The 144179-nt window shown below is 40.6% G+C and overlaps 1 protein-coding gene across 2 annotated transcripts; it reads right to left on the reverse strand.

Moving 5' to 3' along the window:
- Positions 1-5717: 5717 nt before the first annotated feature.
- On the reverse strand, positions 5718-100439 carry FLRT2 (fibronectin leucine rich transmembrane protein 2). 2 transcript variants are annotated; one of them, XM_080688020.1, is made up of 2 exons: positions 100073-100439; positions 5718-9462 (listed from the first exon to the last, which is right to left on the reverse strand). In XM_080688020.1, the coding sequence occupies exon 2, from the start codon at positions 9032-9034 to the stop codon at positions 7052-7054; it is 1983 nt and encodes a 660-aa protein (XP_080544146.1). In that variant the 5' UTR covers positions 9035-9462; positions 100073-100439; the 3' UTR covers positions 5718-7051. The 2 variants fall into 2 exon arrangements, with proteins under 2 accessions (XP_080544146.1, XP_080544145.1); XM_080688019.1 differs by lacking the exon at positions 100073-100439 and adding an exon at positions 96658-97439.
- Between the last annotated feature and the right edge of the window lie 43740 nt (positions 100440-144179).

The following is a 144179-nucleotide window of genomic DNA, read 5'->3' on the forward strand; positions in this document are numbered from 1 at the left end:
CTCAAAGACAGCAATATGGCAGCAACAGCCTAGGATATGGATATGAGAGAAACACACCGATTGGTTGCCTCCCAGGGCCCAGGTAGGGAAGGAGCTTGCAACCAAGGTACATGCTCTTGACCGGAATCGAACCCCGGACCCTTCTATCTGCAGGCCAACGCTCTATCCACTGAGTCAATCTGGCTAGGGCCAGAAGAGATTGATGGTCCAATTAGCTCTCCTGGAAAAACAGGCTGTTCAGCAACAAAATGTACCTGGCCTCAGCAAATATTTACTGAATGGAAACAAAACTAAACTAACAAAGGCCCATACTACCCAAGCCAACGAGTTGAGCAGGCTCTGAGCTAACACAGTATTTGATTAGGAAAAGATTGACTCAATATGAAGTTTTAAGATGTCATTGAAATGATAAGAATCCTCCGAAGGGTAGATTGACATTTTTATCTAGTTTAGACTTCATACCAAGGGAATGGACACATGGAATTACCAGCTGGTGCGTGTGCTAAAATGACATCTGGTTTGGAGTATGACATTAAGAATGCTTTATCAAAAAAAAATGCTTTATCCCTAACTTTTATATGACTAGTGAATATAAAGCTTGTGTAATATTCTCTAAAGCATACATTCTCCATTTGTGCTATGAAAACAGTATAAATACAGAAACTGGTTTGCTAATGCCCTAACAGATTCTGACGTGTGAGCATCTTCAGCAGGATCTATAAAATACTTAGAGCAACCTCTCCAGTATAAAATGAATTTATTACTAAAAATAACCTGACTCGAGTCCTTTTAATAGTTTGCTCAGCTTGCCCTGTGGGTGTAGACATATCTGATTCCATTTGAAGCTTTCAAATCAGATAAATGTGCAGCCATCACATAATCACAAAAACAGAATTTCTATTAAAATATGGGGATGGACTACCAAGGAACTTCAAAGACATAGATATTTTGAGGTTTATAAAATTTTCCCTTGATTTGTCACAAACACTATTTAATATATGCATCCAGAGTGAAGAGATAATACCTCCATTATCAAAAGTCTAAAACATCAACTACAAATTTGTCCTAAAGGCTAGTCAGTGTTAAGGCTAGTCAATTTATTAAGAGGCAAGAAAACAGTTAAAAGTCCATAGAGTCATGCGTGGGGTTAATTCCTGACTCTGCCATTTTCAGGAAGCTGAGTTTTAAAATCTGAAAATATTAGTAACAGAATACAACTTACAGAGTAAAAGACAGAATGCAATCACCTCTATCAAAGCACTTGGAATGCAGTCTTACATATACAGTGATGCTCAATAATTTGGGGGTGGCATTATTATTATTTTAGTTTTATTTCCATTCTGGCACTCAATGGAAGTTTAAGAAGTTGCATCTGTAATTATCAAATACAATTCTTACATTTTTAAAGTGCTTGGTATAAATTTGAAAAATTAATTAAAATTGAGTTCTGATATTATCCATGTATGATCACTTTGTTTCATCTATTAAACACCAAGATCATCTAATATATGACAGATGTGTCATTAAATTTACCAACATGTACATATGTCTCTTTTGTTACCTTAGATACTTGGTTGAGTTTAATGAGTGTTAAGTCATTACATAGGCTCTCAGACACTAGAATGAGTGAGAACATGAGTTTATTACATAATCTGTGAGCTCCTTAGCAGTAGGTTCATACTTTTCTCTGATCCCCTCTATAACCTAACATGATCCTCCGTATAAAGTGGATGAGGAGTAAATACATTGAACGAGCAAAGATATTTCTTTAGAAACATTGTGGAGTAGAAGGTATATTTTATATGGCTAAGACTGTATTTTAGTTGCCTATAAGACCTCTAAACACAGCCCAGTGCCTGGAACAGAGCAGAAGTTTAATAAACTTTTTTGAATGAATGATATTCCTCAACTAAGGATCTGGTCTTCTTAGAATAAGGTCTGTAACCCTTGATAAAAGTAACCCGAAACACATGAACATTATTTTGAATGAAATCTCCCAAACTTAATATGAATCACTTATTACCACTGCCTTTGATAGTTATTTTTCCAACAGAGATTCTACAAATAATTAATACTAGTTAACTGTAGTGTCATGATTTTATTTCCTGATTTAATCTCTAATATATTATTAGTGAAATGGCCAAGAGGGGATTTAGAAAAAGGGGAGGGGGGCCTGGAAGATCATGAGATTAATCCAGAGTCAAATTTGGGCATATGAATAGATAGTTTTTCATGAGTGCTAATTAAAAGTATAGGTAGATGAGTGATAAAACATTCTGAAGTAGAAAACCAAAAGAATTCTTAAGGAAAATTGACATTTAAAGCCAATAATTTATAAGGGAAAAAGACTACTCTGATTAGATACCTACATTGGTGTTTACCTATATGCTAAACAACATAGGCTTCACAAATACAAAATAATATGCTCAAAATATGTGTTTACATTTTAAAGATATTTTAGGAACACACAATTTAAGAAATAGAACATGAATATTTCATGTAAAACCCTTACATGAAAAGAGTCAAATGATCTTAAAACACCAACATTGTCTTCAAGGTAGGAGAGAACAAAAATCCTATTCCCTCCTTCATTCCTGCCCTCTTCCTGTATGATCTAGAACCGTCCCTCGTTTCTCTACCGTTAATAAGCATTGGCTGTAACCCAATAAACTTACTCAGATAAACACAATGTGGTTTTCTTTTAAAATAAGCCTTTACTGAATATATCAACAAGGTACTGTATAGTGTAGAGTGAATTTGTAGTTAACAAAGTGTGCGACATGATAGGTCTCAGAGGGTGAGCGATGCAGAATCTTCCAGCCCCTTGCAGTCCCTTGTCAGCAAGAACGCATGAGAACAGAAGCAAATCAACATATGATTCAAACAATAGCACATCATTAGGGTTAACTTTCAGTGAAGATATACTGGTCCTCTGAGGGACACACAGTGGCAACGCCTTCATCTTGCCTCCGAAAAGTTATAAACCTGACATCCCATCTCTCTACAAATGCCCCAGCATGTGTGTTTGTGTGTGCACACACGTGTTTTACACTTGTTTAAAAATGCCTGTTGTGATGGCCTTGCTTTGTGCTCTTCTGGTGGGTGTGCTGATAGAAAAACGAGGCGCTTAGCGAAATGACATGATTTGTGTGTGATAACAACAGTGTCATATGTGTACAAAACGTTCTCCCCACACTCAGTGACAAGCATCCCCCATCGCCAGTACCGTCTTTCTAGCCTGCTGAAGACATCAGAGAAGGATGTAAATGACAGCTTTCTATATTAGAGCTTTGCGTTAAAAGTAAGAGCCTCAGGCAAGGTTTGACAGGATTGAGGATTGGAAGGGGTCTTTTGTTTGTTCTGTGTATATATCTCTTTCCCAATTGGCCACTCTTTCCTGCTTTGCTTTCCCAGGCAGCTGGAAAGGTAAGTCATGAGCAAAGTTATTCTCACCTTCTAAAGTGAAACGTAATGTCTCCTTGTGATGGGTCAGAGAAAGGTGTTATGAACAAAGAAGTCAATGGAAAGTAACCACTTCACTGTCAAAGTTTGCTATGGGCTCTGCAGCTGAGGTTCGCTGGTCAAGGACCACATCTGCTCCCTGTGTTTGGAATGGATGCTCTGCTCACACGAAGAGCATGTCCTCAGTGGGGAAGTTCTGACTCCTGTGAAATGTCTGAGACCATTACGATCTGCACTGGTAGGAAATGGATCTGTAATATTCGCTACTTCATTAATACTTCTTACCAGACTGGACACATTACACCTTTTTTTTTAACCTCAGGGCGGGAGAAATTCTAATGTATTTTCAACCAACATCCAGATAATTAGAAATTGCAATATTTCTCACAGGGTAGAACGAGGAGAACACAGTCCAGTCTCTGCCTGTGACTGTCCCAGGTGATGGGCCACTAATGCGTCTGGTAGTTTTGAGGAAAGCCCAGGGTCCCACCATGATCAAACACATTTCCTTAAACAAGCAGGTATTAATGATGACCCTGGGCATGAATGATGGTCAGTAATATCTCTATGATCATGACTATGCCTTTTCCTTTAACAATTTCCTCTGCGTGTTGGTGGCCTACTCTCTGAAATCATCTCACTTGGTCAGACAGCATCAAGCTCTTTATAAGCCAGTCGGTATGGCTTTGCTCACAGTCTTAGCCTGCACCTTCAACTTTGACTCTCGACTGAACAGCTCAGAATACATAATGATGCCAGCAAAACAGGCCCAAATACCTTGAAGCATAATCCACCACTGATGGTTGTTTAGCAGTTTTCCTAAGACACATACCATATTACAAATCCCATGATGTGTTTCTCATCTTGGTGTAAGTGAACGCCTCAGGTATGTGATTACAAACAGGGAACTGCTTTTCATTTTAGCCATCTTTGTCATGTTGCACTACAAGATGTAACCAGATTCTCTCTCTTCAGGAGCATCTTCTAGCAAAGAAACCTTTTGCGATCATCCTAACCATTTCACAGGACTAGTCCCCAATATACCATTTAAGCCCCAAATAATTCTGTGAACCCCATAAGATGTTAAAGAACCTCTCCAACCTTGGCCCAGAGTAAATCATTTTAGCAGCCAAATATCCCACTAGGGGTTAGACACATAACGCAAATAAATAAGAGTGATTATTCTGTGAATAAAAGGAAAAACAACCTCAAAAGTCAAAGTACCATCATTTGAACACATAGTTTTATCTACACAGCCAAGGTGAAGAGGGAGGTGGAAGTGAATTATCCAGCTGAATACACAAAACCCCATGTCATTGTCCTGAAGTTTAGATGGTTCACTGCTTTTACTGATCACCTGCACAGATTGTCTTACCACTTCACTATGTGGACCTAGCTCTAGAAAAGCAACAGCCAAAACTCACTAGCTAATCAACTAAAATGGAAATCAAAATCACTGTAGAATTAATTCAATTAATTCATAGTTAATTTCAGCTCAACTGACTGCACAGTTTCAATTCTGTGTCTAGAACATGATATCATCAGTTATGTTTTCTGCTTATTCTGAGGGACAAGGAAGGGTAAAACATATAAGTTGGGGCTATATTATTAACGAAAATAAAGCTCTTACTAGAAAGAAAAACTTGCATAGCATTTTATACCTAAACTTACAAAGAAGACACATCACAGTTCTATTTTGTTAAAAGTGAGTGACAGAGAGAGAGTGTGTGTGTGTGAGTGAGCGCAAGCACAAAATGATTGTGACATTAACTTTATGGGTCCCTAAAATAATGGCCAGTGGTAGAGGAAATATGCAACACAGAGTAAAATGCCTAAATTTGACTTTGAAAAGAATTTTCCAAGGGTGTATTTTTTCAGAGGATATATGTGATCTATAGCCCTTCTAAGTCTAAGGGATGGAAAGGAGGAAATTATATATGCTTTCTGAAGATGGACATTGCCTCAAAATGGTCCAGATTGAAGCACAAACATCCCTCTCTTCTCTATGCCCTCTGCTCTGTGCCCAGCCCTGCCACGATTAGGGGAAAAAACCTTGGCTTTCTGACTTGTTCATTTTTCATCTGTTATCATGTTAATATAAGATTGATTATCCCTCTGCAATTCCCAAAGAAGAGGAACATCCAAGATTGAAAAGGAATAAATAAAATTTCAAAATGGGACAGAATCAAAGTCAGTCCAAGGAGAAAACTCAACATTGTTTTTTTTTTTAAAAAAATGCATTTTTTGTTCAGTTTTGATGTGTCCTTATATAATTATTAGCAGTGAAAATTAGTATACATTTTAAAGTGTATATGGATCTTTTGTGCAACCAAGACTGGCATCCATAATTTCCTTTCAAATTTTGAGCAGAGCAGGGAGAAAAACAAACAGCATAAACAGCTAATTATGAAAATATATGTGAGGTGATTGGAAGACAAGAATTTGCAAGGGGTTAAAGGTATTAGTTCAAGCTATTTCAACATGATACTAACAAAGGCAGTTGACAGTATAGCAGAACCACTGATCTCTTGCTTTTGTCTGAAGAGTATCAATAATTTTTAAATAGCGAGCTGTTTTAGTCTGTTCCAAACACTGATGACCCCTTGTTTGTCTCAATATCATGTTGACATAGCTGCAGTGACTCTACCAAATAATTCTCATTATCAAAAATAATTCCATTCAATATAATCTTCCCATTATCTTTATTAGCCTCTTCTAAAAAAAGTATTCTAGAATATATCTCTGTTGAATGTGATTCAACCTGACATATACTTTGAATAGTAACACTTCTAAAGGGAATTTTCTTGCTGGGACATCGTTACCTGTCCCTGAAGATGAGTAGAATCAGACTCGGGTCTCTAACTCTGTCATCACATAGGACCAGGGAAGCACCAGGAGTGATATTTAAGCTCCTGGTCAGAACACCAACCCCCAGGTTTGAGGGTCTGTTCAAAACTCGCCTCATTTTCTTGATGCTGCCAGTTTGGGTTAACTTATCTCACAGAAAACTGCCTTCCTGGTAATGCTCTCTCCATTTCCTGCTTTGGGTCAAATCAGGGTAACTGCCTCCTTTCTTATATTTTGGCATTTTTTTTTTTAACTTTTCTTCCAGACCAGGAAGTATAGAAATAGCATGAAGATATCTGGGCCATCCTTTGTTTGACCCCCATTATTTCTCCTACCCCGATGAGTCCATTTTCATGGCCCCTTTCATCTGACCACCAGCTCTAGGAAAAGGAATGTATCCTGACAGCGTCAACAGCAAAATGGTTAATGTGCATCGGAAGGAAGAATCACCGGTTCTTTCGCCTTGGCGTTGGGTTCTCTTTGTACAACCCTGTACAGTACTTCAGCAACTATATATATATTTTGTCAGATTTAAAAAGCAAAGAGTTACAAAACCGTCTGTAATTAACTGGAAATAGAAAAGATAGCACTTTTTTTTAAATCCCATTATATAGTACACCGTATAAATTACAGAGTATTCAAATGCACAAATGCATCTGAGTAACATTTATCAAATGTAATCTGCGTGTCTCTATGCGCACACACGTGTGTGTTCCCGGGAGTGTCCCTATGCGCCAGGCCGTCACGTGTGGCAGTGCTCCAGGTCTGGCACACTGCTGTTGCAGTATCGCATGTTGTTGGGGATGTGGCAGTCTGTGTAATTAATGCCCCCGTTTGGGGTGTAAATGGGCTGCAGTCTGAAATCTCCTTTAAGGAGCTGATCGTTATTTAAGGAGACGATCTGAAAGCTGGTTTCCGTCATCTCCAGGATGGAGTTGTCCTTCTTGGTGCCCGCCTCGCAGTAGTCATCTTTCCGCCGGCCGCGGTTGTATTTCCACTTCTGGGACGTGTAGCGCCCCTTTTTGTGCATGTGCCAGCAAAAGACGCTGAGCAAGACCACGAGCACAAAGATCACGGCGCCCCCGATCAGGCCCGCCAGCAGGAAAGGGGAGCCCAGGCTGTGGGGCGTCGTCTGCTCGTGGCTGGAGGCAGTGTTGCTGCCGTTGTTCAAATACGAGGCGTGGGTGGTGACCTCGGAACAAATGGTGTCCTCCACGGCCCGGTAGTTAAACGCATCCAGTGGCACCAGACAGATCCGGTAGGTGGATCTGGGCTCCAAGTTTACCAGGCTCAAATGCTGCTTCTCCCCACTGACGATGCGCTCCTGAACGATGCCCCCGACTAAACTGTGGCCCATTTTCACCCACGTGAGTTTGTAGGCCATCACCGTGAAGAGAGACAGCCAGCTGACTTGAATGGAAGTGTCATTCACAAAATGCACAGACAGCTGGATCCGCTCCGAAAGAGGCGGGGTCCCTCTTTCTCTGCCATCCCAGTCGGGAATCGTGGGAACTTTAGAGGTGGTAGGAGTCGGAGGCGGATAGCTTTTGCTAGGGGTGGGGACGGAGGGCGTGGGCGGCTCAGTGGTTGGAGCAGCGGTGCTGGGCGCTGGGGTGAAGACAGGCAGGCCCGGGGTCGTGGTGGGACACGACAGGAGATTCATATTCAACTCCCTGACGGCCATCCCCCGGACTTGCTCAGGACCTTGGCACATGAAGCCCCGCACATTGAGCGAGGAAGGGATGTACTTGAGCCACTCGGTGACCCACTTAATACTGCAGTCACAGAACCAAGGATTATTCCGCGCCGTGAGCTGCTTCAGGTTGGAGAGGTTATCGAAGACCCCTTGGGTCAACACGCGCAGCTGATTGTTGGAGATATCCAGCCGTTCCAGCTTCCGGAGGTTGGCGAAGGCTGTCAGAGGGATGTGGTTGATCTGGTTGTCCTGCAGATACAGCCGGAGCAGATGCGTCCCTGGGAGATCAGGCGGGGGGTGGGAGAGCGAGTTCCTCACCATGGAAAATTCCTTGAGCTTGGTGAGATGGCTGAAGGTGCCCTCGGCGATGCCCTTGTTGGTCAGGAGGTTCCCGTCCACAATGAGACGCTCCAAGCTCGTGAGGTTCTGAAAGGCCATGTCTGAAATGACAGCGATTCGGTTTTCATCCACTCGCAGCTCCTGCAAGTCCACAGGGAGCCCCACGGGGACGCTGCTCAGATGGTTCTTGGAGAGAAACAGCAACTTGAGGCTGATCGCCTCCCGGAAAGCCCCGTCTTCCACCCCGACCGTGGAGATGGAGTTGTCATCCAGATGTAGCTCTTCCAGCTTCAGGAGCTGGGCAAGAGCCACCCGCGAGATGGTCTGAATGTTGTTTTCCTGCAAGTGGAGGACGCGGACATTCTTGGGGAGGTTCATGGGGAACTCATCCAGCTGGTTGCCGTACAGGTAGACCGTGTGCACCGACTGGACGTTGTGCAGTTCTGCAGGGAACCCCGCGTTATTGATTTGGTTGTTATGGAGGTAGAGTACGGTTACGCCCTCCGGGATCCCAAGAGGCACTGAGGTCAAGCTTCGCTCGTTGCAGTAGACGAAGTTCCGGTCGCAGCGGCACACGCTGGGGCACGCCAGGAGTTTGGACACTTGTGAATAGAGCCCCAGGGAAATGAGAAGCCAAGATTTCAGGAGAAAGGCCCCATGGCTGGGCCACTGTGTGGTCTGCAGGCCCATTTCTGAAGTACAGAAATAAAATACAAGGTGCTGGGCAAAAGAAAAAGATGAAGAAGAAGAAGAAAAAAAGCAAAACCAAAATGATTGGATGGGGTCTGTCACAGTCCAGAAATCCAACCAGAGGAAAAGTCCCGAAGGCCCACGGTGGAAGGATCTTCCTGCGGCCTCTGGTCTTATCAGCCTGTGGTGCCCTCCTTGCTATTGTCCTCCATGTGCAAAAAAAAAAAAAAAAAAAGGAAAAAAATTCAATAGAGAAAATTTTCTATACAGACACTCCAAGCAATAATTTTCTGCACAGGCAACTAAGGAAGCCAAGTTATGAGCGCTCAATAGGGGCCCAGCTGGGCAGGCGGGAGACCCTTCTCCGGCTGTAGTTCCGGTCAGCGTTAGTCAGCCTATGAACTTCTCGGTTAAGCTCAATCTGCAACCTGTTGTAGGAAGTAGAGAGAAAAAAGTCAGTTAAGGGAAGTAATGGAAGAAGTGTTGACCTGATTGTACACCTTTCAAGAATGATGTAATTGGGACTAAATGACTAGAGGCAGGTGATTGGCATTAAGTGATACTTTAAGTAACAACAATTTAGTTGCAAAGGTATTCAAGAAATGAAAATGACTCAATTATCTTCCAAACAAAATCATACTGTTACCTCTCACTACAGATGATCATATTGTGCATTTTACAATCCCAATCAGCACCTTCTCTTCCGTACCTATTTGCATATCAAAATAGATAGGCACACTGCTGAACCCACTGTATCAAATATGGAGGTCATCTACAAATCCAACTGGTCCAAGTCTTGTTTCAAGATGAGACAAGTGAACAAGGAACTAATGAGATTTAAGGAAAAACAATGTGAAAGCCTTTTGAGTTATAAATAAACCAGTGCAAAATAGGGACTAAGTCATTTAAAAAGATGCAGCCCAAATACATATGGATATATATATATATATATATATATATAGAGAGAGAGAGAGAGAGAGAGAGAGAGAGAGAGATGTATATATATATATATATATATATGTATATATATATACATATATATATATATATACACACATATATATATATATATGATTTTTTATTGATTTCAGAGAGGAAGAGAAAGATAGAAACATCAATGATGAGAATCATTGATTGGATGCTTCCTGCATGTCCCCTACTGGGGATGGAGCCCATAATTCAAGCATGTGCCCCAACTGGGAATCAAACCGTGACCTCCTGGTTCATAGGTCGACATTTAGCCACTGAGCCACTGTGGCCAGGCTAAAGATGCAGCCTTTTGATCTGACACCATGATGAAGCACTACAAACATAAGGTGCCAACGCATGAGCGACGGCAGAGAGAAGACATTTCTTCCCCATTTCTTGCCTCCTCTCATCCTTTCTCTTTCTCCAAAACAGCTTACATTGGAGTTACCAATTAGAATGACCAAATTGCAGTCCGTAACACATTTTCACTTATCCTCTCTTTCGGGACCTCCAGGTATAGATGAGATATGCCACTGTGATCGCTTCAAGGGTTGCAGAGCTCATAATTGGGAATACATTATTTTTCAACAGCAGAACCTTCTTCCCACCTGTGAGTTTTTCCTGCTTTTAAAGAAGGACTTGCAGTAAACGTTGACAGGATAGAAGACACAGTTGTGGAAGTGAAGGCAAGCCACAGATAGCAACTGTGCCTTCATGCTACAGGACCTGTCTCATCTGTTCCGAGATCAGAGAGGTAAAGGAGCTAATTGAAAGGTGTCAGATTTGATTTTCCTGCAGGGTAAGCTAACATGACAGGACATGGAAAGCTATGAGTCTCTTAATTCTCACCAATATCCAGAGATTGAAATAACCTTTATCAAAACGCACGGAGGAACTATTTGAAATCGTTCCCTTAGCTATCTTTAGAAACATAATTAAAAAAAAAAAACAACTTGTAAGTGCTATGGAAGTGTCAAGGATATTGTAAATGTCTTCTACAATTTAAAAGATGGTGAACCATCTAAAAATGCCTTTCATGACCAAAATGGTCAAATTGATTACTTATTGTTCAGAAACCTTTTCTTTAAAAAAAAAGGGGGGTGGAAGTCTCTTTCTAGGCATAAACAGATGGATGTGTTACTTTATAAAAAAAAATTAAACATCAAACATTATTTAACTTGTTAAACTTACAGATCTATGGTTTGTTACTGAACAGCAGCCATCCCCTCAAGCAAAATCCCTCTATGGTTAAAGAATACAACTAAGGGTAGGAAAGGAAAAATGAGTTTAATGCCATATGCTTGGTGCCTTCCTTAGCTCAGGTTTCAAATGTTCAAACCATCTCAATGTTCCCCAATGGCCTGCTACTCAAGTGTGATCCTTGTTCCAGGACCATAACCTTGACCTACATGTTAGTGAGAGCCTCGGGTGTGCACATTAAAATCTGAGAAGCACTGTCCTACACACAGTGCCATCTCACTTCCTCATTCAGTTTTAACTTATTACATGCAAAGTGAGTGTAAGACCATGATGTCAAATGACTCTTTTGAGAAAAGTACAGGCATAAGGCTTACTAACTACTTCTGTCCCCAAGAGATAGTCTCAAATTACATCTGACGTGTAAATGACATTTTATGGGTGGGGCAGTGCAATGACAACGTATGTCACCTGGCCTCAGAGGACTCTTGAAGAGTGTTTATCTGAATGACAAGCACTATGTCTGGTCTGAGTCATTTGTAATCAGAGGAGTCCACTTGCATGCTTTATTAAAGAACAAAAAACTGTGCAGTGCTATTAGCATTTACTCTTCAAAGGAGGTAGGGAACGGAGACTGAAAGAATAAAATCTAGTATGTTTTTGAGTCCTCCACAGGAAGCTTCCAAGCGTGGTAGTAACCCACAGTGAATAAAACTTTCCTAAGGGGGAAAAACAGCTGCTCCAGGGTCTCTCAGTCAGTTCCTATGTAAAAACAGTAGATGCTTAACTATGCTGACTTGCCAAGATTTTAGGGCCTGAGAAACAATAAACCAACACTTGAGGGTGACAGAATTTACTTGAAAGTTCCTCAGCTAAGAGCCTCTAGGCCAGCTGTGGGCAAACTACGGCCCGCGGGCCGGATCCGGCCCATTCGGCTGTTCTATCCGGCCCACGGAGCCGAAAGAGCAGAGGGTTCTCTTGCTCTCCCCTCCGCTCCTTCACCAGCAGCAGTGTTAACATGGCAACATCAGGAAACACGGCCGCAGCTCCTTCTTCTGAGTGGGCGGATTTATATCCCCCATTCAGTAGAAGGAACAACCTCTCAATCTTCCAGAGGCTCCTTGTAATGCCCGCGGACGCGTCCCCCGACATCACCCTGGGAATGCGTAGACACGTTATGGTGGTGATGGAGGAAGACACGCCCCTGGAGAGCACAGGATCAGAGCATTAGCTAAAAAGGAGACCAACAACACTGTTCCCACTGAAGTTGATGTTTTAAAGACCAAAAACCTTTCAACCCAGTCTACATTGCCATCTACATCTACGTCCCGGGCATAATTTGGAAGTTGCACTAAAGAAAATGTTTAATTTACTGTTTACACATTTTGTTCTTTTCTATTTGTTTTAGTTTTAAATTATTTTATTATATTTAAGTTTAATTTGAAAGGCTTTTGTACCTTTCCTTTGTTAGGCAATTTTATTTTGCCTTTGCCATCTTCAATATAAGGTATGTTATTGTGCTATGATTCCTCCATTTTTTGAAGTTTCAAATTATAATAATTAGTGTTTACATTCTTCTTGTTAAAATGTTTGAAATGAATAAAACTATTGAAATTAAAAAAAAAGACCGTACCCTTTTATGTAATGATGTTTACTTTGAATTTATATTAGTTCACACAAACACTCCATCCATGCTTTTGTTCCGGCCCTCCGGTCCAGTTTAAGAACCCATTGTGGCCCTCGAGTCAAAAAGTTTGCCCACCCCTGCTCTAGGCCATAATCACTGGGAGTGAACAGAGTGCTCAGGACTGGACCTGGGGGCGCTCATCAGGTACCCAGATTGGAAATTTTCCACCTGCCTGAGCTGTGTCCTCCGCAGGAAGCGGAGTAAGTCCCTCCGCCCCAGGCCTTGTGCCCTTGCAGGTTATGCTACTCAGGAGTGTTTCTTTTCTAACTGCATTAGAAGGGGAGTCCATCCTGAGGAGGGCTCCTCACGGGACTGCAGGGCAAACGGTTACTGTGTATCCACCTTCCTCGGAGAAAAGTCCCGTCTAGATCACGATGTGCTGATCAGCTATGACAAGTGCTATTTGGAATGACAACAAATTCTCAGGGTATTTGCTGAGCTTTCTGGGAACCCCCGCAAAATAACAGTGCACAGTAGATTTTTTTTCTCATCTTGGATCAACAACAGCCTTCATATTATGTCATCCAATATACTGTGTCTTCATGCAAAGTAGCACAAGTGTAAAATCACAAACACGTAGAAAAAGACATTTTTGAATTTCAGTAGGCTAAAATTTCCTCTATATTTTCAGCTCTAAGTCCTACTGAATACCGAAGGCAGAAATCTTGTTAGACCTCAAGCTGGAGACTGTAATTACAGAGAAAGTAGTACAGAGCAATAGCCAAAAGATGGGGTCCCTGAGTTCCCATCCTACCTCTGACCCTCAGTGGCCGGAGGACTCTGGATAAATTAACCTTTTAAGTCTCAGTCTCCCCATAAGAGAAATGAGTTCCTAACTCACAGCACTCTTGAGAGGATTAAGTTTGATAATATTATGAAAAGCTTATATAGTGCTTGACACACTGCAAAAACATAGTAATTATAAACTGTTCTTCTCTGTGTACTTATTATTGGTACTATCCACAGAGGTAAACTCCAGTATATAAAGCAAAATAAAATCACCTTTGACCTGCCACCATCTGTGCCCATTCTCTTACCCCAGGATTTCTCTACCTCAGAACTACTGACACGTTGAGCCCGATAATTCTTTTGTTATGGAGCTGCCATAATCACCCAAACATGTCTCCAGACATTGCCACATAAATGTCCCCCAGGATGCACATCTCCCACGTTGAGAAACATTGACCTGCCCCATCATCTGAGCACCTGAAAGGGTTGATATTATTATTCTGATTTTACAGAGAAAATTAAAGGTCAGTTTCTAATGAACAAAACCTAAACACGCTCCTTGCCGCACATACTGAAAATGCAGTATGTTTTTCATTCACTTCCTCAACCAGTATTTACTGGGCACTAGAATGAGGTGCAGTCTTTTTGCAGAGCTGATGTGGTTTTTGTGAGGCTTAAAGTTTAGTGAGTGGAGAATACTGGATAAGCAGGGAATTACTGTATTGCATAAAGAGCACCAACTTTGGGGCATCTGAGAACTATGGTACTGTGTAAAGAGCAGTAACCTATCCCATGGGTTATCAGGCAAAACACTGATGGAGAAGGATCATCTATGTGACAACCTGAAAGATAAGAAGCTGCAAGCAAGGGAAGATTCGAGAAGTTCTGCACATGGATCCAAGCTGGTTGTAATGTTGGTCAAGAGGCAACACTCAGCCCAGCTGAGAAAAAGAACAAAACTTGGTCTGCACAGCCCTTTGCCCCAACTCTGTCTGCTCCTCACTGAGGTAGTCCAGTTTCTAGAAGGTCATGAACAAGCCCATGTTTCATAATCACTGGCCATTTCATTTGTAAGTCTCTACTGCTGGGAATAAAAAGATTCTGCTTCACAGGATGGATTTCAAATATTGAGAGCAAAAGCTGTGGTTTTTCTTTTTTCCTTTCCTATTTGTTTGAATGCTGCATTGACTATGTTTCCCCTCCAGGAAACTGGAGATTATGAGGACTGGCTCCATGGAAGGCGCTAGGTAAAAACATAAATTTGTATTTAAAAGCAGAAAACACAGTTTCAAAACCCTGGATGTAAATCAACGCACAACCACCGCTCTCTGGAGACAGCAAGACCTGGCCCTGCCAATCCGTTGAAGATGACAGTAACAGCGGTTCTTCCCGCTACTTTACTTTAACGCTTTTCATGGGAACTTAGACTCGAAGCACACAAATCATGGAAAAGCTTTCTGCAAAGTGTTTCCCTCCTAGTGCTGCCTAAGAAGATTTCTTTTTAATTAATTCCAGGAGCCTCTATTCCAGGAGCGCTTAATAAACTCAGACTATAAAAATCATAGCTCAGAACATAGGAACTGTCCATAAGCACTGGCGATGGCGTAATATAATGATACTCGGACAAACCTAATAAAATCTTAATGGTTTCAGCATTGGCTGGATTGTGAGCAGACAGCACAGTGTGTGTGATGAGGTACCAATGCAAAAGCTCACGTGGAGAGGGATTCTCCTAAAAGTTTCCTAGGGTACGTGGGACTCAGAGCTTCTGTAGTTAGGCAGTTTGTGCTTGAAATCAGACACACGCAGGTGCAGGATCCACAGGCCTTCCTACACTACAAATGTCTTTGTTGCAATCTGGAAACACTAAAGCAATTTTAGATCTTGCGCACATTTCCACATTCCTAAGGATAGGTTATAAATACTGTGCATACGACAATCAGGAGAGCGCTATAGTTAGCTGGCCAAGATGTGGGGATTAGCAGAGGAATTTGGAGGAAAATATAACAATAGCCACCCCCTAACTTGAAATCACTTTTCCATCCCATTCACTGAACCTCTACCAAGGCCCTTAAAGTTTCTCATTAGGCAAATATTTTTCTTTGCTAAGACAAAGAGAGAGAAAGAAGGGAAGAGAGAAGGAGGGAAGGAAAGAAAGGAAACACTTTATTTAAACAGTTGACAATTTCCTGGCTCCGGTCCATCTAGAATTGAAAACATTAAAATTTGACCAAAAAAACTATTCTCCCGGCAAGCATAAAACTTTCTAACACATTTGAAGAGTTGTTCTCCCAAGATTTCCAATGCAGTTGGTTCAAATAATAGGGATAAGCTTAGAACAAGCAACCAATGTTACAAATTCAAATGCGTAAACTTTGAAGACACATTCATCACTGCCACAGGCTGCTCTAAATCTCACAATCCACTAGGGAGCTCCCACTGACCACCCCTTGGGTCCATTAAAATCTGCATAATCTAAACTGCAGACTGAGCCTGTGGAGTCTTCGATAAACCCAATGGTGAACAAACTCTAACACAGAAGAACTTTATTGAGACAGCAGCAATTGAATTAAAGGAAATAAAAACATACATGGTCCATAAAGAATGAACCCACTACAGCTAATCTACATACTTTCAAACCATTTCAAAGAGTTCATTAAAGTTCATTTATTCATACATTCATTTGCTGAAAGAAACAGATACTGAGCACCTCCTGTTTCAGGCATGAAAAAGAGATCATTTCTTAGACTCTCATCTCTGTGAGAGATTTTTCCCAGCATCTGATCTAGCGTTTCCCCAACCCCAAGAGTCATCCAAAACACTAGGGTAAGGTAATGAAAATTGAAGATTTCTGGGTCACACCCCTGCAGATTCTGGTTTGATAGGTCTTCAAAGAGAACTGGGCATGTACATTTTATCAACTTTCCCCATTTGGGTCTGATGATTAGCCACTTTAAGGTTCCACTAAGCAGACACTCACTATCAGAAATTGCTTTCAGGGCATCGAGACAACTGGTCTTTCTCTCTTCTGGATCAAACCAACATGTGAGAGGAGTGTAAAGAGCAAAGGGCTGGGAGTCAGAATTCAGCTTTGATCACAGCTCATCCACTCATTTAATAGCATGACAATGGGCCCTTGACTTAACCTCTCTGAATCTCATTTTTTTTCATCTCAAGAGAGGATAATAAGCCATGCTTATGAAATTGTTGGGAAGTAACTCTTATATGCATTATAAAGTAACTCTTAGTTACTTTATAATGCATATAAAGTAACTAAGAGTGCCAAGTAGGGATTAAGTAAACTCAATAAACTTTCATTTAAGAGAGGTACAGATGGTATAATGAACAAGAGCTGGCTCTAAGGACAGTTGACCTGAACAGCTTCCCCACTTATCAGCTATGCTAACCTGGGCACCTTGCTTTACTTCCCTATGCCCCAGTGAACTCATATGTAAACTGGAGAAAATGGTTGTATTAATCTCTCACTGTTTAAGCAATTGTAATACTATAATATTACCTAAGATATGGAAAACATAAACTAATTATGTGCTGGTCAGTCCTGCTTAAAAAGCAATTATAACAACAATGGAATACTACTCAGCCATAAAAAAGAATGAAATCTTGCCACTTAACAACAAGGATGGACCTTGAGGGTATTATGCTGAGTAAAGAAGTCAGACAAAGACGAATACCACATGATTTTACTCATATGCAGAATCTAAAACCAAACCAAACTCATAGATAAAGAGAACATTGATGATTACTAGAGGGGAATAGTGCTGGCTGGGAAAGGGACAAGATAAGTGAACAGAGTCTGCTGTATGGTGAAAATGAAAAATAGACTTTTGGTGGCGATTACTTTATAGTGCATCTGATGCCAAATTACATGCCCTACCCCTGAATTTATATAATGTTATATACCAATTTTACCTCAATAAAAAATAAAAAGTAACAAAAGACTCTTGTTCCAGAGCTTTTTGTCTCTAATTTGGTAGAGAGTTGGTTTGTTTGAATCCATCAAATTTTACTGTCCTCTACCTTTCATTCGCTGTTTTGATCACAATTCTTTCCTTTGGAGATACACACATACACCTTTCCATCCATTATCCCTGCAAATATGTGAAGATGCTTATTGGGTCTCTGAGATCTTCTCCTTTCCTGTGTAAATGTTCTGTTTCTTCCATGTCTTCTGGACTTTTAGCAATGGTAAAGCCTTCCCTGGTAATATTTTTCTTGATATGTGTTACCCAAAATGGGAAAATAAACCACAATGCGGTCTGACCAGCACCAAGTACAGCCCAGCGAATACTTGGGGGCATTCCCACTCCCTGCCAGGCATAGAAATAGTTGCTAGAAAGATAACCAAGGCACCACCCCTAGTATTGAAAAGAGGTCCATGCCAGATCACATAACTCTTTGCATAAAGCTCTTTCTGATTCTCAAATCATTTTAATGTTTTATTTAATTCCACAACAATCCATAAGAAATATGTATATCAACCTTCAATGAAGTCCATATAAAGAAAATAAATTACCCGAAGCTATATAGGTGGTTTGGGTAGAGAATAGTATTATAAATTTCCTGTAAGAAAATACTAGCTTCAGGTGTGATGTTATGAATGTTATTAATTATAATGGTATTAAAACCAATACCTACTTCTCTGTAAAAATGAAGGCCCTCCCCCCTTATTTAAATTTATAAAACTAGCAGTTGCCTGACATTTGAAATGGGTAACACTTCCAAGCTGTACTTGTGTACAAGTGAAGGGTAATGAGGTAGGTACCATTATCCACACTCCCCAAACTACTGCAGGGAGTGGGAAACCAGTGGCCTGGCTGCCTAGCCAAAGGGCAGCACTGAGGTGCCAAAGGTTAGGAGTGTCTAAAAGACTTGACAGCTACATACAGGATGGTAGCATGACAGACAACAAGGTGTCCTTGCCTACCTCCGTGTCAGAGTCCCACGTTCTCTGCCACTACATTCTATAGCTTGGGAAGGTCTTGATGTGTAGCCACTGTGGAAAAAGCTGTTGAAGGTGAACCTATTCACGAAGTGCCCAACACATGGCCACCTTATGTAGACTAACCACTAAGGATGAGACATCATAGGTATCATGAGTTCCTTGAATTTCAAAGGAAAAATATCTGTAGAAAGTAGCATCAGTAATCCATTAAAGAGAAAATTTAAAGGACATGTTGCTAGATCTGCTTTAGCTCCACAAAAGACAGTGTCCAGGCAATCCCATAAGATAACTTAACTCCAGAAAGTCTGAAAGGTTTCTTCTTCCATCTTCCACTCTATAGTTCAAACAGGCATGGGTCATTCTAAATGTGAGTGTCCCCATCTGACCATGCACCCAAGTGCAATCTCCCAGCATTTACTTAGAGTGCAGAAGGAGAGAATAAGTCATCCTGCCTCTCTCTTCTTCCCTCCCTTTCTATATTAGAAGGAAGGTAGGTTAGCATAGAACAGAGATTTGTTGCCAAACATATGAGTCTACCTGAATATGTACCCACTTTCTTTCCTTTAAATATTGATCACATGTTTACTCCCCTAGAGCCCTTTCTCTCCAGGCCTCTCCAGAACATAATTCTCTATCTCCTCCTTCCCTGTGTGCACAACCTCTTGCTCTCAAACTGGATCTACTTTCACACTTTCTCTAGTATTTTTGACTTAAAAATAATCCCCAAGTCCCATCCCCCAGCTATTGTCACATTTCTCTCCTTACTTTTTGCCAAATTCCTAAAAAGATCAGTCCGTCATTAATATCTCTGTTTACTCACCTCCCACCCATCTCTCACCATCACAGCCCACACTGGTTCCTGCCCTAGTTTCCCAGAAGCATCTCTCACTGATGCCAACATTCAGCTCCAGGTTGCAAAATGCAAAGGGCATGGCCTGTCTTCCTCCTACTTGAGCTCCCAGCACCATTTAACTTGTTGTGCATACCCTTCTAGAAACATCCTCATTCCTTTGTTGCTATGACATCTAGTGTGCTGGTTTTTTTCCCACTCTTCCTGCTATTTCCTATTCTGCAGGCTCACCCTCTTCAATTCTAGCCATTCAGTGTGAGTCCAGGAAGCTGAGGTCCAGGCACTGGTCTTACTTTCCCTCTGTAAGAAATGGTCTCCAAGCTTTAAGCTTAAATTATCATCTTATGCAAATAAATTATTTATTTAAATCTCCACCCTAGACAGTCCTCTCAGCTCCTTACCTATATACCCCAGCACCCCTGGACTTATTCTCTTTGGGGTTTCAAGATCACTTCCAATTTAGCATTTATAGTTTCAGATATTTTGAAGAACTTTACATGCACTGACTCATAATAAAGCAATGCATTTTATATTGTTATTGCTCCCGAAGAAGGAATGCAGTGGTCATTCTGAAGTTAAATAGCTTCTCCAGAGCCAATCAGCAGATAAGAGACAGGGATGGCATTTGAACTTGGGCATGGGCTGGAGAGCCTTGCTCCTAACCCACATCATGCCTCCCTGTAAGCTCCATGCAGCTAGAGATGGCTCTGTTTTTACTCACTATTGTTTCCCTGGAGCCTAGAGCAGCACATGGCTGGCATTCCAGAAGTGTTTGTAGAACGAATGAAAGAATCAGATGATTACTTTGTTTGTAGAGGTCCTCTGTAAAATCTCTTTGACATTTTCAGTCTGAGGTCCCATAAGGAATCATCAAGATTAATATCTCAGAACAGACTTCAAGGGGTTCAAGCTACACTAACCTGTCCAGAGAGATTGAGGAATAGATGGCGAAATGGGTGAATAGTCCCTGAACACAAAGAAGCTCGATGCCCTTAGAAAAAGGTGTAGAAATGCAACTGGAAAATAATTGCAATTACGACAGCACTGTTTTTGTTTTACAAAATCACATCAAATTATGTGCCTTTATTGACCGACAGTACTGCTGACATGGGTCAGTTTGACCCACAGCAAATTTCATTTGCTGAAAGGTATGTCTGACCATCATGGACAAAAACACTGTAGTTCGATGATGTTTATGACCTGAATTTGGGTCTTTATAATCTACAACACACAAAAAAAAATACATGTTTCTGCTCATATAATACAAATGGCTTACATATTTGCATAGATTCACTGTGACAGTTGAACTGTGCTTTAATGCATACCACTGTACTGCTCCAGAGAGTTAGAATCAATACAAAATAGGCCTGTGTCTTAGAGAGCTATAAAAACACTTTTGCACTAATTTGGAAGAATATATGCACTCCTATGTTCATTTTAGCATTATCTGCCATAGCCAATATCTGGAAACAGCCTAAATGCCCATCAGTAGATGAGTGGGTAAAAAAGCCATGGTACATTTACACAATGGAATATTACAGGGCTGTAAAAAAATAAGGAAATCTTACCTTTTGCAATAGCGCAGATGGACCTGGACAGTATTATACTATTATACTAAGTAAAATAAGACAGTCAGAGAAAGAAAATTACCATATGATTTCACTTATATGTGGAATCTAATGAACAAAATTAACTAACAAAATAGAAATGGACTCATAGATACAGAGAAGAGACTGACAGCTGTCAGAGGGAAGGGTTTGGGGGGGCTAGGTGAAAAAAGATGAAGGGATTAAGGAAAAAAATCAAAAAGAAGAAAAAAACACACAATATGCACAAACAACAGTATGGTAATTACCATAGAGAAAGGGGAAAATGGGTGGGTGTAGGTTAAAGAGGGTACATAGGGGATAAGTGGTGATGGAAGGAGACTAGACTTGGGATGGTGAACACAATATGATATACAGATAATGAATTATAGAATTGTACGCCTGAAACCTATGTAATTTTATTAACCAATGTCACCACAATAAATTCAATACAAATAAAATAAATAAAAATAAAGTGTTTGTAAGCAAAAAAAAAAGCTTGTGAAAAATATAAACTGAAGCCCCAAATATAAATGTGACCTCCTTTCCTATGAAAATATTGCTGCATACAGGATATCTGTATAATGACACAGGTCACCGGATGTCTTCTTCACAAAAAGAATACAGATCTCAGTCAGTGATATTGATCAGCACATGGAATGAAATTACACAGTGTGCATGTCCAGGTGAGTTATCTGATTTTGAGTCTAAAATATGAAAAATTCATTGCTTAATCTATATCGGTATCATAGGGATGTTCTGAATGTAAATGCTATAAAATTTCCTCGCTGAATAAATAGGTTTTATGTGCGGCTTCTTTTTCTTCAGAACGCTTGTCATGCTAAAGTGTCAGGCCATGTTCAGGGGACTATTTCTGAATTTAGGGGACAAAAAAAATTAAAAATAATTATTTCATACCCTTGACCTCTCCTTCTCTCAAGGACATCTCTTCCCCTGTGAGACATGATCATGTGCGAGTTAAAATAAAATCAATTAATTTCCAAGACATAAAATAAAACCCCCAATGAGAAGCATCTGTATCATATCCACTGAGCCATAGAGAGCACATAAGGAATAATTCAAATGAAAATAGTAAAAAAAAAAAAATGATTGTAAAAGCTACCTTTGAAAAATCTATACTGGTGGCCTTTCTCATTTGAAAGAATTCTGAAATATGTCCCCAAACACAGAGGCATTTAAACATCTGAGCAGATCCTTCTAGAGGTTGATACAGTCAGAGCACTGCTTTCACTTATGGGCACAGCAGATTTCAAACTTTACCCAAATGCAAGATGCTTGTATTTCCTTAAGGATATTCTGTTTCTAAAGAAGAACCTCCCCCACTCCCCCCCCCACACACACACACACAAATCAGAAAAACATAACTTTCTTCTTCTTTTTTGTTTTAAGAAAAGCAAGTTACAGTATGGCTCAGTCCATGCCACCCAGGTCTCTGTGCACATAGCTGCCACCAGAGGGAGGCAACACAGCAGAAAGATGGTCCCTTAACATACATGTGCACACTCACACACATGCACACACTCACACACATATGCACACATACTCATGCACGAGTCACATGAGAAGATAGTTTTGACTGATTTCTTATCTTTGTCTCAGCTACTCGATGGCTGTCCAGAAAAGAGTTCTAATCATCACTTGTGAATAAAACTGAAATTTTATAGAGTAACGTGGAATTTGGAGTGATAATCAGATTGAAGTTATTGAGATTGCGATCAGATTGGATTACTTATTCCTTCCTTAGCTAAAATCACAATTGGCCTCTGTTGCCTCTAAAACCTTTTCTCACCAGTTTCCTGACACTTAAAATTTTATAATTATAAACCAATTTCTTTGGATTACAATGCTACCCTTTCATCAGGCAAATATTCTTGGAAGGCCTTCTAAATCAAGTGAAGTATATCAGACCATTTCCCAAAATCTAGAACTTCACATTCATTCATTCATCAAACAATTGTTGGATGGCCCGCTCTGTGCCTGACACGGTGCAAGGCCCTTGAGCTGCAAGGTGAACAAGACAAAGTCCCTACTGTAAGGAAAGTGATATTTAGAAAGCAAGACTGAAAAAAAAAACTTAAAGAAAAACAACAGACCTAACTCTAGACATAATAAATCTGTGAGCCATGTCTTGAAGGACATAGTGAATTATGACAGAGAATATTGGGAGGCTGGGGGCGTGGGTTTAGATATGGTGGTCAAGGATGTCATCAGGGACAATGGGATTCCAAGAGAATGAGGAACTATTGCTGGGGATCCAAGACAAGGGAGGGCAATGCATGGGAGGAGAGAGCTAAGGCAATAGTCAGGCCTAAGTAAGAGCAGGTGCAAAGGTATAAGGGAAGAAAATCCTAACCTCTTCCAGGAAGGACCAATATGGCTGGGGATGTCCTGTGAGGAGTGGGGTGAGTGGAGGACCTCAGGTTCTGATGGGCCTGCTCAAACCAAGCCCCATGACTTTGGAAAACCACCTGGATTTTGTTCTAAGGGCAATGGAAAGCCAACACTTAAATGGACTAGAACAGGGAGGTATGGTGAGAGAAGAGAAAGAACAAAAGCACCCACTTGAATCTGTACAGCACAGGTGAAAGATAATGGGCCTTGCCAAGACCGGTTTGGCTCAGTGGATAGAGCGTCGGCCTGCGGACTGAAAGGTCCCGGGTTCGATTCCGGTCAAGGGCATGTACCTTGGTTGCGGGCACATCCTCAGTGGGAGGTGTGCAGGAGGCAGCTGATCGATGTTTCTCTCTCATCGATGTTTCTGGCTCTCTATCCCTCTCCCTTCCTCTCTGTGAAATATCAATAAAATATATATTTAAAAAAAAAAAAAAAAAAGAAAGATAATGGGCCAGGAAAGTAGTGATGAACTCAAGCAATAAATTATATCAAGAGAAAGAGCTTGGGGAGGAAAAGCAAGCTCCAAACTCATCCCCTCAGAATTTTCTCTTCAAATGTCCTGTTTCAGAGAGCCTCCCACTCCCACCCCCACCCCCCAACACACACACACACAGGCACATTTTTGTAGCTGTTCTGAATTCTCTTTGGAAATAGTTGATGTATGAATAATAAATAAATAAAAGAAATACAGCTTTGACTAAACGAGAACTTTGATGACAAAGTGAGATACTCATGCTGGGTAAAGACAGCCATGTGATTAATTCCAAGGGTATCTCCCCTTCTGCGGGGAGAGCTAAAGCCTGCCACCCCACTTAGCATAATGGCCCTTCCACTGGGAAAGGCACAGACCACCTGCTGTTCCCTAGCAAGTAAATTGCTCCCTACCTATAAATTATTCTATGTGGTGAAGAAAAAGCATTGACTTTTTTTTCTGAAGCTATAAGCACAGCCTGGCAAACAACCATAGATGATTTGAAAAAGTGGCTTTTAATGAGCCTAGTGACAAAACCATCACTAGTGCTTTGCAGTCCAGGGTTTGACTCAGCTGTGTCACTAATGAGCATCTGTACAGGTCAGGTTGGCCCCCCTCAAAGGGTCAGGAGCCCACCCATTGCCTGCTTTTACCTGAAACCTGTTCACATGTTTCTAGACCCAAGTCTCCTCACAAGTGATGAGATGGTCTTTTGGGAGAGTCCTGGATGCAGAAACTATGGGTATGTAGGTCAAGACTTAATGAAATAAATTCTGAGGTGCCTCCCTTAGCTGCCTTTGGATGTGGCCAAGCCCTGAGCCAGGGTTTTTCTGTCCCTCTGACCCTCTTGCTCACTCTTCATGGAAATCACATCATGGGAATAATCTGAAAACCAGTGGGAGATCCTGAAGGACCTGAAACTGGCCACAGTACCACCCCCAGAACTATGACCCACACCATCCCATTAGGGCAAGGTGTGCACAGGCCAATGTGACATGACTGCCTGAAGCCTGGAGAGCTCCTTCTAGGATAGGTTCTAAGTAGCCAGGTTCCAGAATGTCCTACTTAAACCTTCTCCCTGGGCCAGCGTGGGCTTCTCCCCGGGGTCCTTCCTTCCAAGGTTATGACACCTGTAGACCTATTTTCTGGGGAAAGAAGAATGCAGATCTGGTGGTGTGTGTGTGTGTGTGTGCGTGCGTGCGTGCGTGCGTGCGTGTGTGTGTGTGTGCGCGCGCACGCGCAAGGTTCCTTAAAGTTGAGGATGGAACCTCCTTGGGGGGAAAAATAGGCTTGGGGCTAGCTCTATCTGCACTGCCACTTTCCAGGCAGAACTTGGTAGACTTTGAGAATTCTAAAGGCAAACCTGCCTGGCCTTCTAGAACATTCTGAAAGTCAGATCAGTCACAGGAGAACTGGGCATACTTTTTAAACTATGTGTTGATAAGATTTATAACTTCTGAAAGATGAGAGCTATGGTGCACCTCTCTCTAAACCTTGCCCAGGGCCCTACCAATGTCTGGGCAGGATGCTGATGGTGTGGCTCTTCACATGATGTGTCACTGAATAAACAGAAACATCATCATGAAATTTTATCTCCTAAGCATATCTTCAGGCTGATAACTCACAAGTACTAGTATTGATAGAATTGCTTATTTAACAAACTTAGCAAAAAATTCATTCATTCATTCATTCATTCATTCATTGTTGAATGCCCACTACAAGACAGATAACTATAGATGGATTGTATCCCCCTAAACTCATTTGTTTAAATCCTAACCCTCAGTATCTGAGAATGTGATCGTATATGGATACAGGGTCTTTAAAGAGGTGATTCAGTTAAAATGAGGTCATTTGGGTGGGCCCTAATCCAATTTGACTGGTGACCTTATAAAAATACAGAGATATGCTCACTTCAGTAGTTGATTATTGAATGTAAAATAAAAATATGCCACACCCAATCATAAGACAAGGTAATTAAGAAACATCTCACACTGAACTCTCGCAGCAGAACTTGTTCATAAACTGAAGGCAAGTCTTCCTTCTGGACATTCACTGTGAACCTAATATCAGCTTGCAGGCCTCCCCAGAACCAATTCTCATTCTTGGAGCTGAAAACCTTTCCCCAGGTGCCAGGGTCATACCCCAAGCAGTTCCAAGAATCCATTCACCCCCTATTTTTCAGGCCAATGAATAATGACTTCCTATCTTCAATGACAATACATTAACAAAAAATGACAATACATTAACAAAACTGCTAAGTGGTTGTTAAGAAATGTAGTAACAACTGACTCTAATTGCCTTTTCAGACTCTAAAAATCATTGATGTGCCTCAAACCTTTACTGGGTCCTCTAAGTCAACATCTCAGGTGAGAAATGTCATGGAAGGAGAGAGCAAACTCCCAAGCCAAAACTTGCTCAACCCTGTATTTTCAAAAGTCAACCCCAATCTAACATAGTGCCGATGCACTATGGGTGGGGAGACAACATCTGAAATCCAATAGATCATGCATTCTCAACAAGGGCGATACCATCTCTAAGGGGTAAAAATTGAGAGTTGGGGAATAGAGAAGAAAACCTTAGATATTATGAGAGTGTATGACCCTCCACGTGGAACATAAACACATACACATCTATGGTATTAAAATGTCATGAGCGAAGGCGATCTTTAGGGAAAAAAAATAAACAACCTCCCTATAAGAGTCAATAATGAAAAAATGTTCTAGAGACACTGACATAGTCTACCAAGGATCGAAGTCAGAATAATAATAGCTAACATGCAGAGTGCGGTGTGAAACAATAAAATGCACAAAGCCAATGCTTGAGGTTTGCCAACTCATTTAATTCTCATGGCAACCCTATGAGATGGACATTATTATCATATTACAATTTTAGTGATGTAGAAATTGAAGGATAAAATGTTTAAGTCATTTCCCCAAGATTACACATTTTAGATATATAGTAAGGTGGCCTATATGTAGCAGAAAGTTCCTTACCAATATTCCACTTGATTAATATTTTGATCAATATAGCAGAAATCTCTGTGTTTATGATGCACTAGTTGTTAGCGGCTGCTCGGGTATTCTTCAAGCACCTCACACATGCTCTTGACTGTTTACCAAGAGATCCAAACCATATTATGCTTTTGTACTGTAATTATATAATCATAACAAATATTGTGTAAAGCAATAAAATAAGAGTACCAAAAGGGAGTTACTTGAGTGGAAACCTAGTTGAATGGTTTAGAAAAACATGAATGGCAAATCACTTGCAATTGCTGGCAAGTTGGGGGGGCGGGGGTGGAGATGGAGATGGAGAAAACAGAATCTTAAAAATCTGTTATGATTCCACACTCAGATTATCTCCAAGTGTTACTCAAAAATAACAAAGCAAACAGGAAATCAGAATTGATGCATCTGGTGGAGAAAACAATATTAATTCAATCAGTGGTTCCATATGCAAACAATTACCCAGGCACTACATCAAAAGCTTGGCAAATTCATTTCCACTTAAATATGTGTGTGTATGTGTGTGTGTGTGTGTGTGTGTGTGTGTGTGTAAGTCACTATTAAATATTTTTAATGATTTTTTAATTTAACTAAAATAACTTTCCAATTATGCTCAATTGATATTAGATGACTTGTACACTGCATATTGTGGTTCTACCAGACTTAAAAACTGGAAAACCCTGAGGCAAAAAATTCAAGAAATGAGCTCCATTCAATGGAAAGAGCTAGCATTACTGAAATAAACAATGCTCCTCCCTTCCAACTATACTTCTGAGTTATTGAAGGCAAAATGTAGCAGAGAGAAAACCAAACATTAGATTCCCCAAATGGCCTTTCCTGACAAAAGATAAAGAGACAGAAACAGATGGAGATAGAGATGACAGAAAGAGACAGGAGAGAGAGAGAGAGAGAGAGAGAGAGAGAGAGAGAGAGAGAGAGAGAGAGAGAGAGAGAGAGATGCTTAAATAGAATAGAAGGAAAAGCCTGGGTTGATATTAATGAGAAAGATGAAAAAGCACAGTGAAAGTCTTCTAGACCCAGGCACACTTCAGACTACCTGAATTACTTATCAGGTGCACTGTAGTTAGACCCCCAAGAGCTATCTATGGGTTAACAGGGTCTTTCTAGTGACCTGTGATGATTCTGAGCCCTTCATGTCAAAGTCCAGCTTTTGCTAACCAGCTCTGACAGCCAGACAAGGCTGGGGAGGCCACTGCCAGGTCTTCGCATTTCCTTTGCTAAGCCCTGCATTCCACCGCTCAGTGTGCACACACAGCAGGAAAGACTAATTTCTTCCCATTTTCTAAATCCTCTTTGAAGATATTTCTCTAGCACTGCTCTGAACTGCAGCTATTTAGAGCAATTTACTTTATCTGCATCCTTTATTCCCTCTACCCTTAGTCCAATTTCAAAAATGTTAAGAACAAAAGAAATTATTCTCGGTTTTAAAAACAGTCCTTGTCGTATTTATCTTGCTTCTAATGTTTTTTTCTCCTTTTAAGTGAAGTTTTCTAACTCTCTATTTCTTCACCCGCAGCAATTTGTGCAAACAAATGCTGCCCACGGCCATCATTAATCTTTAAAGTGTGACCTATTGTGAATAACAATGTTCAAAGAATTGGGCTTGTTTGTGAGAGGTCAAAATAAGTTAAAAATACGTAATCCTTGAAAAAATTTACAATTTAGTTGGATAAATAAAATATTCACATTAGAGAAGATTACCAGGCAACAGAGAAACATGTGAAAAATATGTGAAATAAGATAGAACTGAGTATGAGTTTGGAAACATTTTACTCCCAGACAGTCCACAGAAACAGGCCTGTCACTTTACTTGCATGGGCTTCATGCCACACATCTCTTTGGAAGAAGGTGGATTTGACTATATCTAAGCTCCTTTCAATTTTAAAATGTGACAATTTGCAAGCAACCCACCACCCACAATCAACAAATAATCCCTGGGAAGAGATCAACCAATGAACTTGTATGCATATATGCATGACCCATGGACACAGACAATGGGGTGGTGGGGTGGGGAGGGCCTGGGGCGGGGTTAAGGGTCAGGGGGAGGAGGACAGGAGCAGGCTGGAAGAGGTTAATGGGAGGAAAAAGAGAACCAATGTAATACTTTCAACAATAAAGACTTTAATTTTTTTTTTTTTTAAATGATAAATCCCTCCAAAAATGTTTTTAAAGACTGATAGAACAGGCTGGGATTAATTTAGAAAGGATAGCATTTGAAGTTCTTGAGTTCATGCAAATATATTTAAAGAAAAACAATGCATGCAGACTTCAGCGAAAGCAGTAACATTTTAACTCGTCAAAGTGGTCTCATCAAGATGCAATTAAAAGTCACTCTTCTTTGTTACCCAGAAATCTGTACAGTTTTAATCTCTAAACTTTTCTCTGTTCTGAATCCAGGTCTCAATTACCTGCCAAGATCTGATAGAAAAAGAAAAGAAAAACTAAAGAAGAAACCCCTTCGTCTCCCATCAGAAGTTATTTATCTGTCCTTATCTTGTCCTCAGCAGAGAGCTTCAATCATCAATGAACAATAAAGACAGGGTCATTCTTTATATACTGGTTTTGAGCTTATCAGTTATGCATTCAATGCCATTATTTTAGAAAGCATTAGGACACGAGTCTTTCCCCCCTTTGATAATCGTTACCCCAGAACTTCAACTTTCCTCTTCCCTATGGACACAAGCAAAGGGGCCCCTATCTATTGTTCTCTGGAGTTTATGTCATTGAACAGCTCACAGTTACCAAGAGAGCACATACTAAATGGAGGACTCTGTACTAACTGCCTTCAGAGCACTTACAAATATATCAGTTCAATTCCTTGCCTGCACATTACTTAGGAGACAGGAAGACAAGGACTATGAATAGATCCATCATTGAAGGCAGAAGGTCATAAATGTCATAGATAGAGGTATCTACAAAATTATATCCAGGCAGAAAAGAGAGGGAATATTTGACTGGAAAGATATAAAGGACTTGAAAGAAAAGTATCATGAGTTGTAAAGAAGAAAATCTCCTCAAGACTTCCCCCAAAACCCCAAAATAAACCTGAGAACAGAGATGATCATTAATTTGGGATTATGATAGATTTTCTCTGCAAGATATCTTCCAAATGATTATTAGTTTTATTTTATAAAGGAAGGAAGGAAGGAAGGAAGGAAGGAAGGAAGGAAAGAAGGAAGGGTCCCCACACAGAATGCACATGCATCAAAGGATACATCGTCTACTTATGACATTTTAGAAACTTGGTTACTAATAAAGAAATTGCAGAACCATTCAGCTACCAGGCAAATTGGTCATTGATGTGAATGAAAGGTCCCAAAAACAAAATCATGCCTACCCTTTCCATTTTCTTCTTCATAATAACTGGATGTTTTACCTAATTACAGTTGTCTGTACTGAAGATAGAGTTCCTGAAGCTACTCTGGCTCTGGACAATCTTTGACCAACTTGGCTTTGACCAAACCTTAATAAAGACAAAGAGAGAACAGAATGTAATCATTCCTGATTTCTCCAATTTGTTCCCTGAGCTTCAGGGTGATTTCATAAATTGGAAGTGCCACCTAGCCTTCCAATGAAGAAGCTGGGCAGGGAACTGAGCCAGGAATAATTCCACAATGGGAACTCCAAATTGGATCAGAGATAGGTTGTTTTAGCAAGAAACGTACACTGGGAGTAGCTGGAATAGATGTACTATCACTGGAAAATATAGTTTTGTTAGGAGTGAGTAAAGAAAATAAGGCAGTAAGTAATGTAAGTATTTTCATGTAACATACATGTACATTTTATATGCGTTTATGTGACTATATTATAAATATATGTACAAATACATTTATAGTCACATATACATTTTATTACCCTTTACTAAAAATAAGTATTTAATGACAACTTTTATATATGCTTTAAAAAGTGTTTATTGTGAAAAGAATATTTCTTCCATATCAACCAAGAAGTGCTGTTTGTCATAGACAATGAACTCTTCTACCTGACCTCCATGAACAACCACGTATACGGCCTGCCATTCAAAACATTCCATAGTGGACTCAAGGATAAATCTCCCTCTTCTGAGTACTATACACCAGATACAGGACTATCAGAACTGCTTCTTAGCAATCTACATCTATGTGGCTTTACCAATAATAACGATAATTATTAAAGGTTTAATATTCACATACAATTTACAAAGTATTCACCCATACATCTCTATAAGGAAAGTCTTGTTATATGTCCCATTTTAAACATGACAAACTGAGGTTCAGGCAGTTCCACAGATTTGTTCAAGCTTATCTGTGGGTAGTGGGTAATGGGTAGCAGAGCTGGGGTTTAACTGCAAGTGATTCCAGGGTTGTGCTCTTTCTTTTGGGGTGAAATCTTTAGGGCTTTTAGCCCCAGGCCATTAATTCACTGCAACTTGCCTCTCACCAGCTACTAGGGTAGCCTGCTTGCTGCCTTCTATTATCCAGAGGCTGCAATCTCTGTGGGGAAGTGGTGATGTTGGGCAGAAGTTTAGTCCTGGCAGCCTGGCTGTGCTCCAAGACCTCTTTATTAGGATCATGGATGCCGTCATTTAAAGTTCAAAGGGACTTGTAAGCAATGCTGATAAAATGGCTCAACAATGGTCTATGAGTCCATAGTACGTTCAACCCAGTCCTGATGGGTTGGGACTGCCCCTTTACTGCCTGTCTCGGGCCATGTTTATCAGTGGTCTCTTCCAAGTTTTGTTTCCCTTCAATACCATCCTACACCCCCATTTAGCACTATAGCCTCTATCTCTGCATCTTCACTGCCTTCCTGAGCCTTAGCCCATCAGCTAAACCTACTTCTTTATGAAGTTAACGTGTGTTCTTCATTCTAACTCCTCCTTACCCTCTTGCCTACTATAGGACATGGCTCCCATTTATTTGATTCCATTTTTTAACATACAGAATGTGGGTAATAACTATATTTCTGGACTGATAAAAGAATAAATTAGTCATTCAACTAACATCTACTAAGCACCTGGAGTAGATCAGGTGTATAGCATGTGCATAAGTCAAAGACTTGACCTCAAATGAGGTCTTCCCTGATGACAAAGATGATCAGGTCTTCAATATTCCAAAATCTCTGGAGTTCACCAAGCTCTCACTCCATCTTTCTCCTTGCATTCATGTAAATTATCTCTATTTCTTACCCTCTGGCTCTTACACTATCCTGAAATATTTGTGTAATTCCTCCCTCAAAAGTCCACAATATTATTTCAAAATATAAAATCCAATGGTCTCTTTCACTCTTCCTCATGATGACTTTTCTGTAAGAATTGATACTCCTGACCACTTTCCCCTTCCATGCACGCTCCCCTCCACCAGTTTCTCTAATATCCTCTCATTCTTTCTCTTACTTTTCTAATGACATGTTTTCTTCCCAACCCCTAAATGTGGACAGTCCTCATAGTTCTAGCCTTATATATCTCCTCTTGGATACATGTTGAAATGTTACTGCTTTACAAAGCTGGATCCCAAATCTCCAACCCAGTTCCAATATCTGATCAGAAATACAGTCCTCTATGGATATGGAGACAGTAATAGCCATACATCCATTTGGAACTTCAAACCAAATACCTCAGGCCCTTCTTCTGACTTCTCCATTTTGGCCAATGGCATTGACATCCTGTCACACGCAGTAAAGAGGTCACCACTCCTCCTATGTGCTCCTATCCTGCCACCCAAATGAGTCACTAGCGACCACAATTCTTTCTTGAAAATTTCCTCTTCAAATATTTATTGCTTTCCCCCATAAATGAGTTAAACTTGCACTGGAGACTCATTGTCTCCAGTCTCTCTTTCTAAGCCACCCTCAACTACTTACAGGTAAACATCCTGACAGTATCATTGTATTGCCTGACTCAAAACGTCATTTCTACTGCCTGTGCGGATAATGTCATTTCAACTTTTCTATTGCTGGATGCAGCCTATCTTTTCACTGGGGTCTTGGATTTAAATCCCAGATTTACCACTTCCTAGCTATGTGATCTTGAGGAAGTTACTTAATCTTCCCGTGTCCTGGTTTCTTCATTTGTAAAGTACACATGATTTGTTAACTCACTTATGAAAGAAAGGATGAATGAATGATTATACTAAATTTATAAGAGAAAAATAAAAAGGAGGCAATTTTATTATGCATAGCATTCTTAGACCTACTTGACAATTTTTCAGCTTTAATTCTTTAACCTTAATCTTGTTAGCCCAATGTGGTACAGAAGGAAATATGCAAGCTTAATAGTTAAGAGAAACCAGTGTTTAATTCCTGATATTCCAGTGAACAGCTGTATGACATTGTTAAGTCATTGTACTTCGCTGAGTCAAGTTTTTCTCCTGGTGAATAGGGATAACAATACCTGCCTTATAGGCTTTAAAAATTGGGAATAGCAGACATTGTATCCATGGTAGCCACCAACTTGGTAGTCATTAAGATGATTCTTGAGAATGGTTTAAAGAAATAGCAGCCATCTCTGACGCTGGAAAATATTTTTATCTCATTGAGGCAAGGGTGTTTCATGGAGTCAAAAGCTGTTTGCATTTTTCATCTGAATTTAAAACAAATAATCCATTTCCCTTATTTCATCTTAATGCATAGCTGCATAAAATATATTGTATATTATTAAATTTATCACTCAACACTACTTTTTAAAGAGAGGCTATCTGAATAGTAGAAAGAAGTAAAACCCCAGATTCCAGAGACCCGGGTCTCTGGCTAAAGTTTTGTCACTAAACAGATGTGTGGCCTTGGGAAAGGTCATTTCATTTTTCTGGCCTTGAGCATTTTTACAATGTTTAAGGATTCTTGCAGTTTGAAAACCCCATGAGTTCCAGAAATGGAGCGCCAGCCATGGTGTCCACATGAGAAGTGTCTAAGATTTGAAGAATTCAGTGTCACCATCAGAAGTTAAGCTCTATGATAAATAGAGTGGACATAACATGTTGATGATGATGACAAAGACTTGGTTTCCTGAATCTGCTCCCAGCATCCAGTTTCTCATAAGTATCACTTATGAAATGAAACCTAAAATCTCATGAAAATCTAAGGGAGTTTAGAATTCCTTTATTCAATTAAAAAAAAATGGTTTAGGCCTAGCCAGTTTGGCTGAATGGATAGAGCATCAGCCTTCAGGCTGAAGGATCCTGCGTTAGATTCTAGGCAAGGGCACATGCCCGGGTTGCGGCTCCATCCCCAGTAGAGGGGGTTGGGGGTTGGGCGGGGGGCAGGAGGCAACTGATCAATGATTCTCTCTCATGATTGATGTTTCTATCTCTCCCTCTCCCTTCCTCTCTGAAATCAATAAAAATATGTTTAAACAACAAAAAAACAAACAACAACAACAAAAAAAACACAGTTTAATTCTAGGATGAATAAATGAAGTCATAGACTTGTGTGTCCAAACATTTTCTCTGCCCTTAATGAACTGTGGGCAAATATTAGGCAAATCATTTAACTTCTTCAATCCAAAAATTCCTTACCACATGGCTATAAAGATGAAATGAGGGCATTTATGCAAAGCCTTTACTTAGTAAATGATCTGAATGGAGAAAGTGCTCAATAAATGTGAATCACAATTTTCATCATTAGACTTGGGCTGCATCTATGTCAAATAACTAGATTACGTTTTGAATGAAACAACTGAAGTGAAATAGTGATGAGTGTAGACAAGCCATTAGAGACAATCTCAAACTGAGGGAATCAAGGGTTTATTTCCCAACTGCAGACAACAATATTTGTGACTGAACATAAGTCCATTTTGCTGCTGTACAAAACAAAACTGCCAACAGAGCATATCGTCGCCACAGCCCCGCTCAGCTGTAACATCCTGTCAGTGTGAAATTAAGCCACATGTCTTACTGTATAATTCACTGACACCTTTAGATTTCCACAGAAGCAGAAATGACTGAAGCGGAGAGAAACATGGTGTCTCTGTAAACAGGCCAGACTTCTCACAAGTTCTTTACACCCTCGAAATGTCTGGCATTTTGTAATTTCTGGTACTAAGCTTTTAACTATGACAATAGAAAAAAAAAATAACCTCATTGACTCCTGTTATTTAGCTGGGAATGGCAGCCAGGAAAATCGAGTAAATAAAAAAAAAAAAAAAACTCATCATGGCACAACTGGGATGTCTATCCTCGTAAAGAAGCCCAGTATCTCTAATGGCTCAACTCACTTACTCACATGCTGCTCTCAGTTGGTATATATGTACCGAGTAATATGTAGAAATGTAGTTCGTATCTAAATAGCTCATATTCTTCTTCATCTTTCTTTCATGCCTTGACATAGTTTCACTCATTTTGCAGCTCCTTGAACGCCATTTTTCCTTATTATATTTTAATTGACTTTTCATAGAACATTTTGCTGGAAAGGATGCTTTGAGTTGCAAAGCACCAAAGCAAAGCCTTATTTCATATTTAATTTGATCCAAATTTCTATTGCAAATGCTGATTTCCCTCTTTATTTTTCCTATCAACACAATAAAATATAATAAGGGCACAGCTAAGAAATAATAGAGGAGAAGAAGAAAATAGTTTCTGTCACTCAAACACTCTGATTTCACCTTGACTTTCACTATCATGAAAATCTATTATTTTTCAATGTTTGCTTGCTTTCTTAGAATCTAATTGTTAAGGCCATATGCTATCTCCCAGCTCCGCATTCTCATTATCATGTAAAGTATGCTTAAAATCAATTGAAAGTCCATACATCACATAACGAGGAGCAGTTAGCATGCTCTGATCTGGGTAGTAGCATGCTAAATGCTCGCCCATAAAATACCCAAATTCTCCCAGGTACCATGGTGATAGGCAATGGAGAAAACTTTAAAAAAAAAAAAAGGAAAGAAAAGAAAAGAAACAAAAGAAAAAGTCCTTCAAATGATGATGGGTTCAGTTACTTTACAATTTCTAAATCTGAAATTCTTTTATCATCTTGCACATTGGACCAATCCAGAAAATAAATTCTCACATTGAAGTCCCTTTTTTACATAAAAGAAGAAAAAAAGAGTGGCTGAAAACAAACCAAAAAAAAGAAAGAAAAAAAGCTTTGTCTTATGTTTGGTGTAATCTGCAATTTAGTCCATGATTTACAAAGCATAAGTGTGACAAATAGCAAAGGTGCCGGAGCATCTCAAAAACGATTTTAACATTTTACATTAGAAAACATGTGTCCAATTGTTTTACTATTTCCAGAAACATTTGGTTCATTTTAAGTTTCTTGTGAAGATGAGGGCTGATGGCTATTTCATTGACCACACCTAAAGCCATGAGGACAGGTTCTGTGTCATTCTCCAGATCTGGAAGAGACGATAACATTTGAAAACAAACAACTGTCAGATTCAGAGGAGCCTGTTTCCTGGCCCCTGGGTGAGATGCAGCCTCCTCGCCCTGCGCAGGGAAGGAGACTGTTTGTTTGTTGGACATCAGTATTTTAAAAGGCTCTTCCTGAACAGTCCAAAAATGACCTGTCATTTCCCCAGAGATACAGCCACAATCCTGTCTAAAGATAATGAAAAAACACCTGATCCCACTGCAGAAATCTCAAAGACCTCCAAACCTACCCCAGGGGACTCATGGGGGTTTACTCTGAGAACAATTCTAAACCTTCATGGCACCAAAAAAATATACACTGAGTGGCCAGATTATTATGATCTCTGAATGCATAATAATATGGCCATTCAGTGTATATCCTATATAATAAAAGGCTAATATGCAAATTGTCCCCTCGACCAGGAGTTCAGGCAGGCCGGCCAACCGCCCATGTCCCCTCCCCCTGGCCAGGCTGGCCGGACCCCACCCATGCACAAATTCATGTACCGGGCTTCTAATATATATATATATATATATATATGCACATACACACACACACACACACACACACACACACACACACACACACACACACACTGAGTGGCCAGATTATGTGTTCAGAGATCATAATAATCTGGCCACTCAGTGTATATGTGAAAGAGGAAAATACATTGAACCAAAAATGGCCTCGTTTTCCTACTGGGCCTGTTATTTGATACTGAGAACTTATCCCCCTGTGGAAATAGCTATGGGTTTTATTTCCAGGCTCTTCTATATTAGGACTTCAAAGAAAATTGTGGATATTAATCCTATTGATGCCCTTTGAACTTGGTAGACGCTTATACCTTGGATAAAAGCAGGACATTAATTCCTAAGCTCTTTTCATATAGACTTCAAAAGGTTCCTCCCTGTCTTTGAAAGGAATCATGATTTCTCATGGCTATGTGCATATACACATCCATAATAAACAAACATAAATGTACATTCAACATACATGCACACCAATGCCGTGTGTCTTGTCAGGCATTTGTTTACATCTTTTCACTAATCCTCATAAAACACAGGTAGGTCACTATTACTAACCCGTTTTTCAGACTTCTTTTAAAAATCTAAAGTTTAAAAAAAAAAGTAAAACACTTTGTTCAAATGCACACAGATTACAAACAATTGATTAAATTCAATTGCTCTTGAATTTAGGATCATGCAATTCCTTTCATCAAGTGCAAACTTGAAATCCAGAGAGGACCTGAGCAAGACCTCTGCACCCATCCTCAGTCATTCCATCACTGCCTGCATTTCCAACCTCCTGCAGAAGTGCCACTTCCTTTAACAGACTTGTGACTTATAACGTTCCTTAGGATCAAGCTCCTGCCTCTGGAGTCTGTGGAATTTCTCATGGCTCCACTCCTCTGCTGTCTCCTCCTTGAGTCAGATGGATTGTTCCATCTGTCCTTTCCCCAGTCACCTTCCCTTGGCTCACTCTTACTCTAAATCAAAAGTCAACGTTGTCCCATTGTAAGGGCTCATTAATATTAGAAGACCCTCTCTATTCAAGATAAATGTTTGTAAAATGTATTCTTATCTACAGAAAAGCCCTGGGGGATGCAAAGGAAGGAAGCCATGTTGATGGGTAACAGACAGTGGGGCTGGTATTTGGGGCAAAGCACGAATTCCATGTGTCTCCTCCCACCAGTCCATGCTTCATGTTCTCAACTACAGGAAGATGCTCATCTTGGTCATGTCAAGACAGCGCCTACTCTGTTTTCACATGACTGCTGAATTACCTGGGTCTACTGACTGCAATTTGAATTTTCCTAGAGAAACTGGGTTGGGGGGCTTAAATGTAAAGTTGGTCATGAAAATAAGCAGAAGACCATAATTTGAGCAGACTTAAAATCTCATAACTATTGAAAATATAAAATTTAGCTTAAATTATTTTAGGTTAAAAAATGTGGTCATTCACTGTCAAAAGTGCCATTACTTGTTTGTTTAATATTATTTAAATAATAATATTTAAGTATAACATACTTAATATAAAATAATGTTATTTTAGATAAATTTAGAAGCACATTAATAACAGACAACTGTGTCCTGAATATTCTACATACGCAGACAAATGATGGGATACAGAGAATGTAAAGTGAATAGGAATTCTAAAAAGATTATTTTTAAAAATCAGATGCTGAGTAACTGTAATGCTCAAAGCCAGGTGTAAAATTATTAGTTTAAGAAAGAAAAAAAAAATACAGGAAACTAAGAGCTATGTAAACAATGCTATAAAACCAAAATAAATTGTTAGGGTTGGCAATGATGTAAAGAGTGCAGGACCTATAAAACTTTATTCATTGGTTCCCAGGTAGACTATAAATACTGAACAATACCCCTTGGTTTTAGTCCCCAAAAGTACATGACATATTTTAAATCCTACCAACACTTACTGATTTTAGCTAAACACATTTTCAATCATATCGAATCAACAGGGTTTCCCTAGTATTTAAAGAGAAATCATACAAAAGGTATGACAAGTCTTAAATTAACCTGCTGGCCATGGAGACAGGAGATGAATTTTGAAGTACAGAAAAAAAGTTTGAATATCATGAGTAAGAAATTTTAGGAAAAGTTTAAAAACGTGTTAATCATTTGAAGGCCGTGTTCAAAGAACAGAAAAGTTAATCTAGAGATATCATAGAGACATCTAGTAAATAACCCTTTTCTCCTTTCTTCTGAAGTTAACCTAAACGCTCTGAAATAATCAGAGTCTAACTCAGTAGCAATTATTTAGCATAAGAGGAGAAGAAAACATTATCCATATATAAACAGATTCAGTGTGTTTAGTGGATGACAATGTACTTGGTGTATTTTCCATCTACTGATTTAAAAGTATCATGCAAACTCTTTATGTAATTTGAAAATATTATGGATTGACTACAAAGAAAGCCCTGTGCTCGTGATACCACTGATGTGGAATCTTCTCCACCTTTGTTATGGCATCTTGCGGGCACAGGTGCAGAACTGATTAGGTTTTTGATTGAGCAATACTCAATCAATGTCATAACTCAAGTAATGCCAATACTTCTTCGCACACACCAGACCCTATTTATTCTCAGAGTTGATACACATTTATCCCCCAGGGAAAAGGATGTACCAGTCTTTTACCTTTTAAAGGAAGGGAAGGTCCCCACTTACTGTGTGTCCCAATTGCTATCAATGTGGGAGAGAAACCAGGAATGTGGCTTTTGGGATATAAAGAGCAAAAAAGAGGAGGAGCTACCCCCTTCCTTTTCTAGTAATTTCCTTCCTTTTCTATACCGTCTTTCATCATCACAGAATACCTGGATTAACATTAAGAAGCATGAAAGCCATCTTTATCCTATCACTTGCTTTTTTTTAAAATCTCATAAAAGAGTTTTGTTCTCTTCTTGTCACATTTATTTTAATCACCCATCTGTGGAAGGATGAAAGAAATATTAATTTGACACTTTAGCAATCAATTGGTAATTTACTTTGTTATTTAAATTTAGTGTAGTGAGTCATTCATTTCTTAACTGTCATATGTGTTTAAAACAATGAGATAAATGCAAATTAAAGTTATATAGCATTTCATGTAAGCATAATGCTCCTTTATTTCCCCACATCCATAAGAGTCAGGGCTTAGCTCACAAAATATTTATTACGCAATAAAAATGCTATACATTCAGGAGACAAAATACCAACTCATTTATAAATTAGGTAGCCATGTACTCCTGTCACTCAATAACGAAAAAGCAATTAAGAAGAACCATTTAGCTGCCTACTCACATAGATATAGAAGGATTTGTTTTACGCTCAATTAACTATTTTTTGTACTAACTGGCAAAAAAACACAAAAAAAGTAGATGGCTGTTTTGCAGGCCCAACGTGATGGGATTTCTGATCACATAATCATCCACCTCAGTTATGTTTCCAGTGTTTAATCAGAACCTGCACCATAACTTCCCCACACAAGGGGCAGGGTTGTGGTCTGTCCCCTGGTTGTGCATCTTCAGATCTTCCAAGTCCAAGCTCTTTGCCACCGCATACTCTCTAACCTGCAGAATGGATTCCCACCATGACAATGCACTTCAAACACCCAAGATGAGAGAGGGCAAGATGTGCCCTCAGCTTCTGTGAAATGAATGGATGACACCAACATCAACACACCACGGGTGTGTGCCTTCATTCTGTTTTTCCAAAATGGTTTTGTATGTCTCCAAATGCTCAGTGACTAGAAAGGCCGAGAAGGTATATACCACTGAGAAAAACACAACCAGCCTGAGGATGGCTTGAAAAAGACTTGTGTGCTCCCTCTGGACTTCCTTATTACAGTATTTTATAGAGCGATGGCTGGCCAATGGAATGTTGATCTATTTCATCTCAAAAATTAATTCCCATGGATAATGCTTTTTTTTTTCAAAAAGTATATTTACTTTTCAATAAATGGATGTCAGAATTCCTTTCAAAGTGTTTTGCAGTTAATATCCCACCACTCTCCAAAGTCAAAGTTAAGAAGCCTTATGATAGAAAGATGGTTTTCATTTTGTCAAAAAGAAAAAAGAAGTAACACAAATGATTCAGTGACTTGCTCAAGGCCACTCACAATTCAGAGGAAACAGTGATGAGACCTCTGTCCCAGTGACCACATGACTGTAACACAAGGACACAATCAGCAAGGGAAGAGAGAGGAGCACTTTAAAAAATGCTTACTGCCAGCTTCCTTACTCCTGCAGCTATGCCTACTAGTATGTGTCCTCTTCACAATGCCTAGACCTCTATGACATTTTTCACTGACTACACCCACAAAGAGAAGAGGAAGGTATTTGTCAATGCAATTTTGCGGTGAACAAGCTGACATTAGTGATCACTTATGAAGGACTAAAACTCTCTGTTCAGAAGAGAAGGAAGGAGAGAAAGAGGGAGGGGAGAGATAAGAAGAGGCGAGAGCTGTAGCTATGCACTGTATAAACAGAGAGAGACAATATTGCACAAGAGTTAAGAAGGGAATTCATCTATCTGTACCCCGTAACTAATGCAATGGTACTCAACAGGGGTTATTTTTGCCTTCCTCCCCTAGGGGACATTCGGTAATGCTGGAAAATTGGAAAATTTTTTGTCATAACCAGGGTTGCTACTGGCATTTAGTGAGTAGAAACCATGAGTGCTGCTCAATCTCCTATTTTGCATAATACAGTTCCCGACAACCAAGAGCTAATCAGTTCAAACTGCTGACAGTGCTGCTGGGAGGGACCCCAACCTATTGATAGATATAACATTGAACAAGCTATTCAACTTCTGGAAGCCCAAGTCTCCTCTGTGTAATATTAATAATAATACAGCCGTACCTACCTTGAAGGCAGGTTGGAGGTACCACAAGAGATAATTCAAGCAAAGCATTTGATCCAGTTCCTGGAATGCTGATTGAGTTGCAATTATTTTTTATTTATTTATTTGTTTGTTTGTTTGTTTATTTATTTATTTTTTACAATTTATACTGCCCATGTCTTTGACTGAACAATTACATGAAAAGAGAAAAGGAAAATATAAAATGTCCCAAGAATAAGCACTCATTTTACATTGACAATAGTATTAAAAAATAAAATTCAGAACATGAAGAGTTACATTTGGTTCATTCTAGAATATTTACTCTAATCTCATCACCACCATTAAAAAAAGAAGAAAAAGAAGAACAACAAGAAGAAGAAGCTAAAAAAAAAAATATCTTCCAGAACGTTCCCTCATCATTCACCGTGGGAGAGTGCCAGAGATCTCAGTAGGGTGACAAAGCTAATACAGCCTTGTGGGTAGAGTTTAATCAGGAGAAATGTATGCTAAAAGGGGCTGTGAAAAATTATTATCATTTTAATATCATCTTTGAAATATGAGCTCTCATTCCAAGGATGAGCTTTTATTTCAAGTCTTAAGGGTTTGGATTTCACTCTTTTGAACTGTGGTCAACTGTGAAGACCACATCTAAAGAGACAGTTTGCATTTGTCCGCTGAACGTGTGGTAGGGTTTGAGTAACAGCAAAGTGTTCACTTAAGAAAAAAAAAATTCCACTCTCAGGTCCTTTGATTTGTTGAAATAGTCAGAACTTGAAGAGCAAGTTCCAGTTCAAACGGCCCAAGAACCCAATATGTTTTCCTGCTGTAGGTGGTGAAGGGGGCCAGAAACCACAAGATCATACATTAAATGAGCAAACAAAACAAGTGGGGGGAATCTAGGCGGGCTGAAGTCGCTCTTCCACAGGAATTCTTTGGAACTGTTGGCACAATGGTGTCTGCTGTCGGTGCCAATTAGAGTGACCAAGATGAGTTCTGCTTTTTTTTTTCCTTTCCTCTAGCCAGCTGCAAACTGATGACAAAGCAGTTTCAAGGCTAAAATCTACTCTTGCCCATTTCCTGAAACGCTGGAAGAATGTAAATGTGGTAAGCTCTTTTTTTAAAATATCCTTTTGAAAACAGAGTAAAACTGAGCTTCCTCCTTTGGTGGAAAAACTGGAAATTACGACACGTAACCAAGATACTGGTTATATGATTTCCCTGTGGCCAACTCCACATTTTTTTAAAATCTCTACTATTTTTTATTTTCACAGGCTACCTGGGAATTTCTTTGACTTACCTAAACTCCAGGAGAACCAGTTTACATTCCGATGTTGACCTTTCAGAAGTGAACTCCTCTCCTGTGACAGAATAATCATGGCCCCATGGTACAATCCTGGCCATGAGGATTTGCCGGGCCGGTATTCTACCTTCCACTGTTTTAAAACAACATTAAACAAATACCCTATTTTATATTTTACTTTTACTAACACCCTATTTTCCATTCCAAAATTGTTAAAGAATTGACACATAAATAGATGTGAGTTTCATCAGAATTATGAAACACCAATTTAGGCATGGTTTATTTTCTTCTTCTTTTTTTAAATTTTACCTTACAGGGGTAGGAATACTTAACATAGACTCCCTTAACAAATTTTAGGCGTAAATTATTGTTACTACAGACAGACTTTTGTACAGCGGATGTCTAAAGTTTATTTCTCGTGCACAGTGGAAACGTTTTGCCTGTGGACTGAGTGGTAGTTCATACCCCAGCACTGCCGTCGCAGTAGGCAGAGCGGATAAAAACACAAGTTCTGCATTCCCCTGCTTAGTGGCTGTGGGACTTGTGGGCAAGTTCTTAACCACTCTGAGCTGCCTTTTCCTCTCCTATGAAAAAAATTAAATCAATCACATATATGTTCTGTGTATATAACACATATAACATACATGGTGTATGTATGTACTATACATGTATGTGTGCATGGCATGTCAGACCAATGCCACTGTAAAAATATTTGCTATCAATATCACTGATAACCAGCAAACGTGAAGCATTGGTTTTGACGAACATTAAGAAAAAAAGTATATATGATTACATTTGTCATTTATTTCTGAATAAAGATGTCGGGGGGAGGTTACTGTAAAAGGAAAATGCACCACTAATTTTTTTTGTTTCCCAGCTCTTAGCCTACACCTTCTGGAAGGCTCCAGATGGAATTGTCAAATCTCTTGTGATTTAGATATGTCTAAATATGAAGAAAATAAAATCCATCCATCCTCAACCTCAAAATAACTCAATTTTGCAGAATCCAGACCATAAATTATATAAGTGATATAATTCATGCCATATTAACTCTCATGCATATATCATACACATACATATATATAATAATTCTTTCTGTGTATTGAGATTATAAGTGCTGGTTATTTTACTCTTTAACTTTGGGTTTTCCAAATTATCTATAATCAGCTTGACTTACATTTGTCATCAGAAACAAAATGGTTTGTGTTTTTAAATTTTAGTATTTAGGAGATAACTTTAGTATCCTCATTATAACTGAACACCATTGACCCTCCTTTGAGTTGTGGGGGGTGGGGGGCGAGTATGAGCATATTGATAACATAAATACTTCCCTGAGAAATGACAGTCTCCTATAAACCAAATGTGAAAAACATTTGAGCAAATGATCTTGCTCCTTCAACTCAGAGGGCAGACTCAGTTCAGTCAAATCCGAGGAGCGGTAGCTTCAAAAGGCTTAGTGACTGGAGACACTTATTAACTGCCGATGACAGATGACAAGCATCATCTCTCTTCATCTCATCTCCACCCTGTAGACAGCTCTTGGGACTCCGGTTTTGCAAATAAGGAAACCAAGGTTCAAGGTCACACAGCCAGTCAGCAGCCAGCAGTAGAATGCCAACCGCATTTCCGGGCTCTAAGTTGAATATCCTTGAACCATGCCTTGCCTCAGCCCTCTCATATCTTCATTCACTGCCTCTATCATGCTCCCCATTCAAGCCCACCGCCTCTCATGCTTTCTGGATGCTGCCCCATTGGCAATGAAAAGTGAGCAGGGTTACAAAAGCCTCTTATAGCTCCCACACAGAAGGCCTGACTAAGTATTCTCGCAAACGTGCAGCTGCAGACACGCTCACCGACTCTGCGAGGCTCATAAAGCAGCTTTCAGCACCACTTAGCACCCTGTGTGAGCGGGCATCTGCAGAGGCGCCTGCAACCGCACAGTAAGTAATTCTCTGCTGAGCCCAGGCAGCGCTGCTGTGTGAGCAGAGAAGCGGGCACGGGAGCCCAGAGAAGAATGTCTGTCCTCTGTGACTCTGGAGGGCATATTGTCATGCCCTGGAAGGCAGGAAGGGGAGAAAGGGCTGCAGAAATGTCTAAGAACTTCCAAGTCTGGGTGTCACGAGTCACCCCATGTAGGCACTCAATGTCTACTGCTTTACGCAAGCACAGAATTAAGACATCAGAGAACAGGCCTTTAGCAGCTTTCACTGGCCACAGCATTTTTCTCATTGAGACTTCTCAGCAGGGTTTTTTTTTTTTTTTTTTCATTAGCAGTAATTTCTTCTGCTAATTATTTAAACAAGGAACTAAGTCCCATGTCCTGAGTCAATACTCGATGGCCTGGTGCGTGCACATTTCATTCAGAAAAGGAGCCTCCTAGTTCTGTGCAAATATTAATCAACTCTTACATTTTGTGAGGCAAGTAGCTACGGAGGACCCAGTGTTCACCTGTGCTTAAGCGGAGAAGCTAAGACAATAGAGCAGTTTAACTGTGGAGCCTTCCTGAGATGGCAAGCTTCGGGGGAGAGAAGGGAGAGCCCATATTCCCTGAAGGAGAGATGAATCCTCTTGCAGGGATCAAGACAGTCTAGTGCACTACCGGAACCAATCAATAACCTAAAACCGGTGCCAATCACCACCTGTGCTGAAAACATCTCCTATAATCATGGCCAGGTTCTGATTAGCTCAAGAAAGACCCATTTTCTCTCCCTCCTTTCTGATTTTCAGGAGGTGGCTATGCTACCGAAGCATCACAATCAACAGGCAGCACTCATGTCATAGAAAGTACCTTATACTTTCTTCCCTGCACAATGCCATTAAGGATTATTGTAAAGCGGGCCAGGTGTCTGATCTTGACTTATCCTGACAAGGATGTGCTTGGAGCGTCTCCCCTTGGCATCTGCTGCCTGATTCTGGGTATATCTGGGGCTTCAAGTAACTGTTGCCAAAACAGGAGTGTTCTGCTCCTAAAATGCACTGCTGTCACCCACAATTGGATTCTGGGCAGGGGACAGAGCGCCCATCCCTTGCTCAATGGATTAACCCCTTGGCTGCCCACTCCAGCTTACCAGCAGCATGGATTTCGGATGGGTTAAAAGTGTCTTGTTTCTGCTTTGACAAAACAGATGAACTTCATATATTCTTTCTCATTGCCTCTGGTTCTTTAAGTAATTGACATAGCATAAAAAGAAAATGAATTAAAATTAATTATCATAAATAAAGGTGTTTCCAGTATTTACTGTTGGAAGTATTGGGAGAGATGGATGGTCTAACCATCAGGGCTGATCCTTCCCACGAATGTTCAGCATCTTATGGAGATTACCTTTCCATCATTTCCTGCTCATGGTTCCTAGAGTCGGAACCCTTCACAAGGACAATTTCATTCCTCACGTGGGAATGTTCTCTAGGGTCTTCTCTTTCAGATGGCTTTCTGTTTCAGATAAGGGCAGGGAGAGGGGAGTGGGGGAAGAACTTTAGCTTTTACCTCCAAAGTTGTGCAATGAAATAATGTGAAAATTTTTACTCTAAAAAAATCTGAAGAATGTAATAGAAATACATAGTAAAAAACTAAAATATATTTCACTTACTCAGAAATAAATGTAAAACAATGCCCCTTTTCAGAGTCACTGCTTAATATCGCTCAAAACCAGGTGATTTCCTCCCAGGTTACTAATACAAACAGCTGGACTTTCCTGAGCACTTTCTTTCCAAGACAAACCTACGCATGAATATCTCATGTAACCCTCAGGACTGCGTACCATAGGACTATTATGGCCATTATACCTATCATTATAAGGATTGCAACAACAGCTCTAATTTATTTATTAAGTGCCTAACTGTGTGTCAGACACCTTATTTAAGATGTTTCATTTAATCCAAGCATTAAATGGTTGGTTTTCTGGTTACTCCCATTATACTGATGAAGAAACTGAGCCCACAGAGGTTAACTCACCCAAGATTAATACTCATAAATGCCAGGATTTCAACCCAGATTGACCTGATTCCAGACTTCTTAACCATTTTGCTATACTGCTTCAAACAAACACTAACTACAAATTAAAATCAGTAAGGAGGGTTGAAACATATCTCTAAGAGTAATAGGGCAAATGGTTTTTAACTTTAGTTTCCCAACTCAAGCTTTGTATCCCTTTCATGGGGATATTCTTAAATTGAAAGAAACCACGATTACCTCTCTCTCTCTCTCTCTCTCTCTCTCTCTCTCTTTCACACACACACACACACACACACACACACACACACACACACATATTGCACATGTATCAAAATGCTCCTCTGGCTATTGAATAGAATGATATCCAAACTCCATTTATTTCACCTTCCTATCAGCCTTTATATTATGTAAGAACAGGACCTAATTATACCTTAAACCTGGTATATCCCACAGAATATGGGATGGTAGTGGTTATTATCTTCCATTGTTAGAGGCACTGTTCCCTATAAACACCCTCTCAGTGAACTTCATGAGAACATGAAGAAAGAATTCTAATGTACAATTTAGAGACACAAAAACCTATATTCAGAAAAACAAGATCAAATAAATATTTGAGATTAGTGCTTCCTCCAAAGCCTGGGCTCTTTCCAGGAACACACTGAACCAATGCTGCTTCCCATTTGCTACCCGCCCGCCACTCCAGAAAAAAGTAGCCGGTGTACATTATGACCTCCATGAAAGGTAAGTCATAACCCATAGAAGGAAACATATAAGCCAATGGCAAACTGCACCCATCTTCGCGGGTATAGCTTTCAGCCAGAGCCAAGGCTTCATCTATTCAAAGGCTATGACCCAAGTTGAAATGAAAGGACAGTATTACATTTATCGCACATCCTAATTGTACTGCAAAATGACCCCAAATATTAGACCTTTTTTCATCCCAGTAAAATGTATTAAGGATCTTTAGACACCATCTTCACAACCCTCATAAGTAAACACATCTATTTTTTTCCTGAATAAAAAAATTAAATCATTTAAAATCTATTTCTATAAGTTTTAAAATAATTGCTAGTATAAAACAAACTATAAAATGCATGTAATGTCACCGTTGCATAAAGAGAATTTAATATTTTATTCCAGAAGAACATGGACCACTTCAGCCAGGGATCAACCTCCAATGCTAACGTTATAGTGCTCCTGAGTATGAATGCCCCTGATGACTGGGGCTTTGAACCTGAGGGAAGGGAACCACCACCATTTTGTTGCAAGTGGAGACGTGGTAGAATTTTCTAAACTGTTTGAACTAGGACTCCTTGGTACTGTCAAACTATTGTTTTCCTTTCTTTGACCACTAAATATAGAGGCTGGTCTTTTCTGGGGATAAGTGGTATCCTGCTTGAGCCATATGAAGCCACAGGCTTGTCATTCAGAGCACTGCTTGCTCCGGTCTAGAATCCTGGAATACTGGCTGGCTACTGCTGCCTCCGGACCATCTCAAACAAATGGGAGGCTAATTTGCATCGGCCTCATTTTCATCTTATTCATCCTCTGCCCAAATCTAGATCAGGATGGTTAATATCACCCCACTGTGGGAGGTTTCGGGAATTTAAAGGGTATTTGTAGTCAATGATTAGAAGACATGGGTTCCAGAACTGAGTTTCTTGAAATTAAAAGCTGAAACAAGAGAAAGCCTGTTGCAAGATACAAAGAAAGAAAAACAAAAGGTCAACTAAAGTATAAACATGGGAGAAATCAAAAGCATCACTAAGGTCTTCTATCTCTACTAATTAGTTACAAAGCCACTGTTTAAGGAAAGACTGTGATGTACGCCAGAGCCTTTACTTGCATGTCCACATGTAATCTATTTTTACTCTCTGATATACAAGTAGAGACCCAGAGGGAAAGGAAAGTCAAAAGGCAGGTGGTTTCCTCAATGTCAAACATCCTCTAAGCAACAGAAGCAAGATTCGTGCATTAGTGTCTGCTCTGGCCCATTCCCCTCACCCACCTCTCCAGGTGGCCTCGTCTGCTGACCGGTTGTTTTCTGAAATCAGCCCTTCATGTGTCCTCATGAGTGTCAACAAAAACTTCAGCGATTCACTCAGCATTTGAGTGTTTTCTTCTCCTTGAACATGAAACAGACTGAGACAAACTGTTAACTCAAACTGAACTCTATTTAGGCTTATGAGCCAGATGTTTTGGTGTGTGTGTGTGTGAATATTATTTTCTAAGAATAAATTGGCTCAGTACCATAATAACGAATACACACAAACATACGTGTGCATGCCTACCTAGGAACGCCTATTTCTTGAGCAAACATGATCCCATTAGAAGAAAGCAAATTTACTTCTGAAAATGCTACAAAAATCGAGCAACACAGACAGCACCTTCCACGGCTCATTAATTCTGGCCTAAATTTGCTACTGTCAGGCAAATCAGAAGCACCGGCCAGCAGACACCCACCTGCTATTAGGCTGAATGTGCCTGGCATCTTGACATTCTATTGATTCCAATCCAAAGGTTATGTAAAAGGCAGCTCGGAGTCCAAAATGAATTTTAGCCACAAATACTTTGGGAGAAAGCCAAACAACTAAAAACAGAACGAAAGACAAGATGCAAACCCGAGTGACAAAACTGAAACCACCCCAACCAGGCTGGTGAACGTTCAAGGACAAATGTACACATGGTCCAGGCATCGTCTTTGGATAACTCCTTGTTTTAGGAAATACCAGTAGCCTATGCATTGAATGACCACCCTTTCTAATCAGGACTGTGGCATGTAAGTTCACAAGGACATTCATTATTATTCCAGTGTTGTTGCTTTTAAAGAGGACACTGTCCATTTCTATCCTCTAGACTCCTGTATATATTCATGAAAATTCGCTGTACCCTAACTACAGTCATGATCATGCCCAAGGATTCCAATTAAGCAGTTAAGATGAACCGGAAACTATGTGAAATGTTTAAAAAGGCTGCATCCTTTCATCTTCAAAACAACCCACCAGCTGAAAGTTTTATTTCCATTTTATAAGTAGGAAAGATGAGATTCTGGGAGGGAAGGTCATTTTCTCCAGGTAGCTGGGGAGGAGATACTAAGAAGGGGAGAGCACCAAGAGCATTTGTAAATTTTCTGACACCTCCCAGTCCTTCTCCTCTCCCGAATCACCTAAACCTGCATGAAATGGGTATAAGTCTGATTTCCAAATTCTGGCACTTATGGCTTTGGCAGCTACCTGTCGCCATCAACTCTGCACACATACACTGCCTCTGGAGGTGTTCTGTAAAACCAGACCAATCCTCTCTGCCTTATTATAGCCAAGAGACAGCATACATTGTGAAATAAAAGTGAGCATACATTCTTTTTAAGGAGGAGAAAGAGAAAGCTGTAATGCCAGGGAGCAGCATGAATTCCAGCTGCCCCTGCTCCTCCCCTCCAGCTCCCCACTCCCACCAGCCACCGCACAGCTTTGCCTGACTTCAAAGGCAGCCCAGGAGAGAGGAGCATGAGGTCTGTCAGCACCTGCTGGAAGGAGGACCTTACGCCTGGGGGAGGGTGGAAGAGGACTCGGGATTCACTGCAGACACCAGTCATCCCCAAAAAAGACTTGCAGTGTTTCCAAGAGCTGATTTCTATCAGGGCTGCTGGGGAGGATCAGAAGGCATGAGGTTCCAACTGGGAGGGTGTTTCTGCTGCCCAGAAATTTCCCAGGTTTGCAAGATGGTTCCACGTTTCTGAGTGCCAGTCTGGGTTGGAGGAGCAGAGACAGCGATCTAGAAGGCAATCAGACACAATTTACCCCCTGTGCCAGGAGAGACAGCAGCTTTTCACCCGCCCAGAGAGCCAGCTGGGACTCTGTGCATTTCTATCATTTGAAGCAATCCTCTTTTTTATAAAAGAACGCTCCTGAAATGAGCCACATAAAGTAAATAAGTCAGATAACCAAAAAGTGCCTTAAAATAGTTTGTTGCATTCCTGACCCCCATTTGTCCCACACCGCTGCCCTATTTTCTTTTAAAAAAAATAAATCTTTATTGATTTCAGAGAGGAAAGGAGAGGGGGAGACAGAGAAACATCAATGATGAGAAAGAATCATTGATCAGCTGCCTCCTGCACATCCCCCTCCCCCGAAGATCGAGCCCGCAACCTGGGCACGTGCTTTGACCTGGAATGGAATCATGTTCTCCTGGTTCATGGGTTGATGCTCAACCACTAAGCTATACCGGCTGGGCTGCCTGTCTATTTTCTTTTATTGTATCCTGGGGTGGGGAGGGTGGGCAGGCGAGGGGAGGGATGAAGACTCTGCCTGGAAGGTAGGCTAATACATCCTTCCCTCTGCTCTGCCTCTAATTTACAAGGTGACTTTCTTAGAGAGCCACTTAGCCATCTAGTCTTGGTTTATCATCCATCGGATGTCACTGTTACTGCTGCAATTATTATTCTACATGATTATAGGCTTACAAAGATGTTCTCATCTGATGATAATGTTTGCAATATGCTTTCACACTGCTGTGTTAACACAGTGTGCCTGGGATTGCTGTGCCGGCACAAGTCACAGAAGCTGATACAGTAGAATGTTTAGCAGTTTTCTGAATGGTTGCACGAAGAACTGGGGGGTGGGGGGGGGAGGCGGTGAAAGGAGGGACTAGATAATGACAAAACAGGCCAACAGTGCATGGTAAAAGGAGTTTTAGGGGTAAAATAGGCAGGTTTAGGGAGTTTAGGAATTAGGGGGTACATGGGGGAGGAAGGCATAGTTGGTCGGGGCTTGGAGCTGCCAAAAGGTATCCATTCACAGAGAACAAAACGTGCCACAGGATAAGGGGAGAGGAAGACAACCATTCATAGAAGACAGGGACAAGCCACAGGGTATGGGGAGAAAGAGAAAACAAACTTTCATAGGGGATAGAGAAATGCTGACAAATGGGAGAAAGAGGAAAACAAATTTTCACAAGAGACAGAGAATTCTACTACTGAAGGGGGAAAAAAGAGGGGGACACCACGTGGGGTTTGAGCTTTGAAGCTGATCTAGTGACCAATCAGAAGGGAATATCAGGAAACAAAGACCTGCAGTCTTTGTACAACTTAGAAAGAAGGAGCCTAATGGGTTACCCTCTTTGGAACCCCCTCTCCACGTGGGAATCTGTACTTGTTTCCAATAAATGTCCACCCTTTTCATATACCACCTTTTGTCCGTGGCTTTATTCTTTGGATCCACCTGGATGAGAACCCGAGAAAGAAACCACCCTGGCATCCTGCTCAGGAAAGACCACCCGACTCAACGGGACATTTAAAGTATCTGGCCCTTTCTTTACTCACAGTTGGACAAACTCTCTAAGGGAAGTGATTGCCATTTGCTGAATAAAAGCCCCAAGTCTGTCGGTGACCTTCACACTCAAGTCCTATTGACACTCGGGGAAGTAGAACACAAAAAGTGAAGTCAAGGCATGTAAGTCAGAGGCTAATAAACTGACCAAAAGAGGGCAGAATATTCTACGTTGAGTAAAGCTGCAGGAAATGAATGAAAATCCACGTGTCTCCTTTAAAAGACAGCGGCACTAGAATTTGAGACTAGAATTCTCCCCTACATGCATGCACTCAGCTCTCCTTAATGTCAGCAGGAGAGAGAGAAGGGTGCCTACATCACTTCAAATGAACCATTTCCCTCCCTCTCCTCCTCTTGTGTACATATTGACAAAATATAAAAAATACATTTTTTAAGAAATCGATTCAGCTTTGTAGTTTTCTCCTCCAACAGCAAAAGCACACATCAAAATGATAAGATCCAATGGCCTTTGAATAATTAGTTAAACAGGGTCACCCACAGTGGAATTCCAGGGACCTCAGACTCACCAACCCAAAAGGAAAAATGCAAATGGCAAAAGTATTACCAATCGCTTGCTCCTTATTTATTTTGAGATTTGAATTTCCATTTTGTTTTGAACAAGAGCTTCATAGTCCACTGACAAATGTCCCAAGCTATATTTAGAGGAGTAACAATATGTCAGATTAGGAGCACACATGGCCAGAGCTGGCTTTTCACTCATTCTTTAAAAAAAAAAATGCAAAGCATGTGCACATTGGGTACATTTCATGTCGAGGATTTGGGTCTGCCATCAGAATCCCTGCTCCCCCTCTGAGCTCAGGGTGTCTGTCAGTGCTCTTGGGGGCACATCTGGAACTCCTCTTGGGTCTGTCTGTCATGCCCTTTCTCTAATGCAAGAGATATTCCCACCATCAAGCAAGCAGTTAGTTTTAATACGGAGAGCTGCAAGTCTGAAATGAGTTTGAAAACAGAAGGACAAATGGCTTGTTAACCTACCCACAGGAGATACAGGCGGTTTGTACTGCCATTGCTTTAGGAATTAGATTTTCAGAAATTGGAAAACACAGTCTTTGGCTTTCCTTGAAAAAATGCCAGAGGCAATGAATATGCTGATTATTTTTCAAAGGAGGAGAAGAAGGTGTTGAAAGCTCTTTCTAACATATAAAGTTCTGAGTTTGCAAGCAGCAAACACAAAACAATGATAATGTTTTTGCACTTTATAAAAATAAGTCACTCTGTCTATTGTTTGGAGACAGCAAATACTTTTGGACAAACTCTAATATCTCTCTGCCTCTATACCCAAGTAGAGGAAAACAGCCAAATACTTGGAGGCCTCAGAAGATACCCATGGTGATAACAATACATAGTTCTAGTCCTAAAAGGAAAATAGGAAAAAACATATAATTAAAAAGCAACCAATCTGAAAGAAACCTGAATAACTGAGGATTTAATCAGGAGTTGCTGAGGCTGCCTCTGACAGCCAAAATTTTAAATATAGCATACCCAACTTCCAGTTACAAAATAAATAAGTCATGGGAATGTAATGTGCAGCATAAAAAATACAGTCAATAATATTGTAATAACTTCTGTGTGGTGCCAGATGGTCACTAGACTTATTGTGGTGATTGTTTCATAATATATATAAACATCGAATTGTTATGAAATACACGTGAAACTAATAGGATACTACATACCAATTATATTCCAAAAAAAATATTTTAAAGAAATGTTTATTACAAAAGAAAAGAAAATGTCATCCTTTGTCTCTAGTCATAAGAAGTAAATCCTATATAATAAAAGCCTAATATGCAAATCAACCGAATGGCAGAATGACCTGTGGAATGACTGGTCACTGTGATGTGCACTGACCACCAGGGAGCAGATGCTCAATGCAGGAGCTGCCCCCACCCCACAGGTCCCAGGCGAGGAAAGGCTGGTGCCAGCAGGGACCCCTGATCGCCCTGCTGCTGGTCGCCCACAGATCAGTCCTGATCGCTGGCCAGGCCTAGGGACCCTACCCATGCATGAATTTCATGCACCGGGCCTCTAGTATGTAAATAAATATATATATTGCATAGATTTAGAGTAAAGGAAGATCATTTTATCTCAAGATTGGTCACTGGGGAACTCCACGGTAGATTACCAATCAGAGGAAAAGCAGATTATAAATAAACAAGTCCATGAATAATCTTTTAAAGAGTTAGTGCAATAAGCATCCTTTCCAATTCTAGAATATGCCCTAACAAATGGAGTTTTACAGACAGGAGGGAATTAAGGTTTACTGAACTCCATAAAAGTCTACTCCCTCCCAGACACTGTACTAAGTATTTAGTATATATTACTTGCTTAATCTTCTGGAATAGCCTAGCCAAGCAGGCAGTATTATCACTTCGTCACAGATGAACAATTGGACACTCAGAAAGAAGACGCTTGGTAGCGGAACTATGGCTAGAAGGTGGTTGCGGGGACAAAGGTGGCCCCATTCTGTTTTCCCACCTGCACACTCTCACTCTCCAGAGCTCTTAAGGAGAGGCTGGGAATGGCTGCCACAGGTGGTTCATTTATTAGCCCATTGGCCCTATGGGAAGAAGTCCAGTCTGGGGCAGGGTTTTCCATACTTGTCAACATTGTCGGTCTGAGGCCTCAGGGATCCAAACTGTTCATCTCTGACAGTTCCATTTAGCTACCCCTGGTATGAGATTCCTTTGGGAGGCTATTTCATTCCCCCAGTTCCAACTTAGCATGTACTTACTAAAAAGATGAGTCAATTCCAATACACTTACTATATCTTTCTTGAGCTGCAAAGCCCTTAATCCATTCTAAAACAATGATCTGAGGGAGAAACAGAGGTATTGGTAGATTTCTTTTTTAAGTTTGAAGAAATCTTTCAATAAGAATGAATCAAATTGACATCAGCCCCAGAAAGTGGGAAATGGGGCTCTAAGTCAGACTCACATATTCCACCGACACACTCCTCTCCAAGGTGCTGAGACATAGCATACATATTCAGGTGGTTACCTGCACTGTAATGTAGGGCTTGTTTTAGACAGAAGAACTGAATAGGATGATCTGGTTTCAGGTTTTAAGATTTCAGTGAGAAGGTAAAAGTTTGGGGGACAAAGGTTGGGAATAAACAGCCATCAGATAGCTGAACTTGGCAATCACTACCACCTATTACAGGATAGTATCTACCACAGTCACAAGACAAGTGTGCCCATTCAGTGCATCAAAAATCCCATCTATCACTTATTAATAAAGGCCAATGCAAAAGTAGAGGCTTATCTAATGTCCATAGGCCTTTTCTGCTGAGTCAGTTTATACTAAGCACAAGAGGTAGGTACCCAGAGATCAACTTCCATGGAAATGAATGTTGGTGTTGCTAGTGCTGACCTTGTCTGCTCTCAAATAATGGCCCATGCCTCTGTTTCTTACCTTACCTGGTATGTCCTACATAAATGTTTTCCAAATGAGACTAAAGTGATGCAGTTCAGTGCCAGTAGAAAATATTCCACTTGGAAGAAAAACTATTTGGGAAGACAACAAATTGGTCGGTAGGGGGGGGGTCTTAGATTCCACATAAAGCCTCACATCAAAATAGAGTTGTGCAATTTAAGATAAGATGGTTGTATCTACACGAGAAACGCTGAAACAAATTTCCACATGAAGTGATGGCTTAATAGGAGCCATGTGGCTAAATTCCTTTGCACTCTAAAAAGAAACAAAAAACACCTTCAATTTATTTAAGAAATAAAAGTGAATGCAGTACTGGCAAAATGCAGCATAGAGGGAAGAAAATGAACAAAAGATTTATTTATTTATTTATTTATTTATTTATTTATTTATTTATTTTAATATATTTTATTGATTTTTTACAGAGAGGAAGGGAGAAAGAGAGGGAGAGGGAGAGAGAGTTAGAAACATCGATGAGAGGGAAACATCAATCAGCCGCCTCCTGCACACCCCCCACTGGGGATGTGCCCACAACCAGGCTACATGCCCTTGACTGGAATCGAACCTGGGACCCTTCAGTCTGCAGGCCGACGCTCTATCCACTGAGCCAAACCGGTTAGGGCGAAAGATTTTTTTTTTTTAATCTTCTAATTTTTTTCTGAAATAATGGTCCTCAAAATGATCAAGATAGAGTTCAAGGACAGGGCCAAAGCCTCCACAAACATTTCTTTGTCTCAGTGTCTTTTTTGACCCCTCGGTATTAACACTGTCAAAGACCCAGAGTCTGTCCTGGCTTTCTATAGTATGAAAGGTTGGCAGGTGAAGGAAAATAAGATACGGTGCATGGGACATAGGTGTGCAACAAAATATATGTTGTTTATCAGAAATTCAAACTTAACTGGGTATCCTGCATTTTTATTTATTAAATCTGTTATTCCTATAACAGAACAATCAGTCATGAGCAAATTTTGAATGAGCTATATTTTTGGCCTGGTTAATGGTGCAACCAGAGGTCCTTAATCACTAGTGTACTTCATGGTTTCCTGGGAAGCTCTTTGAAAATGCAGACTCCTAGAAACCCACTTGAGATTAGCTCTTCTCTGGGCCAGAATCACTGTTTACAAACTCCCACATTGGGAAATGACTATTTTAACCCAGAGTAATAAAAAGAAACGAGGAAGACACCAGAAGCCAGATTTCTCTGATGGCTCAAGTTACTCCATTAGGCCTTTAAAAGTGGCTCAGATGTCTTCAATCTTAAGAAAGTGTTAACTTGAGAATGTCAAAAGGAGATAATGTAAAACCCAAATACTGGTTAACAAAGTATATTGTCAGGGACCACATTACCCAGATGAGGCCGCTGAGGGAAAATCACTCACTCTAAATTAGCAATCCAGAAGCACAACCCAGAATAGAATTGCTGACACCTGATGCCAGAAGTCACCCCATGCTGTCATTTCTAAACAAGTCTTCCTAACATCCTGTTCCTTGAACAGCTGAAAGAGTTGGCACACCCAACAAGAGGAGCTGAGACATTCTTCGTCCCTTAGCTAACGTGTCACTCCTTCACTACAGAGTGACTGTCCAATCAAAATGCAGCATGAAGAAATCCACATTGAATCAGGAATTACCTCAACAGATGTAAGCTGCTTTTTAATTGTATCAGTAAATGGCAATAATATAGCATTGAAAGTGAGTAAAGAAACAATCTGATTGCACTTCACTGAAAATAAAACTCAATTACTTTTTGCTTCCAAGGATGTGTGTGAAGTGTGTGTGTGTGTGTGTGTGTGTGTGTGTGTGTGTGTGTGTGTGGTAGGGAATGACGGAGAAGGGAGTGTTTTATTCTCCTCCCATCAGCAAAATCTCATCTCTGTGATATAGCAGCCATTTAAAATAACTCCCCACCACCATTCCATTTCTAATTGATAAGAACTTCCCTCCATGGAGGCTATGTTTGACAATTTTGGGTTGCTAACTCTGAGGTCCACATGTCCAAAAGGAAGACTCAGCCAAGGAAAGATGTTAACACAGAAGCTGTGGCTAATCAGTGATAAAAATGGCCAAGCACTGGAAAACTAAAACTGAAGCAAGGGCCAGAATGCAATAGGAATCCAGGACAGTGGGGTACTGCTGTCTGTGTGAAGTATCTACCACAGTAGTACATGGCTTACTAAATGGGAAGAATGAGAAGCAAGAGTGTGCATTTCTGTGGGCCTGATGAGTCAGCAAGTCACCATAGATTTGCCGGTAACTTAAGTACAATCTTACTCTGTGTCTAGCTAAGTCCAGAACAAATGAGCTATAAAAGATATCAAGACCTACTTACTGTCTGCACATAATTATCTTATAATCAATTATCCATTTAAGCAATTAACCGATGCATGTTAATAACAATCCCTGTAGTGAACATGAAATCTGGTTAATTGATGAAGACAATGCAAAAAGTTCTAAGACATGCTGCGCTGCTCCCCAGGTCTTGGTTGAGGAGCTAACACATACCCGCCTTCAGAAGCTAATGAAAATGGCAGTTAAATAACAACAACAAGAGGACACATAAAAGTACAAGTGGCAGTTGATGAATAGCTGATGAGTAGTCAGAGACGATATTGCCTATGAGCTCAGAGGAAAGGGAACCATCATGAGTTGAAGCAGTCTGGGAATTCTTCACAGAAGATAAGTCACTGGAGATTGGCCTTGAAAGAGCAGTAGTATTTAGATAGGCAGGGAAGAGGAAATCCTATGTTTATGATACAAGTAGAGCCACAGACATAAGAAAACAGGGCTAAGTGATGACTTTGAGATACATGGCACGTCATCCATGTCCTTGGTAGCATTGAAAGCCAGGCACAAAAGTTGTACCATTGCTATAGCTCATGATTCTCAACATTTTATTGTTTGTCTCACCACTATAGAACTGTCGGATCATAACAGTGTTCATTATCAAGGGTCCATGCCAAAAGTTAGCGGGTTGCATAAGATTGGTTGTAGATTATAAAAAATCCTAGTAAATTGGTACTAACATCCTCCTCCCCAAACATGCCATACACACACATTTCCATTTTACTGACTGAAAAACAATGGTGTCTCTTGGCTGCCTTGGGGAGCAGGAGCCATGAAGAGCTTTGTTAAGCCAAATCAGGAGACATTTGATAAGGAAAGAACTGTGTTCTTCTAGATCAGTGGTCGGCAAACCGCGACTCGCGAGCCACATGCGGCTTTTTGGCCCGTTGAGTGTACCTCAATCAGATTGAGACATTTTTAGCAAAGGCCAGCTTAGGAGTACCCTAATTAAGTTAATAACAATGTACCTACCTATATAGTTTAAGTTTAAAAAAATTGGCTCTCCAAAGAAATTTCAATCGTTGTACTATTGATATTTGGCTCTGTTGACTAATGAGTTTGCCGACCACTGTTCTATATCAATGCAGCCAGAATAGGAGAATGCCTCCTCTAAGGCTCTGCCCCAGTGGACTTAGCTCAGCCCACCTTGTTATGACTACTCTCACTGCACCATGGTAAGGGAGTCAAGGAAATATTCAGTCCGGGGTGAATAATTATTACTTTTGAATCTCTTTCTGGGAATCAATCTTTGAACTAGACTTTGGACAATTCAATGGAAGGGAAGAGCCCAGAGATTAGACAACCCATTCCTCTTTTTTCATGTCCTCAACAACTTCCCAACCCATTGGTTATACTCATTTAAACTGCCAATTTTGAACCATTAAATACAAATGTCATAATATGCATAATCAGGCAACCTCATAAATTCATATCCTCCCTACCCCACAATGTTCTTTATGTTATCATTTGTTAAAACTAATCTAGGAGTGTGAAAATTTCAATTTTAATAGGAATTCTACAATAAAAACATTTTACAGCAGATCCAAATATAAAAACATTATAGCTGTCAACATAAGAAACATCCAAACCTATAGAGAACTTTCATACGAGTTAATTTGAGCCAAACTGATAACATATACTGGGGAGCAAGTCCTCAAATTCTCCAAAGAATAACAGTTTCTTTTACACATTTGAAATTAAGGAGGTAATGTAAGTAAGATTACATGGAGGTGGGAGAAAGCAAGGTGGGGGTTGGGTCCCAGGATAGTTAACAAGGTTATATACTTGAGGGTAGTCATGCTTTTGAAGATGGGGTCTGAAAGGGTGGTCAAGTATTAGAAGCAGGGGTCTAAAAAAGGCATCTCAAAGGTATGTTAACCTAGATGCACAGACACAATGGACAGGGCTTGCTTAAAGCAAAGATGAACCTTTTACTGAAAATGTATATGCCTAGAGCAGGACTACCCACTATGACCTGCCCAGTTAGGAACTTATGATTTATTACAGCACCCTGTTTTCACCCACACAGCCGACCTAAGCTTACATCACGGTGACACTTAAAATGATGAGACCTTCTGGAGAAACACATTAGCAGACAGCATCCTGTGCTTAAGAAAAGTATATCCATTATAAAGCACTTCAGCCTTGAGCAAAACAGATGAAGCAAAGCCTTGGGTTTCACATCCTTAAGAAGTCACCAGGGCCCAAGATACACCATTATCATCACTTTACGGCACTCAAACACAATACCACTGAGAACCGTGAGCAGACACTCTCCTAAGAGGCAGGTCCTACAAACACTTGAAGCGACATGTGCTTTAAAATCAAACCCTTGTCTCAGTGTAGAGTGCAAGGAAAAGAAAAGCATAATGGAATACATTAAGCTACCAGAAATGTTCTCAAGAAATAATGACAATTTAAGGGAAACTAACATAAAGGATTCCTTAAAACCATACCCTTCAGTCTTTCCTTGGCCTCTAAATGTGAACCAAACTGATGACAAATTCTCCAAAGAACAACAGTTTTGCAGTTTCTTTCATGCTGCTTCAAATACTGTGGTCAGGTTGAGGTAAGGAGGTAAAACTATGAAACTTAATGCTGAAGAGGAAAAAGAAGTTGAATTATTATGTTTAATTTTCATATGTATCTACTGAGTTATTTACAATATACTCACATAAGTGCTAATCTGGAGTTGGAATTTGAAACCAAGCTTTTACCTTTAATACTCAATGGAAACTTGACAAGAGAATGAGGGACCATCTTTGAAGGAGCCAAAGTATAAGTTATGTATCAAAATGACAACTCTACCCTCTCCGGTGAAGATTGTCAATACTGGGACCTGGAGAATGAGGATATTGGAGATACACAGTCTTATTTGATGTGAAAGCTGGTCACTTTCTCTTCTTGATTGTTTTTTTCCTAAGGCTGAAAGATGATAGGTCCATTTGGAGAAAGCTTGTTCAAAGATGACTGTGGCGAATGCAATGGGCATACCAACATTTTATAAATGCCACTGCAACTCACTGTCTGATTTAATGAGCATGATCCCCAAATGGAACTGGTCAAACTTATTTTAAAAAATTATTGGTAATAACAACACTTTTGATCACTTTTATGGCTAATGCAAAACTGCTCCAAAAGCACAGGGGGAAAAATGCTTTCATAACATTTCAGGATTGGTATTCTGCCATGGTGTCATTGGTGTTTAGCAAGATAAATGTATTTTTTCCTAACTCTGATAAAACCAAAACAAACCATGGTGACCAAAGGGCTTGGGAACAAAATAAGCCCATTTGAAATTCTTAAAACATACCCCTAGTGGGAAGTCTGCAGACTTTTATTAGAACTCTAAAGTGCATTCCCAATGTTCTGGTTCTAAGGTTCCTGGTCTAACGTTTGTCTCTAAGGGCCAAAATGAATGCATCCACTGCGGTGTTTGCTGCAGGAAATGATTTCTTGCTTCTGCTGTCCTTGCCCTGCCCTGGTTCCACAGGCCTGGCACAGAGGACTCCGCCCTCCTTGTTGCTCCTGATGCCATTTCCTGGTCAGCCCAGGGAACTGGTCGACCTTTACTCCAGCCCAGGCAAGAAAAAGGAAACCAGGTGGGGGTGGGAGTGGGAGTGCCGGGGCAATGGTAGCCTTAACAATAATGGTCAGCTGCCAAGAATATGGGGTGATGGCAAAGCTGCCTTGGGGCAGACACATTTCCTCTGTTCCTTCTAGGGGAAATCCAAGAACAGAGCTCAAAGGCAAAAGGACAATAACAGTGGGGTTAAAGTGCCCTCCATTTGGCCCACAGAGCCCTCACAAGTTTGCCGCAATGTCCAACAGGTCCATCATTGGTCTAGTCCAGTGGTCGGCAAACTGCGGCTCGCGAGCCACATACGGCTCGCGAGCCGCGGTTTGCCGCTCTGTTGACTAATGAGCTTGCCGACCACTGACCTAGACTCTCGATTCCAATAATTACAGGCTGTTGTTGTTCCTTGTGATTAAGCCCCTATCCCAGTGGTGGGCAAACTCATTAGTCAACAGAGTGGCAAACCGCGGCTCGCGAGCCGCAGTTTGCCGACCACTGGTCTAGTCCTTCTTTTCAGTGGAGGTTGTAATTGCTAGGAAATTACTGTTAAAATGTTACTATTTATCATTAAAGAGTTTACTGAACCATTCGTATCACAGCCCAAATTTCTAAGATAGAAGGTAGTAAACTTTGGAGTTTCTATTACGTGCAGACACCATAACAGTGATGACAATATCTTGATGTTCAAGACACCACCCAGAGGCCCACGGGATCCTTAAGGGGACAGGTCAAATGTACCAACTGAACTGGACTGGTTTAAACCATTTTGTAAAGCTTCAGTCTACCATACTGCCCCCAATTTATGGATGTGTTTACACATGCCTTTCCTGACCTCAGCTCGTTTTGGAAAAACAAACAAACAAACAAAATGACCACTAGGCACAAGCATTGCCCAGGGTCCATCGGCCTCCCGTGTTCCTGGGTGTACTCTTATGACAGTATTGGCAAGTGGTGGCTTCCCACAAAGCATTGTCATATTTTTCACGTAGTTTCCAACATCTGTGTCCTTCCTCCAACTTTCAACAACACGTTTGAATCATGAGAAATTTTGTGTGACCAGCAGAAACTAGGTATGTTCATTACTATTTAGTCACAACACAAATATCAATACCATTTGCAAGTTCCACATGGCATTCCCCTTCATCTGGCAGAAAAGGACTGTTTTATCATGATGAGTAATTCACAAAGGATCACACTGGAAAATATTTACTCTTGCTTCATTCCTGGGAAGCTGATACATAGAAGGAATATGTTCTCTGTTATCCATGCCCAAGTTTTCATAGTACTCAATACTGAGACTATTTTTTCAGCCACCAAATGACTGTCTCTTTCTCTACAACTAGGCCAGAAATATACTAGTAAACCCTGTATGTTCTACCATACAAATTTGGATCAACTACTGAGCAATACAATACAGAATATTGAATTTTCTAAAATGCTTTCAACAAAATAGAAGCAGGAATGTCCACCTTTCCTTCACACACACACACACACACACACACACACACACACACACACACAGAGTGAGCACATTTCCTTTAGAATTAGACATGGAAAGTTAGCAAGTATGATCTTATGGGCTGAAGAATCAAAGGGATACTCTGGCTGCCTTCAAGGAGCCATTTTTCTTCTTGGTGGAGAATAGCTCCTAATTTCAGTCTTGAATGGAGTAATATTATGTTACATTTCTTTCTCAGTGAAACTTTCCTCAGACTCCATAATCATCTTCCCTCACCCATGCATGCAAGGCTTGTCAGGGTTACTTCCAGCCACAACACTGTTGACTCACCCTCTCCCCCCTCAACACACACAGCCAACATGGTCTGAAACTATAGTTTGTTGGCTCATGGCCCTCAACCAGAAAGAATTAGGCCAGTGAATTCTCTGCAAGGCCCTCAACCAGATAGAATTAGGCCAGTGAATAATGAGAGGGGGTCTTCCTGGTCTCTCCTACTCTGTCCTCCACTCTCCATTGTAGGAACCCTCAGGATGACTCATGAGAAAAGGACTGCTGGCATAGTAGCATTTGTAAATTCCCCTACATTTGTCACCTTCCTGTTCTGGTTTATCTGTCAGCATGGCCTAGATTTGGCAGAGGACAAAGACCATCTTTCTTATTCTAATGATTGGGGGTAGGGCAGAATCTTACAAAAACTGGTACATTTGGCTTGTTCATCCTCTACTCAAAGGAGTCCCCAGGCAGTGAAGTTTCCGTCTGGAGGACAAAGAAATGGCTTTTTTTGCCATAAGGTATGGCCTGTTGGTACGCATTTTGTAATAAATTCCATTATGGGCTCTAAACCTTCCTAAGGCCCCACGGATTCAATAGGTATGAATACATCAGTCACCACAATTTCATTTTCCCTCGTGACTTAGAGCATCCCTTTCAATCTAGGAGTCTTTTTATGCTATTTCCAAGCATCTTTTCAGCATGACAAGCCTAAAATAGCAACTCTTTTTATAAGCTAACAACCTGAATTTAATACCAATAACCTGAGCACAAGGACTCTCAAGCATATACATCTTAATGCATCTCCATGTATTTGGTTCCTGAAATAACTTGAAAAATTTAAAAAAAAGTAAATTTGGACACTAGCCATGCATATAGGAAATAGGTGGTAATACCTCTATTACTGAGGCTCCAGATGCTACATATTACTCTGAATAGTTCCATGAAGGTCATTATCTTTATGGCCAGCCCATTAAAACAACTGCAGAATCCACTTGTCTCATATCCACATTGTAACTTAAAAAAAAATATGACAGATTTCTTATGAAAAAAGTAGAGGCACACAAGAAATATTATGACAAATGCTATTTTTATGACTCCATACATACTAAGGATATTAATATCATCCTTTCTATGCAAAAAAATATATATTTGGGTCAGGAAGACTTTCATTATAACCATCCTAAAATGAAAAAAAAAACAGGACAAACAAAACAACAGTTTCTAAAATAGGATATTTCATTCATTTTCCCTAAGATCCCTGAAAAGAAGAATTGAGATGAGAGAACTGAACGTCTAGCTTAAAATAGAACTTAGAGTTTCTGGGGCTTTGTACCTTGACTGTTCTATATAATAGCTTATAAATTCTGTTCCTGAAACTGACATTGCTCATAACTCCACTACTCTTTTCTTGCTGTCATACAAATGGTAAGACAGAGACAAGATAAAACCAGTGATCGTATGATAAATACTTCTTACTATAAAATGACCAGTGCACATTCAGCAGCTTCCCTTTCAATATTATATATAAATTAGGTAGAACCCATCAATTCAGGAGCTTTAATTCTCTTTAGTACTAAGGAAAAAATGTTTTAAAATCTCCAAAGACTTGATTGCATTATAAAATTTATTTATTTATTTATTTATTTTTTTGGTAAGCTCAGAATTGCACTTGAGAACTAATTCATGGCTGTACAATAAATATGAGAAAGTGATTTATTGAAACACATTTAAAATGGGTATTATTATATACACTAAAGACATGACAAGATAAGCCACATGAACTATGCTATAATGTATGAATTATCTCATATAATCAGAATAATAATCATCACTAGGACTTTCACATGAATAGTAATCTTCAACTTGCAAATTACTTTTAGATATGGTCTCACATCTGATCACTCCAAAAAAACCCTTTAAGATTAGCACTATTATAACCCTCATGGTATAGAGAAAGAAGCTGATTTGTAGAAAGAATGTAGAGTGGCATAATTTAAGAACAATTACATTAAATTACATGTCATTTGTTTCAATCATGATAGGCATAGTAGTAGTTTTCTATAATAGCGTTATCCGTATCTACAAAAGACAGAGAAGATGGTTTGTATGAGCGAATCTTACCTTCAAATACTTTATGTTATCCATGAATCCGATGGCACACTCAGAAAACCAATCTTTTTTTTCAAAATGTTTTCACATAAATCCTTCATAAATACATTAGGAATGTCTTGGGTGGCCCAACAGAGTTGGGATGGTTAGGCCAGTGGTCGGCAAACTGCGGATCGCAAGTCGCAGTTTGCCGCTCTGTTGACTAATGAGTTTGCTGACCACTGGGTTAGGCTTTTAATTACCTAAATATATTCCTAACTTAGGTTGCTAGTACTGGTTTTTATTAATTTAGTTTTCTATTATCCTCTCTTTTTCTCAGACCATTATTTTGTAAATAAGGGAAACCAGCATTTTTTTTTTTAAGGTCCCAAATTGCTACTCATCTAAATGGTTAAAAAATAAATAAATAAATCATAAAGCTTGTGAACCTACCTGCCCAATTCAAACAATATGTAGTCATTTGTGTAATCAGTTCATGAGATATGAAAAGAATATCAATTGGCTATACTATTCCCCATATCCTGGCAGAGAAGAGCAGGTAGCTAAGTGCCATTTTGGTTTGCTGCCATGTAAAGACTGAAAACATAGCCACTGTAGCACGGAACCCCCTGCCTTCCCTAGTCTTCCCTTGATAAGATCAACTCCTGCATCAATCAAAGAAAGGGGACCGATGCTTCTCTTCCGGTTGTCCATTCAAGTGTCAAATGTAGGACTGCCTTTTTAAAGGGCCTTTCCATGCTGGGATTTTTACACATGTCAACACCTTCTTCCTTTTAACTCTAGTATCTTCAAGGAGAGTTAGAGCCAACTACCATCTACTAAGTTAGGTACAAACACCAGGCACATCCATGCTCTCTCCTAGGAGAAAATGGATACATTTCACTTTCTGTTTTAGAAATCCCTTTATCTGTGTTTGTTTTTTCTTCCCCAAGGTGACACAAAATACAGCGATTTGAAAATATTAGAAGACCTGAACCCTGTCAGTCACCAAAGGCCCGGTGTGGGGAACATTCAATGCATCTGGCATTTGCATAAACTTTGGACTCAGATACAGCTGATCCTGTTTCAATTTCATCATCACTTCCTGGTTGTGTGGTCCTGGTGATAAGAATAACTGCTGTAATATTACTGGGGCATAACCATGACAACTTATGCTTCATAAGGCTTCTGTAATGATTAATTTGAGTAAGGGAACAGAGTTCAGAAAACCAAATTGTGGAGCCCTAACTGGTTTGGCTCAGTGGATAGAGCGTCGGCCTGCGGACTAAAGGGTCCCAGGTTCGATTCCGGTCAAGGGCATGTACCTGGGTTGCGGGCACATCCCCAGTAGGGGGCGTGCAGAAGGCAGCTGATCGATGTCTCTCTCTCATCGATGTTTCTAACTTTCTATCCCTCTCTCTTCCTCTCTGTAAAAAATCAATAAAATATATATTTAAAAAAAAAAAAAAAAAAAAAAAAAAAAGAAAACCAAATTGTGAACAAAATAGAACCAGAAACGTAGAATCATGGAACAGACTGTCAAATCTCAGAGGACGGGTGGGTAGGTGGGTGGGAAGAGATTAACCAAAGAACCTATATGCATATATGCATAACCCATGGACACAGACAATAGTGTGGTGAAGGCTTGGGGCAAGGGGCAGTGTGGGATAGAAGGGGTCAATGGGCCAGGGAGGGACATCTGTAATACTTTCAACAATAAAGATGTAAAAAATTAAAAACAAACAAATAAACCAACAGAAGACACACTACATGTTTCTTGTAAGTAGTGGATATTCTATAGATGCTTCTGTATGTCTAATTTTGTATAGGAAATTGGTTTTAAGAATGCATTCCTTTAGTGTTTATCTTTATATTTAATTAGATGCCTGGTGCACCAATTCGTGCATGGGTGGGGTCTGGCCAGTGCACCCAATGGGGGGCCGTTGGGCCCAGGCCGGCAGGGAGGAGTGGCCACAGGCAGTTGGCCGGCCAGCCCCACCCCCAATGGGTATAGGGGGGTCGATCAGGGGCTGGGCCGGCTGGGGGTGGGAGGGCCGATCGGAGCCTGGATCAGGTTGGTTGGCTGCCACACTGCACGTCATAGCCACAGGTTGTTCTGGTTGTTCCACTGTTCCAGTTGCTTGGCTTTTATATATATTGATACTTTGGAAACAGTCTTGGAAAAGCAGCAAAGGAAGCCGAGGCTCTAGGGCACAGGGCTTCTCAATCGCCTCTAGGTCTCTGGGACTTAAAAGCCTTGTCCCTTCTTGTAGGATCCTTTTACAATATATTGATTTTTCCTCACAGTATAAAATTTCCTTTATTTAATTTCATTGGGCTGTTTCCCCTGCATCGTTCTGACCAATTATGTTCCTTGTTGTTTATACTGTTCAAGAACATGATGCAATCATGTGATGGCATTCTTTCTTGTTATTGAACTGTTGTTGCCTGAACAATGACCTAAAGAACAAAAATAATCGATGCCCATGAACAGCATGGCCTTTAAGACAATCTATATTATAAAGGGCCTCTGCTGTAACACCGTAATGACCAACGATCGGATGGGAACCACGGGGAACTGGGTGGGTGGCAGTGGTGGCTGGAGTGAAGCAGCCCGGGTCACCAGGAGGTGGATGGACACCTCTCAGTCCCTCCCTACTCAGGCCTGCGAGCTGCTGGCGGTGGTAGGGTGGGGCTCGTGGCTCACACAGCATGGCCCACAGGCTCCCATCGCAGCAAGGCTGGTGGGCGAGGTGGTGGGCACAGGTAGGCGCAGTGAGGCGCGCGGCGAGGTACGCCCGGGTGGGTGGAGCTGCGAACGCTGCTGGGTGGGTGGGCGGGGTGAGGGCAGGTGGCTGGGGCTGGGAGCACGGCGAGGCACGCGCAGGTGGGCATGGCTGCGAGATTTCACGCACTGGGCTTCTAGTGCTGAAATAAATTAGGAGAGTTGGGAATTAACTTCAAGTAGCTGATATTACATACCCATCTACTCTCTCCCTCTCTCCAAATATAGGCAGCATCTCACCTGATCCTCAGAATGAGTCCATGAGTTAGTATCATTAACTTCAGTTTACAGAAAAGAAGATTGGGTTTCCAGAAACTCAAATAACCTGAATTAAGTCTTCACAGCAAAAAAAAAAAAAAAAAAAAAAAAAAAAAAATGGTAGAGATTGCACTCAAACTTGGACTTCCTGATACCAACTGCCCCACATCTTCCATAGAAAATCCAGAAATCAAAAAAAAGAAATGTAATTTTCTTACATAACGTTCCAGTTACTTTTGGTTTGAACTGAAGAAATCACTACGTTCATGTGAAGAGAAATGTCCTTTAGGAAAGCTAAGTCAAATGGACTCAACAGGCTGACCTTAGGTTCAGTAAACTTTCAGAAGAGCATGATGACTTTCCTCTCATGAACATTCTTCCCAGTGGTCCATTAGCTGTTAAACAGTCTATTTCAGAAACCATCTTAATTTACTCCAAGGCCTTACTCATAGTTTGAAAATGAAAATACTTTCAGAAAACTAACATTTAGCATTGGTGTCAGTCATATACACTGTAGTGAGAATCAGTTTCCAACTTATCTTGAGGCCAGTTTTATTGGTATGACAGCTTGAGGACAAAAAAGAAATGTGGTGACCGAAGTGTCCCCTAGACATGAGGATGGGGAGCTCTGGAATATTAGGGACACTAAAACCGCACAACAAAATACAAAGACAACATTTATAACAACAGAAACAATTTCATAGTTTTACTAAAGACTGGGGCTGTCTCAAAAACTCATGATTTAAGGCTACATTATTATACATTTTAAAACAAAGGGAGTTTTCCTGGCTGGCGTCACTCAGTGGTTTAGCATTGACCTATGAACCAGGAGGTCACGGTTCCATTCCCAGTCAGGGGCATGCAGGAGGCAGCTGATCATTCTCTCTCATCATTGATATTTCTATTTCTCTCTCCCTCTCCCTTTCTCTCTGAAATCAATAAAATATTTTTTAAAAATAAAGGGAATTCACCATTCTATGTGGAAAGTTTTATCTCACTCCTACTTTATCACTGTATACTACTAGGCAGCCATTCTGCAATGTTGTTGGTTGTCAACAATTTCATCTGCTGTAATAATGGAGAGAGAACTTCCACGCAGGCAAGGCCATGTGTGAGGATGTTTTGTCGTTTACGTGCCAGGGCTCTGCGAGTGGTCTAGAATATTCCCAGCCCTCATTCTGCACAATTCATAATCTAGCAGATGGCACCATTAAACAAGTGTTCCTTGTAGTCAGTCTCTTTGAAAATGAGGGCACCAAAATGTAGAATAAAATGAAGTTGACTAGAATAATACTCACCCTCCTTCCTTACAGTATGTTGACAATGGCTGACAAATTTCTAGTGGATATAATCTCACAGAACATGCACAGTAACGTTTTACAACAACATAAACTGAGATTGTAAGATACCTTGATAAATAGCTACTTTCTCACCCCAGGCTGTACTCTACTCTCTCCAGTTACATGCACAACTCCCATTACCATCAAACAGCCAGGGGAGAATTACATACTGCTCAGGAGATAGCTTCTGAAACAGTGAGATGTTAAAAAGCTGCAATGCAAATCATGGGGTGGTGGAATACAAACATGTTATATAGAATGTAATACGGTTTTCGGAGGCAAAGAAATATACAGGACACGGTGCAACAGAAAGGTAACGGGGAGTGGGGGGAAATTGAGTGTTCTCTGCTCTGACAGTGAGCCATTAACAAGGTAAAATTACTCAATATCGGTGCAATCTGGAGCTTGCATTTTGTGTTTGGGGAATTATGATAATGTGACATGGTTATCGTTATAATTAGGAGAGTAATTAAAGTAACGGAGTAATTGCTCTTCTGCATTTTTCTTAGTCAAAAAGATCTAATTGTAGATAAAAAGAAGAGAGAAGAATGTTCTTCATTTAGTTTAGTTGTTTTTGTTGTTGTTGTTGTTGTTGTGTTTTAATCTCTCACAAGCATCACAGAACCCAAAGCAGCAAGACTAGTCACATTGGTACATAGCACCTTTCAATTTCCTTCTCGTGAACAACTTATTTTTTTAGCTGTTACAAATTCCTTGGTAACAGCATGGATTCTATGTGTGAAGACTGTCTATTAGAAGTCTTTTTTAAATATATTTTTGTTGATTTCAGAGAGGAAGGGAGAAGGAGAGATAGACAGAAACATCAAGGATGAGAGAGATTCATTGATTGGCTGCCTCCTACACACCCCACACAGGGGATCGAGCCCGAAACCTGGCATGCACCTTTGACTGAAACCAAACCTGGGACCCTTCAGTCCACAGGCTGACGCTCTATCCACTGAACCAAACCAGCTAGGGCAGAAGTCTTTTTTTTTTTTTTAATATGATATTTCTAATTCTGATAGGTTAAAATCTTTTTCTCCTTCATGCCTCCTAATTCTGGACTTAGTTTCAATTTATCATATATTCACACTGTCTCATCAGAAAAATAATTAGGAAAAGCAAACTTGTTTCACCAGGGCAGATATAAATCCACATGTAGACAAGTAAAAATTTAAAAATAAATAAATCAACCTACCCATCCCTAAAGAGTCAAGCTGGGACAGACAAGGTCTGTCTGGCAGAAACACTTTACAGTACGGAACTGAGAATGTACGTAATATTGAGAGATTTGTTTAAATTCCTGGATGACACAATTCAATATATAGATGATATATAATTGTATACCTGAAACCTATATAATTTTTTAAATATGATTTTATTGACTTGAGAGAGAGAGAGAGAAAGAGAGAGAGAGAGAGAGGGAGAGAGAGAGAGAGAGAGGAAGAGAGAGGGGGAGTGAGAAACATCAATGTGAGAGAGAAACATCAATAGGCTACCTCCTGCTCGCCCCCTACTGGGAATGGAGCCACACCCCAGGCATGTGCCCTGACTGAGAATCAAACTGGTGACCTTTTGGTGCATGGGACAATGCTCAACCAACTGAGCCACAACGCACTGGGCTAGGGCTGAAACCTATATAATTGTATTAATGTCACCCACAATAAAGTCAATAAAAAATAAATTAAACCTCAGAGGGAAGGTAGGGGAGGGTGGGGGTAAGGGGGAAAGATTAACCAAAGGACCTGTATGCATGCATATAAGCCTAACCAATGGACACATATACCAGGTAGGGTGGTGGCATGAGTGGGGGGGGGAGTGTGAGGGGGGCGGCTATGGGGGCATAAGGGCACATATGTAATACCTTAATCAATAAAGAAAAAAATAAAAATTAAATTAAATAATTAAATAAATAGATAGATTCCTGGGGGAGAAGGGAGCAGACCTGGAAGAGCTGTAAGAATGTCCACATTTTTGTTCAAATCCTATGGCCTTCCTGAAACAGATGAAAAGCTTTGCCCACTCAACAGGAAGTGAGAGTGATCGAGACAGACTGACTGAACACCGACCACTTATGCCCAGGAGGCCCTGGTGTCAGAGATCTCACCTGTACACTGCCACCTGACCTCAGGAGGCAAGGACAGCACAGACTGGGCCACAGTGGTGAGTCCCAAGAACATTACTGGAGGGGAACTGAGCCACATGACTGTGCAGATGGTACCATTGTTGTGAGCCCCTCTTTCCTTACCTGAAAAATGGTCCCATCCATCTAATTTGCTGAGCTGCCATGAGGTAATAGAAAAAAGTGTAAGAGGGCTTTATGAACAACACATGGATTACATGTATTCATATGCACATATATTGCATATCACATATAACCATTACTACACGCACCTATGGTTTAGCTCCCTGGCTCCCTTTCCTCTGGGCAGTAATAACAGCCCAAAAAAAACTTAAACTATTTGGAAAGAAAATAACTCACATTCATTGTAGTGTAAATTTAGCCCCAAAGTGTTTGCTCACTGCACCTGGTAGACTTTTTTTTTTTTTTTTTTTTTTTGCTTATCTGCTTATTTCTGTTCCTTCATCAGGGGTCATCTCTAAGGTTACCTCCCTAGGAAGCCTTCCAAGGGTCACAGAGAGGGAATGAGCCCCATTCCTACTCTGCTCCAGGCACCTACCTACAACCCCCGCCCCCCATCACAGCTTATGACACTTGCTCTTTTATCTTTCCTTCACCAGACCATGACCAACATGAGCCAGGGACTGAGCCCTCTGCACCTCTGTGCCCTTAGGCTGAGCAGGTGCTCAGAGAAGATGTGTTTACTGGGCTGAATAGCAAAGTCTTTAGCATGAGTAGCTATGACAGCTATATATGTGTGTCTATATGTACGCCTATATGTGCACATCTACTTGTATGCATGTGCTTACACGTTCATTTATCTGCCCATATGAATATATTTTAAATACAACTTCTTTTGATTAGGATACTAAACTCTTAGGAAGCCACTAGCCACCCACATTACCTGATCCAGAGGAGGCGATGTGAAGAACTGTCCCTTCATATCAGAATTCATTAGTTCCCCAAGCTTATTATCTGCTCTGGCAATGGCAGAATCACAGCCACCCTCTACAGAAACACTGAGCCCAACAGGCATGATACAAAAGCACTGGGAAAACAAAATGGAAATCTAGAAAGGAATCATGTAGCAGGGACTCCCTGGTGAGTCAACACCTCGCTGCTGCTGATGCTCCCGCCTCTGTTCTCTGAGCAACTGCATCTTCCCCTCTCCTTTGTGATGGGATTTTAAACGGAAAGCATTAGGTAGCAAGGAGCACTGTAATTAAAGCTTCAAACAGAAGATGATTGAATGCTGAAAGAGACTTCTCCTTTGAAAGTGCATTTCAATTCTCCCCGTGTCTCCAGAAGAAAAATGCTTCTGACAGTCTGTATTTTACCTGTTTCATTTAATAATGCATATCGACATTTATCCAGGAACATCGGCCGTTGCTTTACTTCGGGTTTTAAATCAGTGAAGCACCAGCCCAACTTCATGACTCTAATTCTCCACCTCCCTCATACCTACCTAGTTTATTTTCTCTGCTTATTTTTCAAATTAATTTTTGAAGCAAGGAGAACTGTTGCAGGGTGAAAACACAGATTTCCTGAAGATGCTAAACATAACTTGGGGGGCAAATGAGAGCCCTTTACCTCTGTTTCTGCTAACAGAATGACAATGTCATAAGCCACCTGAAAACACAGACACCCACAGGACATATATATCCCAACAGAAAAACACGCTCTGTGCTTAGAACATCATATGAGCCACTTTCTACGGGACTCCATGACCTGCTTTCCTGAAGAGGGCCTCCTTTAACTTCCATTTCTACAATCCCCGTGTCCCTTCTCATCTGAACTAGTGCTGTACGCAAAATGGTTTTCAAACGTGTCTCTTTTGTTTTTGCTTTAATTTTTATACTGTCTGGGTCTGTGTAATTTTTATACTGTCTGGGATATCACTTTGTCTCCTTTTTGAAAATCGGGGTACCCTACTCGTAAACCTAATAGTCATAATGTAAACTTAGGGAAGTAGAAATTCAAGCAGATATGTTCATCCCTTCATTCAATACTCGGTTAGGAGCTGTGGAGGTTTTGCAAGATGATGAATATATGAACCTTGCTCTCAAGGTAGCTGCAAACTAGTAACATAACTACCTAATAAAAAACAGAGGCTCTGTGAATTAGTCATGGCTTTCAGCATCCAATTGAGTGAGAGGGTCTGTGTGTTTTGGGTTTATCACTCAGAAAACAGGAAGCATTCACAAAGGCATTTACTAGGATAGTTACAAATGGGACAGAAATTGTGCTGGTAAAGCATTATTTGCAACTAATGGCAGCAGCTACTAATTGTGCACATACTGTGCGCCAAGTCCTGTTCTGAGCACATCGTATGTATGAAGTTCTTCAATCCTCAGAACCATTTTATCAGGCAAACCTTGCTCTAGGTGAAAAAAAGATGGCTGAGAGAGACAAGTAACCTGTCTAAGGTAGCCGAGTATGAAGAGAGATGGTATTTAAACCCAAGGAGTCTTAGTTCCAGGAAGAGCTTAACCATTTTCTACAACTGCCTCTGGGTGCAAGTGCAACCCTGCAGAGGCAACATTACTGGGTTGAGAATGGGTTATCCTCAAGGAACAAGTCTGGCCCACAGACCAAGCTCAGGCTCTGATTCGATTTTGAAAGCGAAAACATTTTTATCAATAGAATTTTATCACTAACTTTTTAAACTGACTAAAAATTAATTCTACCACTTGCCCATGAAATTTGGGGAAAGGAAGCAGGGTATTTGGGATGCAGAACAGAGCTTGTCAAAAAGTAAGGAAAAGCCATAACCAGCATGTGAGGCCGTACCACCCTGGTTTCAAAAGGACAAGGAAACATCTAAAATAAAGCTCCTACCAAGGAAAGTACTGTGTCTTGCACAAATCCCTTGCCAGACCCCGTGGGGCATTGTCTCAGACAGACAAATACTACCGATGAAAACTATACCATTGTCTATAAAATACCAAACTTTTTTTTAATTTAAACATCCAGACAGCACCCCTTATTACTATTGTTTTGATTTAATTTTAAGGGAACCATCTGTATATTCCAGACGGTTTTATGTAAGTACAAAACGTCTATATTCAGACAACTGAATTTAGCAACTTCATGGTAAATTTCTTAATTATATGCTTTCCATCCATATTTGGTTAATATTTCACTGCTAGAAAATACAAATGTGTACCTCCTCCTGTAATTGTTTAAAGTTTTTTTTTCTTTATTGATTAAGGTATTACTACATTATTTGTCCTTATCCTCCCATTGCCCCCCCCACCCCCACCTCCACTCATGCCCTCACCCCCCTGGTGTCTGTGTTCATTGGTTAGGCTTATAGGCATGCATACAAGTCCTTTGGTTGATCTCTCTCCCTTACCCCTCCCCTCCCCTACCTTCCCTCTGAGGTTTTATGGTCTGATCAATGCTTCTCTGTCTCTGAATCTGTTTTTGTTCATCACTTTATGTTGTTCATCATATTCCATAAATGAGTGAGATCATGTGATATTTATCTTTCTCTGACTGGCTTATTTCCCATAGCATAATGCTCTCCAGCTCCATCCATGCTGTTGCAAATTGTAAGAATTCCTTCTTTTTTGCCGCAGCATAGTATTAACAGTTATCTTTTTTTCTAGTTTTTGATAGTTGGCTTTCTTTCCATTTTCTTCTATTCCTACCCAACCCATTTTACGATTTTTAGGCAGAGAAGAAATAGTTACATTGCTGACCTATAGCATTTTGTAGGAGTCTAAGCATCATCTGACATACAGACGAGTCATTTCTGAAGGTATTAGCAGGATTATTGAGGTTGCTAATTTCCTTTGGCCCCTTACATCAGGATCTCCATCTACTATGCAATTTGATGTGAAAAGCCTGCAATACTTTGCCACCTGTAGACTTTCCGACTCTCCCTTTCAATGAAAATAGCTTTTACACAAGGAATAAAATCAAATTCCTAACTTGCATGCCAAGTCTCTAAGGGCGCAAATTGCATTAGTGGAATGATGTCTATCTCCATTAGAGAGGCATTATTAGATGATGTTATAGGTCTTGAATCCACATCGGAGCCTTTTGTGGGGCGTGAGGTATACCCAAGGGGTGAGTAGTATGAGCTGGCATGACACAGAGGGCCACCACTGACTCTGCAGGGCGGTAAACCACCTCAGGGAAAGGGGACCTCAGAATCAGATCTTAAAGGTCATCCTGCAGTGATACCGAACTGTTCCATGAAACAGTCCAAATTCATTGCAATCCATGGCAGTAACTCTCTATTTTTCCATTGAGAAAGAAATGGCTAAAGGGTCGCAAGCATTCATTGAAGTAAACACCATATCTGTATACATAATGCTAATTGGTTAGGTCAAAGACCATAAGTTAAATTTTACAAATGATGGTTCAAGTAGAAATAGCACAATTTCAAGAGGGAGGAAATCTCCGGTCTATGAGATGAGTTGACTGTTGCCAGCTTCAACTGAATCACCAGGTACCAGTTAAGAAATGGGGTGGAGGATTCAAAATAGGTATTCAAACCATGCACGAGTGGTCAGATAGGACCTCAGAGTCATTTGTATGTCACTGGCAAGCTTCAAAAAAAATAAGAATGTTGTACATCCCGGCTGCATTTCTTAGGTGCACTAATATGTCAGGAAATGAAGGCATAATACCTCCCCTCTGTAGGGAGGCCACTGGCAGCCTGTGATCACTCACTGTCAAGTGTTTATCTTCTACGATGTCTTTTTGCAAGATGCCAGTTTATTAAGTCCCTCGGGAAGGCCACTAAACTAGCACTTAGAACTTTCTGGCATTTTGGACTTCGATAAATACTTGTGGATTGCTGGCCCAATGATGGAGCGTTTTTACTTAAATATATGTGGTGTCCTACAGAGCATAGTGAAACCCTTTAATCAGTTAAGCTCTTTGAAAAGAATAAAGAAAAAACGTTTTCTCCTGTTTTCTATATGAGACTAAAAAGAGAAGGGACGCTTGGCTTTCTATTCCTGATGAGATTTCCTTTCCAATTTAAACTTTCAAAATCACTTTTGAAAGGTATCCGACCTACCCTATAAGTTAATGAGTACAAAATTGAGTCTATTCTGGTTTTATAGTAATCTGGACCACTGTGTCAAGCACATAGGCAGAGCTGAGTGAGTTTTAATGCACTTCAAACCTCATCTGTTAGGCCAGTGGTCGGCAAACTCATTAGTCAACAAAGCCAAATATCAACAGTACAATGATTGAAATTTCTTTTGAGAGCCAAATTTTTTAAACTTAAACTTCTTCTAACACCACTTCTTCAAAATAGACTCGCCCAGGCTGTGGTATTTTGTGGAAGAGCCACGCTCAAGAGGCCAAAGAGCCGCATGTGGCTCGCAAGCCGCAGTTTGCCGACCACGGTGTTAGGCTATTTCTTCAATTAGGACAAAAAGGCTCTGTCCTCTTCCAAAATTACAATGCAGAACCACCACCCCGGACAACAAATCTATTTACAATCACCTATTGGAGGTAACCTGAAACCTTCCTTCCCTTTTTCCTTCCCCCTCCATCTTCCCTTTCCTCCTGCTCTCTCTCTCACTACTTCTTTCCACAAATATTCATTGAATCCCTACTGTATACCTGATCAGTGCCAGAATCTGAGGCTAAAATTATGAATTAGAAGGTCATGGTCCCAAGGTATTCAATGAGAGAAATGACCCTCAGATGATCCTAGTGGCATAGCCCCCCTGGAGGAGGGAGAAGAGAGAGGTAGAGATAGAGACAGAGATGTGTGCATGTGTGTGTGTGTGTGTGTGTGTGGGGGGGGGGAGAGAGAGAGAGAGAGAGAGAGAGAGAGAGAGAGAGAGAGAGAGAGAGAGAGAGAATGCACAAGTGTATTATTGGGACAAGGCATTTAAAAGTTGACCACTACTAAATACTGTTTTCAATTAAGATTTTATCATCACATCTGTCCTAATTTCATGTTTCTTGGCCACTAAACCTTTATCACTGCAGTACCCATTGCATCCTTTGGCTCTGTCTGAATGCAGCAAAGGAGAGTGGGTGTGCATTTCATAATAATGCGTGATGCAGATACTTGTACCATCTTACCCAAATCAAAAGAAAAGAGCCAACAGGTAAAAGGTGGCTGCTCTCTAAGCATTCCCTGCTGTATTTACTGTATCTGCTTGCCTGAAAATCTTGAATTTACAAAAATCCCATCGTTAAAATTTAATGTGAGTGTCCTATACTAATCACTGCATCAAAAAACGCCATTACCCCTGTGGTCTTCTAATAGATCCTGGAGGTTAGGCTGGGAAATATTTCAGAAACTTAATGCAGTGGCAGGAGCATCAGATATATGTGCAACAAGACTCATTAGTTACAGTAGTTTAGGCCTCTTGGAAGGATTTCTGCAATAGCTCCTTCATATCAAAGGTTTCCCAATCAGCCTTCTAAATCCTGCCAATAAGCCAAAAGATCTCCTTGCCTTACTTATTTATACCAGGAAACTCCATGTCAGCTACAACAGAATCATTAATATTATCATCACTCAGCATTTGCTGAGCTCCTAGGGACTTAGAGGAACCATCTCTCTCTTTGAAGAGGCCTGTGGGATGTTCTTCTGTGATCATCTTCCCTTGGTAGCTTTGAAGGCCATGACTTAGGCTGTTGGGGCAGTATTACAGGAACACATTAATGTCTATTGCTTTCTGAGAACATCAGTGACACTTACCTATTTTTGAATAAGCCATGTTGGAAGACTCGTTAATATTCATTGAGTACTTCACTGACCCAGCTACTATGACAAATGGCCCACAAATATCACTTCACTTAATCCTCATTGCAACTCATTACGGAGGTTTTGATTTTGCTCTCCCCATTGCACAGATGAGAAAAGTGAGGCTTCTAGAGATTAAGTGCCTTGACAACATGCCAGAATTGTGAAGCTGTGAAGGCAGCTCAAGCCCAAGCAGACAGAATCCAGAGCCAAGCACCTAACCACTAATGCTAGTTCCCTAGATCCTACTCATTAGAGAATAACTAGAAATGCTCAGTCTTGACCAGATAAAAACACTAAGGCTCAAGAAGGTTGAGTAATTAGACAGGAGTCAAAGATTTTTAGAGTTAGCACAAAAACTAGAACTCAGACCTTCTTTGCAGCAACCTACTGAGCTTTTGAGTATCCCATACTCCTTGTCCAACTCAATTCATGGCATCAATCCTATATAATAAGAGGCTAATATGCAAACTGCCCCCCCCCCCAACTGGGAGTTTGACCAGGAGTTCAACCAGGGGGCGGGGCCGGCTGGCCAACAGCCTGAGGCTTCTCCCTCCCCCCCACTGCCTGCCACCGCCCCTCTCCCCAGCCAGCCCTGCCCTCATCGGCTCCCTCCACCTCGATCAGAGGTGGGGCCAGCTGGCCAGCCAGCCAACTGCCCAAGGTCCCTCCCCCTGCTGGGCACTACCCCCGATTGGCCCCCTCCCACCCCAGTTGGGGGTGGGCCCAGCTGGCCAACCACCCTCAGCCCTTCCCCCCTGGCCAGCCCAGCCCAATCGGACCCTATCAGGGCAGACCAGCTGGACCCCACCCGTGCATGAATTCATGCACCAGGCCTCTAGTTATTAATAAGATGACTATTTAGTACATAGCTCCACAAAACAGAAATGGACATGACCTTCAGCATTTCATTTTTCTCTCTTGGAATCTATGAGATAGGAATAATTGCACATGTCCTGCCTATTATGAGAAAGTAAAATTATATACCCCAAATAAAAATTAATAGAAACACTAGTTAAAGAAATGGAAAGAATTATTATGAAAAATGGTTCCCATCTTCAGTTTGTCACTTCATACTATGTTTTCTCTCTGGCAATAATTATATTAGGTATTCAGTTATTCCATTAGGGTCTATAAAATCTTAAATAAACTAAACCTTTTCTGTATTTTAGGGCAGAATCGCTATACATATTTACCCATGCCATGCATTTATCCCTGCATGCATGCATTCATCCATCCACTGATTAAAGAATTTAGAATTCAGTGGTAATTAACCAAACATACATAAAACCAACAATAATGAACTAAGATCATGTTATGTATAATATCTTCCATAAGAACTCTGTAAGAGATTAATATCTCATTTTACAGAAGAGTCTAATAAAATGTATAATTTCCCCAAAGTTTCACAGTCAGATAACAGCAGAGCTGGGATTCAAACTCAGTTCCACCTCATTCCAGCGCTGAACAACCATGCAGTCCTTGAGATTCCATTTACTTGGAATCATGTGTGGGTGTACCCATGAACACAAGGTACCAACCGCTCCATCCTTTCCCATTAAACAGAACAAGTGGACTCTATTGCTATCACTTGGGCTTTAGAGTAAAATCATGGAGTGACATGAAAAAAGGAAACATTTCCTTTTTTTTAAATTAAGCCCCTATAAATGTCATTTGGAAAAGGTAAGAGATAATATAAGCAGAAAAGGAGATGCTAAAAGGTTATTTCTACAAGTGGCATGCCTGTGCACTTCTTAAGCTTCTCCCCCACTGCCACCTCCCAATTTTCCAAACAACCCCATTGTTTATAGCATTTCAGTTATAACCTAATGTTCCTGTTCACATTCCACAAGCGCCAACTATCACTCCTCCACCAAGAACGTGCTCTGAATTTTGAAGACAGAAGATAAAGGGACTTCGGGTTTAAATCCCTTCATCTTTCTTGTTAAGTGTTCAGTAAAAAGACAGAGTCAGAATCAAACCCAAATACCAGTTAAATTAGGAATGTTTCTCTAGATTTCATTATTTACAAGTCTCTCCATCACTTAAAGACAAAGAATTATCTGAATACTCATTTTCTATTTGCTAAATATCTTCATAAAAATTCCATTAATGACTTAGAAATACAGAACCATAGAGAAAGAAGAAGCAATGACAATCCAGCTTGTTTTGCACGCCTAACATAAGGACCACATTTAAGTGAAACCATCAAGAGAATTATCTTTGTTCTTTTAAAAATTGCTAATGATGGCAATGTTACAATTTCCCCATGAAAACCATTCTAGATTTCCAAAGCATTTAATACAAGATCAATATTTCCACACATAGAAAAATATAATCAAGGGAAGCTCTAATAACTGTCTGTTAAAGGAGGAAAAATAATGTTCTATATATCCTTCTTTTTTGGGGAAAATATATTTACTTTTAACATAAAATGTGTTAAGGTGTTTCTTATTGTTATTTTATTGTATTTATCTTTATTGTTGAAAGTATTACAGATGTCCCCCTTTTTTCCCCATTTTCCCCCTCCTCCCCAGTCATCCCCTCCCCAGGCCTTCACCCCACTATTGTCTGTGTCCATGGGTTATGCATATATGCATATAAATCCTTTGGTTGATCTCTTCCCTCCTCACCCTCCCTCCTCACCCCCTCATTCCCTTTGAGGATCCTCAGTCTCTTGCATGCTTCCATATCTCTGTATCTATTTTGTTCATTAGATTCCACATATGAGTGAGATCATGTGGATACTTGTCTTTCTCTGACTGACTTATTTCACTTAGCATAATACTCTCCAGGTCCCTCCATGCTGTCTCAAAGAGTAAGAGATCCTTCTTTTTTACAGCTATATATATATTTCATTATCTTACAACATTGTGTTTCCAGACTATGGATAAGCCTTAAACTGAAATCTAGATTAAGGATAAAACAACACTGACTTTTTACCAGAAAAGAAGCCCATAAATATAATTGTGCCTGACTGGGGGTTTTGATATGCAAAACACCTTCATCACTTTGGATGACACTAATATTATGCAGAAAAAGAAAAAAAAATACTCATTAGCCAATTATAATTACATCCGTCATTCATGCTAAATGAAATGTGGCTCATATCACTTCATTTTTTCCACTATGTGCTCTGCATTAAAAGGATTTACTGGATTTGCCTTTTTGCTCCCCTTTGTAATGGCTTTTGCTTATTGTTCACCTGGTTCCGAACAGACATTCCCTAGGGTTCTCTCAGCGTAAATGCTCATCCTTAGAAGCTCTTACTTGAGAATTTCACCTAGTGGAAACACTCACAGCCTTGTCCCCGTAGAATACATCATGAGCGTTGCAATTTTCATGTTTATAAGTGACAAGCTAAAATTTTGTAGGAAAAAAATTCCCTTGTGCCTGGTGATAAGTCGACTCCTCTGCCGGCAGTTGTATTTAAGAGCACTTTCTTTGGGTAATGCTTTTCTAATGATCCATGATACCCACTGTTTTTTGAGGGGACTTCTGGAAAGATTGCCTTTTTTTTCCCTAGAAAGAGAAACGGTTTTAAGAGTTCTTCAACAGTGAGTGTCCTAATTGAGACAGAGTGATGACTCTTTCTAGGGTAGCCAATCCTCTTCTGGCCCAGAAATAAATGGTATAGAGAAATCGGGCAAAAGGCACCATGGCTCTACAGAGAGTTCCTTTGGAGAAATACTGACATAGTATTACAGAATTGCCTTCTACATGCAGGAGAAAAAACTGCCATTTATAAACCACAGCATTCATATTATTTCAATTTGGAGGGAAAAGAGGAAAGGAGCCAATGCGTACAAGTTCTTGATGTGTGGCGGGCATCACCTAATCTATTCGTCACAGCGATGCTATGAGATGCGTATTACTTTTCCTCTATTTAAAACTTAAGGAAGCAGACAAAAAAGACGAAGAAACAGGCTTAAGTTACCCTCGCTTGTGGAGGCAGAACAAATCTGGTCCGTCTGAATCCAAACCCCTTGGACTTTATATCTCCCCCACTCTGCATCTTTCTGCAGATCCCCTTTTAAAGGAAGACTGTTATGGAGATGATTAAAAAGCAAATGACTGTTGTATTTTTGAAAACATCCCGATGTCTTCCAAGATTGCAACAAGCCAGAGTCAATGGTTTTGCAATACTGCAAGTATCTCTCTCTGTCTATCAAAACACTAATTCTTGCTATCAAGCCTCAGTTATAAGAATCCAATTCAACATAATCAAGTTCTAATGGCTGTGATTATTTCTGTTTGCTCTTGCCTCAAGGCCTGGAAAGACTACAGGTTTTACAAATATAAACAGCGGGCTCATGATGCTGTTGGAATGTTCCACCTTCCTGTTTTCAAAGCCAGGGCACACTGCTTCCACACAGGATTCCACAGAGGGAACAAAGGGAGCTTCTATTAGGCAACTCTACAATTCAAATACATGAGTTGTTTGTGCAAACTCTGTTAATGTTCATTTGCTCAATATTTAAAATCTGGTGGGAGGTAGTATAGAGAGGAGACATAGCTTTGTGCTAGTATGTATGTTTCATAGACGGAGGTTGGGGTCGGATCCAAGAGTTCAATTTAGCTCCTGGGACATTTAGTGGGCATGGCTTTTGCCCTAAATGAGCTCCCAGACAGTGGAGACAAAGTATTTGGTACAATGTTATACCACCTTTGGACCACTATAAAGGTAAAAGTAAGGACACACCCTAAATTTAGTTCCTAAGAGGAGATTAACTTTCGGGTGGGGAGATTAGGAAAAGCCATGGAAGGGAAGGCCTTGAGTGTCCAGCTAAGAAGTTCAGACTTGACCCTGTAAATTATGGAGAGTAATCTCATCAGCACAGGACTAGGGAAGAGGATTGGAACTATTGTGTGAAGGTCAGAGGTTGGAAACCACACATGGGCTTAACTACCATGGATACAACAGAACCAACTTTAAAGGGCAAGAACAGAATTTGTTAAAGAGGCATAAATCTAGGAATAGAACAGCTGAAAATGAATGAAAGAGGGTAATCAAAATGACTCAAAGTGGTAGTTCCAGACAGCATATTTATTTGAGAAATATAAGCAGAATGGGACCTGGTTAGAAATAATTACCTCATTCTAAAACATACCAACACTGGGGCCCAACCGAAAATTCAAGCGAGTTCAGTATTCAGAGTAGAGAGGGAAGAGTAACACTGGGTAACAAGCTGGTCCTTCACAGATGCATGTGGTCCAGGCAAACCCGGCGGCCATTTCCAGTAAGAGTGACACTGGCATGTGTAGGTTTCTTTCACGTGGCCTGATCACATCTCCCTTGCAAATTGCAGAGAGCAAATGTTTTGGTTCCACCCAATTCAGCTACATTCCCACCGTCATAGACAGATACACCACAGAATTCACCTGAGGGCCAAACAGAGCTAGTGTTTTCATGTGGTCTTGGAGCTGGCTGGCTACGGAGCCATTCCCCAAACTGCTACCACACCTGGGCAGAGTCTGCTTTCATAAACAACCACATCAGTGAGCCCACCTAGACTGACCTACATCATCAGTAATCTTATGCCACCCCATCCACAGTTGCTTCATGACAGATCATGGGCAAACGATGACAAAAGGATGTAGAAATAACAGTAGCCACGGTCTAGCTGCCTCAGGGGAAATGAAGGAACTAAGGAATAAATCACTTTATTTGGACAGTATCAATAATATTTACATGGAACTAGAAAAGACCAATAATTGGAGGGCCTCAGTTATAATCTCTGAATTCATAAAATACAACCTTGGCACATACAGGGATGAATGTATCAACAGAAAGTGGGAAAAGGGAGTGACGGTCAAAAATCAAATTCAACAGAGTAAAGACTCACAGGCACATACTATGCTTCTTTTCGAGTTATCAATGTGGAACAACAGCCTTCTCCAGCCCATCAGTGGATCATTTTTTCACCCAATAAAGTCTACCGCCTGAGCAACTACACAGACTTAGAAAAGGAGGGAATTTGACCTATTTATAACACAGTCAATTCTCCATTATTTCCAGGCTCTCAGAGGCCATTCGCTTTATGTTATTATCTGACCTCTGGCCCTTCCATTGTCCATTATCACCTCCACAGGGAAAAATAGGTGCATCTCAAATCCATCCATTTAACTTTTTATTAGTAGTGCTGGTAAAAGGATAAATGCAAAAAAATGCAAGTGTTCTCCACAATAAATGCTTTCCTCAATCATTAGGCATTTATCCACAGCTTTCGTTAATACTGAAAACATGCTGAAAGTTGCCAGTCACACTTTATTTTTAAAATTGTAGTTCTTCTCGCTTCTCATTTTACATAACTAAATTGAGAGACCCAAGAATATTTTTTGTTCTGAAATGGCAAAGAGCAAATCATGACTTTTTAGATTATTACCCCTCAAAAAGTCAATATAAAATGCTGGACCACAGCTTACGCATGGACAGTGAGCAATCACCCTAAATTTGATTTTAGGACATGAGAAAATAAATTTAGAGTTGATTTTGGAAATTAGCCAGTGCTCACCTATCCTATAAAGATAATTAACAATAGCTACAAAATAAGATAAGCAACCTCAGGCAATTTTCTCCACTTTAGTTTCCCTGTGTGTAAAATGGGGTTACTTGTATGCATGCTTTTAACCAATGGACACAGACTTGGGGGGAGGGAGGAGAGCATGTGCTGGGGGTGAGGGTGGTTGGGGAGAGGTCAATGGAGAAAAAAAAAGACTTATGTAATATTTTAAACAATAAAGAATTTAAATTTTTAAAAAAGTAATATTACTGGACAGAGCCTACTTTATAGGCTTTTTGTGAATATTTAAATGTGATAATATACATAAACTGCATAAATAGTACTCTACATAAACCTTATCTATGATCAATATCATTAATTTGATGACATTATTATTATTCCTTCTGGATGCGAATGTGGCCTTGCTGATACTCAGTATGATTCAAGAATTGGGAGACACTGTTTCTAAACATTCCTATAAATTAACATAATAAGACCTTCTGGGGTTGTGTTGTAAGTCCCCAGTGCTAAAGCAAAGTCACTTATCAAAATCAACTCATATGTTACTCCATGTGTTTCCTATTGGCATGGAAAGAGTTGCCAACATATAGACAGCCCAGAGGGCACAAAGGGTTAAAGTAGGGGCATATAAAAATATGTTACACCATAATCTACTCTTCTTCGCCACTGAAAATTTTGCTGAAAGAAGAGGCGAAGAGTATACTTACAGGTGCACATCCCGCCCACCCCCCTCCCCCCACCCCACATGAATGTAAATCACCTCTGTCCATCATTGATAATCTACCATGAAAGTGGCAAGGTGGTATCAGAATGTTCTTTTGGTGAACAAGAAGGAATTAAAGTCCAACTCTGTCACCATCAGGATCACATGAAACCTTATAAGTTTACAATTGACTGTAACTTCGCATGATCTTTGCTATAGTCAATGCCAAATCATAAAGACTAAGGAGAATCCTGCTTTGTGGAGACAGTCATTAGGGAGTTATCATTTCTAGCTTTCTTTTCTCCTCTCTGAGGGGCCCTGGCTCCTCAGATATCTCCATCAGGAAATAATGTGCCTAGGATAAAATAAAGAAAATAAAAACACAGAGCAAAAGAAAGAAAAGAAAGAACTGCATCCATTTTTTACAAGTCCTAGGCTCTTTTTAATCATGCCAAGATACACAAAGTTAATGTGATGAGTTAAATGTCTCATTCTATGTAAATCACATCTGCATGAATATCTACTTAACCTGTGGCTTTACTTGGTGCCAAGAAAGATCATCCAGCAAAATGATTCCTTCTTTAAACAGATCTTCCAGTGTGGCATCTGAATTGCCTCATGGGTGGTTTGGAGGGCTTGACACTGATCTGGGTTGGGTTCAGCGGCAGGCATTTGCCTGACAAACCTGCTTAGAGTAAAGTAGAAAGGTGGAGGGTGTATATTTTTTCCCCTGATATGGGAAGACAAAAGCACTTCCGAGGAAGCACTCCCTATCACTAGATTATGAATCTCCTTGTCTTCCAGGATTGGCCAACACAATTATTCACTCAATTACATTTGTGCAGAACCTGCTGCATTGGGCACTATGGTGCACACTGGGGCGATAGAATAAATGAGCCACGGTTCTTGGAATCTAATGGGGAAGACGGACATGTGAACAGAAACACTGCAATACAAAACAAACAGGGAACTAATAAAGGTACAAACAAAATGCTGTAGAAGCCCAGAGAAAGGAATCATTAATTTTGACCGGGAGGGAAGGTGACATTCATGAGATCTTAAAGGAAAAGAGTCTGCCAAATGAAGAGTAAGCAGGTAATATTCTACACAAAGGCTAAACAACCTGGGGAATGCTAAATATGAAGAAGAATATGCTTTACTGTCCTTGGCACATGGATACACAGGACAGGTGCCTGAGAATGAGGCCTGAATGAAGGATTGACATCAGAGCGTCATAGATCTCACATGTTATGATAAGTTTGGATGGACTTTGTATAGATGGACAGGAAATAAGGTAATTTCTAAAATTTGTCCTTTTTAGAAATTAACTCTAGGGACACCAAGAAGAATATGTACAGTACAATGGTTTAGGAGATACTGATGGATGATGGAAAGACCATACAAAAGGCCATGGCTACCAAGGGCGAAGTCAGCTCTGATGTGTGGCCCCCCTGAAGGTTCTTTCCTAGGAGAATTGGGTTAAATCTAGAAATATTTCCTATGTGGCAAAATACACAGCAAAAATACTCTCAGAAATTCACAAGTGACTAGAAACCAGATGATTATAAAAGCATGGAGATTCTGGATCAGAAAAAAAAAATTCTAAAAATCATCTACGTCAGTGATCTTCAATCCCGAGCTTTTCAGCATCCACATTCCCATTCATTTATTGAATATTACTATTTTCTGCATTAGTCCCTTCTTTGATCATAGATTTAAAATCAGAATCTTCAGGCCTAGAGCTCAGGAACCTGTATTTTTAACCACTTCCTCCCATTAGTTAGGATGGATGAGTTAAGTTTGGGAAGAACAACTTGGGCCAACCCATCAGATTTCTTGGTGATCAGGAATGAGTTCTCCTTTGAAAGAATGTCCCAAATGTCTGACAGGAAACTTAGCATGGTGCCTGGCATGCGGTGAAGGACCAATCTTGGTCAAATCCCCAGTTACAAGCGCATGACTTGAACGGATGTATGTCTTGCATTCCTTTGGGACTCAGAGATTATTAGAACAGAGTTTTAAATTCCATTGCTGTCAGCACTACTGGACTTGTTCCTTACCTATTTGGGTAAAAACATTTTAAATCATTTTCCAAAGAATTTTAATCTCTCTTACTGTTCTAGAGAAAAAAAAACAAGGTCTTATTGTTTTATGTTGGGGAAAATGTTGGTTCAGAAGCTACTTACTAAGATGCTAACAATTTACAAAATACACCCTAGTGACTGTTTCAATTTGCTCCTATTGGATTAATTATATTATGTGATTTTTATCAGAAAAAGCTTTTGTGCTTACAGACTTAGTGGTCTGGGGCCTACCTAACATCTTGTTAAACTTTCTACATTAATAAATTTACAGATTCATAGTGTCAATAAAAAATTTCAATTGGTGAGTAGAATGAGAAAATTATATTATATACACATGGAATTATAACAATAAAAAATACCAGCATTATATATCTTTACTAGTGCTGAACACTGCATTTGTTCAGAAGTATCTGCCATACAAGCAGTAAGAAGCTCCTTTACATAAATTCATTGAAAATTATTTTCTGAAACAAATATTTTCACACTGAACTGATAACCCCAAAGCATCTATCATTAAACAAGCCAGGTATCATCTTGATCTAAGTACAGAATAAGAATTACATAAACATAATAACAATTTACATGTTAATCTTCTACAATAAAATATTTTTATGACTCTGCCAAGAGTCATGTATGAGATGAATTGTGTGAAGAAAGTGTTTAGCATCCGTTCTGATAAAAATCTCTGAACAGTAGCAAAGACATAATAACCACAGCTCACTGTGCCTAGTGTCACAATCTAGATCAGAATTTGCAGCAAGCTGCATGTGTTGGTCACCTATGGAAGGGTGCATGGAGGTGAGTGGGTGTACATGGAGAAGTACCCCTTAAATGCCAAAGGCAATGCTTTCAAAAAAACCTACAGTTGTCCAGCCAGCATGGCTCAGTAGTTGAGCATCAACCTATGAACCAGGTCATGGTTCAATTCCAGTCAGGGCACATGCCTGGGTTGCAGGCTGGATCCCCAGTTTGCGTGTGCAGGAGGCAGCTGCTCCATGATAATCTCTCATCATTGATGCCTCTCCCTCTCCCTTCCTCTCTGAAATATATATATATATATATATATATATATATATATATATATATATATAAAATAATAAAAATAATAAAAATTTTGCCCAAGTTTACAAAATTAACAACAGCCAGCTATCCCTTTCCAAATGTATTCCTGGCACATTTATTGGGATTGATTGCGCTGTTTTCAATCATGTATAAAACTGCAATGGAATTAGGTTTTTTGTCTTCCTCTCTCCTCACCAACCTGGGTAGACTCAAGTAGATGGATCCTACATTACCTGTTTGTTTCTCCAGTCTTTCTTTAAGCCTGGGACATAGTACGTGCTAAAAATCAACTTCTAGATGAATGAAAAAGCTTTCTTCATCATCTATAGTATGCCTTCTGCCTCTACAAGAATATTATCTCCTTCATGATTACTGAGACAGCCACACAAAAACATATTCCCTCACTGCATTTTGGGCTTTTCTTTATTTAGTTTCCCTAGGACCTACGTGGAAAAGAACATCTCCAATTAAAAATAATTGGGGTTATCTCATTACTCCATTATATTAGGGACATATGGCGAAATGAGCACCACCTAGCTGAAGGGTATAACAGTCCACCCTCCCCTTAGCATCTAAGACTTAGATTTGTGTGTGCATTTCAAAAATGCGCACATGCACACACTAACTCCCCACACACATACCTACAGATTCATCTCGTTTTATTAGCAGAACTCTTCAGAGTAGTAGTAAACATTTTTCTTCTTCAAATATCATTATTCTATCATTCAGCACTGCCAGAACAAAAGTATTCAGAGTCTGTGAAAGTAATTTGTCATGTTAAAATACAGTGCTGTGGCCAGATAGTTTACAATGCACTACTAAAATACTAATCAACTTTAAAAAGAAAAAAAAAAAAAAAAAAAACAAGTGTCAGAACTCTGGCAAACACAAATTAGAAACTGAAAAGAAAATTGTCAGATAGAGACTGTCATACATTCAAATCGCTGATAGAAACATTCCTTCTGACCAAGAATCATGACCATCATCACATATTTCATAAATACACACTTCACTGGAGAGTGTTTTCTGCAAGCTTCAATTAAGCAACTTAAACTATTAAAAAATTAACCTTGACAAAGGCCTACCTGTATACAAATTAGGGAAATAAAACCAACACGGTCACTCTCAGAGCATTTAAATTTAAAAGTGTCTCAGATTGGACAATCATAAAAATAACAACTGAACATAATATGAAGAAATAAGTTGTAAAGAACGTCCCACAAAGGTTTTGTGACACTAACAAATTCAAAAGAAGGCCAAGTTGGGAGATTATGTCGGTGTCAGAATAAATCAAGTCTTTCCATGTATTGGTAATGGGCCCAGGAGGTCTGCCAAACTACTGGACAGTCTTGTGCCCTAACCTGCCTTATATTGCAAAACAAGTCTTAAAAATCATCATATATCCTATTAATGACTGTGTTTTTGCAAAAGATAACTTGAATGGCTAAAGCATAAGCCCAGCCAGGAGCGAAATGACTTTATTTCAGGGAATGTTGATGGTTTCTTCCCAAAAGGTCTTCAGTGGAATCCATTTGTGATAAATTCAATGTCCAAACGTCAAGCCAAGCTGTCAGGAGAGGGAAGTTTGGCCCTGGCACCCAACTCACCCCATTTACCCTTGATCCTTAAAAAGAAGACTTGTATCAAAGTGGAGCCAATTCTAAAAAGGAGACAACGTACCATTAAATGAATGAAAGAAGTGATGAAGAGGGCCATCCACACTTTACCAGTTGGGTGATGTCCCATAGACCCCCCAAAAAGCTCCTGTAGGGCAGGGCACTCTGCCTTGGTTACCATTTTATTTATATAAAACCTGGAATTATCCCTAGCACATGACAGTCATGAAGTGATAAATGGTATCAATTTGAATAATGCCTCTTTATGGGAATATAAAACTGTACTGTTATCAAGGTATTTTCACACACATTAATCTTATCCGACCCTGGAACAACCCTGTTGAACTCCGCAGAGAGGAAATTAAGTCTCCAAGAGATTGAGTGATTTGTCCAAGGTCATAAATGTAGAAAGGAGAGTGCTGACATGAGAATGCGAGTTTTCACTATAGAAATACATCCTTTCTTTCCCCCAAAACAACCTTCCCATTGCTCAATTAAGGTCCCGAGTCACAATGCCTACATCATAAAATTATCCCCCTCCAGAACAGGCAAGCTTGCATCTTATATCATGTTGGAGAGGGTGAAATCCTACTGTTTAAATCTAAATATTTATAGAATTGCTGTATTTGTTTTACTCTTTTAATTAAAAAAAAATCCAATTCTGATCATTTTGGATTGTTCTGTAAAAAGGAACCTTCTATGTAATATAATGTAATGTCCATCATTTTGTATAATGTCAAATGGTTTCAAGAACTCTCCATAGCCTTAGGTAGCCTTCAACCTCTTTCTGGTTCCAATTACCCAATGAGAAGCTAGGTGAGTAGGGCTTTCTCATACCGATTCCCAGAGGCAATGATGAGGAATAGATGATATCCTCTATGTGAGAACAGGAAAATGCAAGAGAGGAGGTGCAGAAATGCTAGGTATGAATGTGTTTTAAAATCAGTTTCATTCCTCAAGGCCTACACAGAATTTCCTGGAACTTTCTATGCCAAATGCTTAGGCAATTTATTCTCCTATCTTTCGTTTCTTCTTTATCTAATATCTATGAGGAATATTACTATTTTCTGCATTAGTCCCTTCTCCAAAATAATTGAGAGTCCTAACTCTTGAGCAAAGTGGGAGAGGAAACCATCCCAGAGGCTATTTTGACATTGGATTTCATGAAAGTGATGCCCATAGGCAGCTGAGGCTAAGAGTGACACCAACACGTGGACCTATTTCTGGACTGATAGGAGTCTAATGTTTCCCATTCAGCCACATGACCTCTGGTGACTTCAATGGGCAATAAATTTGTGAACCAATTTTAGGAGCCACTGTTGAAACAGGTTTCAGTGTTCTGAGGCCTAATAGCATCTATGAACTCTGGTACTTGATATTTTTCGATGGGTTGAAATCCAAAGCCCTAAGGTTCTTAAATGGTTCAAATAGAAGATTCTTTTATCTGTGTCTTGAAAGCTCTAATAAAGAGAACCGAAATATATATCGCATGACCTTTGACCTTTTGGGGGAAAGGGGACCTTTTGCCAAGTTTCTTGCACATTCTCTTAAAAGCAACCAGGGAAGAAAGTGAGAAAAACAGTTCAGTTTTAATGAGCAGCTAATGGCTAGAAATACCAGATATTTATTTATTTTGTGAATGCTTCAAAAAAAAACACAAAAAAAGGCTCAGGACTTTAACCACTAACCTTCCAGAAAATGTGTGCCCTTATTACCGGCGGAATAAATGACCAGTGTGTGAGAACCATGAATGTGGCCTTTTGACTTCCCAAATTACGCAAGGATATTTTCTTTGACCTTCCCTTATTACAGATCTGTAAAAATGACACTGCTTTGTTCAGGCGACTCGGGACACATGGTGCTGCGTGCTTCTGCAGAAACACATCCCACGTTAAATTAAGTTAGAGGTGGTATTTGACAAATAAATAAATAACGGAGTTCCAATTCACTGCAAATGGTGCAGGAGGCCAGGGAGTGGGAAGCCTGCAAGAGAAGGACTTCTTTTAAAAAGATGTTTTACAGGACTTTTTCTGCATCATTAACTCTTCTGGAATCCTGAACATAACATGATGAATTTCCCTAAAGAAGTAGCTACTGTTGAATTTTGAATCACTTCAAAGACCCACAGTAGAAGAAATCAAAGAAAACCAAAAAAGACCAGTAGATGCGAAAGTCGCCAAAGGGGTTTAAAAAAAAAAAAAAAGCCATGAAGGTTCTAACAGATTTTGACCATGTACTGAAAATACCACTGATTATTTTGCTAATACAGTGTTTTACTGTTCCATGCGGCTGAAGTAAGTCTCTGTATTCATCGGAACACAGGATATTTTTATTACAATATTTGTGTCATAGTTCTTTAAAAAGGAACATATTTTAAAGCCTTGAAAAGAATCTCTGTCTTAAAATGGTTCTTGATGTATATGTATGTGAGTGTGTGTGTGTTTTCCTCTACAGATACTTCACTGGAGCTCACGTTACTGGAAAAAAGTAAAGAAAAAAAAATACTGATAACTTACTCCAATCCCCAAAATGCAGTTTTTAGAAAAAAAAATTAATTTAAAATAAGCAAAGCAATTTGGAGGGTGTAGAAAAAGAAGGCTGGCTAGGGTAGCATAATAATTGTTTAACTTTAATAATAATAATTGGCCTTTTAAAAACGTCTTTTGCACAAAACCTGCCCAAGGCAAAAGGGAAAAAAAAAAAAAAAAAAAACTCCTAAAAATCCCATATCCCCAAATACCACTACATCAAAAACCATCTGGAAAATGTCTGATAATGGTATCCACCCTCCTAAGAAATTCAGCAAACTTTGTCTTCCATTACCATTAGAACAATCAACTCAAACTGAAATTTCAACTTGAAAACCCTGAGAAGACAAAGCTGGATTCAGAATCAGATTTTGAAGGTCTCCTTAAAATACCATCTGTTTATAGACACCCTTCTCACACCTGACTCGCCCTTGATCTTACCGTAAGTTCACAGCTGAATTTAAAGACATACACACACTGCTACTATAAAATCTAGTCACCACATATATGTTCTGGGCTTGAATCAAGTTTCCCTAGTTATGTAAGCACTCAGGGGCAATAAAATTTCACTGACATCTAGCAGCTTTGTGAGTCTCAAAACATTAGTCTACCTGACTGTACAACCCCTTTATTGGCAGTGGATAACTCTGCTGTTTTATTTATGTTGATCATATTGTCAATGCTCCATAGAAGAGCCGTTTAGTAGCCGATTACCCTGTAACATTTTTATTGCTGTTGTTAAATATCATTAGTTGCACTGAACTCTGTATTAGAAAAATCAAGTTTGAAAATCTGAATATCTGGAAAGAACTACAGAGCTGAGAGTTTTCTCCCCAGCACATAATCTGTAGATTCTGATGAGAAGAAAGAAAAACAATGAGTATTCACATCTCACAGACAGAGGTCACTAATGGACTGAATTTGAATCACTGTGGCAGTAACCACAAAGTTATTAAAGTAATCTAGTGAAAAATGAATGTGCATTGAAATTAAAGTAAAAATACCAAAAGATGATTATCCAGGAAGGTCTGACCTGAATGGAAAATAAAATGACATCACCTTGACCTTTTTAGAATCTTTGAAAAAGAGAGAGAGCAAAACTAAGAGCCCCTGGCACCCTGGCTTGCTTTTCAACTTCAGACACTGCTGATCTTCGGAGCAGCAATTCTTCCTTGCTGAACACAAAGCTGAAGACTCAAACTAGATCAGAGGTTCACACGAAGTCTCTACAGTTTTAAGGCTTTTGGGCTCGCACATACTTGAGCCTTTCTTGAAACCACAGCTTCAAACTGGGAAGATGTAAGGTTGCTTTAAGAAGCTATGTCTACATCCTAAATCAAACTCTCCAGCAGGCCAGAATATAAATGGAATAGGCATCAGAGCAGCTTCCAATTAGATCCAGCCCGGCCAAGTCAAACTGGGATAAGATCACATCATCTGAAACCCAGCATACAGAAAAAACCATGACTGTCTTGGGAACTCACTCCAAGGTGCCCAGTGTGGTGTCACTTGGGAATCTCCTTTCTTCTGTCTAAAGCAGTCCCTGAAATTTGTAAAACTGCAATGAAACTAGTGAAGTGTTAAGAGGGGTATTAAAAAAAAAAAAGGCATTCTTCCATGCTAGTTTTGTAATAGGTTCTGCTACAGTACAGCTAGCGCAATTCTTTTCTACAATGCCGTGTATCCACTGGCACAGACATGGAATCCTGTTTGAAATTTCATCTCCAACCTCCTTCAGTCAGATATTTGCAACTCAACATGACAGTATGGTGTTGCACTGTCATCTGTGGTTGTTAGAAACCCTTAAGTGGCTTAACCCTATCCTGTTTGGGGCTTTTGAGCAGGGGAGGAAGAAAAGTGTGTTCTGGAGAGCAGTAACATTGTGGGGAAATTAGCAACTTTCCGTGGTGCATGCATTACCCAAGGATTTATTCTCTTCTAGTACTGTGGCCTGTTATCTTATGGATCTGGAGCATGTTGCTTAGGGATTTTTTTTTTAAGTCCAGTTCTAACACTTTAGATGCTGAACTAAATTTTTACATGCACACTGCAGCCACCAAATATTTCCCTGGACAAATGCCAAGCTGCATTCTATTCACCTCATGTTTGGGGGATCCTTTCCCTGGAGATTTAATAAGGTCACATGGACAATATCTTCCCGATATGGAAGCTAGCCTTCATATTAGCTATTGGCTGGGAGAAGTTAGACATAATAAATTTAGCAATAAGCCCAAGAGCCCGTGGACATGCCCCAAAGCTCCCTGAAACCCTGTGTGATGAAAGAGCCTCCCAGCTGAGCGGGGAGCAATAGATCCCATTTGGAAGAGGCTTTGCATAGCAAATGCAGCATGTAAAGAAATCTAATCAGCACCTTGCACTCCTGGGCGAGCATTTACACGGATTTGTGCCTTGCCCTTGATTAGCTTACTGTAAGCTTTACCAGGGGAGTCCCTCCACTAAAATTAATCAAAAGCTCTTGGAGACTGATTTCCATTTACAAGAGAAGGCACCATGAGTTTCCAGGTGAGTTAATAATTATCCTAATACAAAAAAAACAACAACAAAAAACAAAAACCGAGAGCAGGGCAAACCTTGAGCCGCTTGGAAACTCAAAACTCGACTGGGGCAGAGGGGACGTTGGGGAACCAGGGGCTGGAATCCTTTCGCTCTCAGAGTGAAAGGCAGAGCTATTTTCTTAGCCTAAGTGAGGCTGCGGTTCCGGACGTCTCTCAGCTGCCCCCTCCTCAGTGCACACTCGCGACCACTCAGCGCCCCCCGCTCCGCACACACACACCCCAGCACTAGGACGCATCAGGCCGCCAAGGAAAAAATCAAAACCTCTCTGCAACACCACCATTCACCCCCACACAAACACCCCAACACATACGCGCATTCCAAATCTCATCACCAGTGGTTAGTGTTTCATCTCGCCCTTCAATCCAAATGTGACTTCTAAAGTTCCTATTTTATGATGCCCTAAGCTGAATGGTAGGAGGAAAGCTCCCCCCCCCCCGCCCCAGGATGTCAAAAGGGGGAAGGATAAATGTTCCCCCTTCCTGGAAATTTTCACACAGCCGCCCCCCCCCCTACCCCCCATTTGCTTTCCTGCACCAGCTAAACGCGGTAGGGGAATGCGAATGGGGCTCTTGTTTTTAATATGCTAAATGAGAGTGAGAGGGTCAAGGTGGGAATGAGTGAAATCCACCCATCATTTTCCCTTGATTGAAGAAGACTAAAAGCCTCTCTACCCACCACATTCTAAATTCCCAAGGAGCTCTAAGATCGGGCACCAGCTGGAGCCGCGGTTCCTGATCCATTCCCAGGGGAGACTCGCCTCGCTACACAGCTGCCCCCCGGACGCCAAGAAGCGCCACGGGCCCTCTAAGGTGAATGTAGATATCCCGGCGCTAGGTGCCCACGCCCGGGATGGGATCCTGAACTTCGCCTCCCACTTACTTTCAGCCAGACCTGGCGAGCAACAGAAAAGGCGCTGGGAGGGAGCAGGAGCCAACGGAGGGACGTGGGGAGAGAGGGTTGGGGGTGCCCGTTACCTGCAAAGGTTTCCGAGGTATCCTTTTGGCCTGCTGGTAATCCCGCTCAGCGCCGCGTCCTCCCCCAGATCCAAACTTTTGCCCGGTCCTCCGGCTGGAGGCGGCGACGACCGTGGCGGCTGCCGGAGCCCGGCCCTGTCGCCCGCAGCGTCGGGGCGCGGGGATGCGGAGGCCGGAGCCTCAGAGAGCGGCTCGAGCCTCCCCGCAGCCGGCTGGCGCCCGGGAGCCCCGCTCGCCTCGCTAGCTCTCGTCTTTCTCCCCTACCGAGCCGCGGCATCGTCTTCCCCCGTCCTCCGCCACCTCCGCCTGCAGGGCTCGGGCATGCCACTTTCTCTGGGCTCCGGCCGCCGGGCCCCCGCCTCCTCGGCTCCTCCGCCTCCCCCTCTCCGCCTCAGCCCAGCCAACCGGTCCCGAAAGAAAGAGGGCGAGCGGAGAAGGCGGTGATTAGCAGCCCCGAGGGGTCTGGGATCCTCGGAGAAGGAGGACCCCGGGGGGCGTCTGGAGAGCCGGGAGGGCGGGCCTCCGACGCCCCGGTGCCGACTGCGCGGACCCCAGCGTGGGGCGCTGCGCGTGGCTCCCTCCGAGTGCCGCGCCGGTCCCGCGTGGGTCTGGAGGCTGCTCCGACCTCACTGCTGCCTGGATCCGACGCGGGCGGGCTTTGTAGGCGCTGCGGCCCCCACACCCACCCCTCCTGACACCCCCGGGAGATGTTTACAGTAATGAATTCACGGGATCGCCTCTGCCGCTCCCGCGCCCCTCCTCTCCCCCGTCCCCAGCTCTCTGGCGCGCTCCCCTCCTGGAGCCGTCTTTCCTTCCCTCCCTCCCTACTCCCTCCCTCTCCAAGTCCCTCCCACATTTCTGGTTTAAAGAATGCTTGGGAGGCGCGGCCGCAACCCAAAGCTTTCCAAGAGGCAAAGTAAGACTAAGCTCTTAACCCTGTCCTCCCTGAAGAGAGTTGCAGAGCGCCAGTCTGACACCAGGATGCCACTGTGACCAAGCACGCCTCCTCTCTCGGCCCTGCACCATCCCTCCCACCTGCCCCCCAACTGTTAGGGATCGTGCCACCACCCGAACGCTGAACGTCCATTTCCCCCCTGCCCGCCTGGCGTTGTACTTCTAAGCCAGAGGGTCTATTACTTAGTCGCCGAGAAATGATGGAAACGACAGATTAGAGGGTAAAAATATTACAAGTCTCTCAACCAAGATGGCGTTATGTCAAATGCAAGCAATCTTGGTGATTTGCCCCCACAACCTCCCCCCCCCCCTACACCTTATCAATCGTTCCCTGATCCCGGACCTTCTTAAATAACTTTAATTGGTAATACAATCCAAAATGAAATATGGTTATCTTCAACACCCCGTTTTCTTCCTTCACCTTGGCCGCTGGAAAGAGCGTTGTTCACTTAGCCCGTAGATTACAAGGGACAAACACATTCAGCCTCCAAGATTTAGGGAACGGGCTTGACAGCTAAAGAAGCCTGATTTGCAAGCAAGCAACGTTTCCACCCGCAATCTCTTGGGGAAGGTTAGAGAGTAGTGTAAGAAAACCAGGTGCACTTCTCTTTCTTGGGGTGGGAAAGGGGGTTCTGGTTTCCCCCTCTCATTTCATCGCCGCTGCTCCTGCCTCCAGTAAGTTGCTGTCATGTTCTAACAAGTCTGTAGAGAGGCAGGATCTGAACAGAAGAGGGAGAGCGAGCTCGCGCCAACCGCTGGGCTGCGCTCCGACGCGCCGCGCCGTCGGTGGGGCCAGGCCAGAAGCACCCGTGAGCTTGAACCTGGCTCGGGACCCACTCCCTAGGGAGCCTCTCGGCTAGAGTCGCAGAAGAGTTGGGCAGAGGCGGTGGCCGCGACCTAGTCGGGATGATTTCCCTGTCCGCAGTCCACAGCCTGAGTCACTTGGCACCACTTTCCCAATTGTTTTTATTTCCTTCGCATCCCTGTTGGGTCTACCGCCTTCACGTATTTGAGCGCCTAAATTGTGTTAAGACGACTTGGAAAAATGCCCGCGTTGCCTCCCTGGCACAAGCCACGCACAGATCCACCCAGACGCACGCCCGAGATGCACGCTGGCGCCTAAGCACACACCACCCAGGTTCGTGCCCGCTAAATCGCTGCTCTTGCTGCGTTTTGCAAAGGTGGCTAGGAGAATTTTTAGCCTGACTTCTACAGAGCGGCTCTTCTCCCCAAACTCAGTGTGTGACTGATGTCCGGAGGAGGAGGGGCATGGCTGGGGGAGTTCATTGAACTAGGACAGACATTGAGTGCCATCTTGCCAGGAGGTGCCAGGAGCGACCACACCGGCAGTGGCCTCCGCCTCCACCAGCAGCTTCCGCCGGTCTGGTCCGGAGGGAGCTCTAAACGCTTCAGGAGTTTCCCGGTATCGAGTGTGGGTCCAGCCCGCCCCGGTCACCCGCTTCCCCATACTTCCTTTCCCTAGTGAGTGTCCCGACTTTAACTGGCAACCTTGATCTTGCACCAATTACAAAAGAGAAGTGACCGAGCCGGTGCTGAAAGCAGAGATCTAGTCAGCACCGCGTTAAGTTCTTTCTCGCCGGCTCCAAGCCTTCGCGGGGGGGGCTGGATGGTAGCTGGGGAGGTTCAGCCCCTGCCCTCCTCCTCACCTTCGCCTTTCCCCTGGAGTCACCGCCGAGGGGGGCGGTATCCGCCCCCTACCCGCGTCCCACCCACCCGGTCAGCGAATGCATTTGGGTTCAGCCTGGCAAGCTACCCGCGCCTTCCTGGCCGCCGCTGCCGCGCTGGTTCCAGCTCAGTGCCAGGCCACTGAAGACCAGTAGATCTGGAGAAAGACTTGGTTTTGGTAAAAGTAACCACCTCCTCAACTCGAAGAAAAGGGAGCTAGCAAGCCGCCCCCCCCCCCTCATCTTTTTAGCCACTAATAGATACCGGATTGCGGGCAGGGGGCGTGCTGGTGGCTTTAGGCGCCAGCTCTTGATAATAAGGCTGGTGACATTAACAACAGATGGAGCGGGCGCAAAGGTGGGGGCGTCGGGGGATGTTACTGCTAGAAGTTAACAGATTCATTCTGGGGAAGTGAGAGGCTGGATTCCGGCAAGTTTAGTGGCTCTGGAACCCCAATTTAGGACGATGCTCCCAGCAGGCAAGCAAATGTACGTTTTGACTCAGAGCTCAGTTAGAAAACTCCTTGGAGGAGGGGGATTCGACCTGAACACAGATCTCCCTAAAGTCGGGGGCAAGTTAAGCAGTCTATTTTCTCTCTGGATGGAATATAGAGACCAAAATATCCCACCCACCCGCTAACCAGCCCCCCCACCCCCGCCGGTTAAAAAAGAATCCCTCCCCCCCTCCCGCCCCCCGCAAAGAGACCGCATGGTGCCCGCGTAGTGGCAGTCCCGGCGGTTACTGGAAACTCCGCCTGGCACCGCAGCCCCTTTACCTGGTGTCCGCGTCTCCTTGCCGCGGGCTCATCCGAATCCGACAGGGTCGGGGAGGTGGAAAGGAAAGAAGCTGGCGCGGCAGCAGCGGGGCTCCCGGGGCATGGTATTGTTTTAGGGGTCGCCGCCAAGGTCCCTCCTGCCCATCGTTGAGAACTGCCAACCTGGTTCCGGGGGCTGGGTGGACACGGCGGCCGGCCGGCGCGGAGCTGTTGCCTCGCTGCTGCTTGTCACCCAGGACCTAGGAGCCGAGACGCGGCCGCGCGGTAGCAGCTCGGAGCCTTGGCGCGGAGATTTCGGCCGCTGATGTCGTCTGGGAGCGCTCGTTCCTCAGCGGTGACAATGGAAGGTGCCAAACTCGAAAGTGACGGCGACAGGTTTCCAACGTACAACTAACTACAAGGTACCCAGCCGGAGACACTAGGCTGCTTTCCCCCTCCCTTCCCCTCCCTCCGACGGGGGAGGGAACTGACTTAACCCTGTGCGCGCCCTGTGCTCCCGGGAGAAGCTGGATTCAACTAGGAAACCGCAGGCGGCGGCTCCCGAGGCGAGAGCTTTGTTCACGTGCGTTTCCAGTGGGTGTGTTGCTGTCTGGGGGCACTCGCGTGGCAAGACGCCAGGGGCAGGCTTTCAGCCCCAGACTCCGGCATGGGAAGGAGCCCTAGCGTTTCATCCGGACCAAACCCAGCCCTCGGAATCTATTTTTTTGCCTCCAGTTACCAAATTTATGGAAGTTGCCAGCGAAGTTGAGTTTTATTCCTCTATTTCAAACACCCCCGCCACGCTGTCCCCGTGTGTTTTTTTTTTTTTCCTTTGCTAGCGGCACATGGAACATGTGGAACTCGCGGCTCCTCCACACTCTAGGTGTTTAACTGTTTGGCGTGTGCGAGAGGAATTGTGTAAGGAACCCACCCACCCACGCTACATTTAAAGGAAACAGCGAGGAAAGCTGCCTCCCACCCACGCACCCAATGCCCGCCTAATAAGACCACAAATAAGACTAAGACACCGGAAAATGGGGGAGGACTCGGGTTTGAGGGAGCAGGCAGATGGAAAGGTGGGGGCTGGGGCGGGGGAGAGAAAGAGGCACGGAGCCTTAGCATGGCATAAACAGGAGAAACACAAGCAGAAATGAGGATGCAGAAGAGTCCCAACATTGAAAGCACCAGGTCAGCTCTAAGAGCTGAGATTTTGATCGGCATTATTGCCCCATCGCTCTCCTTTGGGAGCGATTTGGGGAAAAAATAAAATAAAAGAATACAGGAGCCTCCGCCTTGGCCACCCAGGTGCTTTGCATTTTGTAAACAAGCTTCAACTAAGTGTTCTGGACTCCCGAGAAGTTAACCGGAATTGGAGCCCAGTCATCTCGTGGACACGCAATGGAAGCTTAGACCACAGAAAACGGACGGATGGCCGAGCGCCTCTGCCTTCGCCAGCACCCGCAAGTGAGCCCGAGAGTCGCCCAGAGCGCAAACTCAGGCATCTTCCACCTATTCCTTCTTTCGGCATGTCCATTCCGGACTGAAAAAGAAGAAATACGGAGTGTTTCAAAATAACTCAGAGGGTAACACGTGGATCTTGCGGAAATGGAGTTATTTTAAAAAGAGGAAAATCTGTTTCTCTGCCGGAAAGATGTTCTCATTTCTATCTGCAACATACCCAAGCCAATGGGAATGTGTAATAGCCATTTCAAACACCTCCCAGCCAGGCCAGCCCACGGAGGAACACAGTTTCCAGCCCTCCCTTTGCAGAATTCCGCTGTAAATCCTTCTAGTTTGCCAAGGGGGCAGCAAAGCACAGGGATAGCTATTCCTCAGGCTGCAGTATCAACAAGGAAGACCACATTGTAGGACAAACACTCCTATCTACCTGCTTTTAAACATGCATCTTTGCATGTGTTTGTAAGTTACATAAGTATCCACACGAGGCTCTTTCTTTGATGATACCTTGATCGGAGATAACAGTATACTTAGTTCATCTTTAAGAATTCATTTTTGTTTAAAGACAAAACAGAACCTATACAGGTTTAACTTCCTGATTTATGCTCCTGGAAAATCAATGAGACTGAAAAAGGGAGAGGGGTTGATTGCAGATGTACAGAATTTGCATTTTATTATTGCTGTTCCTAAATTATAAGAAAACAATGTCATGTGGATATGCTTCCCATTCAAGATTATTTGGTGCGATTATTGTAATCAGGACAAGGAAAATTGAGTGTGGAAAAATATCATCTCGAATAGATGAACAGATTCAATGTAATAAACGTGTCATCCACAGACACCGTGAGTCAGCTTTAGAATCGGGTGATGGTGGGGCCAGAGGAAGCAAAGAACAGTAAATGTGATTCAGGGGCTCCAGAGTGCAATGAGTTTGCAGACTCAGAAAAATTGGATAATTAGGTTACTTTATTTTTATTGAGGAAACTATCACTCCTATAGAAAGGTAGGGAAGTATAGAGATAAAAACCAAATCTGCCAGCCTCACAAAACAGGAAGTCAGCTCATTCGTTATTCTTAGGCTTTCAGTCTTCAATGGAGTTTTCACTTCAGTGGAAATTTGACTGCCATCTCACATCCTTTTGCACCCACGTTTCTTGTACCCTCCCCCCTCCATACGTGCACACATTCATTGGCCTTTCTAATACCTGGTGAAAATAAAAGCAGTGCAGGACTCTGATTCAGAAGATAGTGGCGTAAGCCCAAGGCACTGAAATTTCCATCTTGGATAAGTTCAGTTTTGAGCCACTGTCAACTCATTTACAAAATGGACATAAAAATACCTCTACTACCAACTTCATAATATTGTCACATCATGAATCGGTGTATGGGAAAGTGCTTTAGAAATTTGAGTTGTTATTGCTAACGGTATTATTGCATCACATAGCCCCAGACTTCAAAACAGAGGAAAATTACATCCATCGAAACATAATCTCAGTTTCCCCTAACATTATTGTGTTACATTATCTTGGAACATTTAACAAAAAGAAGAAACCAATGCTACCACAATGCTATTAACTACACTCCATGTTTTATGCACATTTCATCGGTTTTTCCACTCATGTCCTTTTTCTGTTTCAGGATCCCTTTTAAGACACTGCACCACCTTTCGTCACCATATCTCCTGTGCTCTGTGACAACTCCCAGTCTTCCCTTGCTTTTTGTAACCCTCAGAGTTGTGAGGGGGTCATGGTCAGATTGTATGTGTCCGATGTTTTCTCCTGATTAGACTGTAGTCGTGGGTTTGGGGAAAGAACACCACAGAGGTGGAGTGTTCTCATGACATCATATGAGGTGGTACACGATGGCAGCATGACATCCCTGATGATGACATTGGCACTCTCTAAGGAATTGTATGAAAGGTTTCTCCACTGCCAAGGTATTTGTCCTTTTCTACACTCTATCCTTTGGAGGTGAATCCCTAAGTTCTGCATGAATTTAGAATTTTAAAATGAGCCAAATAAGCATCTAGTTCAACTTGCAAACAGCCCCCACCTTCATCCCACCATCCCAGAGATCGATTCACCCAAGAATAATCTCCCAGGAAATTCCTCCTGTATTTTATATATTTAGGAAAGTGGTCAGCAATTTCCTCTTGGCTATGTACTAGTATTTTGAACCCACCTTTCCCCAACCCAGTCACTCTCCAAATCCTATTAATTCTTTTCAGAAATGCTCCCTTCCTTTGGAATCCTCATTGCCACATGTGGTTGATTCAGAATTCCAACTTCCCTCTAAAAAGATGACATCCATGACCTTCTGCCCTTTTTTCCTATTCATGGTTTTCTGACAATATGGCATTCATATCATTCTCTCTTAAAGTGAAAATGGCTATATGTATGTTTGTCTCTGGACTACATCTATCTCAAAGAATTGAGTTGGCCTTAGTTTTTTATTCTCCTGGTAAATTTTCAAAACAAGCTTGTTGACTTCATGAATAAGCTCCTCCTTTCTCCTAAGATGAGGATCTTTGTAAGGAAATTCATGGTTAACACACTGTGGAGAGGTAGCTTTTCATTTCTCTCATCAGTGTAAAATACTCCTAATATCTTTCAGACACCCTTTTTGTGAGTGTGGTTTGAGTCATATGAACCCATAAGATTATTTCAATACCCTTCTGATTTTGAAACACCTCACTACAATATGTAATTCATCATTAATCTAACAATCATTTGTAGAAAGCACAAAATACATAGCAGGACTTCAATGAATAGACTCCATCCATAGTCCCTATTCTGTCAAAACTCTTCTAGTGGAGTCAGATAGACAAATACTTACACACTTGTTAGGTAAATATAACAGTTTAGGTATATGCAGATTACTTCAATGCCTTGAAAATGTTTCTCTTTACAGGGAAAATGTCATCAAAGTGATGATGAGGTTCTTTTGAAAATGTCCTGATTGTACAAGGGACTTTGCGACATCCTTTTTATATCCAGCCTTCTGCATTCAGCAGCCTCAGGTACCAGTTGGAGCTCCCTGTCTCATTGAAAGCTCTTTGGGCCAAGAATTGGAAAATCAGTGTGGAAATAATTGTTTGAATCTCCATTTCCCCAAGCATTGGACTCTTTGCCTTTTCATGCAGGTTACAAGATGATTATGAGTGAACAAAAACAGAAGGCACATACTGACAGGAAACAAACGCACATTAAACCATGGAGATTTCCTCTTACAGAAACCTGCCATTTGTTAAGCAATTGCTCTGTTCCAAAGGGAAGCTGGCAAAAACTTGAAACAAACATTCTCCAACAGCACTGGGGAAGAATAAGAGTCGGGAAATGCCTTTTTAAAAGGGGTATAGGGTGATATAAAGACGTAAGCCATTTTAAGGAGAGATGAAAGATCTACCCAAGGACTTGTTCAAACCTGGTCATGACCATTGCAGAAAATGTTACTGAGCCTTCTATTTCTGACTGTAGGTCTGATGAAGAGGAAGTGTCATTTCAGTCTGGGAAAACACATTTAGTAGACTGAGTGTGTACTATTCTGAATTAGAATATATATACTTATATTTATACATGTAAATATATACATATTTATACTATACATATAATTAAAACTTCCCAATACACTATATACATTGAGTGGCCAGATTATTATGATCTCTGAATGCATAATAATCTGGCCACTCAGTGTGCTTATATATATGTGTGCATATACACACACATGCATATTGGAGGCCTGGTGCATGAATTCATGCATGGGTGGGGTCCAGCCAGCCTAGGCAGGGGGAGGGGACATGGGCGGTTGGCCGGCCTGCCTGCTGGTCGAACTCCTGGTCGAGGGGACAATTTGCATATTAGCCTTTTATTATATAGGATATAATCTGAGTGGCTAGATTATTATGCGTTCAGAGATCATAATAATCTGGCCACTCAATGTATACATCTATACACACACACACACACACACACACTTTCCACTGTTTATCAATATATTAGAAAAATACAGTTGCATTCTTTAGAAGGTCAAAGAAAATTTTTGAAACTCATTATGAAAAGAAAATATCATATCCATTAAACTTTGTGTAAATTGCAAGGGCTTGGAGGATGGTCTATCATGTCCCCACTACTCTACCAGGGAAATCACTTAGTTGCATGAAGCCTCAGTTTCCTTTCTATCAAATAAGCAAACCAAAAACCATCTTTCAAGGTAGATATATAAAAAATAAGTGAGGTGAGTTATTTGCCAAGTTTAAAATAAAAATAAACTGTCATTATTTATATAATTGTGTTTTGTATCAATTAATATGAGAGGTATTTTACTCTGTATAACCTTAGACCATGGGATTTACTTATGTTGCTATTTTTATGTATTTCTGGGAAGGCCTTGTTTTACATAACATCTCAGAGCTTCAAAGATACAGAGCTGCTTAATTCTGTGCAGTCACTTTGAAGGATACTTTTAGGTGCTAGTCTTTGCTACCAAGTTTTGAACTACCCCAAAGATAAACTTCCTCAGGGTAAGGAATTCTTAGTTTAACTTCACACTGTATCATTAAAAAAGTTCATACAAATTGCTGTTGGCCGATTTTCTTCCACAGCTCCTCCACTTAGCTAATAGAAGTAACTAAAGTTTTACAAGTGATTCTTTTATTTTTTTATCTTATTGTTGGATAATTTTAGTGCTTGAGTTTTCTGGGTTTAGTCATCTCATTTGCTTACTCAGTTGGAACAAGTTGGATTTCAAGTTTTCAACTTTTTCCACTTGAAATATTTTTGAAAAATAAAATCAACCCTAAAATTTGGTAACAAAACAATTTAAATGGATAGTTTCTCACAGGTAGCGTCTCTTTCTCTGTCTCTCTGTCTCATCTTTGAAAATTTCCATTGGTACAATATTCAGTCAACACGCCAGAAAGTCACATACTATGAATGTCAGTGAGCTTATTGTCATTTGATTTTTACTCTTTATCATAACACAGGCGCAGGAGTTAACTTCTCCTTCCTGGAAACTGAAGGGCCATTGTGGATCACCAGTCTGTGAGGCAAGTTGACAAAGGCCTTGGGGCTCTTTTCTCTGAAGAAGTCATTAAGAACTTAATTTTGAAAGGCCCCATTTTTCTCTGTGTTTTGAAGAGAAGTCTAGTGAATCCCAAACACAATATCAAACCACAGAAAGATCTGAACTGTTCTGTTCTTGGATTGTGTATTTTTCTTTCTAAGGATTCTGCATTTTCATGTTTATATAGTGGGGTTTCCTCTTCCTTTCACTTCAATGCTTTATAAAGGGTATAGTGTTAGATGATTAAGTGGATCAATACAAGAATATGGATTATAAATTAGAGTTATTACAAAGTTAAGCGGTTAACGTTAAGAATACCTCCAGCCCTGGTCAGTTAGGCTCAATGGTTAGAGCATTGGCCCTCAGACCCCAGACTCACAGGTTTGATTCCAGGTCAAGGGTGCAAGTGAGAGGCAACCAATCAATGTGTCTCTCTCATGTCAATCTCTCTCTCTCTCTCTCTCTCTCTCTCTCTCTCTCTCTCTGTGTCTCTCTCTCTCCCTCCCTCCCCTCCCCCCTTCCTTTACACTCTCTCTAAAAACCAATGGAAAAAAATATCCTTACTCCTTGGGTTAGAATTTAAAAAAATAAAAAACAATACCTCCATTTGTAGAGCCTTTATAACTTCCAGCATCCCTAAATGAATGACTTTACCTGAGATCTCCCCACCCCACCCACATGGCCCAAGTCACAGAAACAGTGACACAGCTAATAGTAGATGCCAGCTTTCCCGAAGCCTGTCCAGAGTTTGGCCCACTGCCCTGCAACAAATGTTATTCTCTTATCAGCAGGGATACTTTTACTTGTCACTATGGATAAAACCAAAGTATTTAAATTTTCTTCTAAATGTCTATGAATGAAAAGCCAGAATCCTTCAAAGATACTGTGCATTCCTTACATGTCTGTCTTAGACAGCCTTAAAAATTACAGAAGTAAGCCCATAAAAGCTAAGGCAGTGTCAGCATCATTAGGAAAATGCAAATCAAAACCACAGTGAGATACCACTTTCCTCCCACTCGAATGGCTAGAATAAAAAAACACAGGCAATATCCAGTGTTGTTGAGTAAATAAGGAGACCGGAACCCTCATACACTGATGGGAATGTAAAACACTGCAGCCAATTTGAAAAGCAGTTTGGGGTGAAGTTGTCTTAACAAGTGTAACAGAAATTGATCATATGGCACAGAAATTCCACTCTTCAGTATGTCAACCGAAGAGAAATGGTGACATATGTGTGGACTTTCACGTGAATGTTTTTAGCAGCATTATTCATGATAACTGCAAAGGGGACACAGCCTATTAACTGGCAAGAAGATAGAAAGTATGGCATCCTATATAATAAAGAGGGAATATGCAAATTGACCATCACTCCCTCACAAAGATGGCTGCACCCACATCTGAGGCCAAGTTCCCATAAGGATCCTTAACGAGCAATCAGCAGGGACCTGAGGCCATGCCCCTTGTCTGGCAGGGCTTGACAGGGGACCTCAAGGTGCGCTTCCCATCTTTGTGCTGGGCTAGGGGACCTCAGACTGCTCCCCCCGCCCCAGCGCCAGGCTGGGGGACCTGAGGCTGCTCCCCATGCCTGGCTGGGCTTGACAGAGGCCCTTAGGCCGTGCTCCCCACCCAGCAGGGCTTGACAGGGGACCTCAAGGTGCACCCCCAGTGCTGGGTCGGGGGAACTCAGGCAGTGCCCCCTGCCCAGCGGGGCTTGATGGGGTACCTGAGGCTGCGTCCCCCTGCTGGTGGGGCCTGACAGGGGACCTCAGGCCATGCCCCCCACCCAGTGGGGCTTGACAGGGGATCTCAGGCCATGTCCCCCACCTGGTGGGGCTTGACGGGGGACCTCAAGGCACGCCCCCTTCCCCGGTCTGGGCTGGGGGACCTCAGGCCACACCCCCTATCCTGGCACCAGGCCAGGGGACCTGAGGCTACACCCCCTGCTCGGCGGGGCTTGACAAGGGTGGGACTGGCCAGATCTGGATCTAGCCCAATTGTGGGGGGGGCGGCTGGGTCTGGGTCTCACATGATTTTGAGGCGCATGTGGGTGGATGGGGACTTGACTCTGGGTCCTGTGGTGTGCCCCAGACTCTGACACGAGGAAGGTTTTCATATACATTTTACTAATTTTCTTTCATCTCTGACACTTCTATTATAGAGAAAGGGCAAATAGCAATATTAAATTATTTCCTCTAATTAATCCCCTTTTAATGTCCATGAATTTGGTGCACCGGGCCACTAGTATCTATATAATGGAATGCTATTTGACAATGAAAATGAAGAGTATGGATATGTGCTAAAGCATGGATGAACCTCAAACATGTTTTGTTCAGTGAAAGAAGCCATTTGGAAGAGACCATATATTGAGTGATCTCATTCATAGAAATGTACAGAAAAGCAAAGTTTATGAGAAAGAAAATAGATTAGTGGTTCCAGAGAGAGAAGAAACTGATGGAGGGAAGAAGGAATAAGGATCAATAGGGAACATTCATAAAAGATTGTAATGTGATGATGAAAATGGTTTAAAGTTGACTCATGGTGATGGATGCATAATTTAGTAAATTTACTAAAAGAATCATTGAATTGTACACTTGAAAGGAGTGAATTGTGTAACATGCAAAATATATCGAAATAAAATTATTTTTTAAATACTTAGAAGGTTGGTGTCAGTATCCATGAAATTTAATCTGGGTGATATTCTTTTTAGATCCTTCACATCACCAATAAATAGGACTTGAATTATCTTAAGAGGGATAAAGAGTATGGAGAGTACCTGGTATTAGAAATAGTAAACTAATATGCACATCTAAACAATTCCTCCTGTCCCCTACTTCTTCAAAATAGCAGGTCATTTGCAATCTGATTAAATCTACCCACATGATCCATAAAATTCAAAAGTAAAATAAACAAAATGAAGAGTGACATTATCTTTCCACTCCATTCTCTGGAGGTGGTGGGGAGGAACATTTAAAAAATGTCTATGAATCAAAAAGGGAAAACAAATTTTCTGCTTTTGTATGAAGGTCTCTGTTCACCAGACTCTTCTGCCAAAAGATTATTTTATTTTTACAATCCATGGTACATTTGTTTATGATGGCTCAAGAAAAGATGATGTTTTATTAATACTAATTTGATATTAGTATTATCAATTATTTTAATATATCCCTTGAACAGTTTAATTTCTTCAGATATTCATTAATCAGGAATCTTCTTTCTTTCTGTCCACTACTTAGAGCAATATAAATATCATTTTGTAAGGCTGTCAAATTTCTTTTTTCTGGCAAAACAAGAAAGCACAAGACAGATGGGTTAAGAAGAAAGTCAGACACAGTATCAGTTGCCAAAAGAGAAAAAAGAAAAACAAAGACAACATCTTGTCCATCAAGGAGCTCAGATCAAGTCTTCCTTTTCTCAAATGATGACAGCTCCAGAGCTGTGAAGCGATCAGAAAATAAATAAGCAACCCACCAAAGGTGTTTCTCCCATGTCTGGAATAAACATGCCATTTTACTAGGAGGATTTTAAAAAATTAGCTACAGCAAATCAAGCAAAAAGGAAGAAAATTGACTAAGAGCATGTCACGTCTATTACTCTGGGATGACCTGTCATCATGCTTTTCTGGGGGCTGCTGATGCAAATGTCCGGGAAGAACAATCTACATCTACCTTCAACAATATAGAAGGATCCAAAATACAGATTTATAATCCTCCCCCGAGGAGCTTCAGGACAACTGGCATCGTTGCTGTAAGTTGATGGGTCCTGATTGGTGTTCTGCGTTTATTTTTTCTCAAACAGGAGTTTACCCACTAGATGTGGTGAAACCGAGTTTGTGTGCTCTTTAATGGACTTTGTACAGCCAGGAAGGCCTTGTTTTTCAGGCCTCAGGAAGCTGTTGATAGAATGAAAGAGGTTAGGACTGTGCATAGATCTACTGGATCTGTGAGTCATCCATCACCCATTCACAACAATATCCCAGATGGGAGAGAGATGAGGGTAGGCACATTTAATGAGGTGTGAGCTTTGAATGGACAGAAAAAAACCACAATTCTGAAGGTTTTGAGATCAACGTCTGAAATCGACTCAATGAAAAAATATTTTATCTTGGATATAAATCACACTTTTTTTTCACATTACTTTCAGGCTTTAGGATAAGAGTAGAGATGAGGCTTGAAGAGATTGAGAAAATTTGCTAATTGGCCAAGTTCTTTGCCAGTGCTTTGTACGATGTGTTTAAGTATAAGAACATGTCGCAGTCTATTTGGAATCGAATCAGGCTGAGTTCTGGTATCAAATATGTTCCCAACTAACTGAGTATTTAGGAAAGCCACTCAATTTTCTAAGGTCCCAGATGTCTCATCTCATACGGTGATAATAATTCTTGGCAAACTTTCCATCGTTTTATAGGCATAGAATAAAATGATAAATGTAAAAGCAAGAGAAAAGCATTTCACTAAGCAAAGGTGTCATTCTTATTAAAAAATGAGAATGTCTCCTCTTTAACCCCTTAGTTTGCTTGAGGATGAAAGCCAGGACAACTCCTCTAGGAAATGCTCAAGTTCTGGTTTACATTTCTCATGTTATGAAGGCGATAAAGGGCTGATCTTTAGATGTGACAAGTACAAAGTCTTATGCTTGGGCTAGAGCTTGGAGAGCCTCATTAATCATGCTCCATTGTGTTATAGGTTCTGTAAACATTGCAAAAGCATAAAGTACAGCCCTTCTATTAGTGACATCTTTCCAACCTAACTCCAGGAAGCCTTTGAGATTTCCTTAAATGACTGGATTTCATTTCAGTCATTAGTTAACCCTGCCTAGTGGGTGACTCCGAATCCCACCAGGCAGGAGTAAGGGGATATGTATTCAAACAGAACAAACATGGCTTGTCCCAGTCACATAACCATTAAGAACAGTAGGGGGGCTTTCCTTTCTCAGGATAAGTCCATTCATTTATGTGAATCTCATAATATTTTACTTTATTTTTTCTTTGCCTTTGGTAACTAATACTATAAAGTTTTAGTGAGAAAAAAGAATGCTGGCAGTCCTTCCTATGGATGGTTTGGAGGAGATTAAAAGGCAAGTATTATTTCTTACAGATTTATACATTCTGCTGGCAAAGTATTTTTAGCTATAAATGGGCTACTCTGAACAATTAAGCCAGGCCACCTTTAGGACTACAAGTCAGAGTACTTTTGGTATTCACTAGGACTCATCTGCTTAAGGTTTCTCCTTGTATTTTAGTTACACTTAGCTTCCCAAATCTCTAAAATCCTCTCATTTGTAAATATTTTACTAGTTATTAATAAGTTGATATTCCATTACTGTGTGTGTGTTTTTTTTTCCTGGAAGTGGTTTAAAGCATATCTATCCATTGAAGTCTATCAATTGAAATCTAGCATTGTTTGAAATGAAAATAACAAATATCCTAACAGAATTAACACAAATGAGACCATTTAAATAACTGTGTGGGTGAAGTTTTACAGAAACACAGCAGTGTATGTTTTAATACTGTTAATTTTGCAATTTAGTTTATGCAGAGTATGTTAAATTCCAGTTTCCAAGTTGTTTGGGAGGTCCAGATACATTAAATGGAATAAAATCGGTAATTTTTTGACTGATTTTCTTGCCTTTGACCTGTCCTATTTATCTACACCCTAGTTAAAGCCATAGATATAGGAGCTAAACATTGGACTAATAAAGCAAATGTTGGCATTTAAATAATAAGCAAGCTATCTTCCTCCATGTAGACAACAAGGAAAACTTCATGAGTCTTATAGTAGGATAATATTTATACACAGGGGAAGAGCATGTGTGTGGCTGGATTAGAGGCAACCCATAATGACCTATGCATAAGCAACTCACGATATGAAACATGCTGACAATGAGTCACAATTAATATAATGTTCATGGAAAATAAAGCATGCATTTCCTATCCAGATTTGTTGGTGATCCTAATGTCTATCTTCTAAAAGTTTTCTTCTTTCATACTAACAAATACTTTTCATGTATTTCAAAATAGTGAAATTCAAACTAAGCAATTACTAAGAATAATAATACTTAATCAAAATGCATATATGAATAATTGAAGTGGATCAGTTAGAACCATTAATAATAACAAGATACTATGGATGTGATAATGTCAACATGCTTATGATAATGGGCTGAGCATCATGAAATACAGCTATGGAATTGACTCCTGGTTCTTGCATGTCAGAACTCAATAAATATGTATAGTTTTACATGGTTATTACATTATCTTTCTCAAAGCTGTAGTATATTACCTACTCAATTTTAACTGATTTCCCAACAAAACTCCATATTAGTTCTACCACTCTTGAGCCTTGTTTACCTCTCTTTAAATGTGGTTGTTCTCTTTCTACTTTGCAAACTTTACATGATTTTTTTTAAAAAAATATTTTATTGGTTTCAGAGAGGAAGGGAGAGGAAGAAAGTGATGGAAACATCAATGATGAGAGATAACCATTAATTGGCTGCTTCCTGCATGCCCCACACTGGGGATCAAGCCCACAACCCAGGCATATGCCCTGACTGGGAATGGAACTGTGACCTCCCAATTCATAGGTCCGTGCTCAACCACCGAGCCATGCAGGCAGAGCTAGATCTTTTTTTAGTATGTGCATGCTATCAATGTTTTATTGCTTAGATTATTAAATATTTCTAAAACTGTACTATATGCCAGAAACTGTATTTAATGCCGGTAAAGCGGAAGCAAGAAGTAGATTATTGTAGAGGAATAGATAACAAGTGAAATGTCAGTGCAGCTATAGTAATGCTAGATTAGAGGAAATAAGGTTCTATGGAAAAACATGGAAGAGTCCTTTGGAGTCACAAGTCCTTTCTTGCAGTGTGTGAAATATTACAGAAATGTAAAGTTGCCAAGGAGGAGGACAAGAAAAGAGAAAGAGGTAGTAATGGGGCTTGCAAGATGTGTTTAACAAGTTGAGCTTTATAGAGAGAAACTGGCAGCCACTGGAAGTTTTTAAATAGAGGAGTATTAAGAGTCAGTTCATACTTTTGTTACTCAACTCTGCTGTAGAAAATATGTAAACATGAGTGTGGATGTATTCCAATAAAACCATTTACAAAACAAGGCAGCTGGCAGGAATTGACCCGTATGCCACAGTTTGCAAAACTAGAGAGTTACTGATGAGGTAAAATGGCAAGGTTTTGGTCTCTGGCTAGAAGTAAAGAAACCAGGTTTCTGGCCTAGTCAGTGTGTGAGAGATAACAACCAATGGATAACCCTGAGTCTGAAGAAAGGTGTATGTCTTTATATATCATGTTAAATGTTGTAGAAGAAGGCAATGACACAGTAAGAGAGGTATCATAATTGGGAAGATACCTTTAAATGTCCATACAAATGAGGTAGGTTAAGCACTGTAGAATCAAAGTATGAGCTAGTCATTCTATCTTTTTTAAAAAAAATTATGACACAAGTTTATACCTGTAAAATGAATAATCACTTTTTAAAACCACAATAGTTAAGAAGACAGTATTTGAACACTGACTTCTAAGAAAAAAGGTGCTAGATCTAGGCAAAGTAACATGTACTATTTTAAAATGCTCAACAAAGAGTCACACATAAGCTGCAGAAAGAGAAGGTAAATATGGAATCAGTTAAAGAAAGGAAGTGACTCACAGGAATTGAGCCAATCTGAAAATTCAGAGAAATATAGGGAGGAGACTGAGGAGAAATCCAGAGTGAAATAACTGGAGAGCAGATGGTGCAATATCTTAGTCTTAAGAGATAAGATGAGTGAAGAATCTGCCCTTTCTCCTCAAAAAGTTACATTACTTATGTTTTTATCCCATTTCTTTTCTTTGGGGAGTAGTTTAATCAGTAATTCATCTCTATTCAAGTTTGGAATTTTACCAATTTCCTATATAATGTCACTGCTTTTATCTTAAAAACTAGGATGTTCATGCCACTTTTTCTTGCCCACTCCATCTCCATTGTTGCTTCTAACCTTCATATTCTGCAGAGGAACATGAAGTCAGTGAGGTTGCACCCTAATATGATGTTAAAATATTGTTGCAACTCCTAAGTGCTGTTTGCTGCAAGACATTTGGGAGATATTATATATTATGACTAAAGGAAATCCTTTCACCCTCTCTTTTGGCATACTTCTCTTGAGCGATCACAGTTAGACCATCAATGGGAGAAGATGTAGCTTTTAAATTCTTGGCAAATATAACTTGGAACTTCAACCTTTTATTGGTTTTAGCATCCACAATCCAGATATCCTGCCTGTACCCCTCCTCCTTGCCATTTCACCCATCCCCATTCTCTGAAAACTTGGTGTCCATGTCTTCGGCGTCTGGAAACTTTTTGGCATGGAAACTACCAGCAAACAATGAAACATTTCCTTTTCATATGCATTGAGTCATGTCAATGTGTGTTAGATCTTGGGAACCCCTCCCAGAACTGTCTAAATGCCCCCATTTTAAAGGGGAGCATTGACACAAATGTCAAAAACCAATGACAGCAGGGCTGATGCCATCCCAACTGCTTAGTTCCAACATGACAAGCCCTGAGTACATCCAGATGGATGCGGATAAGGTTTCGTTTAACTTGCCCAGAAAAAGAACTTGGAGGAATACAATTGAATGTTGTTTATTTAGAGCCTATATATACATATAAGCTATACTAGGCTATATATACTACTATACACACATATATATATTAGTTTACATCTCCAGAGGGGGAAAGCAATTGTCCAGAAAAATAAAGTAAAATGCATGGATTCCCAATGTTCCAAAAAGGATTACTTTTTTTTTTTTTTCATCAACTTCAAAGATCCTCCTTGTTATACAGCCTATCATGTAGAAACAAGTACACATGTCTAACAGCACATCCTGGATCTTTTTTTCTTTCATGACATGATTCATTTTAATAAAACAGGACATAGGTTAAAAAAAAAAAAAAGAAAGAGTGCTAGCTTTTTTAACCAGTATATTGTTGGAATGTGGCTGAGTTTATCCAGGTTTAATTCCAAGTTCCCCTGGAGGTGGTCCATTGTATTCAAAGTGTAAGGAATATTTCCATTCTGTCACTCCTAAAAGCTATCAAGAACATTATCTATGTTTACTTGAAAAAGTCTAAAGATTCTTGTTTGACACTGTTTTGTTTGTTTTAAATGATTTTAACATATCCATTACTCTATGTAATGAGGATTAATATGGCTTAACCTTAATTTAATTTTCTCACAACTAAGTGTCTGCAGAGAGCAGGCAAATTATCATATCTCTTTATTAGGCTCATTAAAACCACTGAAAGGTGATATTTACAATTAGTTGTAAAAACTTATGTCTTGGCTGAAACAAATCCAGAGTAGGTGATCAAGACTGTTATTCTTCAAAATGTCACAGCCACAGTACACGCAATACATTTTAGATAATTCAAAACACAAAATCAATGCTTTAAAGACACCATTTAAAAAAGTCATGTTTCAAGAAGTAACTAGCCAAGTCACCAGAGAATGTCCAGAGATTTGCTGCTTGAAATATGCTTCTTAATCTGTATTACAAGAGGTTGGAATTTTTAATGTAACAAAAATTACCCCATTTATGTCAACTTTGCTAATCATACCAATCTGTGAATGGAAATACATTCCCAGCAACCTCTAGCTCCTTTCCTCAAAAAAAAAAAAAAAATCAGAAAGCAAAGTCAACATGCGTCTCAGACTTTGCATCTACGTGAGTGTAGATTGTATGCCCTCAGAGATATCTACAAGTCTCCAAAGAGAAGACTGGCGTTCTCCAGTCTCCTTCTTGTGCAAGCTTCTCAAAAGTAACATCCTTGTTGCTATCACACATAATCTAGATACTCACATAGAGCAACAACTTTACTGCAGCAAATAACTTACTACACAAGTCTGTGGTTGGTGTTGGGGTGCAAAGCTGAATAAGAAGCTCTCCTCTCTGTGATCCTTCGGAGTTTGCTTAGTTGAAACGGGGAGAAGAACATGAATTTGCTCTCCTTGATAATAATGCTATGTAGTTATCAGATAAAACCCATCAGTTAAAGTCCTCCTCCGAATTATTGGTTTAATTGTGTTCTAGACCTAACCTCTGTGTTTAGTAAGCAGGTATCTGCTCATTTCATTCGCTATCGGGGGCTTCTCAAAGTGACAAATTTTTCTTAAAGTATTTCTCTGTTGATTTCAAGACAAAATATAATTTTAAAATAGGTTGTTTCTGTGCTTTGTACTTCCCGGTGAGTTTACAGGATAAAGCATGAAGTTAAAAATGGAATCTACAAAGAAACCACCACCCGGTAATTGAATACTTTTCAAAACCTGTAAGGTTCAGCAAGGGTAAATGACAGATAGAGAGGAGGTGGTCCACTCTGCCTGTCACCATATGTCTTAGTATATCTTTCTCTAAGGGTTTCCCCACTTTCAATTCTGCTGCCAGTTTACTCTCAAAACCCATTAGATCCCTCAGCTGTAATGTCAATATAAGGTAAAAGAACCAAAACCCATCTCTTTGATTGGCTATTGGTCAAACTTACTCTGGGAGTTCCACATTTTTACTGAATGTTAATAGAGAACAAATAGAAACTGAATGTAGAAAAAAAAAAGTATTTCCCCTGATAAGGTAGAAGTATGTGCCTCTATCATATCTAGCTTCCTAAAATCTGCTCAACTTATATTGTCCAATTAGTTAATTAGCTCTAGAAGCTATCATGGTTACTGAGTCAAAGGAGAGGAAGGTCTGGAGGGAAAATAGAGTGAGTGGAGTTTCAAGGTATTACTTAGACACCTTTGTTTTTATCTATCTGTTATTTTTTTTTTTTTTTTAATTTTCTAGGTGAGGTTTCCTTTGAAGGAAATTTTCGAGCTAAATGGTTTTTAAAACCATTACACAAATCATGTTGAGCTAGCTACTTTCTGGCCCACATGTGACAAATATATGACACGAATTTATGTTCCTTGCTTATTATGTTCCTGCTTATTATGTTCCTTGCTTCCATGGGAGGTATCACTACATTCATGTAACCCTTGCTGATTTCTGATAGATCTTCAGAATCCTTCTCAGTACAAACAGCTACAATAATTGGTCAGTACTGGCCTCTTATTTTAAACCAATGCATCACCATCCTTCTTCTAGCCCTTTCTTAAGAGTTCCTTACTTCCTAGTTCCAGGCCTATCTGATAGGAAAGTCTTGATTCTTACATTTTCCTTGGGGTATCATTCTCTGCTCAGTATCATAAGCTGGAAGTCAACATGTTAATTCTTCATCATAATAGCTCTTAGATTAATCCACTCCATCAATGTTTTTATGAATATCATGTTACAATTATTAGAAGCATTCATTGAAACATGGTTTCTGTCATATATGCCATGAAAAATATTCCTTGGGCAAATATATTTGGAAAAAATGGTACATACTATAGTCCCATATGAAGAGTAACAATGTGTAATAGCTAAGGAAAGATTCTGAGAAATGTTTTATTAGAGAATCCTGTCTGACCTAATTTAGCCAAGCATTTCCCAAACTTATTTGACCACAGAAAACTTTTTTTTTTTTTTAATCCTCGCCTGAGGATATTTTTCCACTGATTTTTAGAGAGTGGAAGAGAGGGGGAAAGACAGAGAGAAATACGATGGGAGAGAAACACATCGATTGGTTGCCTCCTGCACGAGCCCCAGCTAGGGTCTAGGCCAGGAGGACCCTGCAACCAAGGTACCTGCCCTTAACTGGAATCGAACCTGGGACCCTTCAATCTGCAGGCTGACACTCTATCCACTGAGCCAAACCAGCTAGGGCAACGACAGAAAACTTTTAACCAATGACTATTTTTTGACAACTCTGTGTGGGAACACATTTTGGGATATGTTCCAATAATGTGGCCCATTTTTTATACTCAAGCTTCTTATCCCTTCAAGCCATCTTATTTTCTGACACCAGCATTATCTTTCTAAAATTACATGGTAAATCATATCACTCCTGAGTTAAAAAATTGTGCTCAAAGCTTGAGGTTCCCTCTGCAATTCATTTTTATCAGTTGTACTGCCAACACAGAGTGTTCCTTTGCACATAGTAGATGCTTTATCAGTGAATCTGCCTCTGCTTAGCTCCAGATCTTCCTGAATGTCATCAACAATGGCATGCTCACTCACTTTTATTTCTGTCTGTTTTGGATCAGTCCATGGAATAGCTTTCTCTTTTACTGTTGTCAACCAAATTTTTTATTTAAAGTACAGCTCAAAGATCACTACAGGTGTGAAGCACTTCTATTGAAATGGAATATTTGGACTGGAACTCACGGTGTTCCCCTGGGCAGACTGCAGACTGGTTCCCGGACTCCTTGTCCGCTGGAGTCGAAGAATGAATCCACGGATGGAAGATGGTATAGCAAAGGTAGAAATTTATTGAAGAACAAGTACAGATTCCCATGTGGGGAAGGGGAAAGAATTTCACAGCACAGACTCCCACATGGGGAGGGGGAAAGAGTCCCACTGAGTTCCTTTTCCTGATGGCTTATAAAGACTGTAGATCCTTGTGCCTTGATATCCCCTCTGATTGGTCACTATTTTATTGGACTGGTTACTGTAGTAACTTCTGAGCTCAAAGGTTCTATGTGAGGTTTTTTCCTCCCCTCCTCCCTTACTGTTTTCCTATTCCCTTTGGGTTTTCTTCTTCTCCCTTTATTTTGTAAATATAGACCTTCTGCTTTTTCCAGCTCCCGAATTCTGTGGAAATTTACCTTCTGCTGCTCTGCAGCCCTGTGCTTCTTCCGTGGCCCCCTTAATTGCTAAAATTTCCTAAACCTGTCTTTTTCACCCCTAAAATTTCCTGTTTCATTATCTTCTCCACATCCCTAAAAAAAAAAAAAAATAAAAAAAAAATAAGCACTTCCTCAGACATCAGACACGTTCCCATTATACTTCATTATACTTTGAGTATTCTTCTCCACATGTTTCATTCATGTACATAGAGGGAAACCCTTTCAAGGACTAGTCCAGAGTTTCTCAGCCTGGAACTATTGACATTTTGGGCTGGATAACCCTTTGTTGTGTAGAATTGCTCTGTGCAGGGTAGGATGCTTATCACTGTTCCTTGCCTCTGACCCACAAATGCCAGTAGTACCCAATACCTTCCCCAGAGTCAGTTGTGAATCAAAAATGTCTTCAGATATTGCAAAATGTCTCCTGGGGACAAAAATGCATAAGGTCAAGAGCTACTCTTCTAGATCAAAACTTCCATCTCCCTGGACTTTATCCCATGCCCACCAAATAGCCTGTGTGTGAAAACTCATTTCTAGCAATCTCATCAATTCACTGAATTCAAGAAATTGAATTATTCTTATTTGCCCCTTGAAGGTTTGACTGTAGTTGACCAGGAGGAAAAAGAGAAAAAACCAAATAAGATATTTTTAAAAAATGCTGTCATTGGGAAATCTGAGCATCATTATTGTCTTTTAATTGTTGACACTATTACAGATGTCTCCCATTTTCTTTCTGATTTTAGATTAATCAAAGTTAAACCTGAGAGGATGCAGGATGGATCCTCCTCATTTAAAGATTACCCAGACCTTCAAAGTCTATCTCTCATTTCTAGGATATTGTTATTCAAAAGTCGTCTTTTGTGTTCTCTCCAGTGTTCAGATTTGGTGAAGGAAATACACAGTTGAGGCATTAAGACACCTTAACTACATTGATTTGTTCTTTTCATTCGTTTCTCTTTCATTAATGATACATAGAGATTTGTCTCCTGAGACTTCTTTTATCCTTTAGAAAAAAATATCTTATTTTCTTTCTTACAAAGAATTGTCTTGTGGCATGAAGACTCATCAAAGTCATAATTACAGTTCAATTGTCTGCATTGAGCTGTCTGTCATCTGTAAGCATTTGAGCCTGGCACAAGTCTTTCTGCATTTGAACTACATTTGTTCTGGGTTACTTACCAATCTGAGATGATTCCTCAGTGAGTATCAGCTGTTTTTGGCTCTCTCTGCCTTTAATTTTCCTGACTATATAACAAGGCTGCTTATAATCTTCTAAGGTGTCTTTAAGCCAAAATAATGATGATGCTATTTATTTTTATTTATAGAAATTGCTCCAAGATATTATTTGTCATTAACCTGGATGTTTGTCTGCATCTGTATTGGCAATTTCTATGCTTTATTCACAAATACCCAACCCCCACTTTCGAAGGAGGAGATGAATTTAAGAGGTTACAAATGCATTACAATGTTAAGATCTTCCTCTAAACCTCTTCTGAATGATCTGTGCTTTCTGAACCTCAAATCTTATAGACTGAGCTGGAGATAAGAGAGCAACCTCTCTCACTAGGTTTTCTGCTTTTAAGAAAACCAGCTAATTCTGGGGGAATTGCTGCATGCAGAGAGGATTCTCTTCAGGAGCCTCAGGTATTTAATTAAAATTACAATGGACACCTTGTCACTTGGCTTTGTTTAACAAGACTTATTATTTTGGACTCAGAAGAATCTTAATTCAGGATCCATTTGACATCTTCAATCTACAAATGGGAGAACCCTGGTGGAGAGGCATCAAGTAGTTTGCACTTTTAAGAGAAAGATCAAAATGAAGTTAAAAAAAAGAGGCTTAAAAAAATGTATATATTTTTTTACTCCTCCAGTTTGACTCCAAACTCTGAGATTTGACAGACACTTTTCATTTGATTTTGCCCCAGGGGATGTACAAATGTAATTTAACCAAAACACAAAATAATGGCAAAAGAATTGGCATAGAGGCAGTCTATCCCTTCCCCTCTCTTATTTCTGCTTTTATCTTAATTTTTATATTGGCCATTAATTCCAGTTATAAAGACAATTAAATATATCTTCACATGCACCCACTGTCCTTCAGGCTCTTACACTCACTGGAAAAGAACAGCATTGTTTGTAGTCATCACCACTTACCTCCATAGTTGCACATTAGAAATAGAGATTGCCTACTGCATGTTTTCCCCTATTTTAGAATCAAAATGCCTCAGGATTTTCATTGACTTTTCCTAGTTTAATTGCATTCCTTTCAAGAATGCTAACTATTTGGAAAATGTCAGCCCTTCTAGATCAGTGTGTCTTGAAGGGTGGTTGTGCCAGAATTATCTAAGAATGCTTGCCAAAAATGCAGATTCCTGAGAGGGGGAGAGAGTTTGCTACCTCCAAAAATGCTTTTCAGATATTGATTATGCTAAGGTCATTATTTTTAAGACACGAAAGACCCAGAAAAAATGTTTTTGTTACAGGATAGGGTTGCTGCTAGGGGTTGAATTCTTGCGATAGCTAGAGAAAAGAAATTTTCTGGGACTCACAGGGGAGAATGAATGATTTTTATTTGTGTGGAATTACACCCTTGGGTTTCCAAAGTCCCATTTCCTTTGTCCAGTCCTGGAAGAAGTGCAGCTGGGGCTTCAGTAGAGCTAAAATCAAAGCCAATGTCCAGACTTTCCTGACAATATTGAAGTTGGGTCCAGTCCAGCATCAGGCTAACTTCTCATGTGTTTTCTCTCTGCAGTCCATCCAATGGTCCATTGCATGGGTAAATGCAAGAGAACCAAGAGAGCATGCCGGGAGCAACAAGAGCAAGAAGAGAGAGAAGTCCTTTGTTTAGAGGATTATGTGTCCTGCAACAATTGTGGGCTTGCAGTGGCCACAGCCATTCTGGCCAATGATCTCTGTTTCCCGGTATGATTGTCAGGCAATAATGCCATGCTTATAATGTCTGGCTTCCTTCTCCTTTACTCCTTTCCTATCCTATATAATAAAGATGTAATATGCAAATGGTCGTTATACTTCTGACCACGTAAGACTGGATCACAGATCAGCACGAGGGTGGGGCAGCAAGCTGCAGGGATCCAGTTCCAGCATGTCATCATTACAAGAGTTTCATCAAAAGCTTGATGAAGCCTGGGGGCTCAACAAGGGCTGAGCCACATATGTAATAATCTGTTGGAACGGCTAAAAAGCATCTCCCCCAAACCTGAATAAGATAATTGTTTGCTACCAGACAGCTCAGGGCATCTTAATCTACTTGTTATTGCCTCCTGTTGGTCAAACACCTGAACAGCTGTAGGCTATTCCCCAATCTGACTATGCTTCTGTAAATCCTACCCTTTGAAATCTTACCCAAGGTGTATTATCTCCACCTTGCCTTAGGACAAATTGTGTTAATAAAAAGCATGGGGTCCTGAGACAAAGTCTTTAGCTCCTTTAGCGGAAGCTCCTCTGACCCCCAATGCCTTTCAAAACTATCTTTCGTCTTTGGACTCCTTATTGAATCTATGCACAGCCTTTCTCCAACTTGCTGAACCCTTTCTTAATGCTGGGACAAGAACCCTGGCAGCAAGCTATGAGGGGGACATGAAGGGAGCTACAGGAGGGTGGGGCAGCGGGCAGAGAGCTACAGGAGGGTGGCAGCGAGCTACTTGCTACAAGCAGGGCAGCGGAGAGCTACAGGAGGGGGCAGGGCAGCAAGCTATGGGGGACGGGGGGAGCTACAGGAGGGCGGGGCAGTGTGTGGAGAGCTATTGGAGGGTGGCAGCGAGCTACTGGAGAGCTACTGGTGCATGAATTCGTGCACAGAGCTACTAGTTATTAATAATTAGCTAACTGCAAAAGTATCACTTTGACTTTCCTCACAACTATCTATGAGGAATTTAGACAGAGCACCTGCTCCAGGAAGGTAGCTATCGTCATAGATAAGTATAGTTTACTATGAACTAGTGTGCTAGACAGGGAGGAACCTGGGAAGGACCCTTTGATGGAAGTTCTCTCTGTGTCCTATTATTAAAAATTGCCCAGCAAATTTTATTTACCAAACTTTGATTTTCTATCTCCATGTGAATTGCCTTCCTGTCTTTGAAGTCACAAACCATAACGACCCCCTTCTCCTTAGCTCCAGATGGAATATAAGCCTCAACTGCCCAACATGTCCTCAGGTTCCATATTCTTATGGCACCCCCGTGTGTCATACATAATAAATGTGGTTATTTTCTCCTGCTAATCTGTCTCCTGTTAATTTAATTATTAATCCAGCCAGAAGAACTTAAAGGGTGGGAAAAAATAATTATTTGCCCCCACACCTGAGAGGGCTCAACCTGGATATACTGAATGAAAATTTTCTGAACATAGGTCCCAGAATTGTGCACTTTAATAGAGTCCCTCCATGAAGTTCTGGTGGAAACATGTTTAAAGTGACTGTCTTATGAAGTGACTTCTAGATTCCACGTGTTGTACTTACTGGCTAATGCACATTATTCTGGGTACCTCTCTTTCATTCACACTCCACATCCAAATCTGTCAGCGTCTGACTCTCGCTATCTCTGCTCTACAAGTCTGGCCAAGCCACCAGCACTTCATGCTGAGATCATTACAAGGCCTCCACACTGGTCTCCTGCCTCCATCCTTGCTCTGCTACAGTCTGTCTCAAGTCATGTTATATCCCTTCTACCTTCAGATCCCCTCCAGGGGCTTTCTATCTCTCTCAGAATAGAAGTCAAAGTCATTACATTGTAATCTAGATGCTCTCAACTTCAGCCTCTCATCCACTACTGCTTTCTCCTCGCTCACTGCTTTCCAGTCACTCTGATTCTTTATTTTTCCTGGGCAGTCAGGCTAGCTTCCAACTCATGCTCACCTACATTGGTTGCTCTTCTCACAGTTATCTGCTAGGCCTTTCCTTTCCTTTCCCTAGATGATTCTTTAAACTCTCTGCAAGGCTATTCCCAAGGATCCTATTTAAAATGAAATTGCTCTACTTCTGGACACTTCCTATCCACCTTCTCTGGTTTTGTTTCACCTAAATTTATCACCATCTACTATTTTAAACATTTTACTAATTTTATGTATTGTAACCCCTCCCCCAAATATGATGTATAAAGGACTAGACATTTTAAAGATATATATTTTTATTGATTTCAGGGAGGAAGAGAGAGGGAGAGGGAGAGGGAGATAGAAACATCAATGATGACAGAGAATCATTGACTGGCTGCCTTTTTCATGCCCCACACTGGGGATCAAACCTGCAACCTGGGCATGTGCCCTGACCGGGAATGGAAACTCCTGGTTTATAGGTCAACACTCAACCACTGAGCCATGCTGGCTGGGCAGGACTAGACATTTTTTTAACATATTTTGTTCAATGCTGTATATGAGCCCCAAAATAGTGAACTATGACAGAGACTCAATAAATATTTGCTGACTGAAATAAAGAAATCATCTCATATTAGCAGCTCTGTATTGCAGTGTTATTATCTCTATCAACATAGGAAAACCAAAGTTTATAAAGCAGAAATAAATGGCTCACCCAAAGTCACATGGCCTGTGTATAGCTGAGCAGAGCTTGATTCTGATGCCAAAGCATCCATTCTCTCCATGCCTCCACAATACTTCTTAAGGATATCTTCTTATTACATGAGCCCAGGTAGACCTACATGAATATAAAGCAGACTTGATTTAATTTCTCTTTTGTTCTTCAGGTGCAGAGATTTGAATTAATCTTACTTTTCCATTTGGGCCAAATTATCAATGTGAATTCAAGCAAATTATCATTCTCACTTGGCATACCTTTAGTTTTCTCCTTGTATCCCTGGTTTCTGCTCCTATCACTTTCAACCTGTGGACATTTACTAAAATGTGTTTGATATATGTCTTTAAATATGTATGTATCCTTTAAAAAATATAGTGCTGCTGTTGTGTATGTGTTAAATTTACACAAATTGTATATACTAAAAATATTGATTCTCACTTTTTTTAACTGAGTACTATTTTCTTGAGATATGTCTGTTTATTGCTTCCAATATGTAGTATCCCATAGCATGCATCTTTGACATTTTGTTAGCCCTTTCCTTAGTTATGTCTCCCAACTCCTTAACTCAAACAACACCATGAAGAATATTTACCTGGACCCTTATAGACCACTATGAGCAGGGTGCTGTGGGTCATGGGGTCTGTGCTCAGTTTAATTCATAAAATATTAAGAGACTGCTTTCTAAGTCTGGTTTACACACCCACCAGAGCGCATGGGCAAGATTATCTCTATGCATCCTCACCAATACTTCAAAAATATTGTGATTTGAATGAATATGAAGTAGCATCATTATAAAATGAATTTATCTGCTTGGACTATGCTTCTAAGAATTTCTATTTTAATTAACTATTTTAATATTTTTTAGCTTTTAAAAGATTAATATTTATGTTTTTTATTGAAGTTCTTTGTGTGTTAATTACAGTAATAGTGAATTTATTTTGGATATTTTAAGTACCTTTTTTAGTATCTTATCTGTCAACTTTGTTTATACTGTCCTTTATTATAATACTTTGTTTATACTGTCCTTAAATTATTATTTAAGAAGTTTTCTCATTCTGTCTAAATCAAGCAATATTTTCAAAGATATTCAGAGCATTTTCTTCTGTTAGCTTGATGGTTCCTTTGCCTAATTGTTTTTGTAATCTTAATGGAGTATTTTTTGCATTTATGTAAGGTAGAAAACTGGTTCAATTGTTTTCTGTAGAAGGAGCCTGTTTTCCCCACACCATATATCAAACCCTTCATCCTGTTTTCTGCTTTGAAGCACCATACTTTTTTTTTTTTTTTGTATAACATGAGTTTCTTTGTAGAAATAGATCTATTTATAAGCTATATATTCTGTTTCATTGACATTTTTGTTTCTGCACCTATGCCATATGGTCTTCTTATAATCATGTAATATATCTTAATATAATAAAAGGCTAATATGCAAATTGTCCCCTCTACTGGGAGTTCAGCCAACCTCCCGTGGCCCCTCCCCCTGGCCAGCCCTGCCCCCAGTTGCTGCCCCCTCTGTTTCCCCCCCCCCACCCCATCAGCCTTCTCCACTCCAATCGGGGCGGGCCGGCCGGACCCCACCTATACACAAATTCATGCACTGGGCCTGTAGTATCTTAATAAGTGGTAAAGAATTTTAACCTATGCCAAACTTAGTCCCCCTTTTAAAAAACTGACATAATTACTTGTAAACAATGATCTATACTAATAAAAGGGTAATATGCTAATTAGACTGGATAGACTGGACATCATCCAGACGTCATTCAGGACATCCTTCCTGACAAAGCTGGGGCCTGGGCAAAGCCACCCAGGTTCCCAGGTGCCTGTGGCTGGCCAGAGGGAGGGAAGCCCAGGTCCTGGGTGCTTGTGGCTGGCTGGAGGAGGGAAGCCTAGGTCCTGGGTGTGGGGGCTGAGGCAGAGATGGTTAGGGGCGATCAGGTAGGCAGGCAGGTGAGCGGTTAGGAGCCAGTGTTCCTGGATTGTGAGAAAGTGCAGGTCGGGCTGAGGGATCCCCCCCAACCCCATCATGCACAAAATTATTCTATATGTTATTCTATATGAATTAATAGAGTCTTATCAATTTTCTAAAAACATCAGCTGAAGTTTTTATTATGATTGCTTTGCATGTGTATAATAATTTGGAAAGAATTGACATCATTATCATGATATATTGTCTCATCTATGTAAATGGTTAACCATTTCTTTTATTCAAATTTCTCCTATGATTCTGTAAATGTTTCCTTTATTTAGTTTGTAGATAAAAGTTTTGGTGTTATTATAAAGAACATTTATCTTCTACTTGGTTTTACTAGCAATGACTAGTTCTTGAAGGGTGGACAGGACTTGGAATGCCAGAGATGGGCAAAGAGAATTCTAGTGAGAGGGACAAAACTTAGTGAAAATCCACAGCCTGCAACTATGTTAAGAATTGAAAGGGATTCATTTGTTGGAGCTAAAGCTATCTGGAGACAGCTGTTGGAGAAAGAATAGGACAATCGGTAGGATGGCATGCATGGTGCATTAGGAAGTTTAGCTCCTAGAGGCAGTAAAGCACACCAGTTGAAATCATGGGTTCTGGAGTCAAACTGCCCATATTCTGACTCTGCCACTTATTAGGTGGAGGACCCAGGTCTCTCTGTGCTTCAGCTTCCTCGTTGGTAAATGGGGATTGGATGAGTGCTGACCTCATTAGAACATAGTGACAATTAAATGAGTTATGTCGTATGGAACCTGTTGTGGAATAAGCACTCAACAATGTTAACTATTATTGTTATTGTTGTTATTAATACTAGGAAATAGGAAATCATTATAGATTTAGATGTGATTTGTCTAAGGTCAGAAAACAGGCCAGAAATACAGCAAGCAGGGAGCAGAGACTTAAGTCTCTGAAAGAAATAGCTATTGATGAAGATATACTGAGTGTCCAGGTTATTATGATCTCTGAACGCATAATAATCTGGCCACTCAGTATATATATATATATATATATATATATATATATATATATATATATATATATATATTCGAGGCCTGGTGCATGAATTCGTGCATGGGTGAGGATGGGTGAGGTCCAGCCAGCCTGGCCAGGGGGAGGGGACATGGGCGGTTGGCCGGCCTGCCTGCTGGTCGAACTCCTGGTCTAGGGGACAATTTGCATATTAGCCTTTTATTATATAGGATATACACTGAGTGGCCAGATTATTATGCCTTCAGAGATCATAATAATCTGGCCACTCAGTGTATTTTAAAGGACCCACTAGTATCAAAAGTATGAATGCTATAGTGCTCTTAATGAGTGAACTGGCATGATGAACCCAGATGTTGTCTGCATGCAACTTAAAACACAAATGATGGCTGTGTATCCAAGCACGGAGTTTACTTAAAACACCATGAAAATAATTTAGTACTTCCTTGTTCTGACAAGTAAAGATGATTCAGGTATAATTTAAAAAATATATATATATATTCAAATATGCCATCATGTATTATATTATGAATAAAAAATTTAATCAAGCATTTACTTTAAATCATAGGAAAGATTTCAGTTGTCATCTTTATCAGTTGACAGCCTCTTGGAAATGGAAAACGGAGCAATAAAGAACAATTTAAAGTGAGATGTATTCACCCTTAACATTCCCTTATCATTAAAATTAAATTAATATTGGAGACCTTTACAGAAGGTGGCACCTCAAGAAAAGTTGGCTAACAATGACCAGCTATGAACCAGGTTTTTGTTTCTCATCCAAATTTTAAAAATATAAATTATTTTAGTTTTTCTAATGAGTAACATAACATGGACAAGATTAGCTTATATTCTACTATCATCATATCCCATCCTTTGCATAAAAATGATTTTAAAATTGAGGGATCAATAATAAGGGAATACCCTTTGCTTCTTAAATCAGCATCACAGTTTGTCCCAATTCACTCCTCCTCCCCCGACCCTACACCTATTTTGCTATTTCTTAGGTGCAGGTCTACCGCCATTGGAGACCTGTAGAGTACCGACCTCCTTGAGGACAAGAAATGCATCTTACAAACGCTGGCTCCTCCAGAAGGTGCTGTCCAGGATAGGTATGCGGTAGATCCTCAGTACAAAAAGAAGTGGCTTGTGCCAGAGGGAGCTGCAATGATTTGTGTTCAGTAAGAAATGACTACTGTTTTTGAAACCACTAACTACAAATTCCACTAATGCCTCTTTCTGTTTTACCTTCAGACCACTTCCCCTCTCCCCACCCTCCCTCATGCACACACAGTATTGAACTTTTTGAGAGGGAGGTTGCCCCCCCTTAAACACTGATAAAATAAAAACTTTGTTGAGGGCCTGAATGGCTTGCTTTGAACAAAGCAGCACAAATTTATACACAAAAGCTGCTCCCCCTGGTTTCTAGGACCTCTATTCTTTGAGTAATAACTCTAATTTGGCTAATAACTAGGATAGAAATAGAAAGAAAGAAAAAACACCTCAGATAAAATAACCACCTCCCCTAAAACCTATCTTTTAAAAGATTTGAGATCTGAAGTCCAAGGAAAACTTTTTATTACATTCTTTTTCATATTCTGCTTCCTTGGTTACTCAACAGGAAAGGTAAACCAGGTGTATACAAAAATATTTGTTAATCTAGCCTTTACATAAAACTTGTTTTCTTGCTCTAATACTTATTTAAATTTTAACTCAAGGTACAACATATATTTAGAATTTTCCAAGCAACACACCATTCTGTTTCAAAGATGTACAGAATAAATACTACTGATCACATTTTCAAAATTTTCAACTAGTAAATTTATACACCAAGCTTTAAAAGTTTTGATTGTCAGAGTTTTGAAAGTGATTCATTTCAAAAGCCAATCTGAAAAAAAAAATTGAAGTCCATTGATAAATGTCTTTGTGGAAAATGGAGAAAATACATCCTTAGTCTGGGTTGGCTCTGGTATTTAGCAGTTGGTATCTAATTCATTAGTTATGAAGGGTGTAATAACTGTGAAGCAATTCCATTTCTCCTCATTATAGATTGCATTTTGATGGTAAAATTGTTGGTTGTGTCCTTCCTTAGTGACAGAATTTTTTATGATTAATGACTCTATTACTATTTTTCTTTGTCCCTTTCATACAAAAGACAACTCAAACTCAGCATCACCAATCAAAATACAGCTTCTATCCCCTTAAAAAAATCACCCTCCATTTTCTCTTATTATGGTTAATCTTTAGCATGGTGTATGTATTTGACAGTTAAGAACAAAATGAAAGACCACAAAGTTGCTATACCCGTAACTGCCAGTTTAATTTAAATTATGGCTGCATAGTTCTGAGCTCTGCTAGGTTTCTCCACAGACACGGTCATTTGCAAGGAGTATAGTTCATTAAATGTACTTGTTTTAACAAAATGCCACTCAACAAAACACTGTTTTTGCAATTGACCTAAACATTTAGTCATTTAACTGTGGTTCTGTACATTGTTGTTTGTTGATACCCTCAGGCAAATATACCCGATTTAACAAAGATTTGTTCAAATGCATGTATAAGATACATTTTTATATATGTAATATAAATATAACCTCATGGTGCCCTTAGCTGATGAATTTGACAGACTAGCTTGTTTGAAGGAAAAGAGATCTATTGGAGCTACCTTAAAAACAGTGACCTAGAGAGACATTGGTATGTTTTATTACAGCGCCTGTGCTTTTCTCTCGTGCCAGGTAAATTTCCCTGTAAAATAACTTCCTCTCATTTGCATGTTGTTCTATGTTCCTTCCTACCTTTGCTGCCTGCATGGACCTTCATTGTCATCTCTGGGCCATTATCTACCTCAACTCTTATCAGTCAGCTCAATCTTTCAAGTTTCCAAAACCAAATGCTGGCTCAACTCACTTTCTTAAATGAGGCTGCAGTGATGAAAGATTAGTTGACAGAACTGTGGATTTCACTGCCTGGAGTTGTGGTTCATTGCTGATCTAATCAGTCCCATCCGGGAGGAGCATTATCACATGGAATAAAATATGGCTTTCTTAGCCAACTCTTTAAATTTACGTGGATAAGAGATGCCCCCTTAGAAGAAGGGTCTTATATAGATAAGATTAAATCTTCAATGTTTGTGTTACCTCTGAAAATCCATATGTTGAAGCCAAATTCCCAATGTGATGTTATTTGGATGTGGGGTCTTTGGAAGTAATTAGGTCATAAGAGTGGAGGTCTCATGAATGGGATTATGCCCTTATGAGAAGAGACACAAGAGAGCTTGCTCCTCTCTCTCTCTCTCTCTCTTTCTCTCTCTCTCTCTCTCTCTCTCTCTCTCTCTCTCTCTCTCTCTCTCTCTCTCTCTCTTTCCCTCTCCTTTATACTATGTGACAATACAATGAGAAGATGGCCATCTGCAAACCAGGAAGTAGGCCCTCACCAGACACTATGAAATGAAGGAAAGTGTCTGCTTACCTGGTGTGTCGGCCACTGACTGTTCTCAATGAGTGATTCTCTAGAGGTAAAGTGATTTTACAATATGGTATATTAAGAAGGCCATTAAATTCCAAGTCAGCAAACCCAGATCTGCATTTTATTAGCCTTATAATCCCGGCTATCTTACTTTATCTCATATTCAGGTTGCACATGTGTACAGTGGAGATGATATTACATGTTACAATCAATATTATTTGAAATCACACTTGTCTGGCCTACACTTAGGTCAACTTTTCCCTGAAATGGAACCAACCTTTACATACATGGGCCTTAGTATTCTAGATCCATTTGTAAATAACATGGTCTGTGACTTCCTGTAGATTTACTCTTCATCTCAGAGATATAAACCAGGGTCCTCAAGGCAAATGTTGCCATTGAAAAGAAAAAGAGAAAGAAAAAAGCTTAGTGCTTACTTTAGGAGCAAGGATTTAATAGGGATCAGAGATGTTACCTGTGGCGTGCCAATAAGAAAATATAGACATAGAAAGGCCAGTCCTGAAATTTATGGCAGACCTATAAAGTAAAGTAAACCAGAGACCTCGGCTCACTCTCCCACTGTCAGGCAGCAAATCTGATGGTTTTGCCCTTGGTTTTTGCCATCTTATAAAACTACCTAGCAGATTTAGAAGAAATTGAATGAAATCAATTTTAGTTTTTGCTTTTATAGAGAAAGGAATGCTTGACATGGCACAAAAACCCTGGGAAAATGCTCTGGTAGCAATAAGAACCTCTATATTGTGATTTATCCCTTTTTTCAAGTTTTTGGATATAAATAAAGGGAGCTATAGAGAAAAAAGCAAGCATAAATAAAAGTTCTCTAATAGAATGAAATTATTCAAGTTTTTTTCTATTATTCCATTGTGTTTTTATCTAATTGCAATGTATCAAGTTTCTTAGGTAGCTCAAAAATATATGCTTTATGCTCATGTACAGAATAAACTTCTTCTTGCAAATAATAGGCAAAGCTAATTAGCAACTTATCACTCTTATGTAGACCAACCAGAAGCCGCCCCTATTGCGCACTCTACCTTGTAAATATAACCTAGCTCTAGGAGTGTTAATTAATCTGTCCTTTAACAGCTACACATTTTTAAAAGGTAAGGTTAGTGTATTATTACAGAGCGCAAGGCTTCCTGTCACCCTTTCTGGGAAGGATTGGAAGCATTGTATTGCTTTTCTTTGTCAGGTTTTGTTAAAGAACAACTACATCATTGAAAGCTGAGAAATTTGGACTGTTTTTAAAAACAGAAATGTAGAGGTTTCTGACTTATATGTGGGTGGCAAGGAAGGAAAGTGCCATATGTTGATCAAAGTTAGAATCTTATGATATAACTAGATAAGTAATTCATCCAAGTTCTATTTAGGGAACACCATCGGTGGCCTTTAAACCAGGTTCCATGTGCGGTGGAGACTTGTAAACTTTCAAGGTAGATGAGAGAGCTGGAGAGTTCTACAGACATCAGTGTCTGGACAGTCGACTTCATCCACACACTTCCTAAAATTACTCTGTGGGGATGGAACTTTAAAACCTTCTCTTTTACTATAGCCCTCCTTCCATGTTACAAAATAGTCTCTAGGGTTCTACCTGGAGGTGTAAGATCTTCCAGGTACCAAACAAAAATAGGAAAATGAATAACTAAGGACTATGTAACACATTCCTTTGCAAGTCTGATGGTTTTCAATTATTTGCTTAAAAAAATTGAATGGGTATCTGATTGAGTTGAAATACGATGGATCATAAAAATAATTTTAGATGGTAGAACACTACATAAATTGTGTCATGAAACTCAAAAAATGGGTCTATGGGTTGAGATTTCTAAATCTCTTTCATTCCCAACTACTTATCCTAATAATAAAAGGCTAATATGCAAATAGACCGGGTGGTGGAACGACCGGTTGCTATGATGAGCACTGACCACCAGCGGGCAGATGTTCAATGCAGGAGCTGCACCCTGGTGGTCAGTGTGCTCCCACAGGGGGAGTGCTGCTCAGCCAGAAGTTGGCTCAAGACTGGCGAGCGCAGTGGCGGTGGCGGGAGCCTCTCCCATCTCCGCGGCAGTCGGACATCCCCCGAGGGGTCCTGGACTGAGAGAGGGTGCAGGCTGGGCTGAGGGACCCCCCCCCCACCAAGTGCATGAATTTCATGCACCAGGCCTCTAGTTTATGATAACACGTTTACTCAGTATTACATCTAAAGTCAAAGACAATAGTGAAAAATAGGGGGGAAACCTTGATGCTGAACCCTGTGTTATTCTACCAACAATTTGCATTTATTTGTGATATTTACACCTAGGAAAATAATATATTAGAGTATCATAGTCCATCTTGTTATGGATATTTTTAGAATAAAATTTCCTTTTTTATTTTAATAATTTTAATAAAAATGTATAAATTAATCACATTGTTTAGTCAATTGAATATTATTAATAACTAGAGGCCTGGTACATGAAAATTCATGCACTCAAGGGGGTCCCTCAGCCTGGCTTGCACCCTCTCGCAGCCTGGGAGCCCTCAGGGAATGTCCACCTGCCAGCTTAGGCCTGCTCCCCCAGCAGCCCGGATGGGAGAGGCTCCCACCATCACTATTGCACTCTCAGCTGTCATCCCCGCTTGTGGCTGAGTGGAGCTCCCCCTATGGGAGAGCACTGACCACCAGGGGGCAGCTCCTGCGTTGAGCGTCTGACCCCTGGTGGTCAGTGCATGTCATAGTGATCGGTCGTTCTTGGTCATTAGGGTCAATTTGCATATTACCCTTTTATTATATAGGATGATAACTATACCTCAATCGAGAAGAAAAAAATAATGTAGTATTTAAAGATTTAAAGTTATTGAAAATTTCAAAATAAAATTTAATTTATCTACATATTTTTGTGGGAGGCTCACATTATTAGGCAATGAATAAAAGACTTTTACCAGTATTCATAAAACATATTACATCATATTACATTCAGATCACATTCAGTAAGGGAAGAGAAATGGAATTATTAGTTTAAGGATAAATGATGAAATGATTTAAAATGTACGAGGAGGGTTGTCAAATTACTGTTATTTAGGTTCTACAGGATACATTTAAAAGATGCATTATAATACACACACATGACATATTTAGCAACTATATGAAATCATTATAAAATTTACAGATGCCATCTTAAAATTGTGTGAGATTTATATGGCTTTGCAAATTATTCAATGGTGTTCAAGAGCAAAAGATTAGACAACCACTGCTGTACAGAAAACACAGACCAATGGACAATCAATTTCCCTGTGTGCCCTGGCTAAGGAGGCAGGCAGGATGTGTATGGAGTGCATTGGCATGGTACGAAGCCCAGTTTACAGGCTAAGAGCCAGTCTCCTGAAAGAGGTGATGAGCAGGATTTTGCTAAGTAGGTGAGTGAGGAAGGGGGAGGGGAAAGTACTCCAGGACCTGAAACTCAAAGTAGAGGAACACCAAGGACTAGGTCCTAAAAATTACAGAGTCTAACCAGCATTGAGGATGTGAGTAGCTAAAGGAGGACAGGGATGTAGGGGTGAGATGAGAGAGATTTCAACTTGCCAGCTGAAGTGTATTCATTTGCCACTAGGGCCTACCTTTTTAGGAGTTATGAACAATTGACTTGAATTATGAGTTTTCATTTTTCATTTAGAGCAAGGGTCACACACACTTCCTGAAAAAGGCAGGATAGTAAATATTTTAGAGACTGAGGTCTGTCGCAGCTGCTCAGCTCTGCTGTTGTGGCGTGGTAAAATCTGACTTGCGCAATATGTAAATGAATGAACATAGCACTGTTCCAATAAAACTTTATTTAAGAACATTGAATTTTGAATTTCATATAATTTTTACATTTCACGAAATACTAGTGTGTGTGTGTGCTTGTTTATTATTCCAGACATTAAATTTTTAAAAAAATCATTATTAGTTTGCACACTGTTCAAAAATAGAAGTGGACAGATTTGTCCCACACAGGTTGTTTGCCCATCCCATTTGAGTATTTCAAACATTTTGTCATCTATTCTAACTCAGATTTTGAGCTCAGACCACAGTGGAGCCTTATGAATCTTTTTTCTTCCCTCTTAATATCAGAATTGCCCCAAAACCTGGCCCATGTTTTGCAGTTTTGTCCCACTGGCATACTTCCTGCACTACTATTTTTCAAAATGTATTTTTGCATAGTCTTTTAAAAATCAAATAAATACAGGCTTCTCTCAGCAAAGCAGCAGGTTCTTAGAAAGAGCCCTAAGAGCAAACATTCTAGAAGGCCCAGGAAGGAGATTCTGGTCCTCCTAAGATCTGGAATCAGAAATTCAAGACTTTTTCTGTTAGTCAAAGTGGTCGCAAAGCCCAACCAAATTTCAGGGGAAAGGAATAGACTCTAACCATTGATGGAGTATGGGCAAGGTCACATGGCTGCAGAACAGGTGACATGGAAGATGTTGCTGTGACCATCCTTGGAAACACCATCTGCCACAAAAGGGGCATCAGCTTGGAGATCTATTTTCCCAGAGCCAAGCACTGTGTCTGGCACAAAGTAAATTCTAATAGACCTCTAACCAGAATAACACAGTGGTTAAAGGCACAATCTATGGAGCCTGATCTGCCTGGGTGGTATCCTGCCTGTTCCACTTCCCTGGCCCTGGGATCTTGGATGAGGTGTGCCTTAGTGATCATAGTGGTAAAATGCAGGTAGACTCTTCCTCATAGTGTAGTGGCGAGGAATACCCAGGTTCATGCCTGGCTCATACACTTCCAAGTTAGCTACTATAGCAAGAAGGTGGGAGAGGAGAAGGACGTTCCCTGTAGTGGTTTCCCTCTCTAGTCCTTCTTCAGACATTACCATTCTGTTCTCTCCTGTTGAAAACCAGTGGGCAATATCTGGCTGAGCCCTAGGTTGCAATTAAGTCCCTGTGCATGACACCCCATTTGGCAGTCTAAAATGTACTGACTATTCCTCTAGTGGCATATATAATAATGCCAATGTCTCGAAATTTGTTTGGTGCATGCTATATTCTTATAAGTTATGCCCTTGTTTCAAAGTTTACTTAGTACTCTCACATAGCTTTAAATTTCTTCAAGGACTAAGATCTTGCCTTTATGCTGCCTTGTATGATTGCCTTAGAATCTAGTATAATGCCAGACCTACCACAGGCATGGAGTAAACGCTTGTAACTAATATATTACACTAGAGGCCCAGTGCATGGATTCGTGCACTAGTGGGGTCCCTCGGCCTGGCCTGTGCAGATTGGGCAGAAACTGGCTCTCCGATGTCCCCTGAGGGGTCCTAGATTGCAAGAGGGCGGTTCTAGGGTGACACACCTTGGAATCGGGCTCCCTCCTCTCTGGTTCTGGGTGCGTCATCTGAGAACCACAGCTGCCAAGTCACAGCAGCTCCTTCATTGAGCATCTGCCCCCTGGTGGTCAGTGCATGTTATAGCTACCAGTTGGATGGTCAAACAGTCAGACGGTCACTTAGGCTTTTATATAGATAGGTTATTGACATGCTAATAACAAAAGAGTACTTATAAAGACAATTCTGCTTATTACAATTTAATAAAGAGATCTTGGGATTTTCAAAGAGAAAAAGAGGACATGGAACATCACCCTAAGAAAAGGCCAGAGTCATGCATTCCAGCTCTATTTCTATGGTAACGAAGAGAGTAAGGTCTCATCACTGGTACTACCTGTTCCCATCTGGGCTCCTGTGCTGGATCTTTACCAAGAGAGTTATTGAATGGGAACCTGCAGCACTTGGCAAGGAGGGGTTGCCTCCTGAAATGGCACTCAACCTCAGCTGGAAATCTTTTAAGTAGTTAGTGGGTAAGCCTTTCCTCAAACTCAGTTTCTCCAGGAGTTGTGCACAGCCTGGAGTGATGTGCCAGATTTTATGTGCATAGTATAGAAACATCTTTCTTTAGAGAAAACCCATGGTTTTCATGCGGTTCTCTGAGTAATCCCTAAGAAAGAAAAAGTTAACAACCACTGGTTATGAAAACTTGGGCAGAACCCGCTGATCTCTGACACATCCTGCAAGTTGTTTTCATCTGACCAAAAGTTTAATGTTGTATTTACTTACTACTTCCCTCACTTTTAACATGAAACTGAGGGCAGCATTTACAAAAATCCCATAAACTCTATTAGTGGGACTCTTCTATCCTAGTGGTCTGGGTTGTGGTAAACAGGAATTTATTGCTGTGTAATATTGGTCTAAAATTTGGAGCACTGGAATTTATGGATAGGGTGCATGTCTCTAACCATACAGTTCTCTTTTAAAGAATTTGGGGACATAAAAAAATGGAGACAACTCTAGATCATATCAATTAAAAAAATTATTTCCCAATACCAACAGTAGACATAAGAATGAGTATATATACATATCCATACATATCCATATATATATATATATATATATATATATCTTTCCTTTTTCCTAAAACATACATTTTCTCATAAAATGCCACAAAGTCATTTATTATGTCTTTAAAGTGTTCTCAGTATGTGTGATTTATAGGAAGACAAATATATTTAAAAATGATCAGACGCTCAAAGGCTCTGTTAACTCAGAGAAAACCTTGTAATTACATACTAGAGAACCTTATCCGTAACATCTTCAGAGGCAGAATTCCTGAGGATTTTAATCCTTAGTCAGCTTCTCTGGCTGAGGAACTACACATAATTGCAAGTCAGTTCCTGAACATTTCATTTTAATTGAGGCCAATTCTATATAATAAAAGGCTAATATGCAAATCGACCAAACGGTGGAACAACTGGTCTCTATGACGCGCATTGATGGCTGGTGAGTGCAGCGGCAGTGGCGGGAGCCTCTTCTGCCTCGGCTGCAGTCGGACATCTCCTGAGGGCGCAGGCCAGGCTGAGGGACCCCCCCACCCAGTGCACTAATTTTGTGCACTGGGCCTCTAGTATTTATAATAATTGTAGTGATAATTATAGCAGTAGCTTTTTATTGAGCACCTATTGTGTGTCAGGTTCAATGCTAAGCATTTCAGGTATAATGTCCAAATCTTTAAAAACTTCATAATATAATTCAGCTATTGCCTTCTCATTTGGGCAAGAATGGCATTTCTTGTCCCACTTTTTAATGAACAGAAGTTGATTGTTAATATAATATAAAAGACACACTTCTATGGTAATGTCTACTATCGGGAGTTGAAATCTCCTGTGGCTTTCTCCAGGGTCCTTATGTACTTAATTTTTTTTCAGTTATCTTCTATGTTCTAGACCTGGTGCTGGTCTCCAGATTATAAGAGCGAGCAAGAAGGCATTGTCCCTGCCCCCAGAAGCTGATAATCTGTGGCAGAAAACAGCATGTAATATAGGGTGACTTTATGAATAAACTGGACATTGAAAGCTGTGAGGCTAGGACCTAGGTCAAAGTTATTGAATTCTGCTAGTTGATGGACAATATTTTTCTTTGAACTCTTGTCACTTTTGGAGAATATGTTGCCATTATTGCTTTTACAAAAAAAAAAAAATGTCAGAAACACATTCATATTAGTGCATTTTAATTGGCTCTCACTGCCTAGTAAAAGCTTGTAAAGTAGGTAGGAATACATCCACATACTAGATCCTGGGTTTTCCTGTGAATGAGTGGCAGGAAAGGGATTGTAATTTCAAGGCACTCCTGTAGGTATGGTTATAGTTGCAGGAGTGGTAGACTAGAGTCATTTTTACTGTAATAAAATACTTTGTTTTTGAAAACATGATTGTTCCTTAGCCATTTGCAAACATTCTTACTCAACACAACACGTATATGTTGGAGTTTAGGCCTCGGGGATGAGCAGAGGGGAGGGGAAACCACTAGCACAGTAGATAGGAGATAGCAGGAGAAATGGATGTTAGAGACAGGTTTCTCAGATGGGGGTTCTTAAAGCACCTCCTCATTATCCGGGATCATGCTAAAAATGTATATTTCTATGTCCCACCTAAAATCTACTCAGTCTCACTTGCTGGGCTTCCTGATACAAAAATATGTATTTTCACTATAGGGATGATGTCCTAGATTAGGGAAAATGTGGAAATAGCCCTGGAAAATTCAGCATGGTGACATGGAAAGCTTATTGGATTAAGTGTCAAGGGAACTAAACATTTTGGCCCCACAAATGCAGCTAACTAGCAGGATGTTTTGGGGCCAAATCATTTAAATTATCTGGCTTTTCTTTCTTAGAACTCTCTCTCCTCTTTTTCCTCCAACTATTAAGTTGTATCAAAGCATGACACTGATAAAGAAGTCTGAATAATGAGGCAGTATTGTGCATAAACACAGTGTCAGATGAGGACAGATTCTTCAGCCAATCAATTCTCATTCAGTGAACACATAATGTAGGAGATTTGGGAGATGTGCAGGATGAGGTCAGTGTCTTCAACAGCTTACCATCTGCTTTTTGAAAATAAATTTCATTTAAGCCAGAACAAATCACATAATGCTGAAATGGTTAATACGGACAAGTGCTATAGGAGAGCCTTCAATCCTAAGCTAGGGTTGTCAGATAAATGTCATCAAAGCAGACTTCATATGAACCTTTAAGAGAACTAAATTAAATTGTTGGCAAGTTCTAACTGGATATTCCATACAAAAGTCCAGAAACCTGTGGTTTGATTCTCAAAGGAGAAAAAGAAAATGTAGAAATGTAGTGTGGAAAGAACACTCTCGAGTCAGTATATCTCAGTGGTAACTTGGAAAGATTATTACTCTAACTTGCCTGGTCATTATGTCTGTTAATGGTAAACTATACCTATGACATTTTAACTGGAAGAATCTGTCCTTGGATATGGCTGTGAGAGAGTCAATATTTACTGCCAGGCAACTAGCAACATAAGAGAATGGAAATGTGTATCTATAGACAACTAGGGGCACAGATGGAATGGGGAAGTGGGAGAATATCCACTCTGGTCTACTTGGAAGGGCTGGAGGCAGGGATAAGATTGCACCCCACAGCACCCACCCACTCCTCTGGATTATGCTGTGGAACATGGATTGCCGAATACCACCACTGACTACCTTAAAGGAGTCCTTTGAAGATATTATTATAGTCTGAGAAACTCACATGGGAAAATATACTCAGTAAGAGAAGGGGATAGATCTTGGTGTAAGGCACCCATTGTCCAGAGGCTAGGGTTTTCCCGATAGTGGGAAACCAATTTTACAGTAGAGGCTGGAAGAAAGCTAGAAGAAGGTAGCATTTTCATAGAGTGATATGAAAGCTATAAATACCTAAGCAATGTTAGAAATTGGAGGCGTTTACATGAGGGAACCTCCTGTGAGATGCTTAATTCCTAGGATGCCTACATGTGTCTTTGAGGTTCATTTCTTTCTCACTTCTCTGGTTTCTAATGAGGAAAGGTTTTCTCTCAATATTCCTGACCTCTTGCCCTACTCACTCTTCCCCCAGAGAAGGGCAGGAGTCATCAGAATGCTAGTTTAAGTGAGAAAATCCATAAGCACTTGGTAGCCCTCTCCCTCTCTCTCCTTGAGAACTAGCCCACTCACAGAGAAGATGCATTCTGGCCTGGTCCTCATGCTCCATGTCTGACAATGTGGGCAAGCCTGTGGCTGTTCGGTGCTGCCTGGACTGGGGGTCATAAGGCTCACGCTGAAGGTCAGTGCTAGGAAGTCCATTGTGATCACATATCTAAGCCACATTCTCCAGTCCAGTTTTTATCAGTACTAAGCAGCTATTGTGATCTCCATTTGCCAGACTTCATTGTTTATCTCTCAGTTGTTTCAAAATTGGGCAGGAAAAATATCATTTATGGGGTCACAGCTCAATTGAACTGTTGGGAAAATTACGTTTCACATAGAGTTTTCATTTTGCTTATTTTTATTGTCAGTCACTGAAATTGGATACATTGGCAATACGCCATGTCAGGTGTTGTGGGTGTGGCCTCACATTTTCCTGTCCATTGGCACCTATGCAGATAGCAGCTTTCTACCAAGAGTTAGTGATGGTCTTTAGCCAATCCAAGAGAGGCAGGATAAGAAGTAATAATTCATGCTCAATAATTCATAAGATAAAACCTCTCTTTTCCCATGTACCCCAGAAGAAGGTAAACTTGAGGGAGGGAGAAGGTAGTCATTTGGGTTTTAGTAGGATCTGCATCTTGGAATGTTTGGGGGGAAAATCAACACTATGTAGGTTTATACTAATATTGCCAGAAATTTAAGAATAAACTCAGTTTTTAGGAATGGCAACCATTGCAGGGTATCATCTTTAACTGCCTGGTTTCCCAGCTTCCAAGGTAATTTAGAATCCCACTGTTACCATCTAGGAAGGTGCAGATTGGAGACTTAGTTTGAGCACAGAACTTTAAGGGTTAAGAGGACTGGGTTACTAAGCTGAGTGATGTAGGCCACAGGCACGCCCAGAAGTTTTTAAGAAAAAAGAGGCCTAAAGATAAATTCTTGACCACTTCCATGAGAGTTAAGGTAATTTTACTGTGGTAGACTGCATTGTGGGTTTGAAATTATTCCCGGCTGAGTTGAAATTCCAGCTCAGCCACTGGGTAAATATATGGCTTTGTGCAACTCCCTTAACTAATGTCAGTGTGAGTGCTTTTTTCAATCTGTAAAATTGGAATAATATCTTATAGGGAGACTAGAGGCCTGGTGCACAAATTCGTGCACCAGTGGGGTCCCTTGGCCTGGCCTGTGGGATCAGACCAAAACTGGCTCTCTGACATCCCTTGAGGGGTCCTGGATTGAAAGAGTGCAGGCCAGGCCGAGGGACCCCACCAATGCATGATTGGGGCCAGGGAGGGATGCAGGAGGTTAGCCAGCCAGGGAGGGACCGCAGGAGGGCTCCAGGGCATCTCCAGCCCATCTTGCTCAGTCCTGATTGGCCAGACCCCAGCAGCAAGCTCACCAACTAGTCGGAGCATCTTCCCCCTGGTAGTCAGTGCACATCATAGCTAGCGGTTGAGTGGAATCTTAGCATATTATTAGCATATTATGCTTTGATTGGTTGAACGGCTGACTGGACAACCAGACACTTACCATATTAGGCTTTTATTATATAGGATAAGTGAAAGTAAATTCCATATATAAGGCTCATTATAAGTTAATTGAATTAGATGTCAGAGGGGATGGAATCTCATACATGAAAGTGTCTTTAGTGACCATCTTGTCCCTCTTTCAAGGGAGAAAGGTTGAATAATCGTGAAAGGCCTGAGATTTTATGGCATTATAGGAATTCAGTGCTGCAAGGTACTTGAGGATATTTACTGCAGTGCCCTATTGTGAGAGTCTTAGGTCTATAGATATTAAACAACCTCTGGTCATTGCACAAATCAGAAAGTCTGGAACTGGGCTGAGACATCAGAATATTTCATCCTAGTCTAATGCCTTCCCATGATTCTATGCTCAAACCTTTATCCTGTGGTTAAAACAGCAGCATAGGCACAGAGGTGTGGTATCCCTGATGAGTGAAGAAGAAATCTAAAATTCCCTCCCCAAATATCATGACTGCCAAAGTCAAAGTCAATGCCAACTAGAAACTCCTTGTGTCAGACAGATGAGAAATCCCCCATCCCCCCCACACCCTGATTTCCAGGTCAAACACTTGAATGAACAGTATTAGACATCAGCCAAATGATTAAATTCACAAATGGCTTTATACCTAGAATGTGGATGATTTTCTTTTACAGAATCATATTAGGGACCATTATGCAATAATTCAAAACCATTGGTTTCTACTTTAGCAGGAGGAAAATCAAAACATAATGCATGGGATAAAAGTGAGTGGAGGCCCTGCCATTTCTCAGACCACAGAAGCTGATGTATGTTCAATGTAGTGTTTTAGATGAGTAGCAGAGAGACTTACATATGCCCTTTGATGCAAAATTCCTACTATGCTGGCCGTAAGGCACATTATTTATATTACCTTTATGTCTCTGGGAACTGTCCACAATTGTAAGACAGCTAGGGAAACATCCTCACTTATCTGTGGGTGCCAAAAGATTTATGCAGTTCCAAGGACTCTGACACACTGAACCCAGGGTGTTCTCCATCATTGGAGATGGGAATAGTGATAAATGGGTGACAGTACCCTAACTCCTACCAGATGCTGCATGGCGCTAACCCAATTGTCAGACTCTCCTCCGGGCCCCTCTTGGGACTTGAAACCATCAAGTTCTAAATTTCATCTATCTCGTTTGTGCTGTCTAATCCACCCTCAATCCTGTCGGAAAAGTCCACAAGCTAGCAGGAAGGGGCAAGAAGCCACACACCCAGGATAAGTACTAGTAACATTTTCTCATTGTACTATTTGGCCCACTGAAAAGGAGTATGATGCTTTGAATCTGTCAGCTTCTAGCATTCCACCCCCTGCATTTGCTTATACTCACAATAATTAGACGTTATTTTTCCCCCCAGGCTTTGGTCATTTTCACATTATTATGAATTATGACAGGGATACCAGACAATCAGATTTTAAACCTGTCAGCCCGTGACATTTTATTTCCAATCTACAACCCTCTTACCAGCTCTCCCCACACTTTTGGGTGTTAGGCTGATAATGCATCTATTGACTGAGCATGAGTTCCCTGAAGGCACTCTTTAGTCCTTTGTTAAAGCGAGGCTCTGCCTGTGCTATTTTTTTTTTTTAAGCTGGAAAAATAACAGTTCTGAGAACCTCTTCAGGAAAGAGCACCTGCCAAATCTTCCTTGGAGGAAAGGGGATCTCAGAAGAAAATTACCCTTGGGTTCAGTGGTCATAGGAAGCATCTCAAATTTTCAAAGCTACAGAAGGTCAAAATGCCCCAGCATGATTCTAGGCTTGTACATGCACAAATAATGATTTCTGCCTCCCCAAACACATGGTGGATGGACAATATTATCTAAATACAGTCGCTAC

Source organism: Plecotus auritus (genome assembly GCF_963455305.1).
Source record: "Plecotus auritus genome assembly, chromosome: 1".
In the NCBI taxonomy this organism is placed as follows: Eukaryota; Metazoa; Chordata; class Mammalia; order Chiroptera; family Vespertilionidae; genus Plecotus; species Plecotus auritus.

Coding starts and splice junctions, on each gene's coding strand:
- FLRT2 (XM_080688020.1), bottom strand. CDS start 9,034: ATGGGCCTGCAGACCACACAGTGGCCCAGCCATGGGGCCTTTCTCCTG.